Source organism: Ahaetulla prasina, chromosome 15, assembly GCF_028640845.1.
Source record: "Ahaetulla prasina isolate Xishuangbanna chromosome 15, ASM2864084v1, whole genome shotgun sequence".
Classification (NCBI taxonomy): domain Eukaryota; kingdom Metazoa; phylum Chordata; class Lepidosauria; order Squamata; family Colubridae; genus Ahaetulla; species Ahaetulla prasina.
This window is the reverse complement of record NC_080553.1, coordinates 10,197,752-10,319,184: the sequence shown is the minus strand read 5'-3', so window position 1 is coordinate 10,319,184 and position 121,433 is coordinate 10,197,752. Positions and strand designations below refer to the sequence as shown.

The window sequence follows — 121,433 nt, the reverse complement described above, 5'->3', positions numbered from 1 at the left end:
TAGTGCCGCGTAGCAAGGGTGAGCTCCCGTTACTTGTCCCAGCTTCTACCAACCTAGCAGTTTGAAAGCAGGTAAAAAATGCAAGTAGAAAAAATAGGGACCACCTTTGGTGGGAAGGGAACAACGTTCCGTGCGCCTTTGGCGTTCAGTCTTGCCAGCCACATGACCATGGAGACAGCTTTGGAGAAATGGAGATGAGCACTGCCCCCTAGTCGGGAACGACTAGCACATGTGTGCGAGGGGAACTTTTACCTTTACCTTACCTTTATTTTTGGAGAGCTTTGCACTATCCCTTAATTGCAGAAGTGTGGAATATGAAGAGAGCTGCTTTGGACTGGGTCCCAATGGGCAATCCAAGAATCAAGGTGTGCTGTCCCACTCACTCACACACACAACTGTGGTTTAGTGGGTTGATTAATACTTCCCAGTAATTCCCTTCACCCAAAACTGTCCCAATTAAGTCCAGCCACAAGCAGGCTAGTCCCCAGAGCGATGGCCAAGGAGTCCGTGAGGCTCTTGGAAGTTTCCCAGCCAAACCCACCAGTCAAAATTAAATCCACAATACAAGAGGCAAGAAAAGTCCAGAGTTCACAAGGCACCATCTAAGACAAGACACTGTCAATCTAAAGCGAGGCAAGAATCACAACGGCCAGAAAACACACAGCTAGGAAACGGTAACACGTTGTTCCGAGCATCGCTTCCATCGGTCTGCTGTGTGCTAAATAGCCAGCTTCTGGTGCAGCCCATCAAGAGGGGCGAGGCTGCCTCCACGCGGGTTATCTGGCTGACCTTCCCTGGCTCCTACCTTTTCTCTGCCCTACCTGTTCTCGGATGAGGTGCAGAAGGCAGTTCCTTTTCCTCATCACTGACCCATAGCTGCATCCTTCCCCACCTGAAGCCTTGGGGCTTCTCTGCTGCATCTGAGCTTGAGCCAAATCCCTCTCAGACGGCTGCTCAGAGCCAATGACCAACTCCCCTCCAGATGTGCCTGGAACTGGTACATCTTCCTTCGAGCTGACATCTGGAGAGGTATCTGGGAAGCATCCAGGGGGAGTTGGCACACAAAGTGGAGACCATTACATTTTGAATCCTTTGCTTAAGTGGCGCAGTGGTGAGAGTGCGGTACTGCAGGCTATTTCTGCTGAGTACCGGCTGCCGGCAATTTGGCAGTTCAAATCTCACCAGGCTCAAGGTTGACTTCCATCCTTCCGAGGTGGGTATAATGAGGACCTAGATTGTTGGGGGAAAGAGTCTGACTCTGTAAACCACTTAGAGAGGGCTGTAACAGCAGTGTGAAGCGGTATATAAGTCTAACTGCTGTTGCTATTAAGGTCCCACAATTGCCCGCGGATGGTTAAGTTTTCTTAGCCAGTTGATAAGTACAGAGCTAAAGTGGGGATTGGCTAATTCAAAGCCTCTGTGGCTCAGGCTGCTAATGCAGTCTGTTTTTAACAGCAGCTGCCTGCAATTATTGCAGGTTCTAGTTCCACCAGTCCCAAGGTTGACTCAGCCTTCCATCCTTTATAAGGTAGGTAAAATGAGGACCCAGATTGTTGGGGGCAATAAGTTGACTTTGTATATAAATATACAAATAGAATGAAGACTATTGCTAACATAGTGTTAGCCGCCCTGAGTCTCCGGAGAAGGGCAGGATATATATAAATGCAAATTAAAAAAAACAAAAAAAAAACGTGTTAGCCAAAATTAAAAAAAAAAAAAAAGGAGGGTTTACAAAGAAAAGAGACACCATGAAGACTGAAGTGCCCGTCAATTCATTTTCCTCCTTGCTCTTAATTCAGTTTAGGACTTCCTTCCCAAATGGTTTGACATCACTTCCAGTTCAGAGAATGAATCATTGCCGCAGGAAAGGAGGTAAACATTCAAGGTCTGTCCATCCAGCTTGGTTCAGGATTTCCTTTTCCCGGAAAAAAACAAATGTGCCTGAAACATTTGCCTATTGTCTTGAAAGAAAGCAGGAAAGGCATCAGCTCGACAATTTTAGAGAATAGATCCTAAAACATATAAAATCCTCAGTTGAAACAAAGAACCCATAGGGTTCTCTAGTCCAACCTCCTACTCAAGGCAGGCGGCCTTATACCATCCTGGTCAAACGCTTGCCCAGTCTTGTTTTTTTTGAAAACTTCCAGTTGGTGCCCAGCAGAGTTTATTTATTAAATTCATACGCTGCTCACCGTCAAGCAAATCTGGGCAGTTTACGACAATGCAACAGCAAGTACCGGTCCATGGTGTTAAAACGTAGATAATGAAAGAAACAGAGATTAAATAAGTGAAAAATCAAAATACAACAGGTTTTCTTCCTGGATTGCTAACCACTTCCGGCGTGGAGCATCTGCATCTGAGCCAGTGGTGTTTCTACCGGTTCATTCCGGTTCGGGCGAACCAGTAGTGGCGGCAGCGAGAGGCTCCACCCATCCGCCCGAACATCATCACGTATGCCCTATGCACACGCAGAAGGTTCTGCGCATGTTTAGAAGCGCCCCACGCGCTCACAGTTCCAAACCTAAGTGGAACCCACTACTGATCTGAGCCCCAAAATATTTCTCAGAAGTAGAAGAAGCCAAAGCTGGCTGGGGAATTCTGGGGGTTGAAGTCCACAGGCCTTAACGTTACCAAGGTTGGAGCAAAATTAGATGTAAAGGCTAATTTATTTTAAATTTTTTTCCCCAATTCAGCTGAAATGGCTTTTGTTATCCCGGCTCAGATAATTAATTGTAAAAACAACAACAACAATTTGGAACTGAGAATAGAATTGCAAGAAAGACATCGTTTTGGCATAGGGAAATAATGAGTCCGAGGGCACTCAAGATGAGAAATATATATATATATATATATATCTTCCCATTTTTATTTGGCTCTGCTTGGTCGTTCTGTGCCAAACAGTCTCTTCTTCTGATCAGGAAATTATTTTCAAAATCGTGCATTAGCGTCTTCCATATAAAATTAGAACTTTCCAATAAAACATAAATAATATAACCTGCGCAACCTCTCTTAATAAGAATGACTCACTTGGCTCTAGACATTAAAAGCTCTCGTTAAATGCTCTTTATAGAAAATTGGTACCGCCACTAATGGTCCTTCTCCTGGGCTTTCAGAGTATATCTCGGTCCCAAAACAAATTTTCAGATTCTTTATACATGCTGGTTTCTTCCACCAGACGTCCAAGGGCCATGGGTGGCTCAGGCTGTAAGATAGCCTGTTATTAAAACACAGCAGCCTGCAATTACTGCAGGCTCGAATCCCACCAGGCCCAAGGTTGACTCAGCCTTCCATCCTTTATAAGGTAGGTAAAATGAGGACCCAGATTGTTGGGGGGGGGCAATAAGTTGACTTTGTAATTATACAAATAGAATGAGACTATTGCCTAACGCACTGTAAGCCGCCCTGAGTCTTCGGAGAAGGGCGGGGTATAAATGTAAATAAATAAAAATAATAATAATAAATAAAGGAACCCGTAGGGGATTGGAACAAGTCCATCTGAGGTATTATAGGTTTTTCTTGAGGGTAGTTCTAACTTAATGCAGGTTTGTGAGGTCCTTGGGGCTCCCTGAGCTTGGTTCTTTTCTAGCATGACCCGCCTAGGTTAAATCATCAGTGCTAGAAGGGAGTGGGCTTTGCAGAGTGGAGGTGAAGAGGAGATGGGGAGGAAGGGGTGGAGGAGGACTTTGGAGTCTTTGGTACTCTCTGAGCTTCGTTGTTTTCTAGTAACTCAGTGTTGTGACCTAGGCCCAAGCAGTTATTACCAGACACAATCAGTCCTAAACAAACGTATTTTATTAGAACAGCTGAGAATTACTTCATTCTCAGCTTAGTCCAAGTTTATTCCAAAACAAAGTCCTTCAGAAAAAGTCCTTTGGCCTTATCACAAACCTTTGTCTTCTTTGGCACCCTGCCGAAGGCTTTTCTTGGCATAGCCCCATGAAGTTCAGAACAAGAGACCCCGACTAGAAACAATTGTAGCAATGTTGCTTTCCTACAAAAAGTCCAAGAGCCATTGCTGCTCTTTTTTGTTTGTTTGTTTGTTTACATTTATACCCCGCCCTTCTCCGAAGACTCAGGGCGGCTTACAATGTATAAGGCAATAGTCTCATTCTATTTGTATATTTTTTACAAAGTCAACTTATTGCCCCCCCAACAATCTGGGTCCTCATTTTACCTACCTTATAAAGGGTGGAAGGCTGAGTCAACCTTGGGCCGGGCTCGAACCTGCAGTAATTGCAGGCTTTGTGTTCTAATAACAGGCTTCTCTATTGCCTGAGCTATCCCGGCCTTATGGGAGGGGCCAATTATCTCCTGGCCTTACTCCCGAGTTGTCCTTTTTGCTTTAGCTGCTCTTGCCTTCTGGCAGCTCTGCACATGCATGCACTAGGAACAGGCTCCTCCTGTTCCTCTGCCTCTCTGCTGTCTGCCTCTGGAGGCTCCGGAGTCTGCGCACCGCTCTCAGATGGCCCTGACCCCATCTGTGCCTCTGATGCAGAGCCCTCGTCCGGGCCTTCCCCTGACTCCAGGACTGGCCCAATGTCCTCCCCAGCCTCTTCACTTTCCGACTCCGCTGCCAGCTCGGTGGGCTGCTGGTGGACCACAACACTCAGGGTCTGCCTGGGTAACATCATCAGTGCTAGAAGGGAGTGGGGTTTGTGGAGTGGAGGAGAAGTAGGGGAAGAGAAGGAGATATGGAGGAAGGGGAGAAGGAGGTGGGGTCCTAGGTGCTCTCTGAACTTCGATGCTTTCTAGTATCTCAGGACCCGCCTAGGTTACATCATCAGTGCTAGGAGGGAGTGGGGTTTGTGGAGTGGAGATGAAGAGGGGGAGGAGGAGGAAGAGATGGGAAGGAAGGGGAGAAGGAGGTGGAGGACTGTGGGGTCCTTGGTGCTCTCTGAACTTGTTTTCTTGCAGACATTTCCTGACCTGCCTAGGAAACATCATCAGTGCTCTGAAGCATTCATATAGTACTGATGATATTACTTTTTTGGGGTTTAATCTGCCCTAAACGGTTTCTGCAGGATGCCTTCTTCCTATTGCTCAGCATTGCTCTCTGCTAATCACTGTAGACTCACCACCCATCGGTGACGTCGCTCTTCCCGTTAGCCTAAAAATCAGTGCAGAAAACGGAGTTGTTTCCCTTCTTACAACATATTCACACATTTAGATCATTCTGAACTTGGCAACTTTCACCAGTCTCCTTTCAGCTTCGTAATTTTTCTCTTGCCCTGCCTCCTTCTTTCTATTTTCATACACAGGCAAAATTACAATCTTTTCTTCAAAAGTGCTCTAGGCCCCTGCTATGAATCTTGGAATAGAATAGAATAGAATAGAATAGAATAGAATAGAATAGAATAGAATAGAATAGAATAGAAGAGAAGAGAAGAGAATATAGAAGAGAAGAGAAGAGAAGAGAATAGGAGAAGAGAAGAGAATAATGGAATGGAAGAATAAGAATTAGAATAGCATTAGAATGAAGAGAAGAGAAGAGAAGAGAAGAGAAGAGAAGAGAAGAGAAGAGAAGAGAAGAGAAGAGAAGAGAATAATAGAGTAGACTAGACTTAGACTGGACTGGACTAGAATAGCAGAGAATAGAATAATAGAGTAGACTAGACTTGGGACTGGACGGGATTGGACTGGACTGGACTGGACTGGACTGGACTGGACTGGAATAGAATAGAATAGAATAGAATAGAATAGAATAGAATAGAATAGAATAGAATAGAATAATAGAGTAGACTAGAAAGACGGAATGGACTGGACTGGACTACACCAGAAAAGAATAGAATAGAATAACAGAGTAGACTATACCTAGATTGGACTGGACTGGACTGGACTAGACTAGACAGGACGGGACTGGACTGGTCTGGAATAGAATACAATAGAATAATAGAGTAGACTAGATTTAGACGGGAGTGGACTGGACTGGACTAGACTAGACGGGACGGGACTGGATTGGACTGGTCTGGAATAGAATAGAATAATAGAGTAGACTAGACTTAGACGGGACGGGACAAGACTGGACTGAACTAGACTAGACAGGATGGGACTAACTGGACTGGACTAGACTGGACGGGACTGGACTGGTCTGGAATAGAATACAATAGAATAATAGAGTAGACTAGACTTAGACGGGACTGGACTGGACTGGACGGGACTGGTCTGGTCTGGAATAGAATAATAGAGTAGACTAGACTTGGACTGTACTGTACTGTACTAGAATAGAATAGAATAGAATAATAGAGTACACTAGACTTAGATGGTACTGCACTGCACTGAACTGTATGGAATAGACTAGAATATCATAGAATTGAATAATAGAGTAGACTAGACTTAGATGTGACAGGTCTGGACTGGACTGGACTAGAATAGAATAGAATAAAAAAGTAGACTGGACTGGACTGGACTGGACTAGACGAGATGGTATGGGACTGGACTGGACTAGACTGGACAGGACTGGAATGGTCTGGAATAGAATACAATAGAATAATAGAGTAGACTAGACTTAGATGGAACTGGACGGGACTGGACTGGACTAGACTGGACTGGACTGGTCTGGAATAAAATAGAATCAATAATAGAATAGACTAGACTTAGAAGTGTCTGGACTGGACTGGACTTGACAAGACTAGACTGGATTGGACTGGACTGGACTGGAGTATAATAGAATCGAATAATAATAGAGTAGACTAGACTTAGACGGGACTGGACTGGACTAGACAGGACAGGACAGGACTGGACTGGAATAGAATAGAATAGAATAGAATAAAAGAGTAGATTGGACTGGACTGGAATAGAATAATAGAGTACACTAGACTTAAGACGGGACTGTACTGCACTGCACTGTACTGGACTAGACTGGATTGGACTGGACTGGAATATCATAGAGTAGACTAGACTTAGATGGGACAGGACTGGACTGGACTGGACTAGAATAGAATAAAAAAGTAGACTGGACTGGATTGGACTGGACTGGAATAGAATAGAATAGAATAAAAAAGTAGACTGGACTGGACTGGACTGGATTGGATTGGACTGGAATAGAATAGAATAATAGACTAGACTTGGATGGGATGGGATGGGATCGGACGGGACTAGACTAGACTGGACTGGACTGGACTAGACGGGATGGTACGGGACTGGACTGGACTAGACTGGTCTGGAATAGAATAGACTGGGTTGGACTGGACTGGAATATAATAGAATCGAATAATAGAGTAGACTTAGATGGAACTGGACGGGACTGGACTGGACTAGACTGGATGGGACTGGACTGGACTAGAATAGAATAGAATAAAAATGTAGACTGGACTGGACTAGACGGGATGGTATGGGACTGGACTGGACTAGACTGGACAGGACTGGAATCGACTGGAATAGAATACAATAGAATAATAGAGTAGACTAGACTTAGATGGAACTGGACGGGACTGGACTGAACTAGACTGGATGGGACTGGACTGGACTGGACTAGAATAGAATCGAATAAAAGAATAGAATAGACTTAGGAGGGTCTGGACTAGACTGGACTGGACAAGACTAGACTGGATTGGACTGGACTAGACTGGAATAGAATAGAATAATATAGACTAGACTTAGACGAGACTGGACTGGACTAGACTGGACTGAACTGGAATAGAATAATAGAGTACACTAGACTTAAGACGGGACTGTACTGCACTGCACTATACTGGACTAGACTGGATTGGACTGGACTGGAATATCATAGAGTAGACTAGACTTAGATGGGACAGGACTGGACTGGACTAGAATAGAATAAAAAAGTAGACTGGACTGGATTGGACTGGACTGGAATAGAATAGAATAAAAAAGTAGACTGGACTGGACTGGACTGGAATAGAATAGAATAATAGACTAGACTTGGATGGGATGGGATGGGACGGGACTGGACTGGACTAGACGGGATGGTACGGGACTGGACTGGACTGGACTAGACTGGTCTGGAATAGAATAGACTGGGTTGGACTGGACTGGAATATAATAGAATCGAATAATAGAGTAGACTTAGATGGAACTGGACGGGACTAGACTGGATGGGACTGGACTGGACTAGAATAGAATAGAATAAAAATGTAGACTGGACTGGACTGGACTGGACTAGACGGGATGGTATGGGACTGGACTGGACTAGACTGGACAGGACTGGAATGGACTGGAATAGAATACAATAGAATAATAGAGTAGACTAGACTTAGATGGAACTGGACAGGACTGGACTGAACTAGACTGGACGGGACTGGACTGGACTGGACTAGAATAGAATCGAATAAAAGAATAGAATAGACTTAGGAGGGTCTGGACTAGACTGGACTGGACAAGACTAGACTGGATTGGACTGGACTGGAATATAATAGAATCGAATAATAGAGTAGAGTAGACTAGACTTAGATGGGACTGCACTGGACTGGACTGGACTAGACGGGACAGGACTGGACTAGAATAGAATAGAATAGAATAAAAGAGTAGACTGGACTGGACTGGACTGGAATAGAATAATAGAGTACACTAGACTTAATAGACTAGACTTGGATGGGATGGGACGGGATGGGACTAGACTAGACTGGACTGGACTGGACTAGACGGGATGGTACGGGACTGGACTAGACTGGACAGGACTGGAATAGAATAGACTGGGTTGGACTGGACTGGACTAGACGGGATGGTATGGGACTGGACTGGACGGGACTGGACTGAACTAGACTAGACTGGACGGGACTGGACTGGACTGGTCTGGAATAGAATAGAATCGAATAAAAGAATAGAATAAACTTAGGAGGGTCTGGACTGGACTGGACAAGACTAGACTGGATTGGACTGGACTGGACTGGAATATAATAGAATCGAATAATAGAGTAGAGTAGACTAGACCTAGATGGGACTGGACTGGACTGGACTGGACTAGAATAGAATAGAATAAAAAAGTAGACTGGACTGGATTGGACTGGACTGGAATAGAATAGAATAGAATAAAAAAGTAGACTGGACTGGACTGGATTGGACTGGAATAGAATAGAATAATAGACTAAACTTGGACTGGATGGGATGGGATCGGACGGGACTAGACTAGACTGGACTGGACTGGACTAGACGGGATGGTACGGGACTGGACTGGACTGGACTGGACTGGACTAGACTGGTCTGGAATAGAATAGACTGGGTTGGACTAGACTGGAATATAATAGAATCGAATAATAGAGTAGACTTAGATGGAACTGGACGGGACTGGACTGGACTGAACTAGACTGGACGGGACTGGACTGGACTAGAATAGAATAGAATAAAAATGTAGACTGGACTGGACTGGACTAGACAGGATGGTATGGGACTGGACTGGACTAGACTGGACAAGACTGGAATGGACTGGGATAGAATACAATAGAATAATAGACTAGACTTAGATGGAACTGGATGGGACTGAACTGAACTAGACTGGACAGGGCTGGACTGGACTGGTCTGGAATAGAATAGAATCGAATAAAAGAATAGAATAGACTTAGGAGGGTCTGGACTGGACTGGACAAGACTAGACTGGATTGGACTGGACTGGATTGGACTGGAATATAATAGAATCGAATAATAGAGTAGACTAGACTTAGATGGGACTGGACTGGACGGGACAGGACTGGGCTGGACTAGAATAGAATAGAATAAAAGAGTAGACTGGACTGGACCGGACTGGTCTGGTATAGAATAGAATAATAGAGTACACTAGACTTAAGACGGGACTGTACTGCACTGCACTGTACTAGACTGGACTGGAATATCATAGAATTGAATAAGAGTAGACTAGACTTAGATGGGACAGGACTGGACTGGACTGGACTAGAATAGAATAGAATAAAAAAGTAGACTGGACTGGACTGGACTAGAATAGAATAATAGACTAGACTTGGATTGGATGGGATGGGACGGGACTAGACTAGACTGGACTGGTCTGGAATAGAGTAGACTGGGTTGGACTGGACTGGAATATAATAGAATCGAATAATAGAGTAGACTTAGATGGAACTGGACGGGACTGGACTGAACTAGACTGGACGGGACTGGATTGGACTAGAATAGAATAGAATAAAAATGTAGACTGGACTGGACTGGACTGGACTAGACGGGATGGTATGGGACTGGACTGAACTAGACTGGACAGGACTGGAATGCACTGGAATAGAATACAATAGAATAATAGAGTAGACTAGTCTTAGATGGAACTGGACGGGACTGGACTGGACTAGACTGGACGGGACTGGACTGGAATAGAATAGAATCGAATAATAGAATAGAATATATTTAGAAGGGTCTCGACTGGACTGGACTGGAATATAATAGAATCGAATAATAGAGTAGACTAGACTTAGATGGAATTGGACGGGACTGGACTGAATTAGACTGGACGGGAGTGGACTGGATTGGACTGGAATAGAATCAAATAATAGAGTAGCCTAGATTTAGATGGGACAGGACTGGATTGGACTGGACTAGAATAGAATAGAATAAAAAAGCAGACTGGACTGGACTGGACTAGAATAGAATAATAGAGTAGACTAGATTTAGACGGGACTGGACTGGACTGGACTAGAATAGAAGCTGGAAGGGATTTTGGAGTCTAGCCCCCTGCTCAAGCAGGGGAACCTATACCATTTCAGACAAGTGATTGTCAGTCTCTTCTTAAAAATATGGGTGACTTCGTTTTTCTGGCAATAAAATGATTGGGGTGGAAGAAAATCCTGAGTCAGTCTTCTCGGGGGAGGGGAGCCCCAAATTCACAATCAGGAAACAAATGAAAATGTAAAACTTTAATGAAAAAAAAATTCACATAAATCCATCCCGCTTGCAAATTTCGTGACCCGGGAACTTGTACAAAAGAACGCTGCAACAGGTTAATTTTTCAAAGATTGCTCTTTAAATCTGCACGGAGCGTATATGCCCCCGCTTTCTCCACAAATCCCTAAACAGTTCAAAATAAAAAATAAAAATAAAAAAAATTCAGTGACTGATTGGACTATAGTGGCTATGATCTCTATATCCAGGTAGCACAAGACTCAAGCAGTCCGACTGCTCGCACCCGAAGCGAACTCCTGTTTTAGCTCTTGTAGGACAAAGTGACAAATTCTCATTTTTAGCATGAATGGAGTTAATTGTCATCTTTCTTCTGCTGCAGAACATTTGTCAATGAGATCATCGCCGAAGAAGAAAGGGGTGGGCGATTTAAGAATTTTATTTTATTTTTTTTAAAAAAGAAAAAAACCCAACCCCCTTGTGTGTTTTTAGCTTGCAAGCGACTTCTGGGCTGCTGGGGGTTCGGGAGAACCTCTAGCTAAGATTCTATGCAGTTCGGAGAACCCCAAAATCCCACTCCTGGCTGGCCCCGCCCACCCTGCCCCACCCCTCCCCTCCCAGGAGTCTCCACGCAGCCCGTTTTGGATGCAGGTAAGTGCAGGGCGCATGCGGAGGCTCGGGGAGGGCGAAAAACAGGCCTACCGGAAGTTCGGGAAGGCTGGAAACGGGCTCCTTTCCAGCTTCCAGAGGGCCTCCGGAGCCTGGGGCGGCTGTTTTCGCCCTCCCGGAAGCTCAAGGAAAGCCTCCAAAGCCCGGGGAGGGCAAAAATGCTCCCCCCTCCCCTGTAGTGCAGGAGGGCAACTAGGTCACACCCACCATGGCCACGCCCACCCAGCAACCAGGCAGAGAACCCCTTGCTAACATTTTTGAAGCCCACCCCTGTACTGCATTACCTAGAAGCGGAGGTGAGAAGCCTCAGGAAGTTCACACTGGACCCAAACTAGACGTTTTCTGACATTGTCGGGTGGAACGACAACTCTTGAGAGATCTAGGGACCTCCAGATGCGTCCGTTTCCCAGACGGAAATGTCTGTTTTGAGGCGGAACAAACTAAAAGCACATGTCCTCAACATACAAGTAGCTCCATTTTGGTAGAGAAGGGGAACCAAGCATTGCCATCAAAGGTTACTTGAAGGGCAGTGATGAAGAAAAGGGGCTAAAATACTTTGCCGTTTCGGGAAGATCCTTCAACCCATCATCATCATCACCTTTAAACGCCCCCATCATCCCTTGTGGGGTGGAGTCTGGGCAGCTGAATGGAACTAGCAGAGTGTTTTAATGGCCGGATGCCCTTTCTGTTGGAGTTTTGTTCATCAGATATATTCTTATTGTGTTCAACAGATATATTCTCATTGTGGGTCCAGAGAGAAATATCTGCCTCTACCTAGGATTGAACTCACAGCCTCCTGATTGTGAGGCGAGAGCTCCACCGCTGGGCCGCCGCACCACTCCAAAGATCCTTCAACCCTTCCTTGTTGCTATTTTGCCTTTCTTCAAACAGAGGCTTCCCAACTACTTGTTTCTGCTCAACTTTTATCACTGTTAGCAGGAAATTAATCACTTACACTCTTTGGTTTTGGATTAGTTTCTATCTAGGGACCAGAAATCCCTCCGTCTTCCACAAGAAGGGGGTTGAAATCCCCCAAAGAGGCTAGCTAGAGATCAAGTGGCTAGCTGGGTTTACGCCAATAAGCCAGAGGCCTAAAGCCACGGGGAGTTTTCCTAGAGGCCTTCTCAATGGGCCCAGGATATTTTAGGCTACACATCGAAGTGGCAGCGTGGAAGCTTCTGGTTCTAGAGAAGGTGGACCAACAGCTCTTCAGTACCCTGTTTCCCCGAAAATAAGACCCAACCAAAAAATAAGCTCTAGCATGATTTTTTCCGGATGCTCGTAATATAAGCCCTACCTCAAAAATAAGACCCAGTTAAGATTGTCAGCAGACGGAAGCGTTTAGTACCGTATTTCCCCCAAAATAAGACCTAACCGGGAAATTAAGCCCTAATTTTCCTTTTGGAGCAAAAATTAATATAAGACCCGGTCTTATTTTGGGGGAAACATGGTAGCTAAGAGAAATTGGAGTAGCGCTGCGACATTAGGTAGATATGGGAGTTTATTCTGAAGCAGAATTCTCGCTAAGCAACGGTTGAGGATCTGGGTCCATCTAAACCAAGATGTTGGCTTGGAATGTCTAGGTGGGAAGTCATCAGGTTGCAGAGATCAAAGTTTTGGGTTTTTTTCCAAGCACATCTGGGCAGCTGTTTCAAAATGGTAGCTTGGGAGGCCCACCTTGGGAAGGACCGTAGTTTTTCCACCCAAACGGTCTTCTCCCAAATTCGTCCATCAAAACACTCGTGGAAGTTCTCCCTTTTCTTCTACTTGGATCACGCCCCATCAAAATTTGCGGGTCCTTCTGAGTTGTCATTGGCTTACAAGGCACCCCAGGGAAAGCTCCGTCTTTCACCAAAACCCTTCATAACCAACAAAGGGCTGCCAAGGAAAGATTGTTAAGTCTCGTATTTTTTTGGGACAGCAGCGGAGGCACAAATCTGGGCTTCTCCAGGATGGTTTGGAACTGGTCCTCCGCCATGGGCTACCACGAGCTGAAGTCTCCGAAGCCTCTGGTTTTCTTCTCCTTCTTGGAGGCCCCGCTGGTGGACGGCCCCTCTTCCGCTGCTCGCTTCCTGCATCACAAAATGCCCAAGTCACCCCCCTTCTTACAAACAGACCCTGGTTTAAGGCTGCACTACAAGCAGACCATGTCTTAAGGTCACACTACAAACAGACCCTGACTTAAGGTCGCATTACAAACAGACCCTTGACTTAAGGTCATACTACAAACAGATCCTGGTTTAGAGTTCTCCAAAAAAAAAACAGAAGAGAGAAGCAGAAAGTTACAAGGGGGAGAGAAGGATGAAGTTAAGTAGCACAAACCAACTAGATTTCCTCTACTTTAGTGGTTAAAAAAAATAAAAGAAAAATCTTTCTGTTTTGGAAAGTTTTGGAAAAATTAAAAAAAGTGAAGTGTGAAAAGTTCTAACGTTGTTTTGAATGGGAGGTTAAGAGAAGCAGGAACCAATCGCCTTAGGTTATCTGGTCATCCATTCATGTAACTGGCTCTAAGGTGCTTTCCTTTAAGGCAAACTGATTATTATATTTCTGTTTCTATTATTTCTATTTCTATTCTATTCATTTTTTCTATTCCATTCCACTCGACTCTATTCCATTCTCCTCTATTCTATTTTTTATTATCTATTCTATTCTGTTCTTTTCCAATTTCTATTCTATTCTATTCTGTTTTTTATTCTCTATTTATTCTGTTCCATTTTCTATTCTATTCTATTCTATTCCTATTCTATTCTATTTTCTATTCTGTTTTTTATTCTCTGTTCTATTCTGTTCCATATTCTATTCTATTCTATTCTATTCTATTCTATTCTATTCTATTCTATTCTATTCTATTCTATTCTATTCTATTCTGTTCCATTTGCTATTCTATTCTATTCTATTCTATTCCATTCCATTCCCTATCCAATTTTGTATTCTCTGTTCTATTCTGTTCCATTTTCTATCCTATCCTATCCTATCCTATCCTATCCTATCCTATCCTATCCTATCCTATCCTATCCTATCCTATCCTATCCTATCCTATCCTATCCTATCCCATTCCACCCTATCTATCTATCATCTATCTCTCCCTCTCTCTATCCACCCACCCACCCACCCTATCCATCCATCCATCCATCGTCCTGTTCTGTCCTATTTCTATTTTTCACTGCCTGAACCCACAAAAATGTTTGCACAAATTCAATAGGATCAACTGGCAAAGGTTATTTTTTCCACATCACATACACCTGCAGTATTGCTTTATCCCCCCCATAGAAAAAGACCCAGAAATTAAAAAAAAAAAAGTAAAATACAGCCGGAACTTACGCTGCTGCTATATTTATGTATTTCCCAACTCCGGTGCGATACGTTTTTGGTGTGGAAGGTTCTTTCTTTGGGACTTCTTTGCTTTCTCTCTTCGCTGCCTCTTCTTCCTGCTGGGCCTTCTCTCTTTCTTGGGCGACCTTGGAGAAAGTGAACGGAGACACATCACTCTTCCGGGGGGAAAAAACAAAACTTGAAAAAGAGGTTTCAAACAGGCCACAGAGAACCAGTCAGCTGATAACGGGAGATGGGCAAAAGCTGCACAAAGTTTCTATAGTTTTTAGAAGGTGCTCAGTCATTGGTGGAGATGAGCAGCTATAGGAAGGAAGGAAGGAAAGAAGGAAGAAAGGAAGGGAGGGAGGAAGGGAGGGGAGGGAAAGGGAGGAAGGAAAGAGAAGAGGGAAGGGAAAGGAAGGAGGAAGGAAGGGGAAGGACGGAAGGAGAAATGGAAGGGGAAGGGAAAGGGAGGAAGGAAGGAAGGAAGGGGAAAGGAAGGACGAAGGGAAGGGGAAGGGAAAGGAAGGAAGGGGAGGGAAAGGGAGAAAGGAAGGGAAAGGGAAAGGAAGGTAGGAGGAAGGGAAGGAAAGGAAGGAAGGAGGAAGAGAAGGAAGGAAGGGAAAGGAAGAAGAGAGGGAAGATAAAGGAAGGAGGAAGGAAGGGAAGGTAGGAAGGGGAAAGGAAGGAAGGATGAATGGAAGGGGAAGGAAGGAAGGGGAGGGAAAAGGAGGAAGGGGAAGGGAAAGGGAAAGAAGTAAGAAATGAGGGAGGAAGAGGAAAAAAGGAAAGACAGAAAAAAGGGGGAAGTAAGGAGAAAGGAAAAATGGGGAGAAGGGAGGAACGAAGGAAGGAAAGAAAGAAAAAGAAAAGGAAGAAGAAGAAAAAAGAAGGAAAGACAGTTCTTCCTTGTTCTCCGTTGCTTCCTCATTTTTGAGAAAGGAAGCCAAGGAAGGACATGTCAATAACCACACAAAGACACAACTCCTAGCGAATGAGGTTGCTGTTGTGGTCATAAGGCGAGGATTATCTGCATTCTGTGTGGCCATTCGGGCTGAAAGCTTTTGAGAGAACGACAGACAGCAACATCTGACGACTTACTGACCCATCTGGTCGTGCAAAAATTCCAGCGTTTCTGCCTTACCCACCAGCCGAATAAAAACTAATATACGAGAGAATTTGGGGTGCGTGTGTGAAGGGGGCACTCGAGTCACCTGCAGTCCGTTTTCTTCCTGAACTCTTTTGAACTCTCACCTGGGCGTCTGCCTCTTCGTAGGGATCAACAAAAACTGTTGTGGATTCGATTTTTATTTCTTCCTAAAAAAAATAGAGAATGAAAAAAATTGCACAAGCTTTTTCACTGCTGCTTTTGTGCAAAGTTGAAATCATTTAAACGTAGCCAAATGTCAGGTTTTCAAGTAAAACCCCCAACGAAAGAAAACTCCGAGACTTGAAGTTCCTCAAAGTTCCATTTTATTAGAGATGTCATTTTGGCACATCTGGAAAAACCCGAATCTGAAAGCTTCCAGGTTTTCCCCACCCAAAGGAAAGTCCAAGTCCCTGCCCAGCACCCACATGTCCATCACATGGTCCAATCACTGCACCGTCCCAACTGGAGATGCCTCCCAGTTCCAGCCCTCCAGGTGCAGAGCAAGATGGCCTTGACTCTCGGAGAAAGGAATGTTATTATGACTACATATCACCCTGGCTCCATACAATCCCCCCCTCCCAGTTTCCCCACAGGAGTATATGTGGCAGGCCTGAAGATTCAAAAGATGGCTTCCAGGCCTGACACCGAGGCTGTTTCAATCCAGGTTTCATTCTCTTTCCGTTTGATCTGTCGCCTAAAGAGACTGACCTTGGGACGGTCTGTTTTAGGATCGCTCTCCACATTTTCCATTGCAGTGAGGGTCTCAAAGCCTCCGACGACTCTGGGGAAAGGAAGAGAAAAACCCGCGCAGAGTAAGGACGTAGTAGGAAAAGCCCAACCTACTTCAAAATTCAGGGGTAGGAGGGGGGAGCTGGGCTGGCCAACGGAGGGAAGGGGCAGAAGGCGTTGGCCTTCGTAAATCAAAGTGAAATCATAAGCACTGAATGGAAGACTGCTGGGGGTATTTAACGTACTTTCATTTAGAATGGAATAAGAGTATTATTATTATTATTATTTATTATATTTGTATACCGCCCTTCTCCCGAAGGACTCAGGGCAGTTCACAGCCAATAAAAACAACAGAAAACATATAATACATATAAAACAGCCAAAACAGTATAGAAAACTTATTCAATTGATGGCCTAAAACTTTTAAATACAAATTTAAAACCCTGTTTAAAACCCCTGATTTAAAACCCCAATTTAAAACTATGTTCACACTAGTCCTGCTCGTCGAAACAACAACGTCTTCAGCTCGCGGCGGAAGGTCCGGAGGTCGGGGAGTTGACGAAGCCCCAGAGGAAGCTCATTCCAGCTCGTATTAATAGAGTAGAGTAGAGTAGAATAGAATAAAATAATAGAATGGAATGGAATATAATAGGATAGGATAGAAAATATGGAATGGAACAGAATAGAATAAGAATAAGAATAAGAATAGAATAGAATAGAATAGAATAGAATAGAATAGAATAGAATAGAATAGAATGAAATGAAAGCAAATATGGAATGGAATAGAATAGGATAGAAAATATGGAAAGGAATAGAATGGAATAGAATAATAATTGAATAGAGCAGAGAGAAAATATAATATAATATAGAATATAATATAATAATATAGAATAGAATAGAATAGAATAGAATAGAATAGAATAGAATAGAATGGAATGGAATGGAATGGAATGGAACGAAATAGAAAAGAAAATATGGAATAGAATAGAATAGAATAATAATTGAATAATAATTGAATAGAATAGAAGTCGGGTAATAAAACATCTGCAAGAAAACCACCAAGCTCAGAGAGCAGCAAGGACTCTACCGTTCAACCCTGAGCGTCAAATATTCTCTTCTATTGATACAATTTTCAACCCAACTTGTGTTAAATTTTAAATAGTAAATAAATAATATAATAAATAAAAAATAAAAAGTCTGGAGGAAAAAAAAACCATGAACTGCTGAATTGCTGGCAGTCAGCAGAATTAGACTGCAATACTGCAGTCCAACCACTGTGCCACCACGGCTCCTGAATTTCATATATTTATTAAATTTGTATGCTGCCCACCTCACTGTTGAAGGACTGTGGCTGGTTTGCAACAACTTATATATAGGTAAAGGTAAAGGTTCCCCTCGCACGTATGTGCTAGGCGTTCCCGACTCTAGGGGGCGGTGCTCATCTCGTTTCAAAGCCGAAGAGCCAGCGCTTTCCGAAGACGTCTCCGTGGTCATGTGGCCGGCATGACTCAATGCCAAAGGGGCACGGAAGGCAGCTCCCTTCCCACCAAAGCTGGTCCCTATTTTTCTACTTGCATTTTTTACATGCTTTCGAACTGCTAGGTTGGCAGAAGCTGGGACAAGTAACGGCAGCATACAAATTTAATAAATATATGAAATTCAGGAGCCGTGGTGGCACATGGTTAGACTGCAGTATTGCAGTCTAATTCTGCTGACTGCCAGCAATTCAGCAGTTCATGGGGGTTTTTTTTCCTCCAGACTTTTTATTTTTTATTTATTACATTATTTATTTACTATTTAAAAAAATAAATAAAATAAACCGGTTGCCACACAGACTGCCGTTAAGGATAATTAACGAAATGCTGGCCGCGATATAGAGACTTACCTTCCAAATATGGTGTGCTTCTTATCCAGGTATGCGCAGGAGCGGAAAGTAATGAAACTGAAAGGAAGAGAAAAAGTGCCATACAATGAACACATCAAGAGCGTCCCAAAAAAAAACACAACCCGAGTGAATCACAGTAACAGAAACAGCTGTGACTCGTCTCAGCCAAATTGTCACCAACTCGAGGTAGGTGCCGATAGTCCTCCACTTACAACAGTTCACTTAGTGACGGTTCGAAGTTACAACGGCATTTAAAAAAAAAGGGACTTTTTTCACACGACCGTTGGCAGCATCTCCGAATGTGATGTATGTTCGGATGCTTGATCACTGACTCATGTTTATGATGGTGGCACATGATCCCCTTTTACAACCTTCTGAGAAGCAAAGTCCATAAGGAAACCAGATTCGCTTAACGACCGTCTTAGTGTTAACAACGGCAGCGGTTCACTCAAACCAGGGGTCTGCAAACTTGGCACTTTTAAGACTTGTGGATTTCAATTCCCAGCTTTGCTGGCTGAGGAACTCTGGGAGTTGAAGTCCACAAGTCTTAAAAGAGTCAAGTTTGCGGACCCCTAACTTAAACCAACGGGGCCAAGAAAAGTTTAAAAACGGGGCAAAACTCACTTAACCAACGTCTCACTCGGCCACATACATTTCAGGCTCAACTCTGGTCATAAGCCGAGGACTACCCGTTCCTATCTCAGCAGTGAACGGCCGAGAACAAAGCTTTAATTTTTCCAGATGAAATGGGGGGGGGGGGGAAAGGAATTCTAAAGAAAGGATCGGTCGTTTGTTATCGCAGAGCTGGTTGTGCAATCGGTGGTTTCTCGGATCCAATTACGCGATGCCACGAATCGGTTGATTGAGGTTTAATTTACAGCGTTCCTGGGAGTCCGTATTTTACAGACGGAGGACATGCAGGAGCAAAAGCCAAAGGCCTCTCCCCTCGACTTACAACCGGTTGCTTAATAAGTCATCACTTACAATTGAGATTTGTTGCTGTTGGGCCCTGTGTTGGCCATGCTGAGGATACCTCGCCCCGTGTGGGACAAGTTGGGTCTCAGTTCGTCTTTGAACGGCTTTCCCCAGTACGATTCTCCTCCTGAAATAAAATTTTTAAAAAAATGGACACGCCTGAAAGCCGGCCTTGCTTCCGCTTGATAGAAGGAGGACGGGGTTAAGAAGGTTAAGAGGGACTGGCGCACATTTTCTGCAAGAAATAAAAGCCAAGAGGTTGCCTTGAGGCAAGTCTTAGCTCCTCAGAAGCACCTTCTCTGGATGGTGGAGGAGACGTTCCATAGATGGCGGAGGAGACATTTGTGTCGATGGAACTTTGGTGGGCTCTTAAGTCTACCTGTAACTTAAGTCCAGCTACCTGCAATGCTCTGAGTTAGGGTCTTCTTCTAGACTTGGCCCAGTCAAGTCTAGATGGATTTATCTGATCTCCAGTATCCATTATCAACCCAATCTCGGTGAAAAAAGAATACTGTGTAGAGCCACGGGTTTTTTAAGCATAATTTCAAGAAGAAATACTTCCCCCAGCAGAAAAACCCACTTCTGATGAGGTTACCTAGTTGGGTGTTGAAACATCTACAAGAAAACAAGCCAGCTCAGAGAACACCAAGATCTCCTTCTCCCCCCAAACCCCACTCCCTTCTAGCACTGATGATACAACCTTGTTGGGTAATGAAACATCTGCAAGAAAATAACCAAGCTCACAGAACATTAAGGTCCCCATAGGCTATCCTTCTTCCTCCTCCTCCTCCTTTCCTCTAGCACTGATGAGGTTACCTAACTGGTTAATGAAACATCTACAAGAAAACAACCCAGCTCAGAGACCACCAAGGTCTCCTCCTCCCCTCAAACCCTTGTCCCTTCTTGTTGTGACTGCGCCCCCTGAGCCGGGCCTGCTGCCAGAAAGTGACTTGGACAGTGAGGGGGAAGGGCCATCAGGACTTACCTCGGGAGCACCGGCTTGCCTGGCTCAGAGATAACGAGGCCTCCATCCCCTGACTCTTCCCCCCCCAGGCCACGCCTGCAGACCCAGCTGACTGCAATCAGGCTTGGTTTCGTAGGCAGGAGAGGAGGGAACAACAGAAGCAAGAGTGGGGCAGGCCCAGGAAGTGTTGAGTCATGGAGCCACACCCCACAGGATATAAAAGGCAGCGAGAGCTGCTGTGTCTCTTTGTAACAGGCAAATCCACTGATTTAAGAGCTGAAGTTTGTTTCTGGGTGACTCATCAGCGTTGTGGAAGATAACGGAGGCTCTTGGCAGACGCTGGCTATTCTGCTGCCAGAGCTGATAGTGACGGCTAATTAAGCCATCATTCGGACGGAGCCGAGGGAGGACAGAACACTTCTAGCACTGATAATATTATCTAGTTGGGGAATGAAACACCTACAAGAAAACAGTCAAGCTTGGAGAGCACCAAAGACCCTATAGTCCGTCCTTCCGTCCTTCCTTTCCTCCCAAACCCCACTCCCTTCCAGCACTGATGCTATTACCTAGTTGGGTAATGAAACATCTACAGGAGGACAACCCAGCTCAGAGAGCACCAAGGATGCCACAAATCCATCTCTAGCGCATCTTCAATTTTACAGCTATACAATTTACAGCATAGACAAAGGAGCAGCTTTGTTACTATGGCTAGATGGCAAAGGGCCAGAAATCTCTGCCCATTCAATTAAAAAAAAAAACAGAGCAAAAAGCCAGTCCCCTTTTATCAGAGGGCCCAAATCTACTTCCTGCCCTTGGAAGCAGCTAAGATTTGAAAGAAAGTTATGTGCCCCTGATGTTCACTCTGGGCTAGGAGAAACCATCTGACTCTCTCCTGCAGGAGACGCCCTAGGTTCCTCGGCGTCTGCCTCTCTTCCTGACTTTTGTTCCTGGGGAGACCCAAGACGGGGACTCCACTTCAATCTGCCCCAGGGGCAGGCCTGCTCTTGCCACATGCCTCAAGGAGAGATGGATGGCTGTCATATCCCTCCTCAATTGGCCCTTAATTAGAAGCAAAAAGGAATAGAATAGAAGATAGAATAGAATAGAATAGAATAGAATAGAATAGAATAGAATAGGGAATAGAATAGGAAGATAGAACAGAATAAATGGAGTGGAGTGGAGTGGAGTGGAGTGGAGGGGAGTGGAGTGGAGTGGAGTGGAGTAGAGTAGAGTAGAGTAGAGTAGAGTAGAATAGAATAGAATTTTATTGGCCAAGTGTGATTGGACACACAAGGAATTTGTCTTGGTGCATATGCTCTCAGTGTACATAAAAGAAAAGATACGTTCATCAAGTAGAGTAGAGTAGAATAAGAATAGAATAGGAAGATAGAACAGAAAAGAACAGAAAATGGAATGGAATGGAATAAATGGAGTGGAGTGGAGTAGAATAGAATAAACATTGGAATGAAGAATAGAACTGAACGGAACAGGGAACAGGAACAGAACAGAATAAATGGAATGGAATGGAATAGAATAGAATAGAACAGAAAATGAACAGAACAGAACAGGAATGGAATGGAATGGAATAAACAGAACAGAACAAAACAGAACAGAAAATGAACAGAACAGAATAGAAAATGAAAAGAAAATGAATAGAATAGAATAGAATAAAATAGAATGGAATAGAAAATGAATAGAATCAAATAGAATCAAAAATGAATAGAATAGAATGGAACGGAATATGAAAGATTGTGAAATGGGGCAAGACTCACTTAATGACTTTCTTGCTCAGCAGTGGAAATGTTGGCCTCAATTGCGGTCATAAAGCCGAGGACCGCCCGTACACATGTTTTAAATGCAACTCCGGGCACAGAGAAAGCAAGTGAGCAAAAACGCTCCCCTTCCTTTTTTTCTTTTTTCTTTTCTTTCTTTCAATTCCTCCAGGAAAACCGGGCCCTCCCACGCCTCCCGCCCACCTCGCAGTCGCACAGACCGATCTAAATCCAGCCGTGTGCGCTCACTTTCTCCCCTGCCCACCTGTTTCTTCAGAGCTTTGGTGTGAGGGCTGCAATCCGCAACCTGGATGTGGGGTTGGCCCTTGTAAAGGATTGCTTTCATTTCTGGATTGGGGGGGGGGGGGATAACCCTGCCCCGTTCCTGGCAGGCTCTCAGTCTGGACGCCCTTATTGGGCTGGCAAAAGTACTGTTTGGTTTCTGAAAATCTGATTTTTTATTTTTTTATTTTTTGGTCTCGTGCTTCTCCTCGGAGGAAACCAGGACGGGGAAGGAGGCGGGGATCATTGAGTAGCCATTCTAGGAAAATATTTCACACTGATGCTGGGGGCGAAATTCCTGCCACCACCTGATTTTTTTTTTTAATAAATAAGGCAGCAAACATATTTAATAGCAATAGCGCTTAACTTCTATACCGGTTCACAGTGCTTTTACAGCCCACTCCAAGCGGTTTACAAAGTCAGCCTCTTGCCCCCAAACAATCTGGGTCCTCGTTTTACCCACCTCGGAAGGATGGAAGGCTGAGTCAACCTTGAGCTGCTCAGGATCGAACGCCTGGCAGTGGGGCAGAGTCAGCCTGCAATGCTGCATTCTAACCACTATGCAGCTTGGATGGACGGATGGAAGGAAGGAAGGAAGGAAGGGGAAAAAAAGAAGAACAATAGCAATAGCACTTAGTCCTATATACCACTTTACAGCCCTCTCTAAGCGGTTTACAGAGTCAGCCTCTTGCAAACCTCAACAATCTGGGTCCTCATTTTACCCACCTCAGAAGGAGGGAAGGCTGAGTCAACCTTGAGCCTGGTGAGATTCGAACTGCCAAATTGCAGGCAGCTGGCAGTCAGCAGAAATAGCCTGCAATACTGCACTCTAACCACAACAACCTCCTTGTGAGGTGGGTTGGACTAAGAGTGCGCTTTCTTGCATAAGGTGGGACTAGAACTCACGGTCTCCTGGTGACTGTCCCAAACTCACCCAGCCGGCTAAATTGGGATTAGAACTCGTCGTCTCCTGACTTCTAATCTAGTCTAGTCCAGTGTCTAAACCATTAAACCAAACTAGCTCAAAATTTGCAGGCTCTCCCCTCCCCAAATCCTGAATGTTTTCTCAACTCCACAGCTGAGATGTGTCAATGGATTTTGAACAGACCTCATTTTTTTCTATTAAAGTATGAATAATTTAGTCGATTAATTTAAGAATGCCAGCAGACTCCTCCCATTTTTGGCTACCATAGACTAACGAGGTTTTTCCTCCTCCTACCTAGAACGGCAGTCACGAACGGGTGGTCTGTGGACTATTGGTGGCCTGCAGAAAAATTATTTGCATTTTTTACATTGCACTAAATCAGGGCTTCTCAAACTATGGCCCTTGGGCCAGATATGTGCAATGAACGTTTGTGTTGCTGCAGAGTCTCTCCCTTCGGGGTCTTTTTGTGTGGGTCGGGGTGTGTGTGTCAGAAATTCCGACTCTGGGTCTGCTTCAGCCTCCTGGTGCGGGGCTTTGGGCAAAGGCTGGAGGGAAGTGCTGCTGGTGGCGAAGAGCCGGAGGGCCTCGTTCCAGTGGGACTGCCTCATGGCCTGGGACTGGTTGAACATCTCAGCCCGCTGAGCCTCCAGGCGCCGGTACCTGGCCTTGCACTCCTGCAGGTTTTCCCTCTGCTTGGAAAGCTTATGCTCCTAGTCCTCAGTGAGGTGCTTCTGCTGAGCCTCCTTCTTGGTCAGATCCAATTTGAACTGAGCTGTTTTGCCAACTCTTTCTCGTGGTGGCTGCTTAGCTCCAGCAACTGCTTCCTGTTGGGGCCCTAAGGAGCCCAGGCGGGCAGGAGAGGAGGGGCTGGGAGGGGAGGGGCGAGTAGAGGCTGGCGAAGGGCCCCTCGATGTGACTGACATAGAGTTGGCCGCGTCCAGAAAGTCACATGACCACCTAGCCACACCCACCCAGCCAGTCATTGGGCAGATCGTATTAGTGGTCTGCGGGATTTAAAATTATGAATTTAGTGGTCCCTGAGATACGAAAGGTTGGGGACCCCTGTCCTAGAGGGCTTATAAAGAACTACAAAGGGCCTCCGGTGGCTCAGCAGACTAAGTCTGTCTGTTATTAACACAGCTGCTTGCAATTACTGCAAGCTCAAGTCCCACCAGGCCCAAGGTTGACTCAGCCTTCCATTCTTTATAAGGTAGGTAAAATGAGGACCCAGACTGTTGGGGGCAATAAAAGTTGACTTTGTATATAATATACAAATGGATGAAGACTATTGTTTAACACAGTGTAAGCCGCCCTGAGTCTTCGGAGAAGGGCGGGATATAAATGCAAATAATAAATAAATAAATAAATAAATAAACTAAAATCAATCGAACCAGGGGAAAAAAAGCAAGAAAATCGTGAGGTTCTTTTTACCTGTTCCCGTCCCGGTTGGGTCTCCACCTTGAATCTAGATGATCAAAAGATAAAGACAGTGTAAGGCGGGATGATGGGGGGGGGGGGGAAGCTAAACAACCATGGATTTATTGTTTGAGATCATTCAAGATGTTACTTTTGATCGGCCCATTGGAGAAAAGAAAACAAAATTTTTATTTTATTTTATTTCCTTCTCCTTTAACTGGGGCCCTGCCGCCATCAATCAAGTAGCTCCCAAAAGGAGCAAATTAGAATAATCAGAGTTTCAGATGCTGAGGAGGGAAGGAGGGGGAGAATAAAAGGGTGCCAAAGGGTGAAATTCAGGTAGTCCTCGACTTACAACAGTTCAGTTAGTGACCGCCCAGAGTCACTAACAACGGCACTGAACAAAGTGCCTTACGATGCGGTTTTCACACTTTCGACCTCTGCAGCAGTTCCAAGCTCATGTGCTCAAAAATTCCAGATGCTTGGCCGCCGGTTCGTATTTATAACGGTCGCAGTATCCTGGGGTGTGTGTGTGTGTGTGTGTGTGTGTGTGTGTCACGTGATCCCCTCTTGTGACCTTCTCACAAACGGAGTGAATCAGGGAAGGCCGATTGACTTAACAACCGGCTGACTACCTTATCAACCACTGATTTATTCACTTAACAACCGTGGCAAGAAAGGTCGTACAATGAGGCAAAACTGAAACCGATTATTTCTGGCCGCAAGAAATGTTGCGTTCAGCTGCGGTCGTTAAGTCGAGGACTACCTGTATCTGAGAAGACGGCTTCCCAGGTTGAGCAAGATGAGCGCCTGGACTTGTGCAACGAGGGCGGTAAGGGAACCGAGCAGGTCTCTTGCACTCTGGAACACGTTCTCTTCATGTCAGGTGTTAAGTTTTACGTCCACTCTGCAGTTGATGATCCAGAGGGGATGGCGACAACCACATCGGGACAGTCATTAATCAAGACCCACAATCTCTCTCTTCTCATCCTCTCTTCTCTCTCTCTCTCCTCTCTCTCCCCCTTCTCTCTTCTCTCTCTCCTTTCTCCTTGTCCTCTCTTTTTCTCTCACGCTTTTGTCCCCCTCTCTCTTCTCATCCTCTCTCTCCCCCTTCTCTCTCTCCTTTCTCCTTGTCCTCTCTTTTTCTCTCACGCTTTTGTCCCCCTCTCTCTTCTCATCCTCTCTCTCCCCTTTCTTCTCTCTTTCTCTCCTCTCTCTTTCTCCTTGTCCTCTTTTTTCTCTCGCTCCCCCTCCTCTCTCTTCTCATCCTCTCTTCTCTCTCTCTTCTCTTTCTTTTCTCTCCCCTCTCCTCTCTCTCTCCTTGTCCTTTCTTTTCTCTCTCTCTCCTCTCTCTCCTCTCCGCTCTCTCCCCCTTCTCTCTCTCCTTTCTCCTTGTCCTCTCTTTTTCTCACACACTTTTGTCCCCCTCTCTCTTCTCATCCTCTCTCCTCTCTCCTCTTTCTTCTCTCTCTCTCCTCTCTTTCCCCCCCTTCTCTCTCTTTCTCTCTCTCATTTGCAGAGCTAACACTTCTAAGAATGCAGAGAAGAGCAATCAGGATGATGAGGGGACTGGAGACTAAAACGTAACGATGAACCATTGCAGGAACTGGGCACGGCTAGTCTAGGGAAGAGAAGGACCAGGGGAGACATGATACATGCTGTTACCCCATGCCTCCCACCGACCCGTACGCTCTCACAGAGAGGGACTTCTCAGGGTGCCGTCTGCCAAGCAATGTCGGCTGGCGGCCCCCAGGGGAAGGTCCTTCTCTGTGGGGGCTCCCACACTCTGGAACGAACTTCCCCCGGGTTTACGCCAAATACCTGACCTTCGGACCTTCCGCCGCAAATTGAAGACACATCTATTTATTTGCGTGGGGCTGGCTTAAATTTTATTGGTTTTAAACTTTCTATCATTAATTTTAAGGGGTTTTTTAGTTTTATATATTTTAAAGTTTTTAGGCCAACTATTTAATAAGTTTTTTAATCTGTATTTTAATTGTATATTATATTGTCTGTTTTATCTTTGGCTGTACACTGCCCTGAGTCCTTCGGGAGAAGGGCAGTATAAAAATCGAATAAATAATAATAATAATAGCAGTCTTCCAATATTTGAGGGGCTGCCACAGAGAGGAAGGGGTCAAGCTATTTTCCAAAGCACCCAAAGGCCAGACAAGGAATAATGGATGGAAAATAATCAAGGAGAGATTCAACCTGGAAATAAGGAGGAAATTTCTGACAGTGAGAACAATCAACCGATGGAACAGAAGTTGCCCTCGGAAGTTGCAGGAGCGTCATCACTGGAGGCTTTCAAGAAGAGACTGGACTGCCATCTGTCAGAAATGGTGTAGGGTCTCCTGCTTGGGCGGGGGGTTGGACTAGATGACCTACAAGGTCCCTTCCAACTCTGTTCATCTGTATCTACCTTTGGCCTCCCGGTTCGATACTCACCACAAAATTACGAATCGATCGGTGAAATATGGTCCCGTCGTAGTAGTTCTTCTTGCAGAGTTTAATGAAGTTTTCACAGGTTTTAGGGGTCTGAGAAAAACAGAAAAGAAAAAAAAAACTCACAGAAGCTGCTTAGAATGGAATCAAGTCTGTTTTTACTCAGGAAAGCCGTTCCGGGTATGAACCACAGCAAAACCCTTGTTCTCTGTCCGTATTTTCTTATCGTATCGGATAGGTTCTCGCCGTTTTCTTTTTCTCATTGGTTATTTTATTGTTCTCTACCTCCGTTTCGTTCACACTTAGAATAATAACTTTATTGTCGCTGAATGTACACTGATCGGCATATGTTAAAATGAAATTTCGTGGCATACCAGCAACAAAGGATCACCGCCTCCAATATATGCATCGTTAACATGACAAAATAAATAAGTAAATAAATACAAAATTATACTTGCATATATTATATGGCACAGAGAAACAACAGTCTAAAAAGGTAAAGGTAAAGGTTCCCCTCGCACATACGTGCTAGTCGTTCCCAACTCTAGGGGGCGGTATTCATCTCCATTTCAGAGCCGAAGAGCCAGCGCTGTCCAAAGAGACTGTCCAAAGTCTCTGTGGTCATGTGGCCGGCATGACTCAGCGCCAAAGATGCACGGAACGCTTCCCACCAAAGGTGGTCCCTATTTTTCTACTTGCATTTTTTTTACCTGCTTTTGAACTGCTAGGTTGGCAGAAGCTGGGACAAGTAACGGGAGCTCACCCCGTGACGCGGCATTAAGGATTCGAACTGTTGACCTTTCAATCGACAAGCTCAGCGTCTTAGCTGCTGAGCCACTACATCCCTAAACTAAATAAACCTAAACACAATTTATTTCAGTTCATTTCTTCCTGTTTATTGTCTTAAGCTGCCTAGAGAAGGCCCACGGCCAGATACAGGCAGTCCCTGACTTACAACAGTTCGTTTAGTGACCATTCAAAGTTTCAATGTTGCTGAAAAAAAAGGGGCATAGGACCGTTTTTCACACTTATGACCGTTGCCACAAATCCGAGGCTCACATGACCAAAATTCAGACTCCTGGCAACTGCTTCATACTTATAACGATTGCAACCTCCTGGGTTCGCGGGATCCGATTTTACAACCTTCCGACAAGCGAAGTCCATGGGGAATCTAGGTCCACGTAACAACCATGTTAAACTAACTTAACAAATGCAACGGTTCACTTAGCAGCAGGGACGAGGAAGGCCGCAAAACGGGGCGAAACGCACTTAATGAACGTTTCAATTAGCAACGTAAATTTTGGGCTCAACGGCGGTTGTAACTTGAGGACCACATGTAATAAATTTTAACCAATAAATCTCAAAATAAATAAATAAGATTAGATTATGGCTGAGATTATCGGTAGCCCTTGACTTGCGATAGTTTTAGTTCTGTTCGAAGTTGCGACGCACCGGGGGGGGGGGGAAAGTGATTTATGAACCAGTTGCTGCATTTTCTACTGGTCCCGTGCTCAAAATGTCGGACCCTTGGCGACTGACTCGTTCTTTACGACGGTGCGGGTGCCGTTCTAACTTTCTTTTTATATATGGGAGCATATATATATATGGGAGCATATATATATGGGAGCATATATATTCTGGGAGCAATCCAGAAGCACGAAGCTGAAGCCTGAAGATGACGAATGAGACTTCGTCGAAACGTTGCCAAGACACTTCCAATTTTACGCAGGAGAAAACCCGAATAACCAAAGACCTACATACAAACACCCGCGAAAACCTCAGAAAACAAACAATATATATATATATTGAATTTCCAAAAGTTAAAATACACAATACAAAAAACCCCCACAATACACAAAAACAAAAAAAACATAAAACACACGAAGACAAACGTGTCAAAATTATGTTAATCATAACAGCTTTTCCTACATCGGTATCTCTTATCCTATCTAACTTTCAACGGTCGCTAAACGAACGTTCGTAAGTGGAGAACTATCTGCAAAAAAATGAATTTTCCAAGGGGAATTTTAAGCTCCATTTCTGCACTTGGGCCAAGCAATAATGAATATATTCAACAGTGGAAAAAAGAGATAAGAGGCGTCTTTCTTTTCACAAACACTCTGTGGGCTGCAAATGATTTTCCTCTGATTTTATTTATATTTATACACACACGCGCTCTCTTTCTCTCTCTCTCTTTCCACACGCATGGAGAGAGAGGGCTCGTTCCCATGGCCACTGGGTGTGCACCAATGCCAGGCGCATAACGTTCTGGCAAGCAAGCCAGGGTTGCCTTAGCAACGTTCCCCGAAAGGAAGGATAAGAAGAAAAAGAAAAAGAAATAACAGCCGAAACCCATTCCTTCCTTCCTTCTATTTTTCCTGCCATTTCGCCACTTAAAAGACCGATTCCCAGATTTGGAATTTGGATGTTGGGGAAGAGAGACAAACACGTTTGCGGCGTTCGAAAAGAACAAAGCATCAACCTCACCAAGGGACGGTGTGGTTTTTCCAAGATTACAGTCGTGGCCAAAATTGTGGGAACCTTTTGGGGAAAGTGTATTTTTGAGGTTTGATGGCTAATAACACCACTTTTTTTTTCCTTTGGAGTTTCAAGATCATCCTATTCCACTGCTGGAATGGCCTGGGAATAGCCCAGACTTTCACCCAATGGAAAATTCTATGGAGCCGACTAAAGAAACTTGTTAATCAGAAGCGACCCAGCAATAAAACCCAATTAATAGAAGCAATCATTCAATCTTGGTTTCACAGTATAACAGCTGCAGAACTCAAAGGCTTGGTTCACTCCACGGAAAGACGTTGTAAGACCGTCATTCATGCTAAAGGTGACCCAACTAAATATTCACTGACATGGTGATCATTTTTGCATATCTCATTTTTTTTATGGGGATAATTTTTATATATCTCATTTTTTCTACGTGTTTCACTATTCTCCTTTATACTGCTCTTCTAATAGCAAATCCTTCCTAAAAGTTATTGCATTACATTCTCGATTAAATTGCCTTTCCATGGATATATAATTTTATGGTAATACCTCCAAAAAAAACAAAAAGTGGTATTATTAGCTAGTTTTAGAAAATACACTTTTCCCAAAAGGTTCCCACAATTTTAGCCACTGCTATATATGACCGGGAGAAATGAAAGAAAGAGGATATTCTGATTTTTTTAAAAAAAAGAACAAAAGAACAGGGAACATTGCAAAGAGGAATTAAAACCCGATTTTAGCTCTGAGATATTGTTCTTCGAAGGAAGTCCACGCACAGCAAGTTATAAAAATTAATATAGGTAGTCCTCCACTTACAACAGTTCATTTAGTGACCGTTCGAAGTTACGACGGCAATGAAAAAAAAGTGGCAGGACCGTTTTTCCACACCATTTGCAGGGTCCCCCTGGTCACGTGAGGACAAATTCTGAGGCTTGCCAAACTGGTTTCACATTTATGACGGTCGCAATGTTCCAGGGTCGTGAGACCTTCTGACGAGCAAAGTCCCCACACTTGGGGAAGCCGAGTTCACTTAAGAACCGTCTTACCAATTTAACAATTGCCAAGGACTCCCTTAACAACTGTGGCAAGAAGGGTCGTAAAATGGAGCAAAAACAACTGTCTCACTTAACAACAGAAATTTTTGGGATTCGATTGTGGTTGTAAGTGGAAGGCTACCTGTATTGTTTATTGTTACTGGTGGTTCTTGACTTACAACAGTTCGTTTGGCGATTGTTTGAAGTTACAACAAAACCGAGAAAAGCAACTTATGACCGTTTTTCTCACTTACGGCCATTGCAGCGTTCCCATGGTCACGTGATCAAAATTCGGACGCTTGGCAACTGGTTTCATATTTATGACGGCCGCAGTTCTCCTGGGGTCATGCGATCCTCTTTTGCGACTTTCCAACAAGCTGGGGGAAGCCGGATTCAACAACTGTGTTACTAACTTAACGGATGCAGGGATTCACTTAATGACCATGGCAAGAAAGGTCTTAAAATGAGACGAAAACTCCCTTAGCCACTGTCTCGCTTAGCCAAGATAAATTTTGGACTCCACTGTGTTTGTCAGTCAAGGGCTAGTCTTGCAGTCTGGCTTGCTTTCTCTGGTTGGTCAAAGCCCAAATTCCTCATTGGAGTTGTTGTTAGTTGTGAAGTCGCGTCTGACCCATCGTGACCCCATGGACAATGTTCCTCCAGGCCTTCCTGTCCTCCATCATCCTCTGGAGTCCATTGAAGCTCACGCCGACTGTTTCAGTGACTCCATCCAGCCACCTCGTTCTCTGCCGTCCCCTTCTTCTTTTGTCCTCCATCGTTCCCAGCATTCAGCTCTTCTCCAGGGAGTCCTTCCTTCTCATTAGGTGGCCAAAGTATTTGAGTTTCCTCTTCAGGATCTGGCCTTCTAAAGAGCAGCCAGGGCTGATCTCCTCTAGGACTGACCGGTTGGATGGCCTTGCAGTCCAAGGGACTCGCAGGAGTCTTCTCCAGCACCAGAGTTCAAAGGCCTCCATTCTTTGGCGCTGAGCCTTCCTTATGGTCGAACTTTCACAGCCCTCCATTGCAACTGGGAAAGCCATAACCATAACTGGGGTGCAAATAATTAAAATGCCCACAAAGGAGAGAAACTGAATGGCTGGGACTCAGAAAGAAGGTCCAGGGCTGGTGTGTCTTGATAGCTCACTGGATGACATGGCTTCTTCCTTCCACTCATGAGTCATCTCTTCCCAGCTATCTTCTTTGGTCTGAAATGATCTCCTGGCTACTGGCTTCTGAAATCCTCACGAGTACATTAAACCAGGGTTCTCGACAGAGGCCACATAAAACGTGACACGGCTTCAACACCTCCCATCAAAGAGATGCACGTGGCACTGGGCCATGGAAGGAGAGTGCGATTCCAGCAATGTAAGGCTCTCAAACGCCATCTGTCAGGGATGCTTTAATTTGGATTGAAGCCCATGACCTCCACAGGATGGTTGGGTGGATGGATGGATGGATGGATGGATGGATGGATGGATGGATGGAAGGAAGGAAGGAAAGAAGGAAGGAAGGAAGGAAGGAAGGAAAACAGGAAGGAAAAGAAGGAAGGAGATAAAGAGAGAAGGGAAAGATAAGAACAAAGGGAAAGAGGTAAAGAGAGAAGGAAGGACCAAAGGGAAGGAGGAAGGATAAGAAGGAAAGAAGGGAAAGAGATGGAGGAAGGGAGGGAGGGAGGGAGGGAGGGGGCGAGTGGAGCCTGAAGACATAAGAAGAAGGAAGAAAGGAGATAAAGAGAGAAGAGAGATAACAACAAAGGGAAAGAAGTGAAGAGAGAAGGAAGGACAAAAGAAAGGGAGGGGGGAGGATAAAAAGGAAAGAAGGGAAAGAGATGGAGGGAGGGAGGAAGGAAGGAGACACAGAAAAAGAGGGAGGAAAGAAGGAAGGAAGGAAACAGGGTTCAGGGCTATTGAACAGGCAGAGAGAAAAAAATGGAAAAGCTCTGTGTTTAAGGCTCCTGCACAACGCCAAGTTGTGACAAGTTGGTGCCTTTGCCCATTCTTCACATCCGAAGCCAGCGCTGCACAGATTCCTTGCTTCTCACCTCCACACGGAGGATCTAAAAATACACCCTGGAGGCAAATCTCTTCCCATCCCACCTCCTCCCACCCTCAGGGAAATGGATCTGTCGTGTCGCACTCCCCCTCCGACGACCGGGTCTAGGAAGTCTGTATCAAGCATGGCCACGAAGCCTCTGCAGCTTTGCCAAATTCCTTTCAGATTTCTCAGGGCAGGCAGGAATCCAAGTTGTGACTTCAGCAAACTAAAAGAGACTTTGCTGGACTCAAAGTTGCTTGACTCAAGCTGATCCTTTATATAGGCTGTGGCTCCATGACTCAGCACTTATCCAGGCCTGCCCCTCCCTTCCTTCTGCTGACGTCGCCTCTCAGATCTCTGGAAGCGGGGATCCGTCCACTGTGAATTCCCTTCCTCTGGATCTGCTGCCAGTAATTCCAGCACATGGCTGGCTCCCTGCTCACACGCTGTAGGAGTGAGGTTTGTTTGTTCATTCCTGACATTCTGTCCGGCCATGGGGCCAGGGCTGGGGGCATGCCAGGCCGTTCCTCTTCATTATCAGACTCTGAATCTGATAGCAGGCCCGGAAGGCGACAGGAGGGGCCCGGCTAAGGAGAGGAGGGAGGACGAGGCACAACAGGATCCAGGTAATCAAAGAGCATTCCTCTTGGAAGCTGATCGCATCAGCTGTTTTTAAAACACCACTCCGTTTTTTATACTCCAGGCATCACGACCACTACCCAGCCCCAAATTTACGTCGCTGAGCATGAATAATAAAAACATCACAGGCGGGAAGCCAAGCTTTTGGACGGCCACTTGCCTGAAGTGGTGTATGGTTTCCTGCTCGACCAGGGGCTGGACTAGAAGACCTCCAAGGTCCCTTCCAGCTCCATTTTGATCAAAATTGTTTGAAATCTGGAAAGATTTTAACAGATGAGCTGTGGTTAAAATGCCGTGTGGCAGGGCTAATTCTGCCGGCTGCCAGCAGTTTGATCCTAACCAGCTCAAGGATTGACTCAGCCTTCCATCCTTCCCGAGGTTGGTAAAATGAGGACCCAGATTATTGGGGGCAATAGGCTGACTCTGTAAACCGCTTAGAGAACTGTAAAGGCACTATGAAGCTATATGTAAGTCTTAATAGCTATTGCTATTTATTCCTTCCTTCCTTCCTTCCTTCCATCCATCCATCCATCCATCGTGCACAGTGGTTAGAATGCAGTATTGCAAGCTAACTCTGCTGACCGCCAGTTCGATCCTGACCGGCTCAAGATTGTCAGCCTTCCATCCTTCCGAGATCGGTAAAATGAGGACCCAGATTGTTGCAAGCAATAGGCTGACCTTGTAAACTGCTTAGAAAGAGCTATAAAGCATTGTGAAGTGGTATATAAGTGTAAGTGCTATTGTTCTTCCTTCCTTCCTTCCTTCCTTCCTTCCTTCCTTCCTTCCCTCCCTCCCTCCCTGCCTGTGATTAAAATGCAGTATTGCAGGCTAATTCACTGCCCACTGCCAGCAGTTCAATCCTGACTGGCTCAAAGTTGACTCAGCCTTCCATTCTTCTGAGGTGGGTAAAATGAGGACCCAGATTGTTAGGGGCAAGAGGCTGACTCTGTAAACCGCTTAGAGAAGGGCTGTAAAGGCACTGTGAAGTGGTTTACAAGTCTAAGGGCTATTGCTATTCCTTCCTTCCTTCCATCCATCCATCCATCCATCCATCCATCCATGGTGCACAGTGGTTAGAATGCAGTATTGCAAGCTAAGTCTGCCCACTGCCAGCAGTTCGATCCTGACCGGCTCAAGATTGACTCAGCCTTCCATCCTTCCGAGGTGGGTAAAATGAGGACCCAGATGGTTGGGGGACAAGATGCTGACTCTGTAAAGCTTAGAGAGGGCTGTAAAGTGGTATATAAGTCTAAGGGTTATTGCTATTTATAGGACCATCCGCCTTGAAGCATTTGAAGGACCATTTGAAGACTTGGCAACCAACGGTAACGAGCCGACTAACTCCTTACCATGTCGCAGTGAAGTTCCAGGTTGAGGTCTCCTTGGTTGGTGTGTAACCGGACGTAACCCTTCTTCTTGACATACCGGTACCGCACCACGTCGTCCTCAACGGCAGCTGTTGACAGAGGCCACATGGTTTCAACTTATGCGTTATTATTATTTTGTTTACTTACGTTTCCTATTTCTAAAGCATCTCCCTCCCCATCTCTCTTAAGGCTGGTTTAATGGGTAGCACGCCCTTTGCAATGAATTGAATCTAATTCAATAAAAAGAAGGACCGGGGGTGACATGATAGCAGCCTTCCAATATCTCAGGGGCTGCCCCAAAGAAGAGGGAGTCAAGCTATGCTCCAAAGCACCTGAAGGAAGGACAAGAAGCAACGGATGGAAACTAACCAAGGAGAGAAGCAACTTAGAACTAAGGAGGAATTTCCTGACAGTGAGAACAATGAACCAGTGGAACAACTTGCCTCCAGAAGTTGTGAATGCTCTAACACTGGAAGTTTTTAAGAAGACGCTGGACAACCATTTGTCTAGAATGATATACATTTTCCTACCTGAGGAGGGGGTTGGACTAGATGGATGTTGGAGTTTTAAGTGGACAATCAATTAAATATGAGCCAGCAGTGTGTGACGGCAGCCAAAAAAGCAAAAGCAATCCTAATAGAGGCATTCAATCAAAAACAGGTGAAGTACTAATACCACTTTATAATGCCTTGGTAAGACCACACCTAGAATACTGCATCCAGTTTTGGTCGCCATGATGTAAAAAGGATGTTGAAAACTTCTAGAAAGAGTGCAGAGAAGAACAACAAAGATGATTGGGGGACTGGAGGCTAAAACATATGAAGAATGGTTGCTGGAACTGGGGATGTCTAGTTTAATGAAAAGAAGGACAAGGGGAGACATGACAGCAATGTTCCAATATCTTGGGGGCTGCCACAAAGAAGAGGGGTCAACCTATTCTCCAAAGGAACTAATTTAATGAAAAGAAGGACCAGGGGTGACAGGATAGTTGTCGTGTCCCACTCCCACTCTGACGAATGAGTCAAGGAAGTTCGTAACAAACTTGGCAACGAAGCCTTTGCAGCTTGCCAAGTTCCTTCGAGGTTTCTCAGGGCAGGCAGGAGTTCAAGTTGTGACTTCAGCGATAGAGTCCGATATCAGCAAACTAGATAAGACTTTGCTTGACTCAAGGTTGGAATGCCAAAAGCAGGTCCTTTATATAGGCTGTGGGGTGTGGCTCCATGACTCAGCATTTATCCAGGCCTGCCCCACCCCTCCTTCTGCTGGCATCGCCTCTCAGATCTCTGGAAGCGAGGGTCCTCCCACTCTGAATTGTTTTCAGCTGGATCTGTTGTCAGCTTCTGGGAAAGGGAGGGGTCAGAGGGAGTAGGGCCGAGTAATTCCAGCACCTGGCTGGCTTCCTGCTCTGAAGGCTGAGCCAAAGGAACACACGCTTTATGAGTGAGGTTTATCGGGCTTCTCCTTTCACTCCTGGAATCCTCTACGGGCATGGGGCCAGGGCCGGGGGCTAGAGGCATGACAGGCCGTTCATCTTCATTATCAGACTCGGAGTCTGATAAAAGGCCCGGATGGAGACGGGAGGGGCCCGGCTGAGGAGAGGAGGGAGGACGAGTCACAACAATAGTAGTCTTCCAATTTCTCAGGGGCTGCCCCAAAGAAGAGGAAGTCAAGCTATTCTCCAAAGCACCTGAGGGCAGGACAAGAAGCGATGGATGGAAACTAAACAAGGAGAGAAGCAACTTAGAACTAAGGAGAAATTTCCAGACAGTGAGAACAATTAATCAGTGGGAAAGAAGTTGCCTCCCGGAACTCCATTTTACCTGCTTCGTGGGTCGTCTCAGGCGCCATGGCTGTGGATGTGAATGAAGCGCTGACTCTCCCAGTGGAATAGTGAGCCTGTTAGGAAACAGCAACCGATGAGGACATCAGGGCGAGAATATTTGCAGTGCAGGTGGTCCTTGACTTACAACAGTTCATTTAGTGACCGTTCAAAGTGACAACATCACTGGGGGAAAAAATGACTTGGGACCGTCGCAGCATTCCCATGATCTCACAATTTTTCCCACGATCGCGCAATTTACATTCGGATGGGTTGACAACTGACTTGGATTTATGATGGTTGCAGTGTTCCGGAGTGTGTGTGTGTGTCTGTGTGTGTGTGTGACATGATCCCCTTTGGTGACCCTCCGACAAGCGAAGTCAATGGGGAAGTCAGATTTGCTTAACAACTGTGTAATTTAACAACTGTTAAAGTGGTTCGCTTAACCCAGGGGTCTGCAAACTTGGCTCCTTTAAGACTTGTGAACTTCAACTCCCAGAGTTCAAAGCTGGCTGAGGAACTCTGGGAACTGAAGTCCACAAGTCTTAAAGGAGTCAAGTCCGCAGACTCCTGGCTTAACCAATGTGGCGAGGAAAGTCGTAAAATGGAGCAAAAACGTCCCCTTCACAAATTTCTCACTTGGCAACATAGGTTTTGAACTCCATTGTGGTCGTAAGTTGAGGGCCACTTGTACTGAAAGAGAAGGAAGGGAGGGGGGGTGTATACAGCGTGGAGGATGCAAGGAAAGGCTGTCGATGTGAAGAACGGCAGCCACGGTGGGACGGTCTGGATTCAGAACAAGTGGTTTACAGTATTAAGCAAAGCTTCTTCTCCGATAACATCGTACTGCTAACTAGGGCGTACAAAACCTTTGCCAGACCAATTCTCAAATACAGCTCGTCTGCCTGGAATCCACACTGTATATCGGACATTAACACAATTGAGTGTGTCCAGAGATATTTCACGCGAAGAGTCCTCCACTCCTCTGCTCACAACAGAATCCCTTATGCCACCAGGCTTGAAATTTGGGGCTTGGACAACCTGGAACTACGCCGCCTACGGTCTGACCTAAGCATAGTACACAAAATTGTCTTCTACAACATCTTACCTGTCAACGACTACTTCAACTTCGGGCAAACAATCGATACAAACTCAAGGTAAACCGCTCCAAACTCGGTTGTAGAAAATATGACTTCAGCAACAGAGTGGTCAACACCTGGAATGCTCTACCCGACTCCGTTGTTACATCCTCAAACCCCCAAAACTTTAACCTTAAGACTGTCCACCGTGGACCTCACCCCATTCCTAAGAGGTCCGTAAAGGGGGCGTGCATAAATGCACCAGCATGCCTACTGTTCTTGTCCCACTGTCCTATTTATTTATACTCATTGCCTGTGCTCATGTCCATGTTTACACTTATGCCTGTTGTCTCATACATGTTCGACAAACTAAATTAATTGCCCAGCCAGAATTCTGGGAGTTCAAGTCCTCCCATCTTCTCGTGGCCAAGTTGGAAAAGCAGAGTTCTAGATCCACTTCCATGCGCCAGTCACTATTGAAAATAGCCCTTGACCAGGTGTCAGCAACCTGCGGCTCCAGAGCCGCATGTGGCTCTTTGCGCCCTCTGCTGTGGCTCCCTGTCGGGTGATTCCACCGCTGGCTGGGCCCGCCCCTCGCCCTCCCCTCCCAGTCATTCCTCGCCTGGCCTGAAAAGGTAAGGGCGACAGCGGGTGATGGAGAAGCGGCTGGAGCAGAGACAGAGAGATAGATACAGAGAGAGAGAGAGAGAGAGAGACATAGAGAGATACAGAGAGGGAGTCATGTGATTGGTGGAAGTGAGTGAAGTGGAGTTGGCCACGCCCACCCAGGTTTTGTGGCTCCCGGTGTTTTCTTTTCCGTGGGAAACAGGTCCTTGACCAATCAACTCACCGCATTCAGCCTGTCCGTTTTCTTCTTCTCCGGCTCTTTCATGGTAGCTGCCAGAATGTCGTCCCCTTTGAATTCTTTGTATAACTCCAACAGTGTCTCTTTGGTCTCGATGTTGGCATTTTTCAGGTAATAGGATGGGTCTGACCTGGCTTTCTCGTCATCTGCAAAAGATTGGTAACAGGTCAAGATTGGCTTTGCTAAACTGGGAAAACTGGGGCAGGTCAGGCCTGTTTCTGGGCTCTGCGAAAGACGTAACAGGACAGTCGGTGAAATATTGGCGGGCACTGAAGCTAATCAGTATCTAAAGCCATGTTACTCAAACGTGACAGCTTGAAGAGGCGAGAACTTCAACTCCCAGAATTCCCCAGCCAGGTTTAAGATGGGTGGACTTCAACTCCCAGAATTCCCCAGCCAGAATTCTTTAAGATGGGTGGACTTCAACTCCCAGAATTCCCCAGCTAGCATGCTTTAAGATGGTTAGACCTCCTTGACATTTGAAATCAGAGGAAGGTAAACAATATTATAAGATATGGGATTTATTCTCTCAATAGCTAGAAGGAAAAATATGTTAAAAAAAGGTTTGAGAGAGGTTTCTATAAGGAAAGAATTGTTGCAAGACACGATTGATTTAAGATGATGGAATGAATGATACAAAAAATAAAATATTAATTTAGAATATTTTATATGAAATGAATGAAATATTATAGTTAATTAAAGGATCAATTGATTAAAATATTTGGATATTGACAAAATGTAAGATTAGACAAATTAATGATACGTATATGTTGAAACTGCACAAAAGATTTGTAATCAATCTACCGACTCACTGTATTTGTATTAAAGATGTTTTTATGTTTGTTGTATTAAAAAATAAAACCACCCCCCCAAATGGTTAGACCTCTTGTTAGTAATAATTGAAATTAATTATTAGGGATGATGTAGAAATGAATGACTTTAAAGTGAAATATAGTAATATATTTGAATGCAGTACTTGGATAAATTGGGGGGGGGGAAGAAATGGAAAAGAGGGAAGGAAATGGGTTACACATGTAAAAGTGTATGAAAATTAAGGTTTATAACTGGAATAATGGAATCTAGGGAAAATATGTGGAATTATATAAAAAAGGAATGGAAAATTGGATTTATATATATAAGTGAACTGTAGTATTGTACCATTTGGCTAAACGGATTAAAAAAAAAGAAATGGAAAAGAGGGATATATGTAAAACTGCTGAATACTAAATATTTATAATTGGAATGATGGGATGTAGGGAAAATATTTGAAATTATATTATATTGTGAAAAGGGAGTAATGGGAGAACATTTGAATAATTTAATAATAATTATAATAATTATAATAATTTAATAATTTAGAGTTAGGAACAGATTTTAGAAAAAGAACTGAATTCAGTTTAAAGGATTTCAATTTGAGAAAAGTAAAGAGAAGAGTGGAAAAAGAAAAAAATGATTAAGATTAGAGATTAGGGCGAATGGTAATATTGTATATATACTATAAGAAATAGAAGGAAAATAAAATAAAATAAAAAAATAGAGAGAAAGAATTTTATGGCGAAATATATAAAATGGTGTTGGAGAAAACTAAAAGCGGTACAAATTTTGTCTCGGCCAATACTCTGTTCAGAAAAAATGTACTTGTTTGTTTGTTTGTATGTGTTTGAAAAAAATAAAAAAAATAATATATCTAAAAAGAAGATGGTTAGACCTCCAGAATTTACAAGCTGGTGTGCTTTAATATAGGTAAAATTCAACTGCCAGAATTCCCCAGCCAACATGTTTTAAGAGGTATGGATTTCAGATCCCAGAATTCTCAGGCGGAGAAAGACTGATCTAAATGTCTCAAAGACGCTTTTTCAAGATTTTCGGTTTTTTTTTCTTGAGAAGACATTTCGCTTCTCATCCACGAAGCTTCTTCAACTGCGACTGGACGGTGGGGAAGGGCAAAGGGCGTGCACGAAGCGAACCAGTGGTAACCCCGGTTAGAACCCACCCACTGGTCTCGGGTCCAATTGTGCTCGTAAATCGAGGACCACCTGCATTTCTCCACCATCCTCCTTACCTGGGTCAGTGACTTTCAAATTGTTCTTCACGTGAAAAAAGCTGGAGACGTTAAATTTGTCCACGTTGGTGGGATCCTAAATGAAATCAATAAAGAAAACAGAAGATCAGCAGTTTTGGAGCACAATCCTGAGCAGAGTGGAGCATCCAACCCATTTCACTATTATTATTATTATTATTATTATTATTATTATTATTATTATTATTATTATTATTATTATTATTATTATTATTATTATTATTATTATTATTATTATTTTGGGTGGGCGGAGAAAGCCACCAGGGCAGATCGGATTAAAAAAAAGCTTTTTTCATTCCAATTCTCTCTCTCTCTCTCTCTCTCTCTCTCTCTCTTAAGATTCTTCATGTATTTTACTTTCAAGGTTGAACAGACAATACAGTCAGACTTTGGGATGCTGTGAAAGCTTTTGAGGACCTGGGAGACAGATGATTTTACAACAGCCACTGGACACTAAACCTTCCTGAAAGTTCACAGGAGTTGCCTCTGGGCGCATTTATTTATTTATTTATTTGTCGAGTACGTATTAGATAATATATCTATAAGTCTAAGCATGAATTGAATACATAAAATGAATACAACCAAAGGGAACATTAGGACAGGGACGGTAGGCACGCTGGTGCTCTTATGCACGCCCCTAACAGACCTCTTAGGAATGGGGTGAGGTCAACAGTAGCCAGTCTAAGGTTAAAATTTTGGGGGTTTGGGGATGAAACCACAGAGTCAGGTAGTGCATTCCAGGCATTGACCACTCTGTTGCTGAAGTCATATTTTCTGCAATCGAGTTTGGAGCGGTTTACCTTAAGTTTGTATCTATCGTGTGCTCGGGTATTGTTGTGGTTGAAGCTGAAGTAGTCTTCGACAGGTAGGACAAAATCAACTCCAGTTCTACACTTCTGCTTTACTCGAAGAAATTTTACTTCTTGCTGCTGGGGCTTATAAGGTAAAGGTAAAGAATCCCCTCACACATATGTGCTAGTCGTTCCTGACTCTAGGGGGCGGTGCCCATCTCTGTTTTAAAGCCGAAGAGCCAGCACTGTCTGAAGACGTCTCTGTGGTCATGTGGCCGGCATGACTCAACGCCAAAGGCGCACGGAACGCTGTGACCTTCCCACCAAAGGTGGTCCCTATTTTTTTTATTTGCATTTTTTACGTGCTTTCGAGCACATAAAGTCATGGGAGCTCACCCCGTTATGCGGCACTAGGGATTCGAACCTCCGAACTGCCCACCTTTCGATCGACAAGCACTGAGCCACCGCGTCCCTTATTTTTATAGTCCTCAGTATAAAACACAAAAGCAGACGGCTTGATTATGCAAGTCTTGTAAAGTTATGTTTAGATCTTCGCATTCCTGAATGTTACCATTAATCTATTGTACAAATGAACTGAAATTCTATTGGCACAAGGGTAGTAAGTAAAACGGGGGTCGGGGGGGGTGGAAGGGAAGGTGGCATTTCTGCTTTTCTCTATTGTGAGTGATGAAACCTGACGTGGACAGCTTCCAGAGCACGGGTTTTTTCCCCCTCCTGCCCGCTGAATACATAAATAAAACTCCAGCACAGCGAGCAGGGGATGTACGCCCCATGGCCCGAATCCAAAGTGAGATCCGAGAGAAGGGTCGAAGGGAGGAGGAGGAGGAGGAGGAGGAGGAGAAGACGTCAGTTGCAGCGCAAATGGCAGAAAGGGGGGGAGATGAATGTGGCATTGTGTCTTGCGATAAGAAAGCTTCTTCCAATAATATTCCATTGAGAGAGAGAGAGAGAGAGAGGGAGAGGGAGAACGGATTGCCCCATCTCTCATTAAGTGACATAATTACGCCTTTCACTCGGCCCTGAAATTGTTTGCTCTCTGCTGGTAAATAAATCTTGAGTTTTATGGCTGGCAGTAAAACCAAAGTGACGTTTAGTAAGTCAAGGGGGGAGGAGGTGTGGGGGGGGGAGAAGAGGAAGACAGAGAAGGAGGGAGGGAGACAGAAGAGAGAGAGGTGGAAGGAGAAGGGAGAGAAGAGAAGAGAGAGAGAGAGAGAAGAGAGAGAGAGAGAAAGAAGGAGGGAGGGAGAGAGAAGAGATTAGAATGATAGAGGAGAGGGGAGAGAGGTGAAAGGAGAGAAGAGAGAAGAAAGAGAGAAAGAGGGAGGGAGAGAGAGAAGAGATGAAAATGAAAGAGGGAGAGGAGGGAGAGAGAGGGGAGAGAGGAAAGAAAGAGAAGAGAGAGAGAAAGGAGGAGAAAGAAGAGAATGAGGGAGGTAGGGAGGAGGGGGGAGAGGAGAAGAGAGGAGAGGAGAGGAGAAGAGAAGAGAAAGAAGGAGGGAGGGAGAGAGAGAGAGAGAGAGAGAAGAGATGAGAATGAAAGAGGGAGAGGGAAGGCGAGAGAAAGGAGAAGAGAGAGAGGAGAAAGGAAAGAGAGAGAATAGAGAAAGAAAGGAGGAGGGAGAGAGAAGACAGAGAAGAAATGGAAACTTAAGAAATTGGAAAGACGAGAGCGCCAAAACCCAAAACCCATTTTATTCTTTTGGAACCTTACCTGCAATGTAATAATATCTTGCCTAGAAAACGGCTCATCGCTCAACAGATCTTTAAAGCTCTTGGTTTTTATATTCAGCTGCTCAACCGCCTTGCAAAAAAGCAAAAGAAAAAAAAAGGAAGAAACGGGGAATCAATGGAGGGCCAAGACAAACCACGGTGCGATTTTTCTCTTTTCAAACTCGAGATCAGGGCGAAACTCATTTAGCGGCTGCCTTGCTTAGCAGTGGACATGCTGGTCGTAAGGTGAGGACGACCTGTACCCACCGTCAACTGTGAACGTGCTCACCTCAAAACCAAACACGTTCCCGGTGGTCTTGATGGCCACGATGTGGGAGTTATTGGTGAAGACCGTGAAAAGCACCGGGCAGTGGTATTTCCCTAAATTGAAGAAGGGGAAAAAAATGAACCACAGGTAGGATTCATATTCTCACATCTGGATGCTGGCCAAAGGTGACCCAGCTGGCTTTCATGGCTAAGCTGGGACTAGAACTCACAGCCTCCTAGTAATTGGCTCTAGGTCACCCAGTCGGGTTTCATGCCTAAGGCAGGACTAGAACTCACAGCCTCCTAGTGATTGGCTCTAGGTCACTCACTCAATGCAGTCTGTTATTAACAGCAGTTACTGCAGGTTCAAGTCCCACCGGGCCCAAGGTTGACTCAGCCTTCCATCCTTTATAAGGTAGGTAAAATGAGGACCCAGATTGTTGGGGGCAATAAGTTGACTTTGTATATAAATATACAAATAGAATGAAGACTATTGCTAACATAGTGTAAGCCGCCCTGAGTCTTCGGAGAAGGGCGGGATATAAATGCAAATAAATAAATAAAAAAAGTCGGGTTTCATGGCTAAGGTGGGACTAGAACTCACAGCCTCCTAGTGATTGGCTCTAGGTCACCCAATCGGGTTTCATGCCTAAGGCAGAACTAGAACTCATGCCTCCTAGTAACTGGCTCTAGTTTACCCAGTCAGGTTTCATGGCTAAGGCAGGACTAGAACTCACAGCCTCCTAGTAATTGGCTCTAGGTCACCCAGTCGGGTTTCATGCCTAAGGCAGGGCTAGAACTCACAGCCTCCTAGTGATTGGCTCTAGGTCACCCAGTCGGGTTTGATGCTTAAGGTGGTACTAGAACTCATGGCCTCCTAGTGCTTGGCTCTAAGTCACCCAGTCGGGTTTCGTGCCTAAGGCGGGACTAGAACTCATGGCCTCCTAGTGCTTGGCTCTAGGTCACCCAGTCGGGTTTCATGCTTAAGGTGGGACTAGAACTCACAACCTCCTGGTGATTGGCTCTAGCCCACCTCAGAAACTGAGGTGATGGTGGGTTTCTCCCGACACAGAGCTCTCGATTTTATGGGAACGAATGACTCATTGTGACAAAAAGCAGCAGAACCATTTGTTCCAGGGCGCCCCGAGGCCTCCTTGTGACCTGCACCATCATACATATCCGCTTCTTTCGTAAACTGTGCCGAGACTCACCCTCGTTGTTTTTGGCGAAGTTCAGCTTGATGAGAGATTTCGCTTCAAGCGTCTGCGGAGACGAACAGACACAAACGTTAATCATCCATTTGGACCAACCGGTCGAACAGAAGTTGCCTTCGCAAGTTACGGGAGATTCATCCCTGGAGGCTGGACTGCCATCTGTCAGAAATGATGTAGGGCCATGAGGGCGAACCTATGGCGTGCGTGCCAAAGCTGGCACACAGAGCCCTCTCTGCGGGCACGCGAGTCTTCGCCCAGCTCAGCTCCACTGCGCCTGCGTGCCTTCCGCTGGCCAGCTGTTTTTTGGGATGCGCAGGGGGCAGGAGACACACATGCATGCGCAGGAGGCGGGGTCGTCCGTGCATGCGCGAAGGGCAAAAGGGAGCGCGGTGCGGTGTGGGGGTTCTGGAACTGTGGAAACAGGCCTGTTTCCGGCCTCCGGAGCCCGGGAAAGGCTGTTTTCGCCTTCCCGGAGGCTCAGGGAAACCCTCCAGAGCCTGGGGAGGGCAAAAATGGGCCTCCTGGAAGTTCCAAAAATCCGAAAATGGGCCTGTTTCCGGCCTCCAGATGTGAGACAATTAAATATGAGACAATTAAATATGAGACAATTGACGGCCGGGTCTCTTGTCGTTCTGCGCATATGGGTCACCCTCAACGTGTGACCGCAATGGAACCCAGAATTCCTGTTGCTAAGCGAGACATTGGTGAAGTGAACCCCTGCTGTTGTTAAAGGAGTAACACGGTTGTGTTGTGGCCCGTCAGCAGCCCACGGACCTGGCAACCGAATCGGACAGCGATGAGGCTGAGATGAGGCAAGGGCCATCGGGAAGTGAAGTGAGGTGCGGACTCCAGAGCCTCCAGAGACTGATAGTAGTGAGGCAGAGGAGCAGGAGAACCCTGTTCCTAATGCACGCATGAGAAGAGCTGCCAGAAGGCAAGAGCAGCTCAAGCAAAGAGGACGACTCGGGAGTAGGGCCAAGAGATGATTGGCCCCTCCCATAAGGCTTAATAACAGACCAGCAATGGCGTTTGAGCTTTGCCGGAAAACAACGTGGTAGCTGCATCTTCTGCTCTGTCTTCTGCTTCGTGTACATCTTTGTTTTTGTGGCTTCTGGACATTTGCCAGGAAGGGCCTTTGGCAGTTTGCCTAATTGGACTAAGGTTTGTGAGATAACTGAGGAATTTGTGTTGGGAGGCATTTGTTTTACTTTGAGTTGAACAACGCTGGGAATGAAGTAATTCCCAGCTGTTCGAATAAAGTTTGTTTTTCCACGGACTAAGTTTATTACTACCTACTTGGGTACAAGTTGGTGACCCTACCTGGGTCACAACAAGTTATTGAGTGAGTCTTGGTTTCCCCACCGACGTTTGCTGGTCAGAACTAGGTCGCAAAAGGGGATCGCAGGATCCCCGGGACGCTGCAACCGTCGTAAATGTGAGTCAGTTTATCAAGCATCCGAGTCTGAATCACGTGACTCTGGGGATGCTGCAAGGGTCGTAAGGGTGAAAAACGGTCGTAAGTCCCTCTCTGTGCCATTGTAACTTCGAATGATCACTAAATGAATTGCTGATAGGTTAAGGACTGCCTGCACTTAGGAAAGATTAAGAAAAAATTCTCTTGTTTCTGACAAACCTTCCGCCTTGCTTCAGAACAAGCCCAGGGTGCATGTAAAACCTTGCTCTACGTTTTGTAATCAGGAATCCTTTCTATCTAAAATATCTATCTATCTATCTATCTATCTATCTATCTATCTATCTATCTATCTATCTATCTATCTTTCATCTCTCTCTCTCTCTCTCTCTCTCTCCATCTATCTTTCATCTCTATCCATCCATCTCTCTCTCTCTCTCTCATCTATCTTTCATCTATATCTATCTATCTATCTATCTATCTATCTATCCATCCATCTCTCTCTATCTTTCATCTCTATCCATCCATCTCTCTCTCTCTCTCATCTATCTTTCATCTATATCTATCTATCTATCTACTATCTATCTATCTACTCTATCCATCTATCTATCTCTTTCATCTATCTATCTATCTATCTATCTATCTCTTTCATCTATATCTATCTATCTATTTATCTATTATCTACCTATCAACCTACTTATCTACCTTTCTCTCTCTCTCTCTCTCTCTTTTTCATCTCTCTCTCATCTCTCTCTCTCTATCAATTATCTACCTATCTACCTACCTATTATCTTACCTATCTACCTTTCTCTGTCTATCTCTCTATCTCTTTCATCTATCTCCATCTATCTATCTCTATCTATCTATCTATCCATCCATCATCTATCTACCTACTTACCTATCATCTACCTATCTACCTTCCTATCTATAACCTATCTATTATCTCTCTCTCTCTCTCTCTCTCTCTAATTGGTCGCCATCTGGCTTAATAGATATTCCAGCTTTCCATCTCGAGCAGAGAAAGAAAACAACAGAGAGAATGCCAACCACAAGCAAAAGGACCCAACGGCAGGAAATCAACAGATATATATATATATATATATATATCCCCAAGCTTGCAAGATAGCAAAAAAAAAAAAGAAAGAAAGAAAGAAAATGATCAACAACAGTGATTCAGCTCAGAGCTTTTTCACAACAGCAGCAGGGTCCCATATGGGATTGCTGTTGCATGAGGTCCTGTGACTCGGAGCCATCTGTAAAAAAAACAAAAAAAAAACAACCAACAACACAAAAAACCCTGCAGGGTAATTGTGGTGGCCAAGCCATCTTGGGCCCCACAGCTGCTGGTAGCATTCCAGGATGCTGCAGCTGAGAAACCGTGGGCAATGGCACGGCGAGGCCTGGCTTGGAACGAGGAAGGTTGCTGATGGAAACCCAAGTTTTTCCATCAGAAATTCAGTTCCCGGCACCGACAGAAGAGGACCAGGGGATAGAGAATGGCTCCAAAAAAATAGATTGCAGAGAACAGTCTGTGGAAAAGGTGGTAGGTCATCGTTCCCCCATAACAACAACCCTGTGAAGCGGGCTGGGTTGAGAGAGAGAAATTAGCCCAAAGTCATCCAGCCAGCTTTCATACCTAAGGCGAAACTACAACTCACGGTCTCCTGGTTACTGGCCCAAAATCACCCAGCTGGCTTTCATGGGCAAGGTGAGACCTGAATTCACCATCTCCTGCTTTCTAGACCAAACTAGTCCTGGACCTACAGCTGTAATAGAGATTGCTTGTTACTGTTATAAGTCATGAAAGTCATGGAGAGAGTTATCCATGTGACAGAAAGAGAAGAACGAAAGAAAGAAAGAAAGAAAGAAAGAAAGAAAGAAAAGGAGGAATAAGAAAGAGGAGAAAGACAAATAAAGGAAGAAAGAAAGAAAGAAAGAAAGAAAGAAAGAAAGAAAGAAAGAAAGAAAGAAAGAAAGAAAGAAAGAAAGAAAGAAAGAAAGAAGGAGGGAAGGAAGGAAAAGAAAGAAAGAATGAGAAAAGGAGGAATAAGAAAGGTAAGAATTAGAAAAGGAGGAATAAGAAAGAGGAGAAAGACAGACAGAAAAGAAAAGAAAGAAAGAAGAGAAAGAAGGAAGATAGGAAGAAAAAGAAAGAAAAAGGAAAGAAAGAAAGAAAGGAGAAAAAAGGAAGGAAAAGAAAGAGAAAAGGAAGAAAAAGAAAGGCAGGAGAAGAATTAGAAAAGGAGGAATAAGAAAGAGGAAAAAGAAAGAAAGAAAGAAAGAAAGAAAGAAAGGGAGAAGGAAGGAAGGAAGGAACAGAAAGAAAGAAAAAGAAAAGGAAGAAAAGAAAGAAAGAAAGAAAGAAAAGGAAGAAAAGAAAGGTAGAAGAAGAATTAGAAAAGGAGGAATAAGAAAGAGGAGAAAGAGACAGAAAGAAAGAAAAAAGGAAGAAAAGGAAGAAAGGGAGAAGGAAGGAAGGAAGGAACAGAAAGAAAAAAGAAAGGAAGAAAAAGAAAGAAAAAGGAAGAAAAAGAAAGGTAAGAGAAAAATTAGAAAAGGAGGAATAAGAAAGAGGAGAAAGACAGAAAGAAAGATAGAGAGACAGAAAGATAGGAGGGTCGGTGGGTGGGAGAGAGAGAGGAAGGAATGAAAGGAAAGGAAAAAAAGAAAGGTAAGAGAAGAATTACAAAAGGAGGAAAAAAGGAGAAGAAAAACAGACAAAGAAAGAAAGTAAGAGAATAGATGGAAGGGAGAAGGAAGAAAGAAAAAGGAAGAAGAGGAGAAAGAAGGAAAGAAGGAAGAAAAAGGAAGGAAGGAAGGAAGGAGGGCGGGTGGGTGAGAGAGAGAGAGAAAAAAGAAAGAAAGAAAGAAAGAAAGAAAGAAAAAGAAAGGATAGAAGGGAGAAGGAAGAAAGAAAGAAAGAAAGAAGAAAAGAAGGAAGAAAAAGAAAGGAAGGAAGGAAGGAAGGAGGGCGGGTTGGTGAGAGAGAGAGAGAGAGAGAGAGAGAGAGAAAGAAAGAAAGAAAGAAAAAGAAAGGATGGAAGGGAGAAGGAAGAAAGAGAAAGAAAGAAAGAAGAGGAGAAAGAAGGAAACAAGGAAGAAAAAGGAAGGAAGGAAGGAAGGAGGGTGGGTGGGAGAGAGAGAGAGAGAGAGAGAGAAAGAAAGAAAGAAAGAAAGAAAGAAAGAAAGAAAGAAAAGGACACCCTCCCATTTGTTTTTGGCATCTCTCTTCCGCCTTCTGTGCCAAGCCCAGGGTCCAGCCGGCCAGCTGAGCCTCCTTTTGGCAAATGACCTACTTTGCGGCAATCCCGAACAAGGCAGCCTTGCTGTGTCTTCCTGCTTCCCGACTCGCCAGCTGACATCATCCTCCCTTGGCCAGGACGGAGGAGGGCCCCCTCCCTCCCTCCCTCCCAACGCTCATGAGCGGCCACGGACTGTGTGGGTTACTGGGGCACTGGGGCAACCTCCGGATGAAAGAAAGCAAAAGAGGGAGTTGAAATTGGCATTCCGCTGCAGCAGACGGGATTGGGAGGGAGCGGGGAAGATCTAAGGCCCACATTCTGTTTGCGATGGTAATTCAGATGAACAGAGTTGGAAGGGACCTTGTGGGTCATCTAGTCCAACCCACCCGCCCAAGCAGGAGACCCTATATCAGGGATGGCTAACCTTTTCCAGACCGAGTGGCCAAGGCGGCGCACGTACGCACGAATGCTCGCAGGCGTGCCCGAACCCTCTAAATGCAATGCGTGCACGGTCCCTGCGCATGTACCCCACCCCCCCATGCATGCGCACGTGTCCTCCACACACACACACACACACCTGCGCATGTGCAGCAGAGACCCGAAAACCAGCTGGCCGGTGGGGAAACACGGGTGCATGCGCAGCGGAGCTGAACTGGGGTAACGGCTTGCATGGCATCAGAGAGGGTGCTGTGTGCCACCTCTGGCCCTACACCATTTCTGACAGATGGCAGCTCGGTCTTTTCTTGAAAGCTTCCAGGGATGAAGCTCTAAAAGACACCTAAGGTAAAAGGTAAAGGTTCCTCCGCACATACGTGTTAGTCGTTCCCAACTCTAGGGGGCGGTGCTCATCTCCGTTTCAAAGCCAAAGAGCCAGCCCCATCCGAAGACGTCTCCGTGGTCATGTGGCCAGCATGACTCAACGCCAAAGGCGCACAGAAGGCAGCTCACCAAAGGTGGTCCCTATTTTTCTACTGGTATTTTTTTTTTCTACATAATTTCGAGCTGCTAGGTTGGCAGAAGCTGGGACAAGTCACGGGAGCTCACCCCCTTACGCGGCAGCACTGGGGATTCGAACCGCTGAACTGCCGACCTTTCGATCGACAAGCTCAGCGCCTTAGCCCCTGAGCCACCGCGTCCCAGCTTAAAAAAACGCTTGCTGACAAAACTAGAGTTCCTTCAGGCAGACGGGCTTTGAAAGTTGCAAAGCGGCTTTTGCGTTGGGCACGTGGCTGGCTGGGCCGAGGGGTTGGAATTGCACCAACAAACCTCACCGGTCCTTTATAAGTGCAAAATCCCCACTCCGTCAAACAGCTGACAGACGCACAACTATTTTACTAGGAAGAAGCGTCTAGAATATTGGAGGCATCTGAGGTTTTCACTTCCATTTGCTGAAGAGGCAGCATGTTCTTTTTACGCAACGTCCAGCTGAAAGGGAGGGAGGGAGGCCAGGGGCCAAGTCCACACACAGTGCTAAGCCACAGTTAGGGTAGCCAGCTGGGAATTAGCATCCTAATATACCTAAGACAACGCTCGGATAGTTTAAATCTGAAATATTAAGCCAATGCCAGGGATGGTCAGATTTTAAAGCCTATAAGGGTATGCGGAATGATATTATTCCAACATGGAACAAGGAAAGGAGACCAAAAGCAATGATACTTCGACTTATATACAGCTTCACAACGCTTTTCAGTCCTCTCTAAGCGGTTTACAGTATCAGCCTCTTGCCCCCAACAGTCTGGGTCCTCATTTTACTGACCTTGGAAGGATGGAAGGCTGAGTCTACCTTGAGCCCATGAGACTTGAACTCCTGGCTGTAGGTAGAATCAGCCTGCAATGCTGCATTCTAACAAGGAAGGAAGGAAGGAAGGAAGGAAGGAAGGAAGGAAGGAAGGAAGGAAGGAAGGAAGGAAGGAAGGAAGGAAGGAAGGAAGGAAGGGCACTACCAATATCGCTTAGACATATATACCGCTTCACAATGTTTGCAGCTCTCTCTAAGCTGTGGGTAGAATCAGCCTGCAATGCTGCATTCTAACAAGGAAGGAAGGAAGGAAGGAAGGAAGGAAGGAAGGAAGGAAGGAAGGAAGGAAGGAAGGAAGGAAGGAAGGAAGGGCACTACCAATATCGCTTAGACTTATATACCGCTTCACAATGCTTTGCAGCTCTCTCTAGGCGGTTTATAGAATCAGCCTTTTGCCCCCAACAATCTGGGTCCTCATTTTACCCACCTCGGAAGGATGGAAGGCTGAGTCAACCTTGAGCCTGGTGAGACTCGAGCTGCCAAATTGCAGGCAGCCAGCAGTCAGAAGAATTAGTCTGCAGTACCGCACTCTCACCACTGCACCACAGCGGAGAGATGATGTTTATAGCACAGAGAATTGGTGGAAGTGAGGGGTGCACACATATTTAGGGGATCCTCGATTTACAACTATTCCCCTGCTCACAGATCTTCCCAGAAAAATCTCCAGAAATTGGTAGCAGGGGTGAAATGCTCCCGGTTTGGACCGGATCGCCCGATCCAGTAGCGATGGCGGCAGGTGGTTCAGAAAACCGGTAGCAAAAATCCCTGGCCCCGCCCCCAGCCCCAGCTGAGCCACGTGATCATCAGAGGGTTGGGTTTTTTTTACTTTTCAAAGCATTTTTTCTTCGGCGAAAAAATGCTTTTAAAAGTAAAAAAAAGCCTCTGATGATCGCGTAGCTCAGCTGAGATCGTCAGAACCTTTTCAAAGCATTTTTTCTATAACCTCTTCAGCCAAAGAGGCTGTAAAAAAAAAAAAGCTTTTAAAAGGTTCTGGTGATCAGGCAACTCAGCTGGGATCGTCGGAACCCTTTAAAAGCATTTTTTTCCCTCTGGCGATCCCAGCTGAGTTGACTGATCATCACAGGCTTTTAAAAGCATTTTTTTTTTTACAATTTCTTCGGCTGTAAGAGGTTGTAGAAAAAAATGCTTTTAAAAGTTAAAAAAAAAAGTTGGCCACGCCCACTGTGTCACATTAGCCCCCACCACCACCAAGCCACACCCACAGAGCCGGTAGTAACAAATTTTACATTTCACCCCTGATCGGTAGTCATTTAATCAGACCATCTCCAAATACACAGACACAAAGAACAGAAAAAGCATAGAAGAGGTTAAAAGGAATGGATTTGCTTGCAAATTTAGAGATCTGGAACAAGCTTTTCAGGTTGAAAGATCTGACTGCCCCCTCGTGTTTAAAGAAAAAAACAACAACCATTGTGTTCTAAAATAGCAAATCCAGAGTTTACACCAGTGATAGTCAACCTGGTCCCTACCGCCCACTAGTGGGCGTTCCAGCTTTCAAAGTGGGCGGTAGGGGTTTTGTCCGATACTGAAGCACTTTCCTTTTTTTTAATTTAATTGACTTTTTAAAAAAATTTCATAGCATTATTTAAAAACATTTTCATTAGGTTTTCATAAAATTCCTCGTGACAATTTAAATTTTCGAAAATATACTATTTGTATCGCCCGCGCATAAGTTTAGTTCATGTTACGTAAGTGAAACTAAATGGCGCTATAATGCGACCGCAAACAAAAGAGCCTCGTCCCAGAAAAGCTCGCGCATTTCCCCCCACACCACCCAGCTGTAACAGACAAGCAGAGCTGGTAGCCGGTGCCTCCCCAAACCCAATCCACGATGCGCGAGAGGCATGCGCAGACGACAATACAAGGCTCATTACTGTGGAACTGGTGGGCGGTTAGAAAATTTTACTACTAACAGAGATACAAAAGTGGGCGGTAGGTATAAAAAGGTTGACTGCCCTGGTTTACAACTTTGTCATGTGGCTAATACTGTCAGGTCTTCCCGGTTCGGCTTGGCACCTAACAGGCACCCTGCCATCAAAGGAGAGAGAGGGGAGCATAGATAGGCAATAAAGCTTTTTGTGTATGTGATGGGAAATACGGAGGGGAGAAATGATGGGTGATGAAAACCAGAGCAGCTTGGAACCAGTTTGTACCAGCATTCAAGGTCAGGCATCCTGAGAAAGAATGTGGAGTAGCCCAAAACATCTCAGCATTCTCAAAACACTTTGGCGAGTTCTGATTGGCTGAAGACGAACTGGTCACAAGGGGGAGGGCTGGGATGAGGGGAAACCTTTCTGTATCCTTTGAGCGAGGGAAACCCAGAGCTCGCCTGGCTTTACCGCAACCAACAACTCTTAGTAAAAGAACATTTCGCTTCAACCCAATGGGAGTCGAGGGTCTTTCTTTCCTTAAGGATCAGATTGGGGCAGGTCTGACAAACAGGGTTTTGCCATGAAATACCGAACACTACTCTAAAAATCTTTGCAGCTCCCGTGGAAGAGTTTAAGGTTATCAACAATTTTCCCGCAAGCCATGCAAGACCATGGGAGCACGGATCTGTAGTTTTCCCCCCACTTTTCATTAGAACAACAACAAATAGAGTGAGGAAATACGTCTGTAAAACATAATAGGTCTTGGCTCTCGTTATCATTCCATTAGCTATAATTTCTTGAATCAATGTTGTAAGAAAGAAGCCAGACCAGGGGTGAAATGCTCCTGGTTTAGTCCGGTTCGTGCGAACCGGTAGTAAAAAATATATAAAAACAGTTTCAATGATCAGGTGAGCAACATGGGATCGTTGGAACTTTTTTTAAAAAACTTTTTTAGCATTTTTTTACTACCGGTTCTCTGGAACCGGTAATAAAAATGCTTTTAAAAAGTAAAAAAAAAAAAAAGGCTCCGGCAATCACAGCTGTGCTGCGCGATCGTCAGAGTGTTTTTTTTAACTTTTTAAAAGCATTTTTTACAACCTATTCAGCCAACTTTTTCTTGCTGCTTTATACATATCCAAAATGGGAGTTTTCCACCTGCTTTTCCAAGCTCTCATTTTTGGAGATTTTATTATTTGTAGTCTGGGGGGCTAGAAGTGATCCCATATTTTAAAATCCAGCAACACTTACCTCCCCCGTGATTGGATTGGTTCCATACTTCTTTATCCACGGCACAATATTCCTAAAACAAAGACAGACAGAGTTAGAATGGCTTGGACATTGGTTTCTATCTTTAAGTACATTTTGGATAAAAGAAAACCACAACAAAAATAAACTCAAATGGCAGATTTGAGGGACTAGTAGGTTTTTTTCCCCCCTGGACTCAGTTTTTTGTTTCTGTTCTACCCATTCTTCTGTTGTCACCCAGGCCCAAGTAGGTAGGAGGAAACTCAGTCCGTGAAAAAAACAAACTAACTTTATTCAAACAGCTGAGAATTACTTCATTCCCAGCGTCGTTCAGCTCAAATTAAAACAAATCCCACCCAACAGAAATTTTCTTCCTATTGCAAACCTTGGTCCAATTAGGCAAACTGCCAAAGGCCTTTCTTGGCAAACGTTCAGAAGTCACAAAAATAAAGGCAAGACGTAGACGAAGCAGAAGACAAAGCTACCAACGTTGTTTTCTGGCAAAGCCCAAACGCCGTTGCTGGTCTGTTTCAAGCCTTATGGGAGGGGCCAATCATCTCTTGGCCTTACTCCCGAGTCGTCCTCTTTGCTTTAGCTGCTCTTGCCTTTTGACAGCTCTTCCCATGCATGCATTAGGAACAGGCTCCTCCTGTTCCTCTGCCTCACTACTATCAGCCTCTGGAGACTCTGGAGTCCACACCTCACTCCCTGATGGCCCTGGCCTCACCTCAGCCTCATCGCTGTCCGACTCCGTTGTCAGCTCCGTAGGCTGCTGACGGACCACAACATCTTCAATCTCTGTGAAATCTACTTTTTTTCAGTATGGACTCTGTATAATGGATTTTTGTTACTGTCTGGGCCAGTTAACAGGCAATATTTCAATATCCCCATACATAATCAGGTGGAATGCTCAGTTAAAGGGTTCCAATCCTAACACAGGTAGTCCTTGACATACCACAGTTCGTTTAGTGACCGTTCAAAGTTACAATGGCACTGAAAAAAGTGACCGTTTTTGACACTTACAACCGCTGCAACATCCCCGTGGTCACCTGGTTGGAATTGACCACTGACTCCTATTTATGACAGTGGCAGTGTCCCCGGGGTCATGCGATCCCCTTCTGCGACCTTCTTATGAGCAAAATCCATGGGGAAGCCAGATGCACTTAACAACCGTGTTGCTAACTTTACCACGGCAGTGATTCACTCAACAACGGCGGCAAGAAACGTCGTAAAAATGGAGCAAAATCCACTTAACAAATTTCACTTCGCAACAGAAATTTCGGGCTCAACTTCTTGCCCTGTTTAAGTGTGCCAGTCTTTTAGTTCTGCAGCTGTTCTAATGTGAAACCAAGGTTGGGCCTCTGGTGGCTCAACAGACTAATGCAGTCTATTATTAACACAGCAGCCTGCAATTACTGCAGGTTCAAGCCCGGCCCAAGGTTGACTCAGCCTTCCATCCTTTATAAGGTAGGTAAAATGAGGACCCAGATTGTTGGGGGGGCAATAAAAGTTGACTTTGTATATAATATACAAATGGATGAAGACTATTGCTTAACACAATGTAAGCCGCCCTGAGTCTTCGGAGAAGGGCGGGATATAAATGCAAATTTAAAAAAAATAAAAAAATTGAACGATGGCTTCTATTAATTGGGTTTTATTGCTGGGTCGCTTCTGACTAACAAGTTTATTTAGTCAGCTCCGTAGATTTTCAGTTGGGTTAAGGTCTGGGCTATTCCCAGGCCATTCCAGCAGTGGAATAGGATTATCTTGAAACTCCAAAAAAAAAAAAAAAAAGTGGTGTTATTAGCCATCAAACCTCAAAAAGATACTTTTCCCAAAAGGTTTCCACAATTTTGGCCACCGCTGTAGGTAGGAAGGGAGGAAGAGGGAGAGGGAGAGAGAGGGGGAGAGAGAGAGAGAGAGAGAGAGAGAAAGAGAGAGATAATGTAAAAGAAACTGGAATAAAGATAACTTACAGCAAGTCAAAAATGGTCCCATCTGGCGTGCAAACTGGATATTCAAATGGTTGCAAAGATAAGCTATGATGGAGAAAAAGAATTCCATTTTAGTATAAAGAAAAAGCACAGTGAACCCATTTGGCATAACCTTAAGTCAACAGACAAAGAAGGATGACCAACCCAACCCATATAAACTGATTCCAACGAAAAGCAATTTTCAAGACTTCTATAAAAGTATGGAAGGAAGGAAGGAACATTTGTGATTTTTATGGCTATGATTTCTTTCAAACTTACCTACAGTGATCAAAAGGCAGGCGCCGGAAGTTGGACTGTGGAATTTCTATTCAAAGAAAAAAATATGTATGTCTCACACATTCAGCACAGTCATCTTCACATGAATATCCTATAAAAATGTTGCGGTTAAGTGACTTTCGCCAAGCTCCCTTTTAGTTCAGCCTGTCTTACAACTTTTTTTTTTTTTTTAGACAGCATACTAAAAAGCAGAGACATCACCCTGCCAACAAAAGTGCGTATAGTCAAGGCGATGGTTTTCCCAGTTGCAATGGAGGGCTGTGAAAGTTGGACCCTAAGGAAGGCTGAGCGCCAAAGAATGGAGGCCTTTGAACTTTGGTGCTGGAGAAGATTCCTGCGAGTCCCTTGGACTGCAAGGCGAACAAACAAGTCAGTCCTAGAGATCAACCCTGATTGCTCTTTAGAAGGCCAGATCCTGAAGAGGAAACTCAAATCCTTTGGCCACCTAATGAGAAGGAAGGACTCCCTGGAAAAGAACCTGATGCTGGGAATGATGGAGGGCAAAAGAAGAAGGGGATGGCAGAGAACAAGGTGGCTGGATGGAGTTACCAAAGCAGTCGGCGGGAGCTTCAATGGACTCCAGAGGATGGTAGAGGACAGGAAGGCCTGGAGGAACGTTTCCATGATGTCACGATGGGTCAGACATGACTTCGCAACTAACAACAAATAATCTTACAACTGGGATACCGTGAGGGACATCTTGCTTCGAACACCCTCCTCCCAGGAGAGGGGACCCAAAACATAAATCAGACATGCAGATGAGACAAAAATTCAACAGGTCTAGTCACATACCAGCTTTTTTCCCTCCATAAAAATGGGTATATTCTGTACATGTTATGTACCTAAAAGAGAAAGAGACAATTAGAGGAATACATACCTTGACTTATGTACCTAGAAGAAAGGCAGATAAGCTAATTGAAGCATTGGATTCTAATTAGGTAAAAGGTTCCGCTCACACATAGGTGCTAGTCGTTCCCGACTCTAGGAGGCGGTGCTCATCTCCGTTTTAAAGCCGAAGAGCCAGCACTGTCCGAAGACGTCTCCGTGGTCATGTGGCCAGCATGACTCAACGCCAAAGGTGCACAGAACGCTGTTCCCTTCCCACCAAAGGTGGTCCCTATTTTTTCTACTTGCATTTTTTACCTGCTTTCAAAGTGCTAGGTTGGCAGAAGCTGGGACAAGTCACGGGAGTTCACCCCGTGACGCGGCACTAGGGATTCGAACCGCTGAACTGCCGACCTTTCGATCGACGAGCTCAGCGTCTTAGCCACTGAGCCATCGCGTCCCAGTTGGATCCTAATTACAGTCTCCTTATATGTGACCCTTCCTGACATGCTGGGGCAGGGTTTCTCAAACTTGCCTACTAAGATGTGCGGGATTCAACTCTGGTTGAAATTGAACTCTTGGGCTGAACTTTAGATTTCTTAAAATTTTCCAAAGCTGAGAAACTCTGCTAGAAGGAAGCACATTCCCTACAGTTGTTCCTTTTGCATCCAAGGGATGGAGCCAGATTAGAATACACCCCACCCCTGGGCTGTAAAACCAACAGGTGGCAACAGTTAAAAAGATTTCTGTTTTGCCTTGCTGCCATCTAAAGGCCCTTTCTAATATTGCACCCCAAATATGATGGGCCCGGGAATAGAATGGTCTTCCTCAACGGAGCACTTCACAAGCCTTGCACTATTTATTTATTTATTTATTTATTTATTTATTTATTTATTTATTTAGTCACAACAAATATATATAAGCATCATACAAAAGGTTATATAATATATAAACATATATATGAGTAAATATTATGAGTAAATATTAGGAGTTATTATTATATATATATGAAGAAGAAAAGAAAAACAATTGGACAAGAACGGTAGGCATATTTGTGCTCTTATGCACGCCCCTTATGGTCCTCTTAGGAATGGGGTGAGGTCCATAGTTGAAAGTTTTTGGTTAAAGCTTTTAGGATTATGGGAAGAGACCACAGAGTCAGGTAAAGTGTTCCAAGCACTAAAGATTCTGTTACAGATGTCATATTTTCTGCAATCTAGATTAAAGCGGTTAACATTAAGTTTAAATCTATTGGTTGCTCTTGTATTATTGCAATTAAAGCTGAAGTAGTCTTTAACAGGAAGGACATTACAATAGATGATTCTATGAGTTAAACTTAGATCTTGTCGAAGGCGACGGAGTTCCAAGTTTTCTAAGCCTAGGATTTCAAGTCTGGTGGGATAAGGTATTTTGTTGTTTTCAGAGGAATGGAGAAGTCTTCTTATAAAATATTTCTGGACACTATGGCAACCATGCTGTTCATACTATGCTGTAACCAAGTTAAACTGCCATAATTAGTGATGCTGGGTACTGAACACTAACCATCATCATGTCTCTGGTGTGTGCACGCATGCACATGAAGGAAGAGTGGAAAACTGGAGTCAAATCATTATTTAATACAAGGGAGTGATGGGAAATATACCGTAACATTCATGCTTTAAGGAGATTCAATCTATCATCCACCTATCGTCCTACCCATTTCTATCATATCTATCTTTATCATATCTACCTTCTTACCTTCCCATGTCTATCATATCTATATCTGTCGGTCACATTTATCCATCACATTTATCTACCTATTTATTGCATTTATATAGCTGCTCATCTCACAGCGATTCTGGATGGGGGTACACAATAAAACAATCCAAATAGATAAAAATTAATTAAAATACAACCAACATGAGCTAAAAAGGTTAAAAAACAAAATCATATGCACAAAACACACAAGAGAATTACTTCCCGTTAACCAACAGATAACCATCTACCACCCTTCAGGGGATCACTATAGAGTCAGACTGAATGTCATATATATTTTCTCTCTCTCGACTATGTATATGTATATGTATATATGTATAAACACACACACATATATTCTATATCTATCTCTATTTATACCTATCTTATACCTATCTTTCTATATCTATATCTATATCTCTATTTATACCTGTCTACAACTGTCTATCATCTACTCTTATCTATCTTTTATCTACTCTATCTCTATACCTGTCTATAACTATCTTTCTCTCTATCTATCCATCTCTATACCTGTCTATCTGTCTATAACTATCTTTCTCTTTCATCTATCCATCTCTATACCTGTCTATCTGTTTATAACTATCTTTCTCTCTCTCATCTATCTATCTATCTATCTATCTATCTATCTATCTATCTATCTATCTATCTATCTATCTATCTATCTCTCTCTATACCTATCTCTCTCTCTCTATCCATCTCTATACCTGTCTATCTGTCTATAACTATCTTTCTCTCTCTCTCTCATCTATCCATCTCTATACCTCTGTCTATAACTATCTTTATCTCTCTCTCTCTCTCTCATCTATCTATCTATCTATCTCTATACCTGTCTATACCTGTCTATAACTATCTCTCTCTATCAAAAACATCATTAAAAAAGGACAACAAAGAATGTTCTTTCTGCGCCAACTCAGTAAGCTCAAACTGCCCAAGGAGCTGCTGATCCAATTCTACAGAGGAATTATTGAGTCTGTCATTTGCACCTCTATAACTGTCTGGTTCGGTTCTGCAACCCAACAAGAAAAACACAGACTTCAGAGGATAATTAGAACTGCAGAAAAAATAATTGCTACCAACTTGCCTTCCATTGAGGACCTGTATACTGCATGACTCAAGAAGAGGGCCGTGAAAATATTTTTAGATCACTCGCATCCTGGACATAAACTGTTTCAACTCCTACCCTCAAAACGATGCTATAGAGCACTGCACACCAGAACAACTAGACACAAGAACAGTTTTTTCCCGAAGGCCATCACTCTGCTAAACAAATAATTCCCTCAACACTGTCAGACTATTTACTGAATCTGCACTACTATTAATCGTTTCATAGCTCCCATCACCAATCTCTTTCCACTTATGACTGTATGACTATAACTTGTTGCTGGCAATCCTTATGATTTACATTGATATATTGATCATCAATTGTGTTGTAAATGTTGTACCTTGATGAAGGTATCTTTTCTTTTATGTACACTGAGAGCATATGCACCAAGACAAATTCCTTGTGTGTCCAATCACACTTGGCCAATAAAAATTCTATTCTATTCTATTCTATACCTGTCTGTCTATAACTATCTGTCTATAACTATCTTTCTCTCTCTCTTTCATCTACCTATCTCTATAACCGTCTATAACTATCTCCCTCTCTCTCTCTCTCTCTCTCCCTGTCTATAACTATCTTTCTCTCTCTCATCCATCCATCTATCTCTATAACTGTCTATACCTGACTATAACTGTCTCTCTCTCTCTCTCTCTCTCTCTCTCATCCATCTATCTCTAACTACCTTTCTATCTATATAAGATAGACAAATTCCTTGTGTGTCCAATCACACTTGGCCAATAAAAATTCTCTTCTCTTCTATATCTATTTATAACTAATTATCTATCTCTATCTCTAACTCTATCATCTATCTTTATATCTATCTATCTCTATTTATATCTATCTCCTTATCCTCTCTCTCTCTCTCCCTCTCCCTATCTACCTCCCTCCCTCCCTATCTAATCTACCTATCGCAGTGAGTGCTTCGTTGGTTTCCCACCTGGCCTTCAGCCTTGGCAGGAAAAGAGCCCAAGGAAGCCATGAAATAAAGGAGGACCCAGTGCCCGGATTGAAACCCCTCCACCGACCCTTTCCCTCCGCCTTAACAACCTCCCTGCCAGGTAGGCTGGGCAGAAAATGCCACCACCACCCCCAACCCCTTCCGGAGAGCTTCCAGGGCGCCCCACCGCCCCTTCAGAGCCGCTTGGCTTACATTTTGTCCTTCTGGTGCTGCCTTTTCCCCATGGCGGCGGGTCTCTCTTCCTCCACTCGGCTCCGAAATCACCCGGCGAGAAAAGCTCGAAACGCTGCCCGGGGGGGGGAAAAACCACAACACCTCCACTTCCGGGAAAGACGGTGCGCGCGGCTCTGCTTCCGGTTTAGCGCGGTCCGCCGCACAAAACAAGTCCCCCGGCTGGGGAAACAGGAAGCTGACGCTAAAGGTTCCGCCTCTTCTTCTTTTTCTTTTATGGCTTTATGGCAAGAGCCTGCCGACTTTTTGCAACTTTTAAAACAGGGGTCTCCAACCTTGGTCACTTTTAAGACTTGTGGACTTCAACTCCCAGAATTCCTCTCAGCTTTGCTGGCTGAGGAACTCTGGGAGTTGAAGTCACCTAACATAATAACAGAGTTGGAAGGGACCTTGGAGGTCTTCTAGTCCAGGGGTCTCCAACCTTGGTCCCTTTAAGACTTGTGGACTTCAACTCCCAGCCACCTTTGCAAAGCTGGCTGAGGAACTCTGGGAGTTGAAGTCCACAAGTCTTAAAGGGACCAAGGTTGGAGACCCCTGTTCTAGTCCAATTCCCTGCCCAGGCAGAAAACCCTACACCATTTCAGACAAAAGTCCACAAGTCTTAAAGTGGCCAAGGTTGGAGACCTCTGTTTTAAAAGATGTATTTTTTATTTTTATTTATTTTATTTATTTATTTTGTCAAGCACATATTTAGATAACAGATATAGGTATAAACGTGTTATTAATGCATGAAATGGATACGAATAAAAATGGGTTTCAACTCACAGAATTATCAAAGCAGCGTGGATTTTTTAAAATAATTTATCCAGTAATAAAGATGGATATTTCTTCAGCTGACTGGTGAAACTAATCTAGGAGAGAAGCAACCTAGAACTAAGGAGAAATTTCCTAACAGTGGGGACAATTAACCAGTGGAACGACTTGCCACCAGAAGTTGTGGATGCTCCATCACAGGAGGTTTTTGGTTTTTTAAAAAAAGTTTTTTATTTTATAGACAAACATACATTTAAAACATCAGCAATTCCTTCCGTGTGACGTCTTAGTGTTTTCTTCCTGGCCCCATAATTTTATTGTTTCTTCTTTCTTCACTTCAATTTAAACTATAACCATTTTTCCACAAATACATTATTATCATTTTCTTACATCATTATCCATTGTTTATCTATACCTTTTTTCTAACCAATGGTTAAATTTACCCCATATCTTAAAATATTCTGAATCCTCTCTTTCTTTCATCCTCAAAGTTAATCTCTTCATTTCTGCACAATCGAAAACTTTTCTAATAATTTCTCCTTCCAGGGGTATTTTCTCTCTCTCTCCAAATTTGCGCAAAAACCAATTCTTGCTGCTGTAATTACATGTATAATCAAATAAATAATTTTCTTTTATTTTCTCTGGTAGGATCCCCAATAAAAACAACTCCGGTTTTAAATCAATATGTTATTGGGTCATTTCTTCTAACCAACCCTTTATTTTCTCCCAATAGTTTTTGGCTTCCGGACATGTCCACCACATATGATAATAAGATCCTGGTAATTGACATTTCCAACATTTAGCTGATTTATCTTTAAACATTTTTGCCAGTTTCTCAGGTGGCATATGCCATCATCACTGGAGGTTTTTAAGAGAGTGGACGGCCACTTGTTTGAAATGGTACAGGGCCCACTGCTTGAGCAGTGGGTTGGACTAGAAAACCTCCAAGGTCCCTTCCAGCTCTATTTTGATTGATTGAAGGACTCTACACTAAATTGAGAAGTTAAGGCATCTGCTCAACCACTTCATTTATTGTTGCTGAAAATAATGCAGGCATGTACAAATTCATAAGCTTAACTACCGGTAAGAGTAGCTTCCTACTTTGTTCCACGCTCATTCTATAGGCCAGGGGTCTCCAACCTTGGTCCCTTTAAGACTTGTGGACTTCAACTCCCAGAGTCCCTCAGCCAGCAAAGCTGGCTGAGGAACTCTGGGAGTTGAAGTCCACAAGTCTTAAAGGGACCAAGGTTGGAGACCCCTGCTATAGGCAGAAAGGGAGGCAATGCCACTCTTCAAAAAGCATTTATTTTTTCCAATAATAAATATGGATCTCTCTCTCTCTTCAGTTCACCTCCGAGATTCAGCTGTAAAACCAGTACGTGGAAGGTGACCGATAGAAAAATGTTTGTCAAGAGTTCAGGGCCAGATTTTTCTAAATCATCAAATATATCAGCTGTTCTTTCTTCAGGTAGTTAATAATGGCTGGATCACAAACCACACTCAGGTTGTGAGATTTAAGGTTCAGGGTGTGTTTGCATAAAACGAGATGCTGCCAATTCCACAAAACTAAGCCAAGATAGACAGTTTCTTTTCCTTGAATGCAAGAACCTAGCATTTTTAAAACCAGAGATCCGAAATATAGGGTCTCTGCTGCAGAGTTCCACTTGTCCAATTTTGACTTCATTCCCTACCAGCTATCAGCTTTTCCTAGTCTGGAAAATATTCCACCAAGCAATCTATATGCATCCACCTACACCCATGGAGAATTTTATAAGCCAGCACAGCAATACATTACTTGTCCTATTTTGGAAGATCTAATCATGACGGATTCTCCATCACTTAACTCTGTTGCATTTCCATCCTTGAAACAATTCAAGATATATTATGCATTCCATGGCTGAGTGAGAACTGTGTTCTGAATCTCTCCAGTCTTAATCTGGAAGCAGAGTCCTCATCCCGATAAACCCCTTTTGTTTAATTTACAAGGAATTCCTCTCCAGCAAAGTCTTTTTTCTCCCACAGTCTTTCAAGATAGTTCACAATGACCGACCTTTATCAGGTTTGGAGAGTGCCCAGGCTGAGATCTTTCAGACTCCATACTGTAACCAACAATACTTGGCAAGAATGCAGGAACTGATCTTCGCCCAAATGAACTAATTGTCTCCTGCAAACTCCCCTCCCCTTTCACTCCTCTTTAGTCCCTATGGGAGGTTGCCATTCACCGTCCACCTGTGGCTTTACTCCTGAGTCGACCCTTGTTCCTTAGCTGTTCCCTTCTCCTGGCAGCTCTGCGCATACCCACACTAGGAACAGGATCCAGTTCTTCTTCTGCCTTACTGATGTTTGACTCCGAAGGCAGTTGACAACTGTCAAGATGGCCCTGGCCTCCTCTCTGCCTCCGACACAGAGCCCTCGTCAGATCCTTCCCCAGACTCCAGGACTGGCCCATGTTCCACCCCAATCTCCTCTCTGTCCGAATCTGCTGCCAGATCCGCTGGCTGCTGGCGGCCCACAATAACTATAATATACTTAAACTTTGAATATCTTTCCTTGAAATGTTTAGATAAGCTTTAAAACAAGATGCATCTGCCCCATCCTTTTCTTTTTTTTTCCATCTGTCAAATCTGATCCACCCCTCTGAAACAACATTGCGTGGCTTTTTAGAAGAATCCCTCCTAAAAAACTAAGTTTGAAAATCCTGTCTGGAAATCCCCAACTAGTATTCCTTGGAAATGATAAAAAAAAAGAGAAGACATCTTTATTACAGGACAGAATACGCAGTTGCAAATGGAAGGGGTGGGGGGTTAGAGACTTAAAACCAGCAAGATTATACAGTACATATAACGCTCTGGAGACCATCAGACATGTAACATCAGGAAGGCTGTTTATATGAGTGTTGCTTCATTATGTCATAGGTCAGGGGTCTGCAAACTTGGCTCTTTGAAGACTTGTGGACTTCAACTCCCAGAGTTCCTCAGCCAGCTTTGTCTTCAAAGAGCCAAGTTTGCAGACCCCTGTCATAAGTCATTCATTGCTGTAATCTGATATTATCTCCCTTGCTTTGTAAACGGCTTTGGACCAGTGCCACACAAGGATCCATGGCCCAGAATAAATAAAACCGATTATTTGAAGGCCGAGTTCCAGATTTGTTTTTACAAGTGGAGGCCCGTACAGTTTAATGCTACCACAAGCAGCACAAAAACATTCACGTTGGTTCTGAAATCAATGCAATGTTCATTTATTAATTGTACTTACAAAAAAAAAAAAAATTTGCCCTCCCTCCCCAAATCCCTTTTCCTTTTTTTTTAGCTATCCCTTCCCGTTTTGCCAATACCTTTTACAAATAGTTAAAAAAAGAAAAGAAAGACATTTATTTTGGTACAATTGTTCAGCAACGTAGCTGTCATAATTAATGAAGTTACGTTTTGATACGACAAGAGGACATGGGGGGGAGGGGGGGACGGGACGGGGGAAATTATTGGCCAAATAAAATTCTCATATTACAAGTTAGCAAATTCTAGTATAAAAATAGTCCGTGGTGATCAAAACAGCCCCTCGTTTCTAATTGTGATCCGCAATTAAAGAGTGTTTTTTGTTTTTTTGTGTGGGCTGCATAATTCTGTAGGAATTTTTAGGGTTTCCTGTTTTGGGCGGCTCCTCCTTTTATCTCCCCAATACATAAATCCTCAGTTAAAGAACCCCAAAATGAGGGCTTTGTATGACATTCAGTTTAGCTTCTTGTAATGTGCTTTTTTTCCCAAAGGATATTCAAAAGGCTCACTAAAAACGTGTCTCTTTGATAACTGGTACATCAGATCTGGAAATCTCAACTTCAGATCTGCGAGGCTCAACTTCCAGGAGAGAACCAAGAAACACATCCTTTCGCTTCCCCCAGATGTTCACACTTCCCTCTTGCAATCTTCTTTTTAAAAACGGCAACATTTTAGCTTGTTAAAAGACCCCAGGCCTGGCTCCTGCCCCCCGCGTTTTTCAGGAGTGTTAGCTTCTGCCAACGGACCTTCTATTCCTTCTTCTTCTTCTTCTTCTTCTTCCCTGGTCTCCTATAGGCTGGAGAAAGATCTCGGAGGACGCTACTTGTCTTTCAAAATGTCCAGCTGCTCCTGGTATTCCGTAAAAAGTCGCTGGAAACGAAGGTTCTGCCCGATGACGGGCAACAGTTCCTTCAGCAGGTCCCTTTTCCGTAAGCCCTGCACAAAACACACACACAAATAAGCATGTCATGGAAATCAAAGTCAGTGGCGGGGTCTCCTGCTTGGGCGGGGGGTTGGACTAGATGACCTACAAGGTCCCTTCCAACTCTATTAATCTGAATCTATCTAAGTAGGGTGGACACAGCGCTGAGCTGTTTCCCCGTCACTTGTCTGCATGGAAACACCTCATTTCTATAGAAAGAGGCTCGGGAAGTGCAGTGGTGAGAGTGCGGTACTGCAGGCTGCTACTGCCGACTGCTGGCTGCCTGCAATTTGGCAGTTCAAATCTCACCAGGTTCCAGGTCGACTCAGCCTTCCGTCCTTCCAAGGTGGGTTAAAATGAGGACCTAGATTGTCGGGGACAGTAGGCTGACTCTGTAAACCGCTTAGAGAGGACTATGAAGCACTGTGAAGAGGTATATATAAGTGCTATTGCTATTGCTCTTCCTTCCCTTCCTTCCTCCCTCCCTCCCAAGGTGTGCAGTGGTTAGAGTGCAGTATGGCAGACTAACTCTGCCCACTGTCAGCCATTCGATCTTAACTGACTCAAAGTTGACTTTAGCCTTCCATCCTTCTGAGGTGGGTAAAATGAGGACCCAGATTGTTGGGGGCAATAAGTTGACTTTGTATATAATATACAAATGGATGAAGACTATTGCTTGACATAGTGTAAGCCGCCCTGAGTCTTCGGAGAAGGGCGGGATATAAATGCAAAAAATAAATAAATCTGTAAGGCTGGAAAAGTGAGCAAGATGGGGGTGGGTGGGGTGGGAATTCAGGCTGATGCAGCTGAGTTAGGGAGGGAAGGAGGGAAATGTAATTTTATGGGCTCCCCCACCAAAAAAAATAATAATAATCAATGCTTACCACGACCGTTGATTCCCACTGACTTCCAGAGGAAGAGTGGACAGGACCTAACAAATCCTTGCATAATTCCCTCAAGCGATATTCAAAGCCTGAGGAAGACAGTAAACAAGAAGATGACTCAGCAATACTTTCTCCAGCTAATTCAGAGACAATAGGCACCTGGGATGAAATCCCCAAAACGTCCGGAGCACCATTTGAATATCATCGGCATTGACAGAATCCCCATCGGTCAATTGCAAAAAAACTCAATAGGTGGGTAAAAATGTCAAATCCAGTCCAAGCAGCCAGCTGACTGTGCAAGAAAACCATAATTGTAATCCCCAAAGATCTGGAACATTGTTTGAACACCATCGGCATTGACAAGATCCCCGTCAGTCAATTGCAAAAGGCAGCTTGACTTGCAACAGCGATGTAACCTCTAATACCCTCAAGCAATAACATTTGCTTATCCCAGGGCCTTAGGAAAGACTCAAAAGGAGGGCAAAAATGCCAAATCCAGTCTAAACATCTGGATGACTGTGTGACAAACCATAATGCTGGCATTGACAACATCGCCATCGGTCAATTGCAGAAGGCAACTTGACTTGGAACAGCTCGCATCCTGCGATGATACCTTTGATATTATTAAAAACGTCTGCCTATCCCAGGTCCTTAGAAGGACTCGATGCTTAAATAAAGATGCCAAATACAGTTGGAACATCTCTGTATAAACCATAATAATAAGACTCCCAAAGCAACTAGAGCACAACTGGAACACCACTGGCATTGACCGCAACCCCATCAGTCAATTGCAAAAGGCAGCTTTGCTCAGAACAGCTGACATCCTGCGACAAGACTGCTGTGGTCTGTCAGCAGCCTATGGAGCTGACAACGGAGTCGGACAGCAATGAGGCTGAGGTGAAGTGAGGTGCGGACTCCAGAGCCTCCAGAGACTGATAGTAGTGAGACAGAAGAACAGGAGGAGCCTGTTCCTAATGGACGCATGAGAAGAGCTGCCAGAAGGCAAGAACAGCTCAAGAGAGAGGACAACTCAGGAGTAGGGCCAAGAGATGATTGGCCCCTCCCATAAGGCTTAAATCAGACCAGCACCAGCTTTGCTGGAAAACAACGTTGGTAGCTGCGTCTTCTGCTTCATCTTCTGCTTCGTCTACTTCTTTGTTTTTGTGGCTTCTGGACATGGGCTTTTGGCAGTTTGCCTAATTGGACCAAGGTTTGTAAGATAACTGAGGAATTTGTGTTGGGAGGCATTTGTTTTACTTTGAGTTGAACGACGCTGGGAATGAAGTAATTCCCAGCTGTTCGAATAAAGTTTGTTTTTCCACGGTCTGAGTTTCTTACTACCTACTTGGGCCTGGTGCACAACAAACACCGTCGAAGAAGCACCATCCCTCCTTACCTTCCTTAACCAGGTACCGTGCGTAAATAAGCAGCCAGTGACGATATTCATGACTTGACTGTAAAGCCAAAGCAGAGGCCACCTGGTTCTCCAAGTACGCTGTAGTGGTTTCTTGCTGCACCAAATGAGGCATGGAGAACAATTTGGCTGCCTGCCGCCCAGAGCTGTGGGAAAGGAACAAAGAGGAGGCAGGTTTTAGGAGCGGAGAATGGAATGAAGGGCAGGAGATGACAATCAGGCTGAGCCCACGGGAAAGGGACAAACGCGTCATACGTCACGAGTCCCTGCGCACCCACGAGAGATCCAACACCAGCCCACCTTGAATGCCTTTCTTATCTCCCGCTCATTTCCCTTGACCGTTAGTTGGCCAGATTCTGGTAGAGAGCTTAAGTTTGCAATAAATCTTTATAAAGGTAGTCCTGGACTTACGAACACAATTCAGCCCAGAATTGCTGTGGCTGTGAAACCTTTTGTTATGTGAGTTTTGCCACGTTTTACGACTTTTCTTTCCACTGTTGTTAAGTGTATCGTAGCAATTGTGAAGTTAGTAACATGGTTGTTATATGAGCCTGGCTCCCCCATTGATTTTGCTCGTTCAGAAGGTCGCAAAGGGGCATCCCATGTCCTCAGGACACGGCAACCGTCATAAATAGGAAATTAGTTGCCAAGCATTTGAATTTGGATCATGATCAGAGGGATGCTGCAATGTCGTTAAGTGTGAAAAACAGTCATTTTTCAATGCCGTTGTAACTTTGAACGGTCACTAAATGAACTGTTGTAAGTAGAGGACTAGCTGTACTCATTTGAGCTGCCTGAATATCCTGATTTCCCTGGCGCTTGACAGGAAGCTACCATATTTTTCGGAGTATAAGACGCACCTTTTCCCCCCAAAGAGGGTGAAATTCTGGGTGCGTCTTATACTCTGAATGTAGCCCCATCCAGCTTCTCAAACGAAGGTTTCAGAGGCTGAAAAAAGCATCAGAAATGGAGCTTCAGAAAAAAAGCCCCAAACGGAGCTTCAGAAAAGAAGCCCCCAAACAGAGCTTCAGAGGCTTTTTTTCTGAAGCTGTTTTGGAGGTTTTCAGAGGCAGAAAAAAGTTTTTTCTGAAACAGAGTTTCAGAGGCAAAAAAAAAAAAGCAAGGCACAGAGCTCACAACCAAAGAAACCTCCCCAAAAACTAAGGTGCGTCTTATACTCCGAAAAATATGGTATATAGGAGCTTTTGGGGGATTGATTTATTTAGTGTATGGCAAATACATGGACTTATAGTAGTTCAAATGTTAACGTCCAGTCTACCCAGCCATTCAAGGACAGCCATTGGGTGGGTGTAAGCTCTTGATGGACATTTGGATACAATGTGGGGGATAATTTGTCGAGGAGCACCACAGTCACACTGAGGGGTAGTGTTGTGGTCTGCCAGCAGCCTGCAGAGCTGGCAACAGTGTCAGACAGCAACGAGGCTGAGGTGTGAGGCCAAGGCCATCGGGGAGTGAGGTGCGGACTCCAGAGCCTCCAGAGACTGATAGTAGTGAGGCAGAGGAACAGGAGAACCCTGTTCCTAATGCACGCATGAGAAGAGCTGCCAGAAGGCAAGAGCAGCTCAAGCAAAAAGGACAACTTGGGAGTAAGGCCAAGAGAGGATTGGCCCCTCCCATAAGGCTTAAAAGACCAGCAACGGCGTTTGAGCTTTGCCGGAAAACGACGTTGGTAGCTTCGTCTTCTGCTTCGTCTACGTCTTGCCTTTATTTTTGTGACTTGTGAATGTTTGCCAAGAAAGGCCTTTGGCAGTTTGCCTAATTGGACCAAGGTTTGCGATAGAACTGAGGATTTTTTGTTGGGAGGAATTTGTTTTAATTTGAGTTGAACGACGCTGGGAATGAAGTAATTCTCAGCTGTTCGAATGAAGTTTGTTTGTTTTTTCATGGACTGAGTTTCCTACTACCTACTTGGGCGTGAGTCACAACAGGTAGAGAGACAAGACCCCACTTAAACAATGAGTTCTGGCAGACACCATGTTGAGTAAGGATCCTGTTCAGAGTTGACCGATGCTGATGAGGAAGGTCAAAACCTGGCACCTTTTGGGGGGGGGGCGGGAAATCTGCAAAGTTCCAATAGGGGCAGCATTCAGAATTCCAAACAGGGGTCCCCAAGGTTTTGGGTGACCAAGAGTTGGCCTGTTTTGGTGGCCCGAGGGCTACGGACAAGAGAGGTAGAGCGAGACGGACAAGGTCGTACTTAGACATTCGTCCTTGTATGATGGCTAGAGGTCCCGAACACAGCATGGCCTCCTGGGATGGTAGGCTGCTCCTGAAGTCTGCACACTGTGCCAACGTTTCCTGCTTGTCAGAGACAAGGTTCCTGAAAAGGCAGAACAGGTTACAGTTTTTTATTTTGGCTTTGTTATTGTTTTGTACGCTAATCGGCTTTGCTGGAAAGGTTAAGAAATGTGCCTTTTTCTTTTTAGATTTTTTTTAATCCCATCTTTAAGATGGTGAACGTACCTAATACTCCTTCTTCCTTCTAGTTGCCCCACAACAACAACCCTGTAAGGCGGGCTGGGCTGGAGAGACAGGGACTGGCCCAAGGTCACCTAGCCAGCTTTCATGCCTTAAAACCAGATTAGAATTCCCAGTCTCCTAATGATTGGCCGAAAGTTCCCCAGCTGACTTTGATGGCTAAGGCTGGACTAGAACTCCCAGGTGATTGGTCCAAAGTCACCCAACCAGCTTTCATGGGCCCGTTTCCAGCCTCCAGAACATGTTACAGTTATCCAAGTGGGGGGGAAGGACAGACCTTCTCGTAAAAGTAAACAGGTGCAAGGTGGGAGTTTAACCAAAGGTGAGGCTGCTGGGGGTTCGAGAGACCCTCTAGCTAAGATTCTGTGCAGTTCGGAGAACCCCCCAAATCCCACTCCTGGCTGGCCCATTTTGGGTGCAAGGAAGTGCTGGGCATGTGCGGGGACTCGAGGAGGGCAAAAATCAGGCCTACTGGAAGTTCCAGAGGGCCTCCGCAGCCTGGGGAGGCTGTTTTCGCCCTCCAGGAGGCTCAAGAAAAACCCCCGGAGCCCAGGGAGAGCAGAAACGCACCTCCCCCCGCCATGGTGCAGGAGGCTGACTAGGCCACGCCCACCCTGGCCATGCCCACCCAGCAACCGGGCAGAGAACCCCTTGCTAAAATTTTTGAAGCCCACCCCATTTCATTTCTCATCCAGCCGAGTAGACGTGCAAAGCCAACCGTCCGCTTAAAACAACAGGTTGGTCAACTGTAAAACAGATTCCCAATTTTTTTAAAAATATATATATATATATATATATATATATATATATATATATATATATATATATATATATATATATATATATATATATATATATATGTATATATTAAAAATTGTATTCTTGTAATTGACAACAAGCCCAAGGGAACTGTAGGACAAGGAGCAGCAGAACCTGAGGACGCAGTCAAGAGAGGCATTAGCCTAGAATCCCCACGTAGCCACAATTGGTTTACAGTCCAACTCCCCTTGAATTCTGTCAACCCTTCTCTAATTCCGAGCTGGTGCTAACCGTGAGTTGAGCATAGGCACGAGTAGCAATAAATCCGTTTAACCGGAAGCTCACGGTCTTTCGTGCAGGACAGGAATGGAGCAAAATAAAACCTCCGCCTTATTGCGTCATATTAACTTTATACAGTTTGTCCCGGAAACATGAACGGCGGATCAATCCTGCTTAGCTTCTTAAAAGAATCACCTCCCCTGTACCTTCCACCACGGGGCTCACCAAGAAGACAGAGAAGGATTAAAGCAATATGCTCTTCCGTCCGACATATTCATCACTGGGATGCCATGCTGAGTCAGCAAGATCTGAGAGACGGTGGTTTCACTTCCTGCGAAGGTCAAACATAGCCGTCAGTTTTCTTGGCGGCACAAACACGGGACGGGTCTTGTCAACTGACGGGCGGAGGACAGGTAGTCCTTGACTTACAACTATTCATTTTAGTGACCGTTTGAAGTTACAGTGGCACTGGGGGGGGAAAAAAGCGACTCGCATGCGGTCCTCGCACTTACAACCGTCGGTCACGTGATTATTGCCACCAATTACAAAACGAACGGACTACCTTTAAAGAGAGTTTAGATGGCCCTAGGTGGACTTGAGTGTCATTACCTGCTAAAATGGTTTGTAGGGACTCGTCTTTCACCACCACTGACTGCTTCCGCACGTTCCTAAAAGGGGAAACGATGTGGGGGGAGAAAAAAAAGGGCCATTCAAGTTCCAAGTGACGCGTCTTTGCAAAGGAAGATGTGAAAATGCGATTGAGGGAGGGGGAGAGAGAGAGAGAAGTTTGCTGCTTACCAGACAGAGAGGGTCGCAGCCGTTGTGAGCGCCATGATGTAAAACCCTGTACAGTGCAACGTGGAGATGGGGGAATGGAGAACGATGGGAGGGAGAAGGCGACGGCCACACGCCGAAAACACAGAGAGGGTCCGCTTTTCACAGGCCACGCTCACCACTTCGCTGGAGGGAAAAGCACAAGAGAAATAGTCATTTTGGTATTTTGGACTAGTGGTGAAGGCATCCGGCTAGAAAGAGGGAAACATGAGAAGAGAAGAGAAGAGAAGAGAAGAGAAGAGAAGAGAAGAGAAGAGAAGAGAAGAGAAGAGAAGAGAAGAGAAGAGAAGAGAAGAGAAGAGAAGAGAATATTGGAATGAAGAATAGAGTAGAGTAGAGTAGAGTAGAATAGAATTTTTTCTTGGCCAAGTGTGATTGGACACACAAGGAATTTGTCTTGGTGCATATGCTCTCAGTGTACATAAAAGAAAAGAAAAGAAAAGAAAAGGAGAGAGGAGAGGAGAGGAGAGGAGAGGAGAGGAGAGGAGAAGAGAAGAGAAGAGAAGAGAAGAGAAGAGAAGAGAAGAGAAGAGAAGAGAAGAGAAGAAAAAGAAAAAGAAGAGAAAAGAGTGAGTGAGTTCTAGTTCCACCTTAGGTGTAAAAGCCAGCTGAAGGACTTTTAAAGAATCATTCAGAGACATGAGTTCTAGTCCAACCTTAGTCATGAAAGTCAGCTGGGGAACTTACAGCCAATCATTAGGAGACTGGGAGTTCTAATCCCGCCTTAAGGCATGAAAGCTGGGTGGGTGACTTTGGACCAATCACCAGGAGACTGGGAGTTCTAATCCCGCCTTAAGGCATGAAAGTCAGCTGGGGAACTTTTGGCCAATCATTAGGAGACTGGGAGTTCTAATCCCGCTTTAAGACAAGAAAGTTGGCTGGGTGACTTTGGATCAATCACCAAGAGACTGGGAGTTCTAGTCCAGCCTTAGCCATGAAAGTCAGCTGGGGAACTTTCGGCCAATCATTAGGAGACTGGGAGTTCTAATCGGGTTTTAAGGCATGAAAGCTGGCTAGTTGATTAGCATACAAAACAATAACAAAACCAAAATAAAAAAATAAACATCCAGGTTAACCAGGCATATAAACAAATACAACCAGCTTCAAAAGAATCCAGGATAGGAAAACCATGCAAGGATGATTCTGGATCATTGGCTTACAGAGGTGAGCGAGAAAGGCTTAAAATGCAGATAGTTGACCCAAAATATTAGATTCTGTGTGAGTTGGTCATTCAGGGAGTTTCAGCCCAGTAGAAAGCAGAGGTGGTTTCAGCCGGTTCGATCCGGTTCAGCCGAACCGGTAGCGGAGATCATGGGTTGGCCTGTCCACCCGCCCTGGCTCCACGTTGTGCTATTTAGGCACGTTTTTGAGGCCGGGCACATGCGCGTAAGACGTGCGAGTGACAGAGCAGAGGTGGTTTCAGCCGGTTCGATCCGGTTCACTCGAACCGGTAGCGGAGATCACCGGTGGGCCTGCCCACCCGCCCCAGCTCCAAGTTGTACTATTTAGGCACGTTTTCGAGGCCAGGCATATGTGCGGAAGGCGCGCAAATGAGAAAAACGCATGCGCAAAAGGCCGGGCGCAGGCACGGACAGTGCGCACGTACGCTAAGCAAGTGCGCGTGTGGCAAACCGGTGGTAAAGGTAAGTGAAACCCACCCGTGATACAGAGGCATCACATTGGGAAACGTCACTTTTTAATCCGATGCACCAACTTTTGAGACTGGGCACCTGAGCATTCTCTCTTTATTGAGCACCTCCTCAGACACCCCCCCCACCACCAAACTTACCAGCTTCCCGCCGCAGAGAGAATTCGGCTGGTGAGCACCGTTTCCCACTCTTTCCCTTCTCGGTTGCACTTCAGTCTGCTAAGTTTGGCTCCTCCCACGGTCGTGATCTCGTTTTCCACTTCAATATACATGGAGGGATCGGAGCTCACCTGCGAGAGAGATTCCTTTTCAACCCTAAGCAATCCCAGTTGAAGCCAGCAGAGAAACATGGAGGTTTGGGAAGAACCTGATAGGATGTGTAATTAACAGGGCAGCTGCTTGTCTAGTCCTCTCTGATAAACAGATCGATAGGAGAGAGATAGAAATAGAGCTAGATAAGCTGAAATAGGTATAGATAGATAAGATAGTTAAGATAGATAGATAGATAGATAGATAGATAGATAGATAGATAGATAGATAGATAGATAGATAGATAGATAGATGATATAGATAAGATAGATACATGATAGATAGATGATAGATAGATAGATGAGAGAGAAATGGAAAGAGATAGAAATAGAGATAGAGAGATGATAGATAATAAACAGAAAGAGATCATGATAGATAGATAGATAGATAGATAGATAGATAGATAGATAGATAGATAGATAGATAGATAGATGATATAGATAAGATAGATACATGATAGATAGATAGATAGATAGATAGATAGATAGATAGATAGATGAGAGAGAGAGAAATGGAAAGAGAAATAGAGATAGAGAGATGATAGATAGATAATAGATAAACAAAGAGATCATGATAGATAGATAGATAGATAGATAGATAGATAGATAGATAGATAGATAGATAGATAGATAGATAGAGGTAGATAAGATAGATGATTGAAAGATAGATAGATGGATAGATAGATAGATATAGATAGATAGATAGATGAGAGAGAGATAAATGAAAATAGAGATAGATAGAAATAGAGGTAGGTAGATAGATGGATGAGATAAATGGAAATAGAGACAGACAGACAGATAGGACAGGCAGGCTGAAACAGATAGATAGATAAGTAGAGCGACAGAGATTAGAGAGTCAGTCTCTCAGTCTATCTATCTGTCTGTCTGTCTGTCTGTCTATGACAGAGACAAACAGACAGAGAAATTCTTGGAGGAGTGGGAAAGTGTTAGCAAAAGAGAAACAGAGAAGGAATGTGCGTCACTGAGGCCAACGTGAAATCTCCAGTGCTCAGTAAGCTTCATCAAAATTTCTTAACCAATATGTTTCTTTCCATTAGGACAATAATTCTTTTTTTAAAGATAGTAACAGCAGACGGGTGGGGAAATAAACTGAGGTTTGCTAATTAGGATTCCGACACCCATTTAACGAGGCATCAGTACGACGGTATCATTTTCTCCCTCTTTTTGGGAATATGTACAAATATAAATATCAGGGCATCCATTTGTCTGTAGGGCTCCTTCCCATTATTTACTGGACGGAATTCCTCCAGTGTGCATTTTTAAATAAATAAAAACTGCAGTGAGCCTGAGTTATTGGGTTTTTTGGGGGGGTGGGTGGGGGGCTGCGTTCGATTCCACGTTAGACAGATAAGAAAAATGGCAGGATAAAAATAATGAATACTATAATCTACCTCTTACCTGCAATGCGAACGATTTCTGCAGAACTGGGTTCGGCAATTTAAGCGCTAACGGTGTACTATGACAAGCACCATCTTTCTCAGTTGCTAATATAGCCGGAGACTAGGAGACAAAACAAAACAAATGTTTAAGATGCCCGTCTCAATTCCACTCTGGCACGAATTCTATCAATTCGTTAGATTTTGTGATTGAGATGGTCTTCAAAACAATTCTTCAGGGTGAATCTCAGCTAGTTTTGAAGCAGGATAATTGGGCTGAAGTAGCGAGCGTGTTTGATGAAAAACATCTTGGGAGATCTTTTAGTCTTAGTGGACAACCAATTAAGTATGCGCTCCATGGCATGGGACCGGGATATCTACGGGACTGCCTGCTGCCACCAGTTACCTCCCATCGACCAGTGCGCTCTCACAGGGAGGGCCTCCTTAGGGTGCCGTCGGCCAACCAATGTCAGCTGGCGGCCCCCAGGGGAAGAGCGTTCTCTGTGGGGGCTCCGGCCCTGTGGAATGATCTACCTGTGGGACTACGTCTTCTCCCTGATCTTCGGACCTTTAAGCAAGAGCTCAAAACCTTCTTCTTTCACCTAATGATAATTTTTAATTTGAGGGTTTTTAGTGGGGTTTTTAAGGGGTTTAATTTATTTAGTAACTTTTACTCAGTAATTTTAATATTCAGCTTATTGAATCAGATTTTTTTTTTTAATTCAAAAAGTTTTACAAAAAATTTTTTCCTCCCCTTTCCCCCCAACCCCCCTCCCTTCACAAACCCCCTCTCCTCCTGACTTCCCGGAACAACCACAAGGTATAGTTAAAAATAAAACAAACATATGCTAAAAAAAATTTCCCCCAAAACTATTATACCAATTTTCCCTCTCTAGCTCTGACTTCCTCCTTACATAACCAAAATCCTTCAAAAACATTAACAATAAACAGTAATAAAATATATAAGTCAATAGAACAAATTAATCCTAAAGTATTTAAAACCAGCTAAAGCATAAAAATCCAATCCAATTCAGAGAATATCTCCCTTATAGCTTCTATAACCATATAATTTCCCCCCCAAGTCTTTCTTACATAAGATCTTTCGAGAATATTCTATTTAAAATTCAGTACAACACATTATAAAATTTCAATACAGGAAATTACAATATCTATTCAACTTTAGTCCTTCCTCGTCAAAATCCAGTATAAATCCAAATATCTAGTCTTTTATGATAGATATAAAACATATAATCAACCCATTTCTTCCAGATCTTCCTCACGTATTGTCTTAAAGATTTTTAATGGAATATTGTATTTAAAATTTTTTTGATATCTATGTTTTATTTATGCTGTTTATTTATGTTTATCCCTGAGTCCTCGGAGAAGGGCGGTATAAAAATATGAAAAATAAATAAATAAATAAATAAATAAATAAATAAATAAATAAATAAATAAATATGAGGCAGCAGTGTGCAGCGGCAGCCAAAAAAGCCAATGCAATCCTAAATTGAATTAACAGAGGGATACGATCAAGATCAAGTGAGGTATTAATACCATTCTATAAAGCCTGAGTAAGACCACACCTAGAATACTGCAACGTTTTGGTCACCACACTATAAAAAAGATGTTGAAATTCTAGAAAGAGCGAAGAGGAGAGCAACCAGGATGATTAGGGGACTGGAGACTAAAACCTACGATGAACGGTTGCATGGCTAGTCTAGTGAAGAGAAGGACCAGGGGAGACATGATAGCAGTCTTCCAATATTTGAGGGGCTGCCACAGAGAGGAGGGGGGGGGTTCAAGCTATTTTCCAAAGCACCCGAAGGCCAGACAAGGAATAATGGATGGAAACTGACCAAGGAGACATTCAATCTAGAAATAAGGAGAAATTTTCTGACAGTGAGAACAATCAACCGATGGAACAGAAGTTGCCTTCGGAAGTTGTGGGAGCTTCATCACTGGAGGCTTTCAAGTCTCCATCTGTCAGAAATGATGTAGGCTTTCCTGCTTGGGTGAGTTGGACTAGATGACCTACAAGGTCCCTTCCAACTCTGTTCATCTGTTAAAAATCAGTTCTTGGAAGAGTGGGATTGATTAAATCAAGCAGATATACAGAGATCACCGATTGTTCTCAATAGCAATAGCAAATGCTAGCAATAGCACTTAATATGCCGCTTCTCAGTGCTTTACAGCACTCTTTGAGTAGTTTACAATGCCAGCAGGTTGTCCGCAACAATATGGGTCCTCATTTTACCGACCTCGGAAAGATGGAAGGCTGAGTCAACCTTGAGCCTCATCAGGATCGAATTCTAGGCTTTGGTATTCCAGAATTTGCCTGCAATATTGCATTCGAAATCACTGCGGCATCAGGCACCGGTAAACCAACAGAAGAGAATTATTGGCAGCTCAGGGTTGAACTATGGTGCTCTCTGAGCTTGGTTGTTTTCTGGCAAATGTCTCATTACCCAACTAGGCAACATCATCAGCGTACCACTCTGCAATAAACCATGACAATTGGCTTAATGTGCTTGCATAGCTAGATTTAAGAAGATGGAGTTTTGGTTTCTAAAATGGAAAACAAAGGATCTATGATTGTGCATCAAAGAGAAATGGCTACTGCTGTTCTGACCTAGGCTCCCTTAAAAAGCAAGAAGCAGAGTCTTGGTCCCAGCAAAACCCCTTTTATTTTCATGACTGTGAATTCCTTTCATTCAGTCAACAAGGCCTGTCCAAACAGTTTTTCAAAGGAATATTTATCAACACAGACCTTATCTCGCTTGGAAGGCTGCCAGGTAACTAGTTTCCAAACGCAGTACAAGGCAAAACTTGGCACAGAGTGTCTCAGAGTCACGGAATTAATGAATTTATTTTATTATTTATTTATTTTATTATTTAGATTTTTATACCGCCCTTCTCCCGAAGGACTCAGGGCGGTGCACAGCCAAATTAAAACAGTACAATATACAAATTAAAAAGACAATTAAAATACATATTCAATAAATGGCCGAAAATTAAAACCGTCGGATTAAACCCATAATAAAATACCCCTATTAAAATTGTTAAAATCCAAAAATTTAAAATTTAAAAATTAAGCCAGTCCCGCTTGGATAAATAAGTGTGTTTTCAATTCACGGCGAAAGGTCTGAAGGTCAGGTAATTGGCGCAAACCAAGGGGAAGTTCGTTCCAGAGGGTAGGTGCTCCAACAGAGAAGGCCCTTCCCCTGGGGGCCACCAACTGACATTGCTTGGCGGACGGCACCCTGAGAAGACCCTCTCTGTGTGAGCGTATGGGTCGGTGGGAGGCATGGGGTAACAGCAGGTGGTCCCGTAAGTACCCGGGACTTTTGTTTCCTGCAAAAGCCCCCTCCCCGTTCACTCCTCTTTTGTTTCCTATGGGAGGGGCCAATCACCTCCAAGGTGTGGCTTTACTCCTGAGTTGACCCTGCTGGCTGAGTTGTTCTTGTCTTCTGGCAGCTCTGCGCATGCGCACACTGGAACGGGCTCCAGCTGTTCCTCTGCCTCATTGCTGTCTAACTCCCTCTCTGCCTCTGACGCAGAGCCCTCGTCCAAGCTTTCTCCACCTCCCCAGGACTGGCCCATGTTCTTCCCCAACCTCCTCATTGTCTGACTCTGCTGCCAGCTCTGCTGGCCGCCGGTGGGCCCCAACAACCACCTTTTTTGCTTACCTGAACGGTTAAAGTGACAGGCATGAGCCGGGAGTCTTTCCGAGGTCTTCCTTTCTTCTTCTTTTCAACGTCAAGGTCCAACTTCCGCTTGGAGAGCGACAAGGGTTTGATGGCCAGCTTCTCTTCACTATCGCTGCTACTTTCTAGGAGATCCCTGGGCTTGTTTTCCCGAACAGAGTTCTGCTCCTTCAACCTGCAGAAAAAAGGGAGAAAAAAACACCACAGTGTGACCCAGTCATTAAGAAATCCAGCTTAAGCTTAAAAAATGGAAGGCTCTGAGTTCTAGTCCTCCCCCCACTTAAGCATGAAAGCTTGGCTGGGTTTTGTGACTTCGGGCCGCTCGCTCTCAGCCCAATGCACCTTACGGAGTTGTGCCGGAGAAAAGAGGAGGAAGCAGATACCCCTGCGGTCTTGAGTTATTTCTAAAAATTATAAAGGTGAGATACAAATAAGGGCCTCTGGTGGCTCAGACTGGTAAGACAGTCTGTTATTAACAGCAGCTGCTTGCAATTACTGCAGGTTCAAGCCCCACCAGGCCCAAGGTTGACTCAGCCTTCCATCCTTTATAAGGTAGGTAAAATGAGGACCCAGATTGTTGGGGGCAATAAGTTGACTTTGTATATAATATACAAATGAATGAAGACTATTGCTTGACATAGTGTAAGCCGCCCTGAGTCTTTGGAGAAGGGCGGGATATAAATGCAAATAAAATAAAAAAAAGTAAGTAAATAAATTAGGGTTCCAGGTCTAGATTGTAAACAGGAGTAGGCTCATGGGGGTTTGGCCAATCCTCTAGCCAAGGATTGCCGGGGTTTGGCGAACCCACAAATGCCACCCCTGGATGGCCACGCTCCCCCCCTCCCAGGAGTCTCCAAGTAGCCCGTTCATCATTCCAGGTAAGTGCAGGGGCCGCACGGAGGAGTCTGGGAGGGCGAAAAATGGGCCTCCTGGAAGTTCCTGAAGTCCAGAAATGGGCCTGTTTCTGGACTCCAGAGGGTCTCCGGATCCCGGCCGAAGTGGTTTTTGCCCTCCCAGAGGGTGAGAAACACCCTCAAATGTGGTGCAGGCAGCCAACTAGGCCATGCCCACCCTGGCCACGCCCACCCTGCAAAGGGGCAGCAAACCCGTTGCTAAAGGATCTGAAGCCATGGTGGCTCAGGCTGTAAGAAGCCTATTAAAACACAGCAGCCTGCAATTACTGCAGGTTCAAGCCCCACCAGGCCCAAGGTTGACTCAGCCTTCCATCCTTTATAAGGTAGGTAAAATGAGGACCCAGATTGTTGGGGGGGCAATAAGTTGACTTTGTAAATATACAAATAGAATGAGACTATTGCCTTACACACTGTAAGCCGCCCTGAATCTTCGGAGAAGGGCGGGATATAAATGTAAATAAATTAAAAAAAAAAAGCCCACCTGATTGTAAATATTTGGCTGACCACTAGATGGCACCAAAGAATGAGTTTCTGGGTCTCTTTGCTGCCATCAAGTGGTCAAAATTGGCAACACTCTATCAAATCCTATTCCTGTCAAGAGTGGCGTTCCTCAAGGCAGCGTTCTTGGACCAATGCTCTTCATACTATATATAAATAATCTCTGTGACCATATCTCAAGTTATTGTGTTCTCTTTGCTGACGATGTCAAACTATTTAACACCACCAACAATACAGCTACCCTTCAAAAAGACCTTGGTCTAAAACTTGGCAACTCCAAATCTCAACCAGCAAATGCTCAGTCTTACATATTGGAAAAAAGAACCAAAATACTAAGTACAAGCTTAATGGACATTACCTTACTGATGACCCCCACCCTGTTAAAGACCTTGGAGTTTTCATATCAAATGATCTAAGTGCCAAAGCCCACTGTAACTACATCGCAAAAAAGGCTCTAAGAGTTGTAAACCTAATTTTGCGTAGCTTCTTTTCCAAAAACTCTACACTACTAACCAGAGCATACAAAACATTTGCTAGACCTATTCTTGAATACAGCTCACCTGTCTGGAACCCATACCACATTTCTGACATCAACACAATTGAACGTGTCCAGAAATATTTTACAAGAAGAGTTCTCCGCTCCTTTAAAAACACCTTATACCACCAGACTTGAAATCCTGGGTTTAGAAAACTTAGAACTCCGCCGACTCCGACAAGACCTGTGCTTAACTCATAGAATCATCTATTGCAATGTCCTTCCTGCTGAAGACTACTTCAGCTTCAATCACAATAATACAAGAGCAAACAATAGATTTAAACTTAATGTTAACCGCGTCAATCTTGATTGCAGAAAATATGACTTCTGCAACAGAATTATTAACACTTGGAAAACACTACCTGACTCTGTGGTCTCTTCTCAAAATCCCAAAAGCTTTAACCAAAAACTGTCTACTATTGACCTCACCCGATTCCTAAGAGGACTATAAGGGGCGTGCATAAGAGCACAAAAGTGCCTACCGTTCCTGTCCTATTGTTTCCTTTCATTATATCAAATTAATATAGTTATTGCATACTTTTTCTCATATATATGCTTATATGATATGTACATATTTTATGTTGATGCTTGTGTATATTGTTGTGACAAAATTAAAAAAAAAATCTAGTGCAGGGGTCTCCAACCTTGGTCCCTTTAAGACTTGTGGACTTCAACTCCCAGAAAGCTTTGCTGGCTGAAGGACTCTGGGAGTTGAAGTCCACAAGTCTTAAAGGGACCAAGGTTGGAGACCCCTGATCTAGTGGACGTTTAAATTTGTAAAGCGCATACCGTATCTTCCCTTAAATGCAGCTCTCTTTGGACTGTAGCTCTCAGAAAAATAAGGGGCAGCTAGCTGGGTGCTTTCTCCTTTGCTTAAAAAAAAAAAGGCGTCCAACTGAAACGGTTCGGCATCTCACCTGTCCAAGGTAACCTGATTGGTGTGCGAGACGGGGGACGTCCCTGAGGTGGGTTTGGATCGCTCCGTAAACCGAGAATCGAAAGCCTTCATGGGCTCAATCTTAGAAGAGGTGGGCAGCACCGAGGACGAAGCGGCGGGGAGAGCAGCTGATGTCGAGGTAGCGTTCAGACTGGGAAAAGAAGAAAGCAAAAACGTATTTGAAGCGCCCTCCCCACGTATCCGGCAGGGCTCCGCTCTGCTCACAATTTGGCAAGAAATAAAAACCGTGAACCGCTGCGGTTCCTCTCCCCCGACCCCACTGAACTTAGGGGCAAGGGCCACACGCACTCAACCCCAAGGGCCATCACTTTCTGAAGCAGCGTTTCCCCACTTGTGACAGCTTGGAAGATGCGTGGACTTCCAACTCCCAGAATTCCCCAGCCAGAATATCTGGGAGTTGGAAATCCACATACCTGTAAGCTGCCAAGCTTGAGAAAACACCGAAGTAGCCAGGACTGGGACAAATCCAGATCAGACCAAGTGGATGGGCTCTCTTCGCATCTATTCCAGTTAAAAAATTGGGGACACCTGTGAGAGGCACCTGGGCAAGCCACCTCCGAGTCCTTTGGAAACGTAACCTGACCTAACGGTGGAATTTCCGCTTGCGTGTCTAAGTTCTAGTAGCAAGCAAGCCAAGAAGAACGGGGCAACTTGCTGCGGCCAACTCACTACTGCCTACTCGCCGTGGCCATTTAGCCCTGTCCAATTGGCCACGGGCTCGCTGTGGAACAATTCCACTGAATTATTTAAAATCATTTTAAGGATATACGGGACTTCCTCCTCGCTAAGCCAACCCACGCTGCAGTGAACGGGTACTTAAGTTTCTCGCCCCCCCCCACACACACGAAGGGCTTTCGTTTCGATGCTCACCCATCCTTGTTGGCTACATCTTCCGCCGATTTAGCGGCCGCTGCCATGGGCTCTAAGGCAGGCTTAACGGTGCCCGGGGAGTTGGCCGCGTTGTAATCTAACGCTATGAGCTGATTGGTCTGGGAAGCTGACATCATGGACCCGGCTAAAGACCCCGAGAGTGGGATGCTGTTAAAGAGGGCTGTCGAAAAATCCCTGTGGGAAAAAGAAAGGCGGTCAGGGGAAATCGGGGCATATTATCCCCGCCGGACCATCATCTCCTTTTTTTTTTAACGACCCCATAATCCCTGGCGGGGTGGAGTCTGGGCAACTGAATGGAGCTAGCGGACTGTTTTCCTGGTCAGATGCCCTTCCTGCTTGCCAATGCGGAGTTTTGTTCAGCAGATATATATTCTCATCATGCCCAGAGAGAGAAAAATCAGGAAATTTCTTTCAGATTTTTCTAGCTGGCCCCTTGGAGCCTCCTTGGGGATAGATGGGAAAGCAAGGAGGCTTAAGCCTATCATCATCATCTTCATTTAACGACCTCATAATCCCTCACGGGGTGGAGGCCGGGCAACTGAATGGAGCTAGCAGAATGTTTTACTAGCTGGATGCCCTTCCTGTTGCCAATGCGGAGTTTTGTTCAGCAGATATAGTCTCAGTGCGCGCAGAGAGAGAAATACCTGCCTCTACCTAGGATCGAACTCACAGCCTCCTGATTGTGAGGCGAGAGTTCCACTGCTAGGCCTCTGCGCCAATCATTATCCCCACCAGACCGATCAGGACAACCTGATTCTATATAACTGAAACAGGACCGTGGTCTACAATTCACAAGCCTTTGTTTAGCGACTTTTCTGACAGAAAACAGTGACTTTATGACCCGTCCTCACACTAACAACGGTAGCAGTGTCCTCGGGTCACATGATCAAAATTTAAATATTTGGAAACCAAACGGCCATTTATGACAGTTGAAGAATCCCAGGATGATGTGATGGCTACTAGCGACCTTCCCAACTGGCTTCTGACGAGTAAAATTCATGGGGGAAAAGCCGGATTCGCTTAATGACAGTGTTAAAGGATGATTCGGTGAACAAGGGTGGCAGGTTTACTTAACAAAAGCACGGCTCACTGCTCACGGCTGTGACTGCGGCGACCTGCCTAATGACGGGTGGGAGGAAAAAGAGACTACAATTGGGCACAATTCATTGAATGACAGTTGCTTAGCAACAGAGCCTCCAGTCCCAATTCTGGCCATAAACCGGGGACTATTTGTATGGGCTGAAATCTGAGATTTTTTTTTAAAAAAATGAGAGGTCATATTGGGATACATCTCGTTCATTCTTTGCGGTCCTAGCTGGATGGGGAGGGCGGAGGTGCTTTTGAAAGTTTGGTTTGGTCTGGCCTGCTTCTTCCTAGGGCTGAGAGAGGTGGGGGGGAGCTTTGCAAGATGGGGACATTTTTTGTCCACCACTACCCTTTGGTTTCTTTCGAAACAAAATAAGAGTCCAAAATATTTTGAAAACAGTACCCTGTGTCCAACTGAGCTATGCAGAGCGGTGTGATCCTTCGCCGACCATCAGCCGTCCTGGTCTCGACTTGTTTCTTTAAAAGGTTCTGCCAGGAAGAAATTAGGATTGTTAGGATTTTGGGTTTTTGTAGTCCCAACACAGTTTGTCCAAGATCCAGCCTCCCAGGATCGCTTGCTCAGGTTGGCGGCCGTATGAACGGGAGGGATAAAGAAACATTAGATAAATCGATATGTAAAAATATTTTTATGTTGATATGAAAGCCCCCTATTTTCCTTTTAGTCTTTGTTTTTTGTTTTGCATTTTTACTCCCAATGATGTCTTCAAAGGCAGTTAATCAAGAAATCTGCTTTTAAAGGCAGTTGACTGGCTCAACCTTGTGTTCTCTAGACACGAAGGAAGGAAGGAAGGAAGGAAGGAAGGAAGGAAGGAAGGAAGGAAGGAAGGAAGGAAGGAAGGAATACCTGTAAAGAGAAAATTAAAGAAAAGACAGTGGAAGGGGGATAGGAAGAGGGAGGGAGGGAAGAAGTGAGGGCAGGAAGAAGATATAGCTGTAAAGAGAGGAGGAAAGAGAAGACAGAGAGGAAGGGAGATAGGAAGAGGAATAGAAAGGGAGGGAGAGTGGAAGATATACCTGTAAAGAGAGAAGGAAAGAGATGACAGAGAGGAAGGGAGGGAAGAAGGAAGATATATCTGCAAAGAGAGAAGAAAAGAGAAGACAGAGAGGAAGGGAGATAGGAAGAGGAATAGAAAGGGAGGGAGAGTGGAAGATATACCTGTAAAGAGAGAAGAAAAGAGATGATAGAGAGGAAGGAAGATAGGAAGGTAGGAAAGAAGGGAAAGGAAGGAAGGAAGATATACCTGCAAAGAGAAAATTAAAGAAAAGACAGTGGAAGGGGGATAGGAAGAGGGAGGGAGGGTGGAAGTGAGGGCAGGAGGAAGATATACCTGTAAAGAGAGATGACAGAGAGAGAGGGAAGAGGGAAGGAAGATATACCTGCAAAGAGAGATGACAGAGAGAGAGGGAAGAGGGAAGGAAGATATACCTGTAAAGAGAGATGACAGAGAGAGAGGGAAGAGGGAAGGAAGATATACCTGCAAAGAGAGGAGTAAAAAGAAGAGAGGAAGGCAGATAGAAAGGAAGGGAGAAAGAGAAGGCAGGAGGGCAGGAGGAAGACATTCCTGTAAAGAGGTACGGAAAGAGATGACAGAGAGAGGGAGGAGGGAAGGAAGATATACCTGCAAAGAGAGAAGTAAAGAGAAGAGAGGAAGTGTGATAGAAAGGAAGGGAGAAAGAGAAGGCAGGAGGGCGGGAGGAAGATATATCTGTAAAGAGAGAAGGAAAGAGAGGAAGGGAGGGAGGGAGGAAGGAAGGAAGGAAGGAAGGAAGGAAGGAAGGAAGGAAGGAAGGAAGGAAGGAAGGAAGGAAGGACCAGCTTCTATCAGAGGCATCAGATCTTCCATGGCTACATGGCATGAGATGCCTATTTAATTTTATCATCTGTTCACCAAAAAAGCAGGACCAAGTAACGGAAGAGGCGAGAGGAAATCGCTACCTTTCTAATGTCCTCTAAGCTTTCTCCATTCACCATGCTGGCCAGCTTAGGCGCCGTTAGGGCTGCTGCTGCCGGGCCCATTCCGTCTCTGAGGGCCTCATTCTTCTTCTCCACTTGCTGCTGCCTTTGCTGGTACTTCAGCATTTCCGGATTCTCGATAATAGCGGTCGAGAGATGTGCCTCCGTCATGATAGCTAAACTTTTACCGTACGTCGACTGGTGGATGTTGCTCTGAAAGGGGAAAGAGCACCGGAACGTAACATCAGACCACTGACCCATCTAGGCCAGGGGTGTCAAATTCAAAGCCAGGGGACCGGATCCGGCCCGCAGGGTGCTTAGATCTAGCCTGCGGGGCCACTCTGGAAAAAATGAAGGACCGGCCCGTGGTGCCTCTACCAGTGCAAACGGAGCTCGCGAGGGCCGCAGGCAGCCCTCACAGGGTCTGTTTTTGGCCTCAACACCCTCCTGCAGCCCTCTGCCAGCGCAAATGAAACTCCCGAGGGCCGCACACAGCCCTCACAGGCTCTGTTTTTGGCCATGACAGCCTCCTGCAGCCCTCTGCCAGTGCAAATGAAACTCGGGAGGGCCGCAAACAGCCCTCACAGGCTCTGTTTTTGGCTGTAACAGCCTCCTGCAGCCCTCTGCCAACGCAAACAGAGCTTGAGGGCCATACGCAGCCCACACAGGGTGTTTTTGGTCACAACAGCCTCCTGCCAGCGCAAACGAAGCTCGCAAGGGCCGCACGCAGCCCTCACAGGCTCTGTTTTTGGCCGCGACAGCCTCCTGCAGCCCTCTGCCAGCGCAAATGGAGCTCGGGAGGACCGCACGCAGCCCTCACAGGGTCTGTTTTTGGCCACAACAGCCTCCTGCCAGCACAAATGAAACTCATGAGGGCCACACGCAGCCCTCACAGGCTCTGTTTTTGGCCGTGATAGCCTCTTACAGCCCTCTGCCAGTGCAAAGGGAGTTCAGGAGGGCCGCACGCAGCCCTCACAGTCTCCGTTTTTGGCTTCCTGCAGCAGAAAAACGGAGCTCCATTTTTGCTGACAGAGGGTTGCAGGAGGCCACCGCGGCCAAAAATGGAGCTCAGGAGCCTGTTTTCGCTGGCAGAGCGCTCGGGCCGCCACAGGTGACCCCGACACGAGTGATGTCAAGCTGGCCACGCCCACCCCCCGGCCACCACCCCCGATGCGGCCCTCCATGAATTTGAATTTGAATTTGACACCCCTGATCTAGGCAGTCTGAGAAAAGGACTTAGAAAGATCAGCATGCTCAGCGTAAGTCACAGCGACCTTCTCTTCCTCGCTCAGGGGGTCTCCAAGCTCGTCTTGGGAAAAATCCAGAAATGCCACCGATCCATCCATGGAGCACACTAAAATGCCAAGGCCGTTCAAAGTCCTGAAGGAGGGGAAACAAAGAAAAAGAAAAATCTATGGAGATTCTCACTCGTCCAGGCCATTCTTTTTCTTTTTCTTCTTGTGCCCATATCCGTCATCGGACATTGGCGATCACGTTGGCGATCCCTATTTTTGATCAACAGCCGCAACGAAAAAAGTGCTGCTGAGTTTTGTCCAAACCGGTCCCTTAGATTTTGAAGCCATGAGGTTTTTCTTCTGCCTGGACCTCGTTTGCCTTCAATTTTTCCCTGGAGGATTCAGTGAAGTAATCCAGGTCGTGGTTGTTTCAAAAACAGCTTTTTTGTTTTTTGCAAAAGACTTCTGTTTTTCCTTGAAGACGTTTCGCTTCTCATCCAAGAAGCATTTGAACCCCCACCCCCGCAAAAAAAAAAAGAGCTAACTCTGGAATCATTTCTGCTTTCCAGAAGACGTGGGCTTCGCCCAATCCTGTTTCAACCCCTCCAGGAAAGCCCTTTGGGTGTGGAATTGGAATTCTAGCACTGATGAAGTTACCTGCTGGGGTAATGAAATGTCTCCAAGAAAACAACCCAAATTCAGAGAGCCGCCCCCCCCCCAAGGATCCTGCAATTTTAAATTAAAGAAAGTTTTGGCCTACAATAAATAAATAAAGCCCGTTGTGATGACGCTACATATTTTCATATTTGGTGGACTTGCAAGAAAATTAAGGCCTTTTGGATAAGAATTTGGTGGATTATTCAAAATGTATTGAAGAAGAAGATAAAGTTCCTGCCACAATTTTTCTTTTTGGGAATTATAACGGATTGTACAGGGATTGAGACTAAACTGATTCTGAATTTAATAACAGCAGCAAGACTGTTGATTGGACAATACTGGAAGAAAGAAGAGGTACCTACAATAGAAGAATGGATACTGAAAGTCATTAATTTGGCTGAGATGGCTAAAATCTCAGCGTTTTTAAAAGACAATACGCAGGAAAGATATTTAATTGAATGGAAAAAATGGATTGATTATATACAAAACAGATATCAGATTAAGAAATATCAGATTGCCTTTGAATAATTAGAAAGTTATTTTATTTAATGGGGAGGGGGTTGGGAGATGAAAAGCTTTGGATGAGGTTAATTGGATTGGAAGGGAAAATTTTATTCTATGTTTGGTTTATCTATAAGAATAGCTTGTGATTGACCGAGGAAGCCGGGGGAAGGAGGGGAAGGGTTTTTGGGAGGGGGGAAAAAAGGGGCGAAAATGTCTTTTTTTAAAAACTTTTTCAATAAAAAAAAAAAAATAAAGCCCGAAAACCACCTTTCTGGGGTTTGACCATTTAAAGGTGGCAGGTTGTGATTAAATTTTCATCGTAAAAAAAATGTGCTCTTCGAATTATGCATGGATTTCTGTGAAATAGGCATAGCTAACTGAATTCTTCATGTGCAGATTTGATGGTTCTGACGTAAATGCTTAAAAACAACATTGAATAACAGAATAACAGAGTCGGAAGGGACCTTGGAGGTCTTCTAGTCCAACCCCCTGCTCAAGCAGGAGACCCTGTGCTATTTCAGATAAATGGCTGTCCAGGCTCTTAAAAACCTCCAGTGATGGAGGACTCAACAACTTTCAAGTCCCCATGAAAGCCACCTTACCATGAGATATCCATGATGGACTTGTCAAACAGCTCATGTATGACGACCAATGGCCTTTTCAGACACGTCAGCTAAAAGCAAAAACAATGTCCTAAGATTTAATGACACACCTAAGTTAGCATACATTCATCTTTGCTTATAAGAATGACCAACAGTGGAAAATTTAAGAAAATTGGTGGGAACTTGCAGTCTTCAAATTGTGCTACAGGTAGTCCTCGATTTATGTCCATTTGGGGCATTCACCAATCTCACAGGCCTGTGGTTTAGGATGGTTCTGCCCCAAAACCAACACAATTGGCAAAACGTTGTTGCGGTAAACAATGCACATTTACGCAACGGCGGAGTTCGCACTTCGGCCGCTTAAGGATTGCCACAAAATAGTTCATAAAATCAGGTCGGCCACTTACCCGACCCCCTTTTTTATAATTGTTACAACTTACAACCGTGATGGACATTACAGTCGTAACTTGAGGACCAGCCGTATAATACAATTCCAAACAGCTCCAAATGGCAAAACGAAGAGTTTTGAGTTTCAGAGTTTCAGAACAACATCAGGACCACAAATTCCCCCCCATTTGAATCCGAAGGAGGAGGGATGATAAGGTTTACAACCTATTAGAAATTATAAATTCTGAGCCACAGTTTGGCTGCTAGTGCAAAATGCTTTGATTGGCCATTTTGTTCCCCATCGTTGTCTTTTAAAAAACAAACAAATAAGGAAGAGACAAATGACACTGGGGAATCTGAAAAAAGCCGGTAAATTAATCATCTTCTTTTAACGACCCCATAATCCCTTTGCGGGGCAGAGTCTGGGCAACTGAATAGAGCTGAGTGTTTACTGGCTGGATGCCCTTCCTGTCGCCAATGCAGAGTTTTGTTCAGCAGATTGATTCTCATCGTGACCCGAGAGAGAAATATCTGCCTCTACCTAGGATCGAACTCACAGCCTCCTGATTGTGAGATGAGAGCTCTAGGCCACTGCGCCACTCTAAAAGCTGGTAGATTAATGTTGTTGCCTAAAACCAAGGCCGAAGCGTTAGATGCGCAGTGCAGAATAAATCCTCAAGTTACTTTTCTTAACAGATTTTTGCATTTCTTTCCTTCTGCAGGAAGATCGGGGTAACCCACAAGCACCCCCACATTCTCTCCTTCGTGTTTAAAGGGCAAGGGATTGAAAACTCACCATGTGGGTCTTTTAAAAACCCAATCCTTCGAAAGGCATGGAACCTGACTTAGTCTGAGATCAGTTTTAGAAGCAAAGCAGCATCTGAATCTGGATTAAGGGGTGTCCAACCTTGAATCAGAATAGAGCTGGAAGGGACCTTGGAGGTCTTCTAGTCCAGCCCTGTGCTCAAGGAGGAGATCCTATAGTAGTGGCCAAAATTGTGGAAACCTTTTGGGAAAAGTGTATTTTCTAAAACTAGCTAATAACACCACTTTTTTTGGGAGTAGTATCATAAAATTATATATCAATGGAAAGATAATAATAACAACAGAGTTGGAAGGGACCTTGGAGGCCTTCTAGTCCAACCCCCTGCCCAGGCAGGAAACCCTACATCATCTCAGACAGATAATTTAATCAAGAATGTAATGCAATTACTTTTATGAAGGATGTGCTATTATAATATCCATTACAGTATAAAGAAGAAAAGTGAAACACGTAGAAAAAAACAAGATATACAAAAATTATCACCATAGAAAAAACGAGATATACAAAAATTATCACCATGTCAGTTAATTCTTAGTTGGGTAACCTTTAGCATGAATCACAGTCTTACAACGTCTTCCCATGGAGTGAACCAAGTCTTTGAGTTCTGCAGCTGTTCTAATGTGAAACCAAGATTGAAGGATTGTTTCTATTAACTGGGTTTTATTGCTGGGTCGCTTCTGACTAACATGTTTCTTTAGTCAGCTCCATAGAATTTTCCATTGGGTGAAGGTCTGGGCTATTCCCAGGCCATTCCAGCAGTGGGATAGGATTATCTTGAAACTCCAAAAAAAAAAAAAAAGTGGTGTTATTAGCCATCAAACCTCAAAAGTACACTTTTCCCAAAAGGTTCCCACAATTTTGGCCACGACTCTATAGCGTTTCAGACAAAGTGTCAACAACCTTGGCAATTTTAAGACTTGGGGACTTCAACTCCCAGAATTCCCCAGCCAGCCATGCTGGGAGATGGAAGTTCGCAAGTCTTAAAGTTGCCAAGGTCGGACACCTTTCACTAAAAACTTCATCCCAAGAAGGAGGGCCGAAAGATTTTGATTTCTTCCTAGGGCAGGGGTCTGCAAACTCTTTTAAGACTTGTGGACTTCAACTCCCAGTTGAACTTGTGGACTTCTGGACAACTCTGGGAGTTGAAGTCCACAAGTCTTAAAAGAGCTAAGTTTGCAGACCCCTGTCCTAGGGAAATGGGTGCAAAAAGACAAACACACAAAAGACCCCCTACCCCTTAAAAAATTTTTTTAATTTACATTTATATCCCGCCCTTCTCCGAAGACTCAGGACGGCTTACAGTGTATAAGGCAATAGTCTCATTCTATTTGTATATTTACAAAGTCAACTTATTGCCCCCCCCAACAATCTGGGTCCTCATTTTACCTACCTTATAAAGGATGGAAGGCTGAGTCAACCTTGGGCCGGGCTTGAACCTGCAGTAATTGCAGGCTGCTGTGTTCTAATAAGAGGCTTCTTACAGCCTGAGCTATCACGGCCCCTGATAAATTTGACTCGGCCTGTTACTTACCCAGACAGAAAGAGATCGGTCTTTGCTCCCAACTGCACAACAGCAATAAGGGCAGCTGGGTTTGGTGGAGCTGCCGTTCTTTTGCTTCTTTTTAAAGATTTTTGGATTGAATTTCTGGAAAGAAAAAATCAGAGTGGTGTGTTGTTGTTTTTAAAAGATACTTTTTAAAAAAAGAACCAACAGATACTTGCAGGTAGTCCTCGACTTACAATCAGTTTTTAGTAATAGTAATAGGACACTAAATAAATTAAATTAAATCATACTAGGAAACTAAATAAAACGATATAATCGTTAAGATACAAGCAACAAGGTTATAGTCATAAGTAGAAAAGGAGTTAGGTAATAGGAAGGATGAGAAGATTAATAGTGAAGACTTAATAGTTTGACAGTGTTGAGGGAATTATTTGTTTAGCAGAGTGAGGGCGTTTGGGAAGAAACTGTTCTTGTGTCTAGTTGTTCTGATGTGCAGTGCTCTATAGCATCGTTTTGAGGGTAGGAGTTGAAACGGTTTATGTCCAGAATGCGAGGGGTCTGTAAATATTTTCACAGCCCTCTTTTTGACTCCTGCAGTATATAGGTCCTCAATGGAAGGCAGGTAGGCACCAATTGCTTTTTCTGCAGTTCTAATTATCCTCTGAAGTCTGTATCTGTCTTGTTGGGTTGTAGAACCAAACCGGACAGTTATAGAGGTGCAGATGACATCAATTAAATTGTTATGGTAAAGGTAAAGGTTCCTCTCGCACATACGTGCTAGTCGTTCCTGACTCTAGGGGGCGGTGCTCATCTCCGTTTCAAAGCCGAAGAGCCAGCGCTGTCCGAAGACGTCTCCGTGGTCATGTGGCCGGAATGACTCAATGCCAAAGGCGCACAGAATGCTGTTACCTTCCCACCAAAGGTGGTCCCTATTTTTTCTACTTGCATTTTTATGTGCTTTTGAAACTGCTAGGTTGGCAGAAGCTGGGACAAGTAACAGGAGTTCACCCCGTTACACGGCAGCACTAGGGATTCGAACCGCTGAGCTACTGACCTTTCGATCAACAAGCTCAACGTCTTAGCCCCTGAGCCACTGCGTCCCTACAAAAAATGTTATGGTACCCTAACAATAATTATGAACCCTCCAGAGCAGGATTTCTTTCAAAGCCTGACTTATCATCATTTGCTTTGGAGCCACTGACTTTGGCACAATCTACCTTCAGGATGGGACAGAACTCACCACTACTGTCACTGCCTTGCGGTGGCCGACAAAATCCATGTTGGTTTTCCATCCGTCCCTCTCAATGATCTGGGCGGTGGGCCCAGAATTATTCATCGCATGGGCCGAGACCAGGTAATGCCCGTCAGGAGACCAGCTGATGCGCAACACGTGCGTTGTGCCTCCACACTGAAAGAGAACGAGGGCATCGTGCGCAAAACTGGCAAAGATTCACAGGCAGAGAAGCATGAAAGACATAAGCAAGGCTATTCGGATTTTCCATAGCTATGGGACGTATCATCCTAACGCAGTGATGGTGAACCTTTGACCATCCCGTGAGGTATGCGCGGCCCCGCTGGCCTTTGCGCGCGGGGGGAGCGTTGATACCCAGAAGAGCGGCAGTCCGTCACGCATTGCGCGAGCCGGCAGCCGAACACCTGGATACCAGCATGGAAACACGCCTGACGAACAGCTGGCCATCGCGCATGCGCGTGATGTCAACCTGGAAGTTCGGGTGCCGGCCTGCGCATGCGTGACGGAACACTGCTCTTCCAGGTTCCGCCGCTCCTGCGCACGCGACGGCCAGCCGACCGGCACACGCATGATTACAGGAACACGGAATAGGAGCCAGTGAGGCCGTGCGTTCTTCGTGGGATGGTTTCGCGTGCCGCTTCCGGCACGTGTGCCATCGGTTCGCCAACACATCTGGTGGATATAATACAGGTAGCCCTCGACTTACAACCACCATCCAGCCCAAAATTTCTGCTGCTAAGCGAGACATTTGTTAAGTGAATTTTGACCCCATTTTACGACCTTGCTTGCCACCGTCGTTAAGTGAACCACGGTAGTTGTTCGGTTAGTAACACGGTGGTTAAGGGAATCTGATTTTTCTCATTGACTCTGCTCGATAGAAGGTCGCAAAGGTGGATCACATGATCCGGGGATACTGCAACCGTCATAAATAGGAGTCGGTGGCCAAGCGTCTGAATTTTGATCACATGATCACGGGGAAAGCTGCAACAGTCGTAAGTGTAAAAAATGGTCATAAGTCACTTTCTTCAGTGCTGTTGTAACTTCGAACGGTTACTAAGTGAACTGTTGTAAGTCAAGAACTACCCGTATTATGGAACAGGCCCATGCAGCAGGAAGTCAAGAGTCTAGGCCAGGGGTCTGCAAACTTGGCTCTTTTAAGGCTTGTGGACTTCAACTCCCAGAGTCCCTCAGCCAGCAAAGCTGGCTGAGGAACTCTGGGAGTTGAAGTCCACAAGCCTTAAAAGAGCCAAGTTTGCAGACTCCTGGCCTAGGCAGTTCAGCTGAGTAAAAGTTTATTGCATGCTAACGCTCTCTACAAAAATCTGAACCACTAACGGTCAAAGCAAACTGGTGGTAGATAAGAGTCAACGAATTCAAGGTGGCCTGGACTCAGATCTCTTGTTGGTGCGAAGGGACTCGAGACTGATGACGCGTTTGACCCCTCCTCCAGGCTCCTCCAGTGGTACTTGGTATCTGATTCCCCCCCTCCACCCGCAAAAAAAAAATAAAAAATGGTGCTGCAAAGTGTGAACATAACCGCTCTCTTTTTCAAGTAGCCGGGTCTTTTCCCTATGAGATTCCAGGAAAAGATGGAGCTGCTTTAAAGATTTAACAGATTAACAAAGTTGGAAGGGACCTAATAGGTCATCTAGTCCAACCCTCTGCTCAAGCAGGAGATCCTACTCCATTTCTGACAAATGGCAGCCCAGTCTCTTCTTGAAAGCCTCCAGTGATGAAGCTCCCACAACCTCCAAAGGCTACTTCTGTTCCATCAATTGATTGTTCTCACTGTCAGGAAATTCCTCTTTATTTCTAGGTTGAATCTCTCCTTGATCAGTTTCCATCCATTATTCCTTGTCTGGCCTTCGGGTGCTTTGGAAAATAGCTTGACCCCCTCCTCTCTGTGGCAGCCCCTCAAGTATTGGAAGACTGCTGTCATGTCTCCCCTGGTCCTTCTCTTCACTAGACTAGCCAAGAGTTTCAGGCAGGTGGGAGTTTTGAAACCGACTTGGAAGCCCGACTGCGGAAGGATGGAACGACGCATGAAAACGTTAAGCTCATCCTTATCACAGTACGTACTTCATCAAAAGGTTTGGTAATGCTGGTTTCTAGCTGCCAATCCATGGTTCGCCAGACTTTCAAACTTCGGTCATCCGCTTGAGATGCAATATATTTCCCAACGGGGTCCCAGGTGAGCCCCTTAACCAGGCCGGAGTGACCTTTCAGAGTGGCAAGGATTTCTGCGGGCAGGAAAAAAAAAAAGAGAGAGAGAGGAAAGGCTAGTTAGTGGAAATGCTTTTAAAGCAGGAGACGGGAGCTTCACACATTGGCAGGACAATTCAGGCAGTGTTCTGTCCTCCTTCACCTCCGTCCGAGTGATGGCTTAGTTAGCCAGAACTATCAACTCTGGCAGCAAAATAGCGAGCATCTGCCAAGTGTCTCTGTTATCTCCCTCGACGCCAATGAGTCACCCAGGAACAAACTTCAGCTCTTAGTTAATCAGTTGATTTGCCTGCTACGAAGAGGCACAGCAGCCCTCGCTGGTTTTATATCCTGTGGGGTGTGGCTCCATGATTCAGCACTTCCTAGGCCTGCCCCACCCCTGCTTCTGTTGTTCCCTTCTCTCCTGCCTACGAAACCTAGGGTCCAGCCAGGCCTGATTGCCATCAGCTGGGTCTGGAGGCGTGGCCTGGGGGGGGAAAGAGTCAGGGGATGGAGGCCTCGTTATCTCCTCCACCTGGCCTGCCTCTGGCTCCTGGAGCTGAGCTAGGGAAGCCGGTGCTCCCAAGGTAAGTCCTGATGGCCCTTCCCCCTCACTTTCCAAGTCACTTTCTGGCAGGGGGCCCTGCTCGGGGGGCGCAGACACAACAGGCAGTGGTGAGCTCCTTACCAGGGACTTTTGAGATTCGTTTTTTTTTTTTTAAATTAATTTTAGCAAAGCATCCAATACAAAAATATAAAGCAAAATGAAGATGAAGTAGAGGAAGAAAAGGGGAAGAGAGAAAGGTGTAGTTGGGATGGGGGGGGGGGGAGAGAGAAAAAAGCATTGACTTCCGAGACCTTTTAATGCAGTAAAATAGGACAATAACATGAAACCTCGACTTTTTACTTTTGTACAATAAAGTATAAAGTAGCCATTTCTATAACATCAAATAGCAATACCCCTTAGACTTATATACCGCTTCACAGTGCTTTTACAACCCTCGCTAAGGTCAGCCTCTTGTCCCCAGAGTCAGCCTCTTGTCCCCAACCATCTGCCTCATTTTACTGACCTCAGAAGGATGGAAGGTTGAGTCAACTGTGAGCCAGTCAGGATTGAACTGCTGGCTATGGGCAGAGTCATCCTACAATATTGCATTCTAACCATTGTGCACCAGGGATGGATGGATGGATGGAAAGGAAGGAAGGAAGGAAGGAAGGAAGGAAGGAAGGAAGGAAAATAGGAAAATATATACTGCTTCACAGTGCTTTACAGCCCTCGTTAAGCGGTTTACAGAGTCAGGCTCTTTCCCCCAATGATCTGGGTCCTCGTTTTACCCACCTCGGAAGGATGGAAGGCTGAGTCAACCTTGAGCCAGTCAGGATCGAACTCCTGGCTGTGGGCAAAATCAGCCTGCAATGCTGCATTCTAACTATTGTACATCATGGATGGATAGATGGATGGAGAGGAAGGATGGAAGGAAGGAAGGAAGGACAGACAATATATTTACAGCCCTCTCTAAGTGGTTTACAGAGTCAGTCTCTTGTCCTTGAGTGGCGCAGACTGCTAAGACAGTCTATTATTAACAGCAGCTGCTTGCAATTGTTGGGGGGGCAATAAGTTGACTTTGTATATAATATACAAATGGATGAAGACTATTGCTTGACATAGTGTAAGCCGCCCTGAGTCTTCGGAGAAGGGCGGGATATAAATGCAAATTTAAAAAAAACTATCTATGTCCTCATTTTACTGACCTCGGAAGGATGGAAGGCTGAGTCAACCTTGAGCCTGATGAGATTCCAACTGCCAGATATCAGACAGCCGGCATAAAGCAGAGGTAGCTTTGCAGTCCTGCATTCTAACCCACTGTGCCACTCTTATCTCTCTATAAACCTATCTTATCAGTGAAACCCAAAATCATTTCTCCCCCCCACCCCCAATCTCAAGCACAAAGTACAAAAGCGGTTTCTACGTATCCTTACCGGGGAATTTGAGAGCATTCCAGATCACAACCGTGTTGTCCACGCTGCAGGATGCTAGCCACGCGTCGTGAGGGGACCACGCCACGTCCATGACGTCTATGCGGAAGTGTTAAAAACATGGCAATATGAATTCCAGGGACAGCATTCGACCCATACCAATTACCATATTTTTCAGCGTATAAGATGCACCTTTCTCACCCCCCTTAAAAAAAAGGGGGTGAAATCTGGGTGTGTCTCTTATACTCCGAATATAGCCCCGCCCAGCCTCTCAAAGGGAGGTTTCAGAACTGCTAGGTTGGCAGAAGCTGGAACAAGTAACAGGAGCTCACCCCATTATGTAGCACTAGGGATTCAAACCGCTGAAATGCCAACCTTTCGATCGACAAGCTCAGCATCTTAGCCACTGAGCCACCGCATCCCAGACTGGAATAACTGGATGCAAAAAAAAAAACCCCAAAAGAATGACATCCAAACGTCATCAACCTTAGCTGGTCAGACGATCAAGGAGGAATCTTGTGGGTTTTTTTTAGAAAGCAGACAATGCAACACCACCAACCCTCTCAGACTTTTCAAGCACTCTTACCGCCTGAGTGGCTTCTCAGAATTGAGACACACCTCCACTGCTCTACGTTAGCAAGCTTACTACTGGAACCAAATACGGTGCTGGGCCCAATGTACCTAGGGAAGAAACAGGAGAGGTGTAAATAAAGGAGAATATTTGCAGTTCAGAGTTGAAATGAGGGATCCTTATTGCTCTCTTGAGCTTGGTTGTTTTCGTGCAGACATTTGGTGTTTGACGAGGGAATATCATCGGCACTAGAAAGGAAGTGGAATTTGTGGAATTTGCTTTTTTTTTCTTTGAAGGTGTTTTGTTTCCAAGCTTCTTCAGAAGCTTCTTGGATGAGAAGCGAAACATCTTCAAAGAAAAAAAACCAAAACCAAAATGTCCAGTTGCCTCTTGAAAAAGTATCTTTGAGACAAGTTTGGTAACATCATCAGACTAGCATCAGTGGACTAACACTAGCACTGATGATGTTACCTAGTTGGGTCATGAAACGTCTGCAAGAAAACAACCAAGCTCAGAGAGCACCAAGGACCCCACAGTCTCCCCCTCCTCCTCTCCCTTCTAGTCCTGATGAAGTTACCTAGTTGGGTCATGAAACAACCAAGAAAGAAAACAACCAAGAAAGAAAACAACCAAGCTCAGAAAACACCAAGAACCACACAGTCCTCCTCCTTTTCTTCCTTCTCTTCTTCCTCCTCCTCCTCCCCCAACTCCCTTCTAGCACTGATTATGTTACCTAGTTGGGTAATGAAACATCTGCAAGAAAACAACCAAGCTCAGAGAGCACCAAGGACCTCTCAGACAGGTGAGGGTGAGTAAGAACGGCCAAGTGGCAGCATTGATAGGAGAAGTGATTTCAACTCATTTTAGGAAACAAAGCCCAGGTTTAACTTCCCTTCCGTTGACAAAGCCCTTTCTCTGAATTCACGTTTACCCAACTTCTCTCTTTAGCGTATGGCACCTACAGAGGCCGTGCAATCACTTGACCTACAACACTGATAAAACACACACTATGCACCAACCCAGACTTAAGTTTAAATAGAGCGCCCGGCATATGCAGGCGTGCAAAATGTGCGAACAAGACAGTAAGCAAGATTTAAAAAAAAGTATTAAATTAAGGTGATAACCGTGATAAAATGTGGCGCCATAGTGTCGCTACAGGATAGATGTTATAGATGTTTACCCAACCTTGACCGTAAGATAAAGAACTGGGGTTTTTTTTCCCAAAGAGGAAGATACCAAGAATAAAATTTAGTGGGGGGGGGGAGAAGGAGGGGGGGTAGGAAAATACACTTACGCTGCTCTCTTCCAGATCATGATCAGTTTGTCGTCTCCCCCTGAGGCAAGGTATATGCCATTGTTTGACCACCGCACACAATTCACGCAGGCTGGAACAAAAATGGGAAGACGAAGATGCTTGAGAAAAGAACACATTCTTATGCTAATAACCAGCTGGAGCTGGTTATTAGTGGAAATGTTGCCATCTGGTGATATTTTCAAAGCACAGGTGGTGTTTTTAATCCTGGCATTGGATGATATATGCCTTATTTGTATCCTGCCTTTACTATTTTTACAAGGCGGTGAACAGATCCAAACACACCTTCCTCCTCCTATTTTCCCCATAACAACAACCCTGTGAGGTGGGTTGGACTGAGAGAGTGAGTGATTGGCTCAAAGTCATCCAGTTGGTTTTTAGGCCTAAGGCGGGACTAGAACTCACCCTCTCCTGGTGATTGGCCTAAAGTCACCCAACCAGATTTTATGTCTAAGGTGGGACTAGAACTCACCCTCTCCTGGTGATTGGCTCAAAGTCACCCAGCCGGATTTTATGCCTAAGGCGGGACTAGAACTCACCCTCTCCTGGTGATTGGCCCAAAGTCACCCAGCCAGCTTTTATGCCTAAGGCGGGACTAGAACTCACCCTCTCCTGGTGATTGGCCTAAAGTCACCCAACCAGCTTTTATGCCTAAGACGGGACTAGAACTCACCCTCTCCTGGGGATTGGCTCAAAGTCACCCAGCCGGCTTTTATGTCTAAGACGGGACTAGAACTCACCCTCTCCTGGTGATTGGCCTAAAGTCACCCAGCCGGCTTTTATGCCTAAGGCGGGACTAGAACTCACCCTCTCCTGGTGATTGGCTCAAAGTCACCCAGCCGGCTTTTATGTCTAAGGCGGGACTAGAACTCACCCTCTCCTGGTGATTGGCTCAAAGTCACCCAGCCGGCTTTTAGGCCTAAGGTGGGACTAGAACTCACCCTCTCCTGGTGATTGGCCCAAAGTCACCCAGCCAGCTTTTGTACCTAACTCGGGACTAGAACTCCCCATTTCCTAGTGGCCCAATGTCACCCACAGCTGGCTCTTGTGCATAAGGCAGGACTAGAAGTTACGTTTTTTTGCTTTCCAGTCCGGTGACTTAACCACTAGACCAAACTAGCTCTCAAACTATAGCTAAAGGTAAAGGTTCCCCTAGCACATATATGCTAGTCGTTGCCGACTCTAGGGGGCGGTGCTCATCTCCATTTCAAAGCCAAAGAGCCAGCGCTGTCCAAAGACGTTTCCGTGGTCATGTGGCCGGCATGACCCAACACCAAAGGCGCGTGGAACGCTGTTACCTTCCCACCAAAGGTGGTCCCTATTTTTTCTACTTGCATTTTTACATGCTTTCGAAACTGCTAGGTTGGCAGAAGCTGGGACAAGTCACAGGAGCTCACCCCGTTACACGGCAGCACTAGGGATTTGAACCACTGAGCTGCTGACCTTTCGATCGACAAGTTCAACATCCTAGCCCCTGAGCCACCGCGTCCCCCTATACCTTTTTTTTGTTGTTGTTTACATTTATATCCCGCCCTTCTCCGAAGACTCAGGGCGGCTTACAGTGTATACTGGAGGACTATATCTCAAACTATCTCAAACTATACTGACCCATTAGTCCCCCCCACAAAAGAAAGATCTATTCTACCATACCTAAATGATTGTCCATCTGACAAAGCATTTTGGGTACATTCTCATTCTTTTCGTCCTCCTCCTTGAGGACAGGAGCCATATTCCATATTACAACTTTCCCGGAATCTTGTCCTAAAAGACACAAGGAAGAACATTTTTTTCACTGCAGTTACTGCAAAGAAGAAAAGGCAGGTTTTTTTAATCTTTGCTAACTGTCCTTAGAGCTTTCTTTGAAGCAGAGAGCAAACCTCCTGCTTAATTTAGCAAATAATAGAGCACTAGACGCGTCTGCTTATGCAGCAGGGTTTCTCCCCCTCAGCAACTTTAAGCTGTGTGGACTTCAGTTCCCAGAATTCCCCAGACAATCTGGCTGTGAGCTGAAATCCACACAGGTTAAAATTAGAGAACCCAATTCCTCTGAGGCTTCTGCTGTAGCAACAGGATTTTAACAAAATTACACTCAAAGAAATGCAGCATTTCAAATCCAGTTTATGGCTGCACATGTTTAAGTTTAGCTAAAAGTTGCAAAACTATGAAAACAGGTACCGTGTTTCCCCGAAAATAAGACATCCCCCGAATATAACCGTATGTGCAACCGGTCCCCGCCATTTCCTCTGGTTAGGGTTAGGGAGACAGAGCTGGAAATCAGGTAAGATGGCAAGAGGAGCCCCGTCTTGCTCCACGCGCCCGAAAATAATAAGACCTCCCCGAAAATAAAGCCACTTGCTTATTTCAGGGTTCAAAAAAAATGTAAGACAGGGTCTTATTTTCGGGGAAACACGGTAGCTACAACCTGGATTCTACAGAACCTGTAATGATAGTACAGATCAACAAATATTTTTTAATGATAAGATCTCAGGAAATATCTATGCCACTTAATTCAAGTGGGTTTCCCCCCCCAAATTCTATAAGCTAGCATCACTTTCATTAGGGGAAAAAAATGAACCCCTGCCACTATAAATGAAGGAGGGGAAAGATACTGAAGCCTCTTAAACTGCACATTTTAAATTAATCCAACTAATGCCACATTAATTATAACCTCGGGGTTGGCAAGCGTATTTGCTTCTGATATTTTATCCTAAGAATCTCAATCGCTGCTTTTCGCCACGCATGCTATGAGACTCACTGCAGGCCAAGTCCACCCCCTAAATAACTCAAAACCAAACGCAGAAGGACTCAGGAATAGCCCAGGCCTATTATAACTACAAAGCAGCCTGCATCCAAATGGGGAAGGAGCATTTATGCGCACAGCTTGTCCAAGTCCGCTATAACTCTAGGGGCGATGCCCATTTCTGTTTTCTATTCTTTACTATTGCTCTGTTTCTATCATTTTTAGGCTCAGCGATATTTCACTTCTGTGATTCCCAACTGAAAGGACCAGAGCAATACTTTAAAATATCCCTTAGGTAAAACATAATGTTTAGTGTGACTTGATCCAAGAGAGATTTGTTAAGGGCTTTTGTTTGCAGGCTGTTCTCACTTAATGACCTGAAATTAGCTGGCGGGAAACGCCACTGCTAAGAGAAGCGGTCATTCGGCAACGACCTCCACGACGACTTAAATTATCTGGCGGGAAACGCCGCTGCTAAGTGAAGCGGTCATTCGGCAAGGACCTCCGTGACGACTCAACATTTTTTCAGGATGGCCGCTAAGCGAAACACAGGTCGTTCAGTGGGGACCGCTCGCCTTCCCTGTTGACTTGGCGTGTTTGGGAGCCAGCAAGGAAAGTCCGCAGATGGAGATCACATGACCGTGGGAAGCTGCAACCACCATGAATGCAGCTGCCAAGTGCTCGAATCATGATCACATGACCGTGGGGGATGTATGCAGCCAGTTTGAAGTCTTCCCTCCCACCGTTGCAAGTTTGAACGGTCCTGGAACAAGCTGCCCCCTAAGCAAAGTGTACCTGTACAAGTTAACTATTTAAGCTCCTTTGATGGTCTGGGTGCAGGAGTTTAACAAGAAACTTTTTCGGCAACCCTACCTTGCCCTCCGGTTGCAAACTTGGTCCCATCTGGATGAATGTCAACTGAAAATATCGGCTTGGCTGGAAAAAGAAAAACAGAGAGAGATAAAAATTCTTTGAGCAGAGTATCCTTGTAATGCACCACACTGCGAAAGAGAGAGAGAGAGAGATAGTTTATCACTAACGAAGGGATAAGTCAGCCAGCAACTTATCTAAAATAAAACTTCAAAGCTTCCAAGTTAAATTTAAAAGAGGAAGAAGCCAACTATTCCATTCCGGTTTTCCAAAGGGATCAATGGCCAAAGACACTGTACACCGGGGTTTCTCAAAGTCGGCCAATTTAAGACAGGGGGACTTCAACTCCCAGAATTCCCCAGCCAGCAAGTCCAGAAATATTTTACAAGAAGTGTCCTCCGCTCCTCTGTAAACAACAAAATACCTTATACTTCAGACTTGAAATCCTGGGATTAGAAAACTTAAAACTCCACCGACTCCGACAAGACCTGTGTTTAACACACAGAATCATCTATTGCAATGTCCTTCCTGTTAAAGACTACTTCAGCTTCAATCGCAATAATACAAGAGCAAACAATAGATTCAAACTTAACGTTAACCGTTTCAATCTTGATTGCAGAAAATATGAATTCTGTTACAGAGTTGTTAACGCTTGGAACACACTACCTGACTCCGTGGTCTCTTCTCAAACTCCCAAAATTTTTAACCAAAAACTGTCTACCATTGACCTCACCCCATTCCTAAGAGGACTATAAGGGGCGTGCATAAGTGCACAAAAGTGCCTACCGTTCCTGTCCTATTGTTTTCTTTCATTATATGTGTTTATATATAGTGTTGTGACAAAATAAATAAATAAATAAATAAATAAATAAATAAATAAATAAATAGCTGAAATCCTATCATGTCAAAGTTCAAAAGACTTAAAGTCAGAAGAGCTATTTCCAAGGGTGGGCTGGCAGGGGTTTGCAGGGATTCGGGAAAACCTCTTGCTAAGATTCTGTGCAGTTTCAGCCTTCCATCCTTTATAAGGTAGGTAAAATGAGGACCCAGATTGTTGGGGGGGGCAATAAGTTGACTTTGTAAAAATATACAAATAGAATGAGACTATTGCCTTACACACTGTAAGCCGCCCTGAGTCTTCGGAGAAGGGCGGGGTATAAATGTAAACAAACAAACAAACAAACAAACAAACAAACAATTTGGAGAACCCCCAAATCCCACTCCTGGCTGGCCCCGCCCACCCCACCCCTCCCAGGAGTCCCCATGCGGCCCGTTTTGGATGCAGGTAAGTGCACGGCCTACTGGAAGTTTGGGAAGGCTGGAATTGGGCTCAGAGCGCAAAATGGGAAAAAAAGTTTTCTAGCAGCCAGTCACTGCCTCAGCAGGTTGCCGCTAACATACGGCAGAAAAATAAAATAAAAAAGCTTCCACAAAAGAAAAGGTGCAAACGGCTAATAAACACACTTTAAAACCTACACACAAGAGGGTGACCTCTTTCCCGGCGTGAGATTTGCACTCTGGAGGTCTTATTGATCAACATGATTTTAGCTGGCTTTCTAAAAGCAAGCACAACGGCCCCCCAATGAAACTCTCCAAATGGGGCTACTTTGAGGAGTCCCTATCCACCAACTCTTTGGATGGAAGGAACATCAAACACCCCTTTCCTTGGAAGCCCAGCAGGACACCCCAGATATGGTATGGATATTTGTAGCCCTTTCTTCACCTTTGGAAGGTTAAAAAAAAAAAAAAAACCAACGATGCTTCCAGATCCTTCTTGACAATTAAGGATGAAAGGATCAGCAATACGCTTCGGAGATTGGCTCGATCTGTATTCTTTAGAGGGTTAATATGTGATCTTCCGTTATCAGACCCCCCACCCCCCTTGTTGGTATCTTTACAAATCTCCTAGCAAGAAGTCTCCAACACAAAGCTTAACTGTCCAGGAGGCTAAATAAAGTTCAATAATGCACAACAAAAGATGATCAAAAGGTATCCTTGCTTTCCATAAAACCCAACAAGACCCGTTGTAAAAATCTTTCCAAGGTTAGAGATGCTGGACATTTGTCTTCCTAATGGGAAATCTAGGATCTGTTCGGCAGTCCAAAAGTATATTTTAATACTTCTTCCAGGGAATGTCCCATAGAGCAGGGGTCATCAACCTTTCGGACCTCAGGGACCACTAAATTCATAATTTAAATCCCAGGGACCACTAATATGATCTGCCTAATGACCACCTGGGTGGTCATGTGACTGGGTGGGCATGGCCAACTTGATGTCACTCACATCAAGGGCCCTCTCAGCGGCCTCTACTCGCCCCTCCCCTCCCAGCCACTCCTTGCCTACCCACCGGGGTTCCTTAGGGCCCCAACAGGAAGCTGTTGTTGGAGCTAAGCAGCCACCATGAGAAAGAGTTGGCAAAACAGCTCGGTTCAAATTGGATCTGACCCAGGAGGCGGCTCAGTAAAAGCACCTCACTAAGGACTAGGAGTATAGGCTTTCCAAGTAGAGGAAAGACCTGCGGGAGTGTAAGGCCAGGTACCGGCGCCTAGAGGCTCAGTGGGCTGAGATAGTCAGCCAGTTCCAGGCCATGAGGCAGTCCCACTGGAACAAGGCCTTCGCCACCAGTGGCACTTCCCTCCAGCCTCCGCCCAAAGCCCCGCACCAGGAAGCTGAAGCAGACCCCGAGTTGAAATTTCTGCCCCCTTCAAAACCACACAAAAAGACCCCGAAGGGGGAGATTCTCTGCAGCAACACAAACGTTCATTGCACATATCCGTCCCAGGGGCTGTAGTTTGAGGGCCCCTGATTTAGTGCAATATAAAAAAATGCAAATAATTTTTCTGTGGACCACCAACATTTTCTCGCGGGTCACCAGTTGGTGACTGCTGCCCTAGAGAGTCCAAGCAATTCTGATCTGGATGGAAAATCCATTTCCTTCAGAGGTCATGAAATGGCCACTTATGCGCTAGATTACTTCTAAAGAGCTCTTTTAAGTTTTCAGGGGGAAAAAAAACCATTTAGCCTCCCCTTGATGGAAATACCTTGTTTCCCCGAAAATAAGACCGGGTCTTATAATAACTTTTGCTCCAAAAGACGCATTAGGACTTATTTTCTGGTTATGTTTTATTTTGGGGAAAATAGGGCACTAAATGCATCCATCTGACTGACAATCTTAACTGGGGCTTATTTTGGGGGTAGGGCTTATATTACGAGTATCCTGAAAAATCACGCTAAGACTTATTTTCCGGTTGAGTCTTATTTTCGGGAAAATAGGGTAGTACAAATGCCAAAATAGGAAACTGTGCACTTCAATGAAAGTATTGGGAAGAAATACACTGTCCCAGGTCTGCAGAAAGTAAACAGTACTGTTTTCCAGTAGCGGAAGAGTTCGGAGAACCAGAAACTAACACCTTTCATTCTATGCTGAACAAAGAAAGAGTCAAACCATGAAACCTAATTTAAATGTCAATAAGTATCTTTAAGAAATGTCTATAGTCTCTCTCAATCATCCAGATCATGTTCGTCCCAAAGTTGCTTTTTCCAAAAGGCAACTAACTGGACTTCCTTGGCTTTTTCCCTTTGAACTGAAGAAGCTTCTTGGATGAGAAGCGAAACGTTTTCAAAGAAAAAAAAAAAACCCATGAAAGTTGGGTTGCCTTTGGGATTTCCAAAAAATGTGTACCATAGATTTAAAATTAAAAATTACATATTTTTTAGAGTAAAATCTAAAATGTCACAGAAAACGGTTTTACATGCCAAATCCTACAATGGAGGCATTTTTTTTTAAAAAAAGCACCAAACTCTTTATAAAAGTTGTTCGTATTATTCCTGCACTTCAAGGTCCTGATATCAAAACCCAGGACAAAGGGGAAGGCAAAACTATAAGGAGCTACGGCACTTCAGCCAGTAAACAAAACACACTGCCCTATGCCACGTATTTTGATTTTCCTTAGGAATGGAAAACTCTGCACACGCTTAGAAGACCTCAGCTTTCAAGGTGACAAAACTCTGGAAGATGCTGCCAGTCAGCGTAAAAACAACAACAACAGAGAGTTGTCTAATAAAGCATTCAGGTATTTTTCATCTCAAATCGTTTATCGACGACTTCCGAACACCAAGATTGCAATTTGTAGATCTGCTTTCTCTCCCTCTCCCCTAGATGGCTGTAAGTCGACTGTAAGTGATCCTCGACTTACGAGTACAATTGAGCCCAAAATTTGAGTTGCTAAGGGAAACATTTGTTAATTGAATTTTGCTCCATTTCATGACCTTTCTTGCCACAGTTGTTAAGTGAATCACTTGCGGTTATTAAAAAAAAGTAACACGGTTGTTAAGGGCATCCGGTTTTTCCCAACGACTTGGCTTGTCAGAAGGACACCAAAGGGGATCAATCACGTGACCCTGGGACGCTACCGCCGTCATAAATGTGAGTCAGTTCCCAAGGGTCTGAATTCTGATCACGCAACCACAGGGATGCTGGAACTGCCGTAAGCGTGGAAAAACGGCCCTAAGTCACTTTTTTCTAGTGCCGTTATAACTTTGAGCGGTCACTAAGTGAGCTGACTGCCTGTACTTGTATTTTTTGCAAGAAAGGGAAGGCACCATAAACTGAGGTCATGGTGTGTTGCTTATGTGCTGTAGCAACTCAGCAAGGAGTGGAAGCGTATTCCCCAAAGGCAGAGAAGCCTGGCACTGAGCTTTCCCTGAGATTTCAAGGACACAGGCAAGGAGAGGGGAAAGGAGGCTGGTAGTCTCTGAGCATGTACAGAAGGCCCCCACTCAGTTGATTTCCTGGGAGAAGCAGCCCGCCCAAGGATTCCTCATCGTCTGGCATTCTGCACTTGCTCAAGGACCCATTCTACTCCTCTTGCTCCTCCTCCCTATTTCTGGGGGGTGGGAGGCAACCCGGCTGAAGATCCACCCCACCCACCCAGCTGCCCTCTGCACATGCTTGTACGAGCCCTTGTCATCTTCCCCTTCCTCCTCCTCCTCCTCCTCCCTGTGGTATTTTGGGATGTGTCTATTTGGAGGCAACCCAAATAAAGGTCCTCCCCATTCCAGACCTCTTCATGGGGGAGGCGATTCTGCACGTGCTCAGATAACCTCCTACACACACACCCTTGAGTGGATGTGAGAGCAGTTGCACAATGGGCATCCCCCACTCCCCTCTGCACTTACTCAGGGGACCCACCTCCTTCTCCACCACCCCGCCTGTATAGGGCCTAGAACACTTTTCCAACCTTTGGCGTGAGCTCAGAGGATTCTCCTGCTCCCCATGGGTGTGGGACGGAGGACAACCCCCTAACTCTCTGCTCGTGCTCAGAGGACACCCTTCCTTTCCCCGGAATGGCTGTGGGGGCAGCAGTGCAGTTTACCCCACACACACACACACCTCTCTCTGCACTCACTCAGAAGACACCCTCCTTCCCACCGCCCATCCCGTGGGGATAAAGCTGGACACGCCCCCAACACTCTGCACGTGCTCAGAAGAGCTCTCTACATGAATATGGAGGCAAGGACCCATCTCCTAACCTTCTGGACTTGCTCAAAGGACCCTCTTTCTCCCCCCACCCCACCAGTGGGCGTGGGGCCAACAGTGCAGTGCACGCACACACACACACACACTACTCCGTATTTGCTCAAATGACCCCCTCCTTTCCCCCCCCCGCAGGTGGGGGGCACCAGTGTGGAAACCCCCCTCCCCACCAAAACTGTCTGCACTCGCTCAGAGGTGTGTCCCCCTCTCCATCTCCCCCCAATTGAATATTAGAACCACTGACACTTCCCTAGCTCTCTGCACTCCCTCAGAGGACCCTCTCCTTACCCCCGCACCCATGGGGATAAAGCCAAAGACCCTCCCACAACACTCTGCACTGGCTTAGAGGACTCCCCTTTCTCCTTCCTTCCCAGTCTGGGATCTCTTAGCCCTTTGCACAGGCTCAGAGGTCCCCTCCTTTCTCCTCAACCCCTCCCAATGAATATGGGAACCATTGACACCTCCCTAGCCCTCTGCACTGGCTCAGAGGAGCCCCTCCTTTCCCCCCACCCCATGGGGATAAACTGAGGGTCCTCCCGCAACACTCTGCACACGCTCAGAGGACTCCCCCCTCCAGTGAATATGGGAAGCATTGACACCTCCCTAGCCCTCTGCACTGGCTCTGAGGAGCCCCTACTTTCCCCCTCCCACCCTGGGGATTAACTGAGGGTCCTCCTCCAACACTTTGCACGTGCTCAGAGGTTCCCCTCCCCTTTCTCCTCAACCCCCACCCAATGGAATATGGGAAACAGCAACATCTCCCTAGCCCTCTGCACTCCCTCAGAGAAGCCCCCTCCTTATCCCCCCCACCATGGGGATAAAGCTGAGGACCCTCCCCCAGCACTCTGCACTTGCTCAGAGGATTCCCCTCCCCTTTGAATATGGGAACCACTGACACATCCCTAGCCCTCTGCACTGGCTCAGAGGACCCTCCTCCTTCAACCTCCCCCCCCTCCCCCGGGGATGAAGCCGAGAACCCTCCCCCAACACTCTGCACTCGCTCAGAGGATTCCCCCCCTCCATGGAATATGGGAACCACTGACACCTTCCTAGCCCTCTGCACTGGCTCAGAGGAGCCCCTACTTTCCCCTCCTGTGGGGAGAAGCTGAGAGCCCTCCCCAACACTCTGCACATGCTCAGAGGTCCCCCTTTCTCCTCAACCCCACCCCATTGAATATGGAAACAGCGACACCTCCTAGCCTCTGCACTGGCTCAGAGGACCCCCTCCTTCAACCTCCCCGTGGGATGAAGCTGAGGGTCCTCCGCAACACTCTGCACACGCTCAGAGGACTCCCCTCCAGTGAATATGGGAAGCATTGACACCTCCTAGCCCTCTGCACTGGCTCTGAGGAGCCCCTACTTTCCCCTCCCACCTGGGGATTAACTGAGGGTCCTCCTCCAACACTTTGCACGTGCTCAGAGGTTCCCCTCCCCTTTCTCCTCAACCCCCACCCAATGGAATATGGGAAAGAGCAACATCTCCCTAGCCCTCTGCACTCCCTCAGAGAAGCCCCCTCCTTATCCCCCACCATGGGGATAAAGCTGAGGACCCTCCCCCAGCACTCTGCACTTCCTCAGAGGATTCCCCTCCCCTTTGAATATGGGAACCACTGACACATCCCTAGCCCTCTGCACTGGCTCAGAGGACCCTCCTCCTTCAACCTCCCCTCCCCCGTGGGATGAAGCCGAGACCTCCCCAACACTTTGCACTCTGCACTTGCTCAGAGGATTCTCCATGGAATATGGGAACAACTGACACCTCCTAGCCCTCTGCACTGGCTCAGAGGAGCCCCTACTTTCCCCTCCTGTGGGGAGAAGCTGAGAGCCCTCCCCAACACTCTGCACATGCTCAGAGGTCCCCCTTTCTCCTCAACCCCACCCCATTGAATATGGAAACAGCGACACCTCCTAGCCCTCTGCACTGGCTCAGAGGACCCCTCCTTCAACCTCCCCGTGGGATGAAGCTGAGGATCCTCCCCAGCACTCTGCACTCCTCAGAGGACCCCCTCCATTGAATATGGGAACCACTGACACCTCCTTAGCCCTCTGCACTGGCTCAGAGGAGCCCCTACTTTCCCCTCCCACCCTGGGGATAAAGTGAGGCCTCCCCAACACTCTGCACGTGCTCAGAGGTCCCCCTTCTTCTCAACCAACACCCCATTGAATATGGGAACCATTGATACCTCTCTAGCCCTCTGCACTGGCTCAGAGGACTTTCCTCCTTCCCCCCACCCCGTGGGATGAAGCCAGGGACTCTTCCCAACACTCTGCACACGCTCAGAGGTCCCCCTTTCTCCTCAACCCGTCCCCCGCATTGAATATAGGAACCATTGACATCTCCCTATTCCCTCTGCACCGGCTCAAGAGGACTTTTTCCCCCCCCTCCTCCCTTCCCACGAGTCTGGGGGCGGCTCCCCACCCGGCCCTCTGCACGCGCTCAGAGGCGCGCTCTCACCGTTGTGGTTGACCCAGGTCGGCTTCAGGAGCTTCATTTTCCCCCCTCCTCCTCGCCGCCTCCTCCTCCTCCTCCTCCTCTTCTCCTTCTTCCCTCCGCCGAACCGCTCCTCTCGCTCCGTGTCGGGGGGGCCGGGGCAGGCGGGCCGGCCCCGACTCAGGCTCAGGCTGCCCTGGGCGGCGGAGGAGGAGGCGACGACGGCGGCGGCAACGACAACGACGACGACGGAGCCCCGGCCCCGCCGGCCGCCTCAGCGCCGCCTTCCTCCTCCTCCTCCTCTTCTTCTTCCTCCCTTCTCCTCCTCCTCCTCGAGGCCCTCAGGGCCGCCGCGCCATCGCCCGCCCCGCCAGCAGCAGCAGCAGCCGCCGCCACCCGGCCGCATCCCCCTCTCCCGGCGGCTCCCCGGCAACGCCGGAAGTCAGCGGAGGGCAACGACCCAAGCGGCCCGGCGGGAAACAAGGGACGACGCCCAGAGAGGCCGGCCGGGTGGCGCGGCGGCGGGGTGGGGGGGGGGCGGGAGGATGGCGGGCGGCGGCTTCCCGGGAAGGCCGCGAAAGGCGACGGCCCGGGTTTTAGCCGAGGGCTTCGGGCCCGCCGTGGGTCCCCGGAGGAAAAGGAGGCGGCGGGGTAGAAGGAAGCTCGGAGGCGGCTCAGAGGCCCGGGCGGTCGGCATGGCTAAGGCAAGGGGGCTGGGAAGAGATGAGAGGGGCGGCCCTGTCAGACGGCGGGAAACTACAGCTCCCGGGAGCCTCGGCTATGGCGGCTGGGGCTGAGGCATGCTGGGAGGTGTAGTTCAGCGGGAAGCGACAGGGCGCGAGGCAGAAAGAGAGGGGGTGACGTCATGAGTGTCCTTGCAACTCCCCGGGTTTGACTGATTTTTAGAATGGAGAATAGAATAGGAATAGAACTAAAATTAGAATTGGAATTGGAATTGGAATTAAGGAGAGGAGAGGATAGGAGAGGAGAGGAGAGGAGAGAAGAGAAGAGAGGAGAGGAGAGGAGAGGAGAGGAGAGACTATTTCAGCTTTAATTGCAACAATACAAGAGCAACCAACAGATTTAAACTTAATGTCAACCGCTTTAATCTAGATTGCAGAAAATATGACTTCTGTAACAGAATCATCAGTGCTTGGAACACTTTACCTGACTCTGTGGTCTCTTCCCATAATCCTAAAAGCTTTAACCAAAAACTTTCTAATATTGACCTCACCCCATTCCTAAGAGGACCATAAGGGGCATGCATAAGAGCACAAACGTGCCTACCGTTCCTGTCCTATTGTTTTTTTTTCTTTTCTTTTCTTCTTCCTATATATATATATTGATGCTTATACTTCCTAATATTTGCTCATATATATTTTTATATACTATATAATCCTTTTTATATCATGTTGTGACAAAAATAAATAAATAAAAAAAATAAAAAATAAAGAAGAGAAGAGAATAAATAGAATAGAACAGAATAGAAAAAATAGAATAGAATAGGAGAGGAGAGGAGAGGATAAATAGAATAGAATAGAAAATATAGAATAGAATAGAATAGAATAAGATTACAATAGAATAGAATAGAAAATATAGAATAGAAGAGGAGAGGAGAGGATAGAATAGAATAAATAGAATAGAATAGAATAGAATAGAATAGAATAGAAAAGAAAATATAGAATAGAATAGAATAGAATAAGAGAAGCAAATATATATTTATATGCCCGTATAGGCCTTACCAGCCACCTGTGGACACATCGTGGAGAGCCCACAACCTGTTAGATATCGTCCTCTTCATGCATCTTTACTATGACACATATGAATTGTATGTTATTTCAAAATCATTGTGTTAAGACATAGACTGAAATTAAGAAGGATATGTTAAAATTGGAGAAATAAAAACCCTGTCGGAGAAAAAAAAAAGATATTGTCCTCTTCGAACATGATGGACGAACATCATATTTATATTATATATAAGATAGGTAGTCCACAAGCATGGGGATGCGATGGCTCAGCGGGTAAGATGCTGAGCTTGTCAATTGAAAGGTCTGCAGTTCAGCGGTTCGAATCCCTAGTGCCGCATAACGGGGTGAGCTGCCGTTACTTGCCAGCTTCTGCCAACCTAGCAGTTCGAAAGCAGGTAAAAAAAATACAAGTAGAAAAATAGGGACCACTTTTGGTGGGAAGGGAACAGCGTTTCGTGCGCCTTTGGCATTGAGTCATGCTGGCCACATGACCACGGAGACGTCTTCGGACAGCGCTGGCTCTTCGGCTTTGAAACAGAGATGAGCAGCACCTCCTAGAGTTGGGAACGACTAGCATATATGTGCGAGGGGAACCTTTACCTTTACTAGTCCACAAGCAGAGTTAAAATATTATTAAAATAAAACAACATTCATTATAATTTATTGTCCACCCAATAAATTATATCTTACCATAGGCCAACAACTTTGGGCAGCTTTATAAATTTATACAGGGTTGTTTTCTTTTTGTTTATATGTTCTGTTTATACTTTTTCTTATTTATTTATTTACACCCCCCCATCTTATTTTGCAACCCACCAAATAATGAGAGAAAACATCAAAATAATCTCTTTCCACTTATGACTGTATGACTATAACTTGTTGCTGGCAATCCTTATGATTTATATTGATATATTGATCATCATTTGTGTTGTAAATGTTGTACCTTGATGAAGGTATCTTTTCTTTTATGTACACTGAGAGCATATGCACCAAGACAAATTCCTTGTGTGTCCAATCACACTTGGCCAATAAATTCAATTCAAATTCAAATAATAAGTGTTGACTTTCAAATTGAAAGAGAGAGCGAGGGGGGGCGGGGGTTGCGCGCGCAACCTTTCCGGAACTTCCCGACGAGCCTTCGGGAGCGGGAGAGCAGCAATTGGAGCCGGACCGCGGTGCGTCGCTGGGAGTCGTCCTCCATTAGGAACGGAGAGCCATGTGGGCTCGTGGTGCGTTAAACCTCCTCGGGAGCCGGACGGGAGGCGTTTTATATCGGTAAGCGGCCAGAAGGGGGTCCTGGGTGGGGGTCTTTTCGCTTCTTCGGCTGCAGGCGGGGGGGATTAAGGGGAGCAAGTCTCGCCGTTGGGGACCCCCCCCGCACCAGCCCCTCCACGAAAACCTATCATACAATAGAATAACAAGAGCTGCAAGGGACCTTGGAGGTCATCTAGCCCAACCCCCTGCTCGAGCAATTGACCCTATTCCATTTCAGACAAATGGCTGCCCAGTGTCTTAAAAGGCATCCAGGGATGGGTCACCCACAATTTATTACAATTTATTATTTATTTATTACAATTGATTGTAATTTATAGAACATCGAATAAGGCTGGAAAGGACCTTGGAGGTCCTCTAGCCCAACACCCCCCCCCCCCGCTCGAGCAGTTGACCCTATTCCATTTCAGACAAACAGCTGCCCAGTCTCTTAAAAGGCATCCAGGGATGGGTCACCCACAATTTATTGTAATCTATAGAATGTCAAATAAGGTTGGAAGGGACCTTGGAGGTCTCCTAGTCCGACCCCCTGCTCGAGCAGGAGACCTTATCCCATTCCAGACAAATGGCTGTCCAGTCTCTTCTTTAAAAACTTCCAGTGATGGAGCACCCATAACTTCTGGAGGCAAGTTGTTCCACTGGTTAATTGTTCTAAGTGTCAGGAAATTTCTTTAGTTCTAGGTTTGATCTCTCCTTGATAAACTTCTATTATTTCTATTCATTTGTATCCCGCCTTTATTACTTTTACAAATAACTCATGATGGCAAACACCTTCCTTCTAATTGGTCTTCAACCACCCTGGATTGACATTATATGTACTTTTAGTTCTCAGTTAATCTGGAATGGACAACTTCGCGCGAACCACTGGCAGTCTTCCATCTTGGAACTGAGAACAGCTCTGCCCACGAGGTAAAGTAAAGCCCAAATTTTATTTGATCCTTTCCATCTGATAATGTAGGAAGAACTATTAAAATGTATTATTTCCCTTACCTTCTCTGAGAAATGTTGGAATCTTGTGGTTAGGTTCTCCATTCTCTCATTTATCATCCCAAGAACTGAAAAACGTAACTTTGGTGGACAATGAACAAGCCAAGATCTTTCCTGGATGAATAGTGATTTAAATCTTGAGCCTGTTAATTAGTTCTGAACATTTCACCTGAGTTTTAGTATCTGTTGAAACATAGCTAAATAAATATAGCTTTCTTGGTTTAGTCCTGCGAGAGAGGCCAACCAGGCTCTTTACAATTCATATACCTATTTTATCTTGACAGTGAACAGTAGCTTAAGAAAAGGGAATGGAGAATCCATTAAATGTTCTTGGGTGAAGAACTCGGCTTGCTTTTCCAAGTTCACCTTTCAAATTTATCCAATGCACTCAAGTAACTAATACGTAGGAAATTATGTAGGAAAAAGTGCTGCTGAATCTAACACGAATTACATTTGACTAAGCACACAAACACCCCAACATCCGCACATATATGTGTAATTTCAACTTCTGACCATATGGGAGCCTGGAAATCTGTCTTATGTGACCAACTCAATTTTACGATTATTTTGTGGTGGTTGTTAAGCAAACACAGTGATTGTAACGCAAAAGTGGCAGTTGTTAAATGAATAGCAATTTTTTTTTGCGGTAAACTGGCCCAAAAGGACAGAAACTATCAAAAAATGAGGGATCCTTGCTGACGTTTCATTATCCTAACTAGGACTAGTTAGCACTGATTATGTTTCATTATCGTATCCATTAGTTAGGATAATGAAACATCTGCAAGAAAACAAGCAAATTCAGAGGACCCCTCATTTCAATCCTGAGTTACAAATATTCTCCTTCACTGGTAATAGCAAAAAAAGTCATATATCACAGCCACAGGACTGCACAACACTACAACCTTCTGTGATTGTTGTGGCCCGGCAGCGGAGCTGGTAGCAGATTCAGACAGTGAGGAGGTTGGGGAGGAACATGGGCCAGTCCTGGAGTCTGGGGAAGGCTCTGATGAGGGCTCTGCGTCAGAGGCAGAGAGGGGGCCAGGGCCACATGACAGTTATCAGCTGCCTTCGGAGTCAGACATCAGTGAGGCAGACGAACAGCTGGAGCCTGTTCCCAGTGTGCGCATGGGCAGAGTTGCCAGACGAAGGGAACAGCTAAAGAACAAGGGTCGACTCAGGAGTAAGGCCACAGGTGGACGATGAAGGGCCCCTCCCATAGGGAATAAAAGAGGAGCGAAAGGGGAGGGGAGTTTGCAGGAGGCAGTTTGCTTAATTGATTCATGACTCCTTGCCAAGTTTTGAAGATATCAGGCTGGCAGCTCTCCAAGCCAGATAAGGTCTGTGACTGTAAATTCACTTTTGAAAGACTTTGCTGGATGTGAATGAGAAAAATTCACAGTAACTTAATAAAAAGGGTTTTTTTTTGTCGGGATAAGGAGTCTGCTTCGTGGTTTGGGAACGCCTAGGACAGAACAGTGACCCGTTGAGTGCATTTTTTTGCATTGAAGTCCTTCTGAGAAGGTGAAATAACATTCTATCAAACTCAAGTGACGACTGATACTTTATTTACCTCCCCCCACCCATTCCATTAGAGCTGAGCCCCCGAGGAAGAAGAAGAGGATCGATCCAAAGAAGGACTTCGCTCAAAGAGAACGGCTGAAAAAGAAAATCAGAAAATTGGAAAGAGCAGCTCAAGAGTTGGTGCCTATTGAAGACTTCATCATCCCGTTCAGATTCATGGATGAAAAAAGGTAAAGGGACACTGGGCAGGTGGGATCACGGCGGATCGCAGTTACTACAATTTTTTAAAAGAAAATTATTTAGCATGTAAGTTTGTGCTGGGGCTGGGGAATTTAGGGAGTTGATGTCCACACGTCTCAAAGTGGCTGAGATTGAGAAACCCAAAGAATTGATGAGAATTGTAGGATTATAATTTAGTTAGGAAGGAAAATTTTTTAGTATACGTTTGTTTTATTTTTACTATACCTTGTGTTTGTTCCGGGAAGTCGGGGGGGGGGGGAGGGGGGTTGTGAAGGGAGGGGGTGGGGGGAGGGGGGAAAGGGGGAAAAAAATTTTTTGTAAAACTTTTTCAATTAAAAAAAACAAAAACCCAAAGAATCCGTCATACTGTATGAGTCAGTTTGCCGGGCATCTGAATTTTGATCGTGTGCCCATGGGGATGCCACAACGGTCATTAAGCTTGGCAACTGATCACTTTTTTTCAGTGCCGTCATAACTTTGGTCACTAAGCAGATAGCTGTAAGTCAAGGACAACCTTTACGAAATGACAAAAGAACTCAGTTTAGAATAGGGATCATCAACCTTTCAGACCTCAGGGACCACTAAATTCATAATTTAAATCCCGGGGACCACTAATATGATCTGACTCGATGTCACTCACGTCGAGGAGCACCTCGCCAGCCTCTACTCGACCCTCCCCTCCCAGCCACTCCTCGCCTCCCCGCCCGGGCTCCTTAGGGCCCCAACAGGAAGCAGTTGCTGGAGCTAAGCAGCCACCACGAGAAAGAGTTGGCAAAACAGCTCAGTTCAAATTGGATCTGACCCAGAAGGAGGCTCAGCAGAAGCACCTCACTGAGGACTAGGAGCATAGGCTTTCCAAGCAGAGAGAAGACCTGCGTGAGTGCAAGGCCAGGTACCGGCACCTGGAGGCTCAGTGGGCTGAGATGGTCAGCCAGTTCCAGGCCATGAGGCAGTCCCACTGGAACAAGGCCCTCCGGCTCTTTGCCACCAGCGGCACTTCCCTCCAGTCTTCGCCCAAAGCCCCACACCAGGAGGCTGAAGCAGACCCAAAGTCGGAATTTCTGCCCCCCACTCGACCCACACAAAAAGGCTCCGAAGGGGGAGATTCTCTGCAGCAACACAAACATTCATTGCACGTATCCGTCCCAGGGGCTGTAGTTTGAAGGGCCCTGATTTAGTGCAATATAGAAAATGCAAATAATTTTTCTGCGGACCCCCAAAATTTTCTTGCGGTTCATGGACCACCAGTTGGTGACTGCTGGTTTAGAAGAAACTCCATATGTCTTTTTTTTTTTTTAATTTTTGGCCTGTTTTTCTCGCAGGGTCCGAGAGCTTCCACCGCCGTCCCTTGAAGAAAGTGAAAAACGAGCGAAACTTTTGAAACGGTGGGCCGCCTATAAGCAACGACAGGACAAGGCCGAAATGGACACCATAGAAACTCTCGTCGCCGCTCAAGAGCAGGCCTTAAGGGAATTGCGCCTGGAGTCGGAAGCGCTGTATCAAGCAGCCATTCTGCGGGATGATTGCTTGTTCCCTTTCGACAGGGAAGAACCCCTGCACACACCCCCTCTGGCTACGTACGAAGCCCCCGAAGGAAAATGCAACGATCTCACGCGAACCTATACGTACTGATTTGGGTTGCGGGAAAAGCAACGCCATCAGCAAGCGTAAACGCACTCCATTATGTTCTACCTGACCATTGTTTGGATCTCAATCACCAGTCCAATGTAGCTGTTTGATAAACCTACCATTGAGACACATAGATCATACAAGAGTCGGGGTGTAGGGGGAAAAGATTTGAATAGAGTTTAATCATCTACGTGCTCCCATGTTTGAGTGGCCACATGCATTTATTCAATAAATAAAAGCTTGTTGTGAGATACCTATGAGCCAATTGGAAGAGATTAATTTTCTTGGGGGGATTGAAAACGCAATGCATCTGAGGCCCCATCCTAATTATTCTGAGCTGATTTTTAAGATATTAAGATGAAGATTAATTTAAATCTTGAAGATTCTTAAGATATTAAAATTAAGATTTTTATGATATTAAGATGAAGATTCTTAAGATATTAAGATGAAGATTCTTACGATGTTAAGATGAAGATTCTTAAGATATTAAGATTCTTAAGATATTAAGATTCTTAAAATATTAAGATTCTTAAACAATTAAGATTAAGATGGGGAGACATGATAGCAGTGTTCCAATATCTCAGGGGCTGCCCCAAAGAAGAGGGAGTCAAGCTATTCTCCAAAGCACCTGAAGGCAGGACAAGAAGCAATAGGTGGAAACTAATCAAGGAGAGAAGCAACTTAGAACTAAGGAGAAATTTCCTGACAGTTAGAACAATTAATAAGTGGAACAGCTTGCCTGCAGAAGTTGTAAATGCTCCAACACTGGAAGTTTTTAAGAAGAGGTTGGATAACTATTTGTCTGAAGTGGTGTAGGGTTTCCTGCCTAGGCAGGGGGTTGGACTAGAAGACCTCCAAGGTCCCTTCGAATTCTGTTATCCTATCCTATCCTACTGTATATTAATAGTAGGTGGGATTAATGTATTGATCAGTGTTTCGTAAAAATTCCACTTCTTGCTACTCTTCGGGAAATTGAATAAACTATACTTAACGATCTTTTAAAGTAGTTTTGCCTGACACAGAGTGCTGACAAAAAGCTATTTTGTACAGGGGAGTCCTCGACATATGATCACAGTTGAGCCCAAAATTTCCATGGCCAAAACAGTTAAGTGAGTTTTGCCCTATTTTGCCACCTTCCTTGCCGCTGCCGTTAAGTAATCGCAGTTGTTAAGCTAGTAACGGGGTTCTTAAGGGAAGCTGGCGTCCCCATTGATTTTGCTTGTTAGAAGGTCACAAAAGGAGATTCTGCAACAGACATAGGTCCAAGCCAGTTGCCAAGCATCCAAGTTTTGATCACATGACCATGGGGATGCAGCAAGTGTGAGAAATAGTCGGTCCTAAGCCCCTTTTTTTCACTGCCGATGTAACTTTGGTCACTAAATGAACTGTTGTAAGTCGAGGACTACCTGTACATCTGGACCGTAGAGTTGAACATAACAGAACTGCCAGTTCTCCAAACATCCAGCTTCCTGCCGAGTTCACACATCCCGTTAAGCCATAGTGCCGTGACGATGGCGAACTTATGGCATGCGTGCCACAGGTGGCATGCAAAGCCATATCAGTGGGCATGCGAGCTTAGCTCTGGCACGCGCCAGCTGATTTTCGGGCCTCTGGGCCACCTAGAAGTCGGGAAACAGGCTGTTTCCTGCCTCCGGAGGGTCTCGGGGTTGGTGGGGAAGGCCCGTTTTTTGCTCTCCCCAAGCTCCAGAGCCTCTCTAGGAGCCTGGGGAGAACAAAAAACAGGTCTTCTGGTCCCACCAAAAGTAGGCAAAAGAGGGTTTCTGGACTCTGGGGGTGGGTGGGTGGGAAAGGCCGTTTTTGCCCTCCCCAGGCTCCTAGAGAGGCTCTGGAGCCTGGGAAGAGCAAAAAAAAGGCCTACTGGGCCCACTGTGCCATCATATGCCAAAAGTGGGGGGGGGAGCACGAGGGGGTCACATGCGCATGCACAGGAGTGCATAGAATCATGGGTGTGGGCACACACATGTGTCCCCCCCCCACTTTTGGCACGCGATGGCAAAAAGGTTAGCCATCACTCCCATAGTGTATTGGCTTTTGGGGGAGGGTTATTAGGTTTATGGGGTACAAGGTGGCTCACTGGCTAAGATGCTGAGCTTGTCGGTCGAAAGGTCGGCAGTTCGAATCCTGAGTGCCGCGTAACGGGGTGAGCTCCCGTTCCTTGTCCCAGCTTCTGCCAACCTAGCAGTTCGAAAGCATGTAAAAAATGCCAGTAGAAAAACAGGGACCACCTTTGGTGGGAAGGGAACAGGGTTCCGTGGGCCTTTGGCATTGAGTCATGCCGGCCAAATGACCTCGGAGACGTCTTCGGACAGTGCTGGCTCTTGGGCTTTGAAACGGAGATGAGCACCACCCCCTAGAGTCGGGAACGACTAGCACGTATGTGCGAGGGGAACCTTTTACCTTATTAGATTTATAT

The 121,433-nt window shown here is 45.2% G+C and overlaps 3 protein-coding genes across 4 annotated transcripts; 1 reads left to right on the top strand and 2 right to left on the bottom strand.

The window, feature by feature from the left end:
* Window positions 1-11,406: 11,406 nt before the first annotated feature.
* Window positions 11,407-61,566, bottom strand: PPIL2 (peptidylprolyl isomerase like 2). Its single transcript, XM_058158489.1, has 20 exons — window positions 61,431-61,566; window positions 57,391-57,440; window positions 56,581-56,626; window positions 56,305-56,367; window positions 54,332-54,383; window positions 44,738-44,789; window positions 43,549-43,640; window positions 43,261-43,350; window positions 40,720-40,795; window positions 38,643-38,803; window positions 36,715-36,790; window positions 34,877-34,983; window positions 27,322-27,411; window positions 24,889-24,922; window positions 19,524-19,641; window positions 18,540-18,596; window positions 16,634-16,706; window positions 16,030-16,092; window positions 14,785-14,921; window positions 11,407-13,535 (listed from the first exon to the last, which is right to left on the bottom strand). The coding sequence occupies exons 1-20, from the start codon at window positions 61,460-61,462 to the stop codon at window positions 13,445-13,447; spliced, it is 1,560 nt and encodes a 519-aa protein (XP_058014472.1). The 5' UTR covers window positions 61,463-61,566; the 3' UTR covers window positions 11,407-13,444.
* Window positions 61,567-64,961: 3,395 nt separating this feature from the next.
* On the bottom strand, window positions 64,962-112,546 carry LOC131185686 (protein HIRA). 2 transcript variants are annotated; one of them, XM_058158449.1, is made up of 25 exons: window positions 111,627-112,109; window positions 103,639-103,701; window positions 101,676-101,786; window positions 100,008-100,098; window positions 98,729-98,823; window positions 98,146-98,241; window positions 96,043-96,203; window positions 93,952-94,119; window positions 92,739-92,852; window positions 89,998-90,068; window positions 88,274-88,379; window positions 86,982-87,212; window positions 85,428-85,513; window positions 83,918-84,112; window positions 83,007-83,177; window positions 80,125-80,317; window positions 76,461-76,562; window positions 74,875-75,023; window positions 73,050-73,211; window positions 72,861-72,919; window positions 72,477-72,582; window positions 70,933-71,055; window positions 68,697-68,860; window positions 67,301-67,389; window positions 64,967-66,430 (listed from the first exon to the last, which is right to left on the bottom strand). In XM_058158449.1, exons 1-25 carry the CDS (start codon window positions 111,661-111,663, stop codon window positions 66,314-66,316), a joined length of 3,060 nt encoding a protein of 1,019 aa, XP_058014432.1. In that variant the 5' UTR covers window positions 111,664-112,109; the 3' UTR covers window positions 64,967-66,313. The 2 variants fall into 2 exon arrangements, with proteins under 2 accessions (XP_058014433.1, XP_058014432.1); XM_058158450.1 differs by lacking the exon at window positions 83,918-84,112 and having other exon boundaries at window positions 64,962-66,430; window positions 111,627-112,546.
* A 1,923-nt stretch (window positions 112,547-114,469) lies between these two features.
* On the top strand, window positions 114,470-119,993 carry MRPL40 (mitochondrial ribosomal protein L40). The gene is made up of 4 exons (XM_058158451.1): window positions 114,470-114,625; window positions 115,448-115,531; window positions 117,202-117,360; window positions 118,693-119,993. Exons 1-4 carry the CDS (start codon window positions 114,567-114,569, stop codon window positions 119,000-119,002), a joined length of 612 nt encoding a protein of 203 aa, XP_058014434.1. The 5' UTR covers window positions 114,470-114,566; the 3' UTR covers window positions 119,003-119,993.
* Window positions 119,994-121,433: the final 1,440 nt, after the last annotated feature.

Coding starts and splice junctions, on each gene's coding strand:
- MRPL40 (XM_058158451.1), top strand. CDS start 114,567: ATGTGGGCTCGTGGTGCGTTAAACCTCCTCGGGAGCCGGACGGGAGGC. Junction 114,626..115,447: donor ACGGGAGGCGTTTTATATCG/GTAAGCGGCCAG, acceptor ATGTACTTTTAG/TTCTCAGTTAATCTGGAATG. Junction 117,361..118,692: donor AGATTCATGGATGAAAAAAG/GTAAAGGGACAC, acceptor TTTTTCTCGCAG/GGTCCGAGAGCTTCCACCGC.
- LOC131185686 (XM_058158449.1), bottom strand. CDS start 111,663: ATGAAGCTCCTGAAGCCGACCTGGGTCAACCACAACG. Junction 101,787..103,638: donor GTTTGCAACCGGAGGGCAAG/GTAGGGTTGCCG, acceptor TGTGTCTTTTAG/GACAAGATTCCGGGAAAGTT. Junction 83,178..83,917: donor GATGTAGCCAACAAGGATGG/GTGAGCATCGAA, acceptor TTCTTTTCCCAG/TCTGAACGCTACCTCGACAT.
- PPIL2 (XM_058158489.1), bottom strand. CDS start 61,462: ATGGGGAAAAGGCAGCACCAGAAGGACAAAAT. Junction 44,790..54,331: donor CCAATCCAATCACGGGGGAG/GTAAGTGTTGCT, acceptor TCGTCTCCGCAG/ACGCTTGAAGCGAAATCTCT. Junction 36,791..38,642: donor AAACGGACAGGCTGAATGCG/GTGAGTTGATTG, acceptor GTTTCCTAACAG/GCTCACTATTCCACTGGGAG.